General features: G+C 41.9%; 1 long non-coding RNA gene across 1 annotated transcript; it reads left to right on the top strand.

Moving 5' to 3' along the window:
- Positions 1–12807: 12807 nt before the first annotated feature.
- On the top strand, positions 12808–78101 carry LOC310688782. Its single transcript, XR_014517176.1, has 3 exons — positions 12808–12860; positions 74415–74524; positions 77980–78101. It is a non-coding gene; the product is annotated as an uncharacterized lncRNA (long non-coding RNA).
- Positions 78102–121896: the final 43795 nt, after the last annotated feature.

The following is a 121896-nucleotide window of genomic DNA, read 5'->3' as shown; positions in this document are numbered from 1 at the left end:
ATTTTATTTCTTCATGGAGTTTCACACACACTAAGATACAGGCTTTTTTATTTGTCTCCTGGTATGTCCCACGGAGGACCTTAAGGTCCACAAATGACAACACTTTGGAGGTCCCAAGTCGCAAGGTGGTTAGATTGGTCTCAACTAGGGCCAGGGCCTTTTCAGTACTGGCCCCAACTTGGTGGAGCGCTCTGTCACAAGAGACCAGGGCCCTGCGGGACTTGACATCTTTCCGCAGGGCCTGCAAGACAGAGTTGTTCCACCTGGCCTTTGGTTTGGACTCAGTCTGACCCTTATTTTTCCCTCCCCTTATGGTTTTGATCTATGGCCTACTTTTAAAATGAGGCTGCATTTTAAATTGTATTTTAACCTGTATTTTAAATTGGTTTTCCCCCCTATTATGTTTTTATGGTAATTTTACTGGTCTTAGCCACCCTGAACCCAGCTCTGGCTGGGGACGGCAGGGTATAAATAAATATTATTATTATTATTAACATATTGTGTAAAACCAACCTAAATGGTAAACTACTGGGGCTGAAATCTTGTCTTGTCTAACTGAATTGTGTATGGTGGATTAATGTTGTCAGTGCTTGCTTCATGTTGAATGGATTTCAAAGAGGAAATATTTCACAATATGTTCATGACTTTCAGAATATTGTTGTATTCTATCAACTTTGTTGGGAAGTTTCCAGATAAACTGTACAATCCTAAAACCCAGAAGTAAGTGCCACTGAGTTCAGTGACACTCCCATGTAAATACCAAATGTATAGAATTTCCACTTTCCAGGTCACTTTCCAATGAAAAGGAAATCGTTGGGCTCTTCTAATATGTATCTGCCATGTAATATGTGGTTTGGTCCTGACTGCAATAGAAATGAATGGAACAAGCAAGTCATTGTGATTAATAAAAATAAAACCTCATTATTTTTGATGGGATGGAGCAAATACGAACAGACTTCTTGAGGGACATGGGGAGGCCTTATCGGTCAGTGGCAGAGGATTTGCTTCACAGGCATAAGTTCCCAGATTCCCCAGTATCTCCTGTTATAAGAGATCCTGGGCAGCTGGAAAAGTCCTGTGCTTGAGACCATGGAGAGTCTCTGGCAGTTTGAATAGACAATACCTGGCTAGATCGGGGTGGCGAAACTCCTGCCCACAAGGCCGTTATCCTCTAGTCATATGTGACATCAGGTGTGGGGCAGACAGAGATGTGGCAGGATCCTGTGGGCAATTTGGTTGCACAGCTGATCCCTGCAGAATGCAGCCCTGTGTTCAGTGCTTTGCTGAGCGCAGGGCTGGCAACGTCCCTTGCGCTGCAGTTCCCAAGGGCCTGACAACCAGTTTGCTGTTGGGTGCTTGGGAAGGGCTTTGACAGATGGGAGGGACAATCCACTTGTCAACCTGCCATCATAATGATGTCAGGTGTTTGTCAAGCAGGTTGTCTGCCTACTTGTCACAGTTGGGCTTGGGGGGTGGGGACAGATAACCAAAAAGGTTTCCCACCCCTAGACTAGATGAACAGTTTGACCTGATGCACATCATCAACCTATTAGAGATGGTGATGGATTCCATTGCAATCAAGTTCTAAAGCAAACTTATCCTATCCGCACAGGCCAGACAATCCTCAAATCAGAAAATGAACCTGGTATGAAATTCACAGTCTGGATGACTCTATTATGAAGCTTTTTCGGGTGCTCTTCAGAGCCTGTGTTGGAGTTCACAACCCTCCATTACTTGATTTCAAACTGGCTCTGCAAACTGGATCCGATGCTTCTGCCACCTCCAGCTGTGTTCAGCATTGGCAGTCTTTATAAGGCATTTGCTCTGAGGGTTAATTACACAAAGTAGTTTCCATGCTTTGTGATTTTAATGTAAAGGTATTTCTCAAGATCTTTTCAACAACTTGAAATCCATTTGCTGAAATCCCCCTTGCTGAGTACATCCATCATTGCCTCTTTCCTTCCCTCAAGGATGAAATCTACATTTGATGAGGAAAAGGTAGTCTAGGAAGAATTCCAGGTATGTGCATCTGGGTAATTACACCCCTTTTAATCCAAGTAATGTCTGCTCTGCACCAGCTGTGAATGCCCTCCCCCTCCTGGGTGAGTGGCATGTTGTTGACAGAGGTAGTGACTGGTAACTGGACAGATGCTCACCTGTGCATTATAGAACAGTTCATTTGGCCTTGGCATGACAAATTACATGAACTCCTTGTCTGGGCATCTCACATTAATTGAGGTTTCAGTCAATCCTTTTACGACAAGCTTTTTCTTTTATTAGTGTCCCTCGGATATTAAACTTGATTCATTTCTGCAGCGTTCCTCATTTTAAACATTTGTGCCCAATCCCATTTTTTTTTTAAATCAAAAAGTATTACTGTCATCATGTGCTCAGCCCCCTTAACAGCATGCACTGATTTGATACTTACTTGATAAGGTTGATATGTTCTTAAAACAATATGGGTCCATAAACGGTGATGAAGGACATTCCAATATCCAGCTGGTTCTCTGAACAACACCCTTTCTCCAAATATAACTTTGACTCGCACCCCAGAAGCCAGGCAATTAAAAATGTCCCAAATCAATTAATCTAGCTGATTAATTTTTTTAAAGGCTGCTGCCCAAGTTATAGCTGCAATTGTTGGCCTAGTAAATACTGGGTCAGTAGAGATGACAATTTATCAAGTGATAACTTACTATGGAGTGCATGGAATCACTTGGAAAGTGTGTATTTTGTCATGTCCTGTGAAGTGGTGAGGAGGTTTTTAGCATTCTTCTCTTTCCCCAGATTTCTTATTGTATGCAGCTGGGTGCTTAAATGTTCCTTACCACTTGGCAAAATTTTAACCAACTGGCTTACCGAGTGGTTATATACAGGCACTGTTGTAAGTTACCACTCACTAGAGGATTGTCTGTGTCCATCCATTGCTGTGGGAATCTCCTTTTCATATACATATTTTTATAATTATCTGTCTAGACCATCCTCTGCATCCCAGCTCTAGAATCCCTGTTAGCTTGCCTGTCATTTTGCTACTTGGCTGTAAATTAGCTGAGCTACCTGCATTTCTTCTGCCAAGCACCTGACCGCATCATGAGAGACATTTTACGCTTTCTAATCTTCACATAGGTGTGAAGCATATGTGTTGTAGGTATGTATCTTTTGGCTGCTATTTACTTGGCTGCTGAGAGTGTTGGCTTGCTTCTTAGCTAGTCTAGGTCCTGCATCCAGCAAAAACATATGTGTTCAATTTAACTCTATAGGAGTCTTACTGACCTTGAGAAGGATTACTTACAGTTGGAAACACTGGTTCTTACTAAGTATTGGAGTGGATTCTTACAGCAGCATTCATCTTTCTTTGTTCTCGTTACACATGGACAGGCTTTGTGCTGTTCCTTATCACCTAAAGAGGCTCATTATATGTGGGAAATGTGGGAAGTCCCCTTCTGTGAATGGAAGTGGCATTCTGCTGGTGCAAGGGGTTCCCTGTTTTTACCCACAGAGACTCTCTTCAGGTTAGGAAAAATGGCACATAGCCTGCCCAGATGTAACCAGGAAAAACAAAGATGAATACCTTGGCAGATGGTTTCCACCTTCTGGCTGAGCAATAGGGAGATTTGACATGAAAAGGAAGTAGTCTGCCTGCATAGGCTAATGTTAACTTCTACAGGCCCCAGGTGACCAACTTCAAGGAAAGTATACCAAGTGATCTCAACAAGTGGAAATGAATGAAGTCAAGATAGATGGAGAAGAATACCATGGTGAGTAGATTAGCCTGTTGCCTCCTGATTTAGGTCAGATGTGGGTTGCTTCCCGACAACCCATATTGAGCATTCATCCTGATCTGTTTGCATACAGCTTGCAGGGAAGTTAGAAGGTTATTGGCTACTTACTGAGCATCCGTTCTGAGTTGTTTGTGCAGGTGTTGCCCCACATTTCCACTGTATGTTCCATCACTTTCCTTATTGGAAAAAGTCAGATTTTGTGGGGAAGCGAGATTGTTACACAAAAGTGCCAAATCAATATTTATTGCGCAACCTGAATTTGAATAATTATTCTAGCAATAACCTGCCCCCTCCTGAGTTTGTTTGCCTCACACTTGGATTGCTCTGGATCGATTTTGAAAGAAGCCAGTGACTTGGTTTTACTACATAATCATTGTATCTATTCCAGTTGCTAGTCCCAGATATTTCTTCTCTCCTGGAGAAGGGAGTGGCTGTTTCTGGGGCTGCCTAGACATGACTTTGTTAGCGTTTGTCTGTTCACATGGGTGACTCACTCCAGGAATATTAATAGATGGGATAGAAGCCAAATCAAAGACAGTCCCATTAAAGCCTTTGAGTTTTCAGGGTGCTTACAAAATCAACATGCTGTGCAATGTTAATATTTGACCAGTGAAACTGCAGCTTCCCTTATCCCGACTCTGGCTCTGAGCCATATAAAACACAGGACAGATGTTATGCTTTAGTAGGGTCAGGGTTATCAAGAGGGTGTGATTAATAGCCCATTGCTTTACTTTTTGACACTTCATGTTTTGTTTATTGCCAAGGAAACGCAGAAATCATTGATAATTTTGTCTCTGTGTAAAATTCAACTGAATAGACAGTACAGAGAAGAACCTTGATCCTAAACTCTTTCTTGCAATACCCCAGATTATCAGGCTGAAACTTTTTGGATCTGAGTGCTACTGATACAGATATGTCAAAGGTCAGAGGTTAATGCCTCTTCACAAAAATAACAACTGTGAATGGAAACAAGGTGTTCTCTACTGTATAATGATTTCCTATCATACGATCAAGGCAAAAATGTTAAAGTTCAGAAAACCACTGACTTTTAGGAAGGCATCAAAGTAATTTGTTAGTCTTTGATGTAGGAAGTTATTTATAACATTACAGTGCTTGCTGATTGTATGATATGGCTCCTAGCAGACATGGATTGTCAGAGTTAAAATAACAATGTATAGTGGGAAATCTGAAGCTTGGAAATGGATGATGTAATTAGTTATATTAAGGGCTTTTTACTTGTTTGTTAAAAATATTTTGGAAAGGTACTCTTTTTCTGTGAGGGCTATTTCCTCAATTATCATTTCCTTAATAGAAACCAATTCTTTGCATAGAAAGGGTGTATGTGGTAATATTTGAAGTGCCCTGCAAATGCAGTTTTTAAAAAATAGGAATGCCCCATTTTGGCAGATGCTAAACCATACATCTTGTTTGCAATATATTTTTGCTGGGTCCTCCAACAAAATGACTCTACTTACGGTACTTCTCCCCTCCCATTTTATATTCTTAACAACCCTGTGTCAGAAGGGGGAGACATGAGCAGGTCAGCAATAAATCACAGGGTGTCAGTGAAGTTAACTCTCTATTCAAGGAAACACAGTCAACTCAGAAGACCAGGCCTAGTGAGCACAGCAACTCATCCCAGTAGATCTTGTCCTTATGAGGCAGTTGTGGGGACTGAAGGTCCCCACCTTCCCACCGTTGTCTTAAGTCTCTTCATCCTCTTGGTCCTTCCCAAGCAATATGAGACTGTGTTACCATATCTATCTCTGCTCCTCCCTCTTTATACCTCTTCTGGTTTGGGTAGACCAGGGGGAACTGGATGCAGTCAGGCTTCTTCACCAGCCTGACTCATCTCTGCCTCTTGGTCCCCCTCCTGTCCAGCCTCTACTTCTACTTCTGCCTCTGATTCTGGATTATTCTCTTTCTGCACTAAACCCTCTTACCCCTTCAGCTTCTGACACCTCCTCTTCCCAGTCTTCTTCCTCTTCTCCCTCTGACGGCTCATTGTCATCTCACCACCACTCCCTGGGCTCTGAGCCTTCTTCCCTTGGGGGTTAATATAGAACATTTTTACCTGTTGCATAAAAGTATCCAGTGAACTGCCTAAGCAGTGGTGGCCCTACTATTAGGCAGGTGAGGTGGGCACCTTTGGCGGCAGGTGCTGAGAGACAGAGAACATCAACAAGGTGTTAGAAGACAGAGTTCTGTGACCCACCTCGCCTGCCTTGCACTGCCTAAGGAAGTCTGGTGTCCTTGGGTGTGGTAGGGGACACTGTTTCAACATCAGCACTGAAGTAAAATTAAATTGCCTGTCTGTCTAGTTGCTGATTGTATGTGACACAGAGAAGGGGCCGCATCATCTGGCCCTTCGCCTCAGGTAGCAAAATATATTGGGACGGCAAATAGATCTCTCTTGATAGGGAGTTCCACAGGGAGGACACTGCTGTTCCTTGTCTCCATCAGCCTTGCCTTGGACAACAGTAGCACTCAGAGAAGATGAAATGAGTGGGAATGGAACTGGGTTGTTCTTACATCAGTTTCAAAGAGTGCACATGCAGTTTTAACTGTAGCAGTTTAATCGGAGATGGGAAACCTGTGGCCTTCCAGATGTTGTCCAGCCAACAACGTCCATTTTCTACATTGATGGGAGTTGTAGTCCAACAACATTCATAACAGGTGCATGGATAGCTCAGCTGGTTAGATCATTGTGCTGATAATGCCAAGGTTGAAGGTTTGATCCTTGTATGTGACAGCTGCATATTCCTGCATTGCAAGGGTTAGACTAGATAATCCTCAGGGTCTCTTCCACTCTACAATTCTATGATTATAACCCATGAATTACACATTGCAAATTCTCTGATAATTTCTATTGATTTTAATGTTCTTAGTAATCATTTCAAACCAAAGCAAAACGTCATATGTTACTTATTGACATGAATTATGTTCTTTGCTCCCGGATCAGCAGTTGTTCAGTCTATATATCTAAAATAAGAATCACAGCATCAAGGCTGCCGTCCACCTCATGAAAGATTCTTCCTCCATAATTAAGCTCTGTCCTCCCCATGCTCTTTCTGTGGCTCAAGTAAGATAAAACGTCCAGCTCTTTATTGCAAGGGAAGTTGAGTAACAGGTTCACTGGGATGTCAGGAGGAGGTATTTTAAAAGGCTCATTGGCTCTAACCTTTGCCTAATCTAATCTGTTGATCTTCCTGCCTTTACAACTGTCATTCAAGAAAAATTAAACCCAGTAGGTGAGACTGGTGGAGTTAGACTGCTAGACTGGAAGAGCATCTAGACAATTAAAAAGTGAGAGAAAGTGAATGAATTGTTATTTTTAAAAAAGACTCATGAAATAATCTGATGAAAGAGACAAAGGAAATAAGATGGGGTTGAAAATAAATAGCAATGGAAGTTGAAAAGGAAGGAAAAAATTGTTGAACAGAAGAGAAAAAATGTTAAGATAAGTAAGTAAGTGCATATAAAAAGTAATGCTTAAGAACAATAGTGTGTTGATGAAAAAAGATGGGTAAAAGGTTGAAAACCATGAAAGAAGCTCCAAATAGAGCCTGGCATCCCAAGATCTCATGCCAGGGTCTTGTTTTTTCTCTCCCCCCCCCCCCGTCTTGGAAAACAGATCCATACAACATATAAAGGTCCAAAAGTAATATTGAAGAAGGACTTACTTTTTAGCAAAACAAAAAAACTTTGGATACTGTAAATGAAATCCCCCAAATTTCTTTTGTGGCAGAATGTTGAAATTAAATTAATTTTATTTGTTAATCTTCAAGCTGTGAGATGAGTAGATGTATGGGGTTGCATGTTGGTAAAGAAAGGAAAAAGCTAGCAGCCCTGAATATATGCATTTGCTTTTCATTTCTGCAGGGGTTATTTGTTTGTAGGGCTGGTAGAACTCTGTTAAATTGCCAAAGTGCGTTAGTATAAAAATCTCCATTCACCGTGATCCTGCTGAATAAACCTATGTTTCCATGCACAATCAAGCACTGGATCAGGAACAGCAGACACACATCTGGTAAATCCAGCTGTGCTCCTGTGTGGGGATGTTGTCTAGTAGTGCTACATTGCTTTTAATGGAATACTTAACACATGCTCATCCACATTTTGGCACCACTACTAAGAACATTTCCAAAAAGTGTGACTAGACTGGAGTCGAGATGCCTGTCTTTGGGGTAGCTTTTTATTCGGGCTGCAAAGGGATCAAAGAATCACAAAACCATGCCTATTATGGGATAGCAACCATTGCAATGTGAGACCATGCCTGTGTGAAGTGGCTTGCGCAGATACTGCCTTCTTATCACGTAATTGTGAGGCCTGTCATTGGAGGCAGGTCTATCAAGCGATAACCTTAAGTACCACTTCAACTGCTGCTACTGCTTTGGAAGGAAGTTTAGATACTAGCAGCAACAATCCAGGCTTTGGAGAGAACATAGAATTTGTGCAGTCCCTGCTCAAAAAGCTTAACAAGTCAGAGACAGAAATGGAGGAGGGCAATGGGAATATAGGAAAGTCATGGCGGTGAATGATGGTGGGAACTGCAGGTAAAAGAAGAAGAGGGAGGGTTGGGAAGCAGGTCTGAACAGGAGAAGAAGGAAGAATCTTGGAGAAGAAAGAGAGAGAAAAGGCAGCAGTTCTGCAATAAGAGCACAGATGTTGCTTGCAGAAGGTCCAAGAGCCATAGCTGAGTGGTAGAGCATCTGCCTTGCATGAAGAAGGTCTCAGGTCTGAGGTTCAATCCTTGGCATCTTCAGGTAGGGCTGGGAGAGAGCTGCTGCCAATTAGTGTAGTACTGAGCTGGATGGCTCAGCGGTCTGATTCAACATCCTACTGTAAGTTCCAGATAGGGCTCTCAAAGGCCCTGGCCTGAAATTCCAATGCTGAATTGCACAGACCTGAGTTTCCCCACTCCTACTTTAGAGAAAACCTAAGTAAAATTCTTCATTTAAAAAGGAAAGCAATACAGATTTCTCCTTTCTCACTTCAAAGCCTACTTTGTGCTGCTGAATTTTCAGTAGTGAAAATTAATTATGCTTGTTATTGTATGCACCGATTCATTTCCTCAACAGACAATAACATTTATCATAGCTTTCTTTTATCTGGAGTGTGTAATGGCAGCTCCCCCAGTGCTATCTGATTTGGTAAGGAGCCGTTCCTCTGATCCACATTCCATTGTCAAAACGATGGCTGATTAAGCCTCTTTCTTTTACCAGAATGGAACGTTGTTCGCCATGTTTTTTATTCCCATGAATCTCTCATCTTGTATAGTTCTAGGTTTACCATTCTTTCTTTCCATCTGGTTTTTCTCTGCTTTAAACACTTGTCTGCTACATAATTTCCCAGGTGAATTCCATTATTATATCTACCACAATCTTTCCCTGTTTTCTTGCTTAACTTTAAAATATCATGGTGTGAGTTACAGGAATTCAGACTGTGATGCTGAAATCAAACAGCATTGTGACATCTTCTCTGCTGTGCAGTTCTTGCTGGATGAGTATTCAGCTGATAAAAATGTGTATTGGTTATCCACAAACTCAAGAGCTTACACTTTTCCTATATAATAATAATAATAATAATAATAATAATAATAATAATAATAATAATATATTTATAACCAGCCCTCCCCAGCCAGAGCCGGGCTTAAGGCGGCTACCACCAATAAAATTACAGTAAAAACATAATAGAAAAAGAAAAAACCAATTTAAAATACAGGTTAAAATGCAATTTAAATTCAGCATCATTTTAAAAGTTGCCATAAAAATCCTGTTACTTTGATTAAACACGAGGCCATCCAGTTCATCCTTTGGAACAGGGATGAGGAACCTGTGGCTCCCCAGATGTTGCTACAATCCAGCTCCCATCACCTCTGATTATTGGCTATGCTGGCTGGGCTGGTGGGAGTTGCAGTTCAGCAACATCTGGAGGGCCAAAGGTTTTTTATCTGATGAGTTAAAGGACCACACACCATAGCTGTCAAGTGTCCCTTATTTGAAGGGACAGTCCCTTATTCCAGCGCCATGTCCCGCTGCTGTCCCTTATTGATGGATGTCCCTTAAATGTCCCTTAAATGATGTCCCTTAAATTTCAAAGGAAGCAGCTCCTCTCCCTCCCTCCCTGCCGGCCAGGGAGGAGGGAGGCTACAACTGTGTTGCTTGGCTGTGTTGCTCACCCAATAAGAAGTCTAAGAACGACTGGGGGGTGGAGCTTGCATGCCTTGTGTGTGGCTAGTTAATGCAAGCTGAGGGGTTTTTTTTGAATGCTGGACGCCATTTTGTTGCACGTGCTGCTGCAAACTTTGCAGTGCAAAGCCAGGCCGGGGAGCCATCTTAAGTTGAGGCTGCATAGGCCTTGTGGTGCATGTGATTCAGATTCTATTCAGTTGAATCTCTGGTTACAAAGTTGGTTGGACAGTGTTCTCGATGCTACCAGCATGAGTTTGACCAGACTGCAGGAGGACAGGAAGACTGGAGTGCCTGGAACAGGTGAGGCTGCAGGTCCCTTATTTTGGCTGCTGGTTCCTTATTTTCAAGGCTGCTGGTCCCTTATTTTAATCTGTAAGTTGACAGCTATGCCAAGTAACCTTTACAAAGTGATGGTTAAAAAAGGGCACAGTAGTAGTAGTAGTAGTAGTAGTGGTGGTGGTGGTGGATAAGACTTGTTGGTGACAGGAGATGCCTCTAGATTCAATGCATCAGACTGAGAGATGTGAGAAACTACCCTTGTACCCAAGAAGGGAATGATGCTTGGAAGCATCCAGGCCATAGGGATGGGGCTTAGACCTCTACTGCCATCAGCAAGCCATCCAATTGTTAGTTCTCTCAGCCTCACATGGCCTGGCTAGTGGCAAACAATATGTTCTGGCCTGAACTTCAGAGATAGTTTTGTGTGGGATTTCAGAACTGGGGCTATTTAGTTTTCCAAGCCCCACTCCCCTAAGTCTATTCACTTCAATCACTGGTACTCCCCAGAGAGAGCACGGCAGATTCTGCCTTCTTATTTAAGTTTTTGTAAGATCCTGGTTGACCAATAAGACTACAACCCTTGCACTGAATATTGTCCTAAAGGACACTGGTCCTAGTTCAGCTCTAACTTCTTGCAGTCAGTTGCTCCAGATGGAACTGCATAATCTCACTCACGTTAAAAGTTTAATTGAGTGAGTTCAGTGGTGTTGGTGTTGGGTGCAGTAATCAGGATACTTCAGTACACAAATTCCCTTTCTGGTGCAGGGTAGCTTTATTTAGAAGCTTTGCTTTTGTCTAATCCTGTGAACTCTTTGAACTCAGCTCCTGTTCTAAATTTACCCAGCCCTGCACTGAACCAACTGCTTGTTTGATGCATCAATGGGTGGAGATTCACTTGTGCAGCTGCATGCATCCATTTCCTGCACTCTGTAATTTGTACAGCTGGGCAAATAGATAAGAAAGGGTGATATTATGCAGCATTAGTCATACTCCGAGTAGACCCATTGAAATCAATGGAATTTAGTCCATGGCTTTCCATAGCTCTGCTCTGAGTACAACTAACCAAAGATTTTAGCATGAATGCAGCTATCCCCTTCCCTTCAACCCTTCTTCCTCTACTATCTCGCCTGGCAGCAGGATGCTCCCACTCTTGTCTGGCTGACAGGAACTGAGGAGATCCTCCTTCCAGCTGCTGATTACAGAGTCCCGCTCAAGGTCTCATTTATATGTGCATGTTTCTGGGAAGTGGAGATGACCTTCATCTGTTGAGTGTCCTTCTGCAGCGCTGGATCACCTCCAGAGTCCCATCTCTGACTCTTCTGCAGGTGTATCGTGGCTTCCCACAGGGTTGAGAACCTACAATTCATTTTATTAAAAGTCATCTTTTAAATAAATCATCTTTTTTGTTGTCAAAAATTTGTACCACTCAAAACAATTACTTTCCCTATAATGAGGGAGATATTTAAGAGCGAACTTCATCTTAATAATTATATTTATACATCTTTTCAGTATTTTGTTGTACATTAATAATATGCATTGGCTCTACTGAAAGGCTCCTTGTTCTTTTCCTTGGTTGAAATCCAATTTGCGCTAAGTCACTTGCTCACTGCCAAGGATAACAATCTGTAGGCTAGAGACAGGAAGCTAACGGGGTCTTACTCTTCAAATTGCCTTTCTTTTCTAACAAAGCTTTCTCTCATCCGTTTTGAATAAGATTGCCATTTCTCCCTCCTATTTCTGTTTCCCTATATTCCTGTCACAATGCCGGTTAGTTATACCCATTTTCAAATGTAATAATGGTTAAAGCTTTTCTTTTATGTGCTTTTGGAACATCAGGGAGGGGTGGAGCAGTTAAGGAAAAAATGGCATACTTTGGGTTAAAAGTATGAAACTTGGCATACTTATACATGGATCCATATTAAACTTTTTGAAATAAATTGATCTCAGTAGGCACTGTCCTTTGGCTGCCTAGAACAGTGGCATATATGTACTTCTGCCTTGTACAGCTAAGTCTGAGATAATGCACCTTGGGTTAGAAGTATGAAATGTGGGAATGAGGACAATGTCTACTCTCATCTTTTAAGTTTTATTCTACTCTACTTTTTAAAATACCCGCTCTATGGTTCAAGGAGTCTGCAGCGACACTCCCGGCCTGTAGGTGTCACTGCTATCTCTACACCACAGCCTCCATACTAGTAAGGACCACCCACTCCCAACACCCCTCAACCACACGTCCTATTCTCCTCAGCAGTCCTGGCAAACCCCACTTATTCCCAGGAATGTGGGCATAGAATTACAGTCTAAGTGGCATTTAATGGCTGTTGGTGTACCCTGACTGCTGAAATAGAGAGATAGCACTGAGGTCTTCCAGCCATTGATTAATTGCTGGGGGAAATCGTCTTTCTAGCGTTGAAATGTGAAACTTTACAGTGCTATGAACGTTTGTAGGATGCAATTCCTCTTGACATTGAGACAGGTCCTGAAGCAGAGTCATATAGAGTCATGTACTTAGCATTCATATTTGCACTCTCAAATCATTTTCAAAGCACTATCTTGTTGCAACTCTACAAGAAGCCCTATCCTAACTGAGAGCGAGAGCCTGGAGGTAAGGTGGATTCTTGAGGGTGGCTTAGTCAATGTCAGGCTGGAGATGCAGGACCATGGATAGCTCCAAGTTGGTTTGGCAAGGTATGAGGCTTTTTAGCCCACTTTTGCCAGATTATCCCTGCATAGCCCCACCCCATGCCTGAAGAATGGAATGTCTTAACAGAGTAGTTTCTTGGCCTGGAGCCTAGCATTCTGTTGCCTCAGTCATCTCCTACCTTGTGCATTGCGTGTGCTGGCAAACAAACCCTGGAGGGGATAGGAAGTTAGTCCATAGCTAATTCCAAAGTTTAACTATGAACTTCATTTCTAGTATTATAAAAGAGGGGGAAATTATTGCCTACTTTCTCCATGTCATGCACAATTGTATTGAGATTTCTGGCTCAGGAAGTGCCGTTTCTGAGGGTTCCAGTTCACGTATCTCCAGCTTAGAAGTATCTGAGTGAATAGGCTCTGATTTAGGCTTGGTGTTTGGGCCTAAATATGTATTCAGCACTTTTTTGGCTTATCCTGCTGATCTTCCCGATCGTGATAGTCATTGAGTACTGTTTTCAACCACTGGATGAGCTGTTTCCATCTGCCCCCCCCCGCTTTGTCTTACTCCGTGGTAAGTTCTTGGAGACTAGGATGTGCTAGCAGGTGGGGGGTGAGTGAGAGTGAGTGAGTGAGTACAGAATTGGGGGCTCTCTACTGCACCTGATTTGGACTGCAGAAGTCAAGCAGGGTTACTCATCTTTGGTTTACTCCAAGGTAGGCTTCACCCCTTGGAGACTTAGATGAGCTAGCAGATGGACCAAGGTGGAGTCTTTATTCTGCAGATACTTGGACTGTAGCCTTGCTCCTGAATGGGGTTTGGAACAGGTGTAATTTTAAGCCGTCTTAAATGAAGCTGGTGTACATTACACTGGCTTCCCATAGTTAGGATTGCGCCTTACTACAGTATATTGTTCTTGGAAACCTTTGTAAACTTCTGGTCACCACACAACAAAAATGATAGCATAATAGAAAAATGTAAACAAAATCAAGGGGCTGCAGCAACACTGCAGGAACTCTGAAGAAACAGAGTTTAATTTACACCACCCTTTTTGCTGATTTAAATTCTGCCAGGTTCCCAGGTCACATGACTAAGCTGAACAGAGTAAGGATTCAGTGCCAGTCTCCCTGCCCACTCCTGTTATACCCTTGGAATTCCCCTTTTTGGGGACTTGCACTGGCTGATCCTGAGATCAACCACATCCTCACTCCCTCATTCTGGTAAATCTGGGTTGAGGTTGAGGATTTCACTCTGTTTAAGAAAATTAAGTGTAGAAAGGTATATGATATCATGCAACAATTGAAATACTGGGTACAGATTGCCACACCTCAAAATGATATTACATAATTATTGCTTTATTTTTTGTTGTTGCCCACTTTGGACTCACTGAGGAAAGGCAGGATGTAAACATTTTAAATAAATAGCTCACAGGACCGTGACACCAGGTTGTCTGCAACATGGCATTATTAAAGTTCAAGTTGCCTTTGCAGAATAAGTTGCTTTTTATTTTATTCATTTATTTCCTCACATGCACTGCATAGCTCAATACAAAGTATGTTGCGGTATCAGTCCGACGAGGCAGCTGGGCTCACAACCAACATACCCAGCGGCTGGAGATTAAAATAACTACAGCAACCAGACGTCCCTCCATTTTTAGCTGTGTGATGTTGACAGGAAAAGGGTTCCTTGAAGCAGAGATTCCACATTAAAACAAACCAGGTTTTCTGCAGCCAAGGTTCAAAAACTAACTGAAAAGCCTTTTTACAGCCAAGGCCTCCCCTGCCCTCAGGAAGGGTTTTCTTCTTCTTCTTTTTGCAGAGGGCACTGACAGATAATGCAGAGCACACTCTCATAATCTGCATGGGATCCTTTAATTTGCTCCATCTGTGTTTCTCAGGGTTTCTAGATAATTCCTATACTCAAGGAAGATAGCTGTGGTGTTTCTTTTTTTAATTTACATTTTGAGAAGGATCGCACCACATTTTCACTTGTATCAAACGGTAAGATTTGGAAGAAAAGAAATTGTTTTCAATCGCCAACTTCTCCAGATTCTAAATGTCAAACACAGGGGGAGGGAATACTTTGAGGACCAAAGTCCATATTGCCTTATAGGTTTCCCTCTGAGGGCTGCATACCAGTGGTGGGTGAAATGAGAAACAAACATGAGTGGGGCATTGGATATGACTCTTACCTTCATACAACAGACTATATTAAGGTTACCAGATGTCCCCATTTCCCGGTGACAGTCCCCAGATTTACAAATCAGCCCCCATACAAAATCCATTGAAGTTGAAAAGTGTCCCCAGATTCATTGAAAAAAATCTGGTAACCTTAGACTATATTCCAGCCATGCAACAGTCAGGGTTTCTTCCCCACCATCTCTCCATCTTCCATGCAGGTAATCAAGAGGCATTATCACAGTGAAGGACACATTCCAATTAGCAGAAAGCATTCAGGGTGTTTGTGGCCTGATGAGAGTATTCAGGATGAAACAGAGAAGCTTGGATCCTGAGTCTGAGGTTCCTTACCCATGGTCAAAAAAACCTTTTTTGAAGCTCTGTCCAGCTGTGCATTGAGTACTCATTGAACTCTACAGTCCAGACCCTATTTTGTTCTCAAAATCAAATTTTAAAGGAAAGTAGGCAGGAGAGATCTATGGTTTATTTATACTTGTGTCACAAAACTACACATCAAATGCCACTCCATCCTTCGGTCCCCATATATTGTTGGATTACAACCCCCATAATCTGGTGTGTGTGTATGTGTGTGTGTGTGTGTGTGTGTGTGTGTCCAACAATATCAGAGAACCAAGGATGGGAAATGATGCTCTACCCAAGGCATAGACTTGGGTCCGGCCCTCCAGATGTTTTGAGACTACATTTCCCATCATCCCTGACCACTGGTCCTGTTAGCTAGGGATGATGGGAGTTGTAGTTCCAAAATATCTGGTGGGCTGGAGTTTGCCTATGCCTGCTCTCCCCTTTCCCACAGGATTTCAAAATAATGTCTCGTGGCTATGTCTGCCTGGTTTTTCATTGTTTCAAAATTACGGTTAGCTCTTGGCCTCGTCTTTTGCTCTAGAGAGTCTAAATAATAAAGACATGTCCATAGATGCTGAATTTAAATTTTGGGCTATAAATGAGTATAGAGTCAAATTCACTTTTGCAGATCCAAATAATAATCACTTGCTAAGTGTCCCAAATGGGTCAGCTGTTGCCAATTGCTCTCAATGTCAGCAATGTTTTATTATACTTTAAAATTTTGTAGTGAGGCAAATGGAGCATATGGGAAGCTGGGGCATAAATGTTTTAACAAACCATCTTCCTGTTAGCTCAGTAAGTGCTGCAGATTAAGCGCTCTTGAGAAACTGGTTTACAGTTCTGGACCTTGCAAACCATGAAAATGACAAGAGTGGGCTGTCACCGTAAAACAGGGTAAATGTATTGGGTTCAAAGGAGGTCACACTTTTATATGATGACCTCTCTACAGTTCTGAAAATACAGTGGTGCCTCGCAAGACGAAATTAATCCGTTCCGCAAGTCTCTTCGTCTTGCGGTTTTTTCGTCTTGCGAAGCACGGCTATTAACCGCTTAGCGGCTTAGCGGCTTTAAGAAAAAGGAAACAAACTCGCAAGAACTCGCAAGACGTTTCGTCTTGCGAAGCAAGCCCATAGGGATATTCGTCTTGCAGAACGACTCAAAAAATGGAAACCTCTTTCGTCTTGCGTGTTTTTCGTCTTGCGAGGTACCACTGTAAAGTTAATTGTACAATTTTTAGGGGGAAGTCACAGCCAATGTCTTGTATCTAGACTAAGTTGGTGACACTAAGTTTGAAACCAATGGGAATTAAGTAATGACTAAATTGATTTCAGTGGAACTTAAGTGCAACTAACTTGCATATAAACTATACATTTAAAGTACATAACTATTGGGAAATATAGTTTGTTAAGGGTGCTGGGAATTGTAGTTCTGCGAGGGGTAAACTACAGTTACAAGAATTATTTGGGAGAAGCCATGCACTTTAAATGTAGAGAGGGATATACAGGTATCTGGAAGCAACCCCCATTGATGTAGGATTGCCCTATTTCAAAAAGTGAAAATCCGGACATAAAAGTTGAGCTTTTTTTTTAGTTTTGGAAATTCCGAACGTATGGCAACCCTACATTGATCTTAGTGGAACCTCTCAATAATTGCTTATAGGAATGCCCGGTTTGTCTGGATCTCACCCAGTAGCTTGGATCCTAAGTTGATCATCCATGTAAAATGAGGGAGTGATTGCTGTAACTCATCACTTCTCATAATATTCCAAAGAGTTTCCCAAACACAGCAGTAGCAGTAGGTTTTCAGTGGAGGACGGGACTTCAAAGGTAAGGAGGAGATAGGAAAGCACAATTCCAGCCCATTAAATCTGTTCCAACTCATGGAAGGGAAGCTGGGATCCAAGTCATTGGCAAGAAGATTCTATCAATAAATAGAAAAGTTTCACACAAAGTCCGCCCATCCATCCATCCATCCATCCATCCATCCATCCATCCATACCAGAGCCGGCCCACCAATGAGGTAGGGTAAAAACCTGCCTCAGGCAGCAGAAGCACAAGATGCGGTGTCCTGCCTGTCCCACTGCTTCCACCCCTGGCAGAGCACCACCCCTCTTTCTAGTGCATGACATTGCTGTTCATCTTCCCAGTCTTGGGGTGGAGAAGACGAGCGGCATCGCCTTGTGGAACACTCCAGCTCTCACCGGGTTCTGCGAGAATTGGATGTTTCTGTGTGCAGCATTGTTGCTTGTCTTCCCCACCTTGGGGCAGAGAAGTCAAGTGGTAATGCCTTGTGGAATGCCCTGGCTCTTGCCAAGTTCTGTAAGAGGGGGGCATTCTGGTGGCAGCGAGGGAGACAGGGAGTAGCACCTTCCCATTTTGCCTCAGGTGGCGAAATGGGATGGGCCACCCCATATCCATAAATCCATTCCTAGATAAATAGATAGATGTTACTGTTTTATATGGTGTTTTTTAAAAAAAAATCGTATAATGTATTTATGTTTAAGTTTTTATATGCAAGTTGCTTCAATACCTTTTAGATAACAAGTGACCAATAATTCTAAATAATAATAATAATAATAATAATAATAATAATAATAATAATAATAGCAATAACAATAATAGATAATAGATAATATATATTTTACTTATTAGATGATACATTTCAATGATGTGACAATGAAATAGTGCTATAACATGCCCCACTTGAAAACACACTAGTACTTTAGGTAGTATACAGTTCCTTGGAAATGCCACTGCTTTTGGAATTCACAGATTTCAGTTTGCCAGTCAAGGCGTGGGAATAATAGAGTTTCCCTGACATTTTAAATTAGCAACAGATGACCCAGATTTGACTCCTTACAATGTCCTTCCAGAGTCCAATTCTGTATGATGACGAGCGCTGACCTTTGCATGAACAATCTCCATTTTCTCACTCCTCATGTCTGTTCCTCCAGGCAAAAAAAACAATATCTCAATGTACGACTGTAATTTTGCTGTAGAGGAGACAGTTGAACCGTCATCTTGTTTGCTGTTCTGAGAATTTCTTCCTTGCACATGCTATTAATTTGTGGATTTAATATACAATATTCTTATTGCATGGTGGTCTTTGAGCTATGCAACTCCCAAATCCATGACTTTTTTTAAACAACTCACTGCTTTGCAGCCATTTGTTTGAAGGTAATTTTACTTGCAACTGGTGGAATAGGTAACACTTCTGTTCATATTCAGAATTGTGTTGTACCTAGTGCTGCCTCAAAACATGGAACCAATGGAAGCCTATGGAAGATTAAATCATTTTAAGTGTCTAGGTGGAGAAAAATCAACAGGTCAGCCACATTTAGTTCATGAACTTATTATCAGTGCTTATTGTTTAGGTTTAGGAAATAACTTCTCAGAGAACTTGATCAGAAAGAATCATAAAGCCGTTAAGAGCCGCTAAGCCGCTAATAGCCGTGCTTCGCAAGACGAAAAAACCGCAAGACGAAGAGACTCACGGAACGGATTAATTTCGTCTTGCGAGGCACCACTGTATGTGGGACAGGAAAACAGTCAGATTGGTTTCCTCTAGTGAATGTTCTATTTGAAATGTTTGGTTCTCATTGATAGCTCCCTTCTGAACACTATGAGAATTGGGCCTTTTAGTGTCATGGCACATAGCCTTTGGAATTCCCTCCCCTTCAATATTGTTTCTGTTGTATATATGACAGCTACCAAAGACCTTCCTCTTCCAAGAAGACTTTTAAGTACGAGGTATCTCCCCCAATCTGCATCTGCAAATTGTTTTTAGGTATTGTAACTCTTTAATCATTTGTGTGCCTTGGGATCCTTTGGGAGGAAAGGCGACATATAAATTTCATAAATAATCAAATATGTTAATTCCTCTTCTTTTGATTTTTATACTGCCCCTCCTCTAAGGAGCTGAGAATAGTATACATAGTCCTGCCAATTTACTCTCACATCAATCCTGGGAGGTAGGTTAGACTGAGAGATAGTTACTGCCCACAAACACGTAGTGAGCTTCATAGATGAGTGGTGATTTGAACCCAGGTTTCCTAGCTTCCTTCTTCATAGTACTGGACCAAACCCCTCCTTTCCCCCTGTTCTTTGTAATTAAAAGCTGTTGTTTCAGGCACAATCTGTATCATATTTTGCTAACCTATATGATGTTTGTCTCTCCACGGACTTGATTGTTCTAAAGAAATAAGACATATTTCTACATAGCTGAGGCCATTATTTGAAATGCAGACCAAAAACGAATATAAAAAGGAACATAAATAAGAACTCTATTTTATGTATGTATCATATAAACAGTAAAAATATTTACATTACTTAATTTTATGTGAATCTGTTCCCAGATGAGAGTGGAAAACTAGATTCCCATCTTAGTTGTAAACCATCTTCACGATTTTGAATGAATGTATCCCCCGGGGTGTGATAAATAAAATCCAGTAGACTGAAGCCAAGATAAACTTCTCAAAATTGAAACCTTTCACATTGTTGGAAGCATCATTTCAAGGATTTTCCAAAAAGTGTTAGGGAGTAACACTGGAGATGTCTGATTAACCCTTTTGTTACAACTGTGAATTGTCTTATCTGTGGCATTTTGCTGCCTGAGGTTAAGGGCAAGAAGTGTCAGCATCGCCCTTGAGCCAGTGTCAGCAGGTTCTTGGATATGGGAGGGGTGAAATCTCATCAAGAAGGTGCCCACATCTGCAGATATGGAAACCGGTTGGACAAAACAAGTGACTCTAACTTCAACATAGGCAACGGGACAGTTTCTTCTACAGCACCTCACAGCAGTGAATTCACAGAGCTGATGGCCAATATGGAATGGGAGGGAATTGCAAAGGGTAGGTAAAGGTAAAGGGACCACTGACCATTAGGTCCAGTCGCGGACGACTCTGGGGTTGTGGCACTCATGCCACTAAAAGACCGATTCATTTATCATATGTGGTGGACCTCCTGATAAGATAGTGTCTGCAGGATGCCCTTTCCGGCTAAGTGCAGTGATTAATTGGGTATGTAAGGGTTCAGTTGAAAAACCACTTTTGTCTATAAAAAGGAAAAGATGTCTCTGTTTCTAGTATTGCTAATTCATATTATAGCAAAGTATATGGAGGAAAAGGTTGGTGAGGATTATTTCTTTTAGTGTGGCCATTGAAATTGTAACCTGAATTGTGGCCAAAGACATCCCAGATAGCTTCAAAAGAAGGTGCATTAAACTCAGCCCTTGATCTGGGACATCTTACAAAAACCCTCTTAGTGCTGGGGTGGTCTCTAAATTTTCTTGGCAGTATTGGCTTCATAAGACAAATTCCAATAAAGAAAATACGTTCTCAAAACTGATAAATGGAAGCCAATGAAAACAACAGAAAAAGCTTAAAGTACTGTATCTAGTCTAAGAGCTTTGTTCTCTTTTGGAGCTTGTCATACCTTGAGTTTCTTTTTCACTGGATCAAAAAGAGTGGGACTGCAAGTGAGCATAGCATGTTCCCTTCTCTGTGTAGCACCGGAGCCAGGCCACCTGGCCTCACAATGCTGACTTTGGTGTTCTCACAATCTCTTAACTCAGTATGTGGCCTAGTTTTCTCTCAGTTAATTCAAAGTTGTGGCCGAATGTTCAAAGCAACTTTATTAAGCACATAGAGGGCTAAAAATATTGCTTCAGTTGCAAGAATGTATTTGAGTGGGGGTATGATTCTTATTTTTTCTGTTTATCATTTTCTTCTCATAAATTTTCTGATGTGATTTAATGGAAAAAATCGCAATAAAAACTCTCTCTCTCTCTCTCTCTCTCTCTCTCTCTCTCTCTGTGTGTGTGTGTGTGTGTGTCTATCATGTATTGATCATCTATCTATCATCTATCATCTAATTGGAAATAATTCCACCTACAAAAACAATTGCATATATACACACACACACACACACACACACACACACACACACACACACACCTGAAGAAGTGTGCATGCACACGAAAGCTTATACCAAGAACTAACTTAGTTGGTCTTTAAGGTGCTACAGGAAGGAATTTTTTTATTTGGACTATGGCAGACCAACACGGCTACCCATCTGTAACTGGACACACACACACAATTATAGACAATTTCAAATTTAGTGTAGATACAGGCTGGGGTATGGATCCCCAAGTAAAAGATTGTTGAAAAAGGAAGTTCTTTAGTAGGCTCCAAAATGGCTAAATAGAGTTGAAGTCTGTCTGATACGTAAAGGGAGGACATTCCAAAGGCATGTGCTACCACACTAAAGATCCTGTTACTATACTGTATGGAATGGACCTCCTGATAAGGTGGTATTTGAGGAGGTCCTCTCCTGCAGAGTGCAGTGATGGAGTGAGTGTGCAAAGGGTGAGATGATACTTTAGGTATCCTGGTCCCAAGCTGTATAGGGTTCCGTATGCTAAAATAAATATTTAACTCTCTAGTAATTATTTGAGTAGTGTCATGACATGGTGGTAGTGGTCTGCTCTAGTTCAGCTGTTGCATTTTACACTAGCTGCAGCTTCAGGGTCAATCTCAAGGTCAACCTCACACAGAGATTCTTCAGCTCCTCCTCCTGCTGCTGGTATCTTTTCCACTTCATTGGAAGAATGAAGACTTATATTTAAAAACATATATAACAATGTAATGCTTCCTAAGGATGATAAAACCCCATTAAGTTCCTAATCTTCAAAATACTTCTACCAGGGATGATTTACTGAAATTGAATGGCACTCCTCTCTAATGTTGTTGTTGTTGTTTAGTCGTTTAGTCGTGTCCGACTCTTCGTGACCCCATGGACCAGAGCACACCAGGCACTTCTGTCCTCCACTGCCTCCCGCAGTTTGATCAAACTCATGCTAGTAGCTCCTCTCTAATAGCATGGATTAAAGATGGAAGATGGAAGTGTCACATTCCTCCCCCTCATCACAACTGGGCTGCTGTACCTTTAATTTATGTCTGGCAGACATTTTGCAGATGAAACGTCTACATGATCACTGTGCCTTTTTTCTCAAAGAGCTACTCCTGTTTAGTTTCTGTCTGCCAGGCCAAGAACCTTATCAGGGAAAAGTTGACAACTGTGACTGCCAGGTCAATATTAGTGGTGGTTTTTAATAAAAAGTTGTGGAGTTGAACTGCCACCCGGACAAAGAGTGATGAAGTATTTTATGGTGCAAACACCACGTCTTTCCAGATTATCAGTAGCACAGATTATGGCAGGTAACCGCAAAATAATCCCACAGTGACTGTGAATCAAATTACAGTAAGGCAAGGGAAAAAAGCTGATTCATATTTTCATTTGGATGGACTTTAGTGAAAGAATTTACTTCTGGTGGGACTGTTTCAGTGGTAAAACACCACTTCCTGTAAATGTCTATACTTCCATCTGGGTTGTGTTAGGATGGAAAAAGGGTTTTCCTCTGTATCCTGCTAGCAACTCTTTCAACAGTAGACCTTAAAATATAATAAGTATTCTTTCTCCACATGTTCCAGTAAAATATTATTATGGCTGTTCTTTAGTCTAGTTATATTTAAGGCTGTTACCAACTTTCCCCATTAAAACAGGGGGGAAAGGTTTATGTACTGTTATGAATAGAGAGCTATTCTAAGGGCTCAGCGAGACTTTCAGTGGCAGACAAGGGGCCTACTGCTTCTCCCCTGTGAACTCCTCCTCACAACAAGCTGCTTTCCCCTATGATGCAACAAACATGAGTGATAGGAAAGAGGTAGGCTGGGTTCAGCACCACTTGCAGCTTCACAGTGGCAAATGTTCCCTTCCTCCAAACCCTTCTTGCCTCTTATCTCCATGGCTGCTGCTGAATGTCTAGCTTGCTCTTGAGTATGACTTTTTTTGGTATTGGATCAAATTGTTTTAGGTGTGATCTTTGCTGTCAACTGTGTTGTTTCTTCAGCTTGGAAACTGCCTTGTGTATAGTAATACAGTGGTACCTCTAGATGCAAACAGGATCCGTTCAGGAGCCCCGTTCGCATCTAGAAACAAACGTAACCAGCGACGGCATGTCTGCGCATGTGCGCATCACTTTTCGCCGCTTCTGCGCATGCGCGTGACGTCATTTTGAGCGTCTGCGCATGTGCAAGCGGTGAAACCCGGAAGTAACGTGCTCCGTTACTTCTGGGTTGCCATGGAGCGCAACTCAAACGCACTCATCCCGAAGCACATTCAACCCGAGGTATGACTGTATAGAAAGGTGGTATACAAATTAAAAGTGAAGCAAAATGAAAAATAAGTGGCAATACATTTTCAAAAAAACCTCCTGTATTCTACCCACAATTAAGTATACCTAATTGGACTGTGTCCAAACTGCAGAGGGCTTCAGATTTTAAGATAGTATGGTAACAGAAAGTTTCTTTGGCCCTTTTGTAGAATATCGGCAGAGTAGATAGGTCCAAGATTTTTTGCTTCTGGTTCTTAATTGTCTCCTTAGCTTTGAGAACTTGCACTTGGGATTTGGGAAACCCTAAGTCAGAATCAGGTTTAGGAGGACTCTCTGAAGCTCTGCTCCACACAGTCTACCCTCTCGCCATCGGTGTTTACACAGTTTTTATTGGCAATGCTTTAACAGCACATATTTTCTTTGAACTTTACATCAGATAACAGGGTAGGTTATACTCAGAGCAAACCGAACCATTAGAGCCTGTAATAAATAATTATGAAACCGCTGGGGCTGAGAGATTTATCACAAAAGGAGGTAATATTTGTCAAGAAACTTTAAATTATGACCTGGCATGTTAGCATGGGTATAGAAATAAAGTCTGAAGTTTAAGAAAAAACCATTACAAACACAGGATACGTTGAAGCAGACTGAAACTGGCTAAAGTATTATTTTATTATTTATATCAATTTATTCTGGGGTTCTTGTCTTTATTTAGCTATCTTGCCAGACTAGCTTGCAATAAAAGCTAGTGATAGCCTGCAAATGTAGATACACCAAAAATGCAGAAACACTGAAAAACAGGCAGGCAGATAAAAACAATTCAATGCAGCACAACTTAGAAATCTGAAACAGACAACAGTAACAACTATCTCAGAGTCCCCTGTTAAACATGAAGGTCTTCAACAGGTAATGGGGGGAATGCATGAGCTGACACTTCTTGCATTTCATATTCTAGCTTTTCTTGAGTCGATGCATTAGCTTGCTTGTGTTGATGGTCATAGCCTCTCTGTGACATTTATTCCACCTTTTGACTTGTGACTATTTATGTTAATTTATATTAAATTGGGTTGTACAGTCCTACTGGACTAGAATAAAGATCTACCTCAGCCTGCACCAACCCTACATGCTCCAGATGTTTTGGACGGCAATTCCCATTGTCCCAGGGGTCTGTTTTGTTCAGTGTTCAAGGAATTGGTGTTGAGTCTTCTTCTGGATGGAGCTGCACTCTCCTCTACCATTTGAGGCTCAAGTGGCTTCAGAGAGCAAGGAGTGCTTACTTCCAGCTCCTCCTTGCCATGATGCTCTTCCTGGGAAGCAGGGGAGATAGCACCTAGGTGACCCTTGATGCCATAGTCAGTGGTAGAGGCCAGAGTAACTAACAGATTGAGGTTGAATCCTGACAAGACAGAAGTACTGTTTTGGGGAGACAGGGGTCAGGTTGGTGTGGAGGACTCCCTGGTCCTGAATGGTCCGGCCTCGGAGTCATTTTGGACTCACAGCTGTCCATGGAGGCGCAGGTCAATTCTGTGTCTAGAGCAGCTGTCTACCAGCTTGATCTGGTACGCAGGCTGAGACCCTACCTGCACGCAGACTGTCTCACCAGAGTGCTGCATGCTCTAGTTCAGGGATGTCCAACATGTTGATTGTGATCTACTGTTTGATCCCTGCGAGGATTTGGTAGATCGTGGTTGATCGCTGGCCCCCTTACAGCCCCGCCCCCTCTCCCTGCACTGGCCTCTATTGTTGCAGAAGGGAAGCCGGAGTTTAGAAATGGAGGCTGGTCAGCGATCCTAAGGGTTTGTGGCTGCTTCTGTTCCTCCCTCCCTCAGAAGAGCTGTCAACAACTTTGACCTGAACCCCTAAAAACCGGGGGTAGATCACTGCCAGATTTTAATTTTGAAAGTAGATCGCAGTCTCTCGAGAGTTGGCCACCCTTGCTCTACTTATCTCCCGTTTGGACTACTGCAATGCACTCTACGTGGGGTTACCTTTGAAGGTAACCCAGAAACTACAACTAATCCAGAATGCAGCAGCTAGACTGGTGACTGGGAGTGGCTGCTGAGACCATATTACACCGGTCCTGAAAGACCTACATTGGCTCCCAGTACGTTTCTGAGCACAATTCAAAGTGTTGGTGCTGACTTTTAAATCCCTAAACGGCCTCAGCCCAGTATACCTGAAGGAGCATCTCCACCCCCATCATTCTGCCCGGACTCTGAGGTCCAGCTCCGAGGGCCTTCTGGTGGTTCCCTCACTGCAAGAAGTGAAGATGCAGGGAACCAGGTGGAGGGTCTTCTCAGTAGTGGCGCACGCCCTGTGGAACACCCTCCCATCAGATGTCAAGCATGTAAATAACTATCTGACTTTTAGAAGATGTCTGAAGGCAGCTCTGTTTAGGGAAGTTTTTAATGTCTGATGTTTTATTGTGCTTTTAATCTGTTGGGAGCCACCCAGAGTGGCTGGGGAAACTCAGCCAGATGGGTGGGGTATAAATTTTATTATTATTACTATGCCATGTATGTTATTTTTCAATATGTCCATGTGTCTATCAGAAAGCAGTTGTACTACTCCTTTTCTTTTTCTCTCCTTCAAAATGTTTCCTGTAAAGAAGACAGCATGATGTGATGTCATGGCATTGCATTGCATCATGAGTTATCACGCTTCTGCAACAAGTGTCAGCCAACCAGAAACCCACAAATGATGGTGTAACCTCAAATGTTTTTGATTTATTTGACGTTCATAGGGGATAGAGAAATAAGCAATACTCAAATGTTGATTTCGGCAGCAGCTACACAGCCTTTGTTAACACTGAGTTTTAACCCAGTTAGGAAAGTTTCCACATATGTTCTCCTGCCCTCCCACTGCTACTGTATAACAGACATCTTCTGGGAAAGCCAGTACAAATCTCTCCTGCATTGACTCATGGTTTTGTAGATCCATGTGTTACCTTCTAAATACCTTGTGTTTTTATTAAACTGCTTCTTAAAACACAGACTCCTGTCCAAGTTAATTTCATCTGTACTTCATGTAATTGTTAATGTAGCTAATAATGCCCTGCCAGATACGAGATTGAGATTTGCCAGATATCGAAGGCATATGGCTGAAATCTGTCTTCCATTGTGCCTATAACAACCAGTTAAATGGTGATTTTTTACATCTGCCTATAGTTTAAGCAGTTAAACACTTGAGGACTTTTAATTAAGAATAAAGAGCAGTTAAATTCAACTTGCTTAATTTCAAGTCCACCTGATAATAATGACTTTGAAAGTTCATCTGGGCAATATCAAACCCTTGAATTTATTGGAAGGGTGACTATTATAGGCAGAATCAAAGGAAGTTGTAGTGGATTACTAAGAGTCCATTTTCGGAAATATATACTGAACAGTCAGCTAAATTGATAGTAAATAATGTCCTGACTGAGAATTGCAAAATAACTAAAGGAATGAGACAAGGTTGCCCGTTGTCACTCTTTTTATTTTTGTTTCAATCAGTTCTGGTGATTGGCAAGTCAGATTGTTTCAATGTATGGCAAAAAGATATTTCTAAACATATCTGGCAAAGGAAAACCCCAAGAATAAAATGTAAAATATTGATAGATGCAAAAGAGAGAGGAGGTTTCTCCCTGCCAGATATGAGATTATATTATGAAGCATCTTGTCTTTGTTGGCTAAAGGAATGGGTGACATTGGAGAATCCACATATCTTAGATTTAGAAGGTCATGATAATATTTTTTGGTTGGCACACCTATTTGTGGTATGAAAAGGTGAAAGCACACAAAGGATTTACAAATCACATAAATAGGAAAAAGTTGTATAGAGTATGGGATAAATACTGTTTCCAAAACCTTGCAATGGTAAATCTAGCTGCTAACAGCAGATAACTAATTAAATATTTGTTTTTGTAGCCAATGTTTTAGCTGTCCTAAGCATTCATAGTCTCTAAGGATGGAATTGGGGGAATAATTTCAGGGAAGCAGAGTCTGACTGACCATTAAGAGAAACTCCCCAGTGTTTTACAGTGTTTCTGTGAAATGTGTTTCACAGTGAAACACATGACTTCAGGAAGTTGTGTGTATTCAGTGTACTTTCACTGGAGACATTTAAGAGAAGAATGGGTGGGCATTTGACAAGGATGCTGCAGTTTTATGATGCCAGTACAGAGGTGGGGGCTGGACAAAATGGCCTTAAAGTTCGTTTTGAACTCTACATGATATAATGACATGAACTCCTTGGAGGCAAAAGCTAGTCCTACTGCCTGCACACACAGTTTGGTTCCTGAGGAGGAGCCAAAGAAGAAGAAGAAGAAGAGTTTGGATTTGATATCCCGCCTTTCACTCCCCTTCAGGAGTCTCAAAGCGGCTAACATTCTCCTTTCCCTTCCTCCCCCACAACAAACACTCTGTGAGGTGAGTGGGGCTGAGAGACTTCAAAGAAGTGTGACTGGCCCAAGGTCACCCGCAGCTGCATGTGGAGGAGCGGAGACGCGAACCCGGTTCCCCAGATTACAAGACTACCGCTCTTAACCACTACACCACACTGGCTCTCTTTTAACTGAATACTTGCAAGGTCAAGGCAGTCCCCAAAGCAGTGAAAGCGGGATTAGGTATAAAGGACTATAAAGGATATGCTGTTATTATATAGAAGAGCAAATTAATTTAAATTAGAGGCCTGATATAAAGCTCCTGTAACATACCTACCTTTATTCATGAAATAGAGCAGGGGTAGGCAACCTAAGGCAACCAGATGCGGCCCAATTGCCTTCTCAATCAGGCCCACGGACGGTCCAGGAATCAGCATGTTTTTACATGAGTAGAATGTGTCCTTTTATTTAAAATGCATCTCTGGGTTATTTGTGAGGCATAGGAATTCGTTCATTTCCCCCTCCCCAAAATATAGTCTGGCCCACCACATGGTTTAAGTGATGGTGGACCAGCTCATGGCTGGAAAAGGTTGCTAACCCCTGAAATAGAGGATAGGAAAAGTGGTGAATTCATTTGTAAACTGGTTTCATTAAAAGGCCTTTAAATGGAGGGGGAGCAGGGAAGTGACAGCTTGACCTGAGCTCCATAGGTTACCAGCAGTCCACATGGTAAGAGGTCTCTGAGTTAACAAGGAGCAGCTGTTGCTGTGACTTGCACAGAGCTTCCCCTCCTTTGGTGAAAGCAAACAGAATTATCTTCTATGTTCATGTGAAACTTTTAGAGTTCACAAACTATGCCAGAACTTTGATACAGCAGTCCATTTGACTAGGTTACAGTGAGCTGACTGACATTGGAAAATCAAAGGACTGTGGAAATGTTTGGCAAAAGAAGGCATACAGAAATTGGCATGGACAGCAAAGAAGATATAGACTTTATTTATTTTTTAAAACCAGTCTCTGTCAGCTGCTCTAGTTTCTTGTTGATTACATCAGTGCTGAAACTTAAGGTAAGCAGAGGGACTTATAACTAACCATCACAATCTGCAAAAAGAACACAAATTCAAGCACCGCTACAGAGCCCATCAAATTTCCCATCCCTTCTACCACATAACTGATATGTACATTCCTGTGGATATTTACTGTGTGCTTTCGAATTTGGAATCGTTTAAAATATTTTGTCTGAATTCTCATTATTTCTCTACTTTGAGGAGCGATGCCTTAATATGTAAGCTCTTCATTTTGAGCATCTACTAGCATGCATACTTAATTGAATAAATTGACCTGTCCAGGTTGAGAAAAATAAACATCTCAATGAACCACCCTGTTCTAGTTACCACGGCCCCAAGTTAGAGACAAATGAGAACTTGATGAAGGATATGTGACAGAAGCCCATTCTGCACTCTGCATCTTGACTGCAACTGGCCTATATCATGGCAGAGGCAACTGGAGATTGACAGTATCATCAATAAATCAACAGACCTAAAGTTATGAATGTCAACTAAAACACGACTCTAACTTTTGATATGCGAATAGATGCATATTTCAGCCTTACACATGGTTCAGTCTCACTAGAGTTTATGCTGCGTGAGATCAAAAAGAAACATGCACCCTTTCAAGAGGAAAGAATAGGGACAAGTTTATTGTTTTAATTTCTTTTCAGGCAAAAAATCCTCCTTTGTACTGCTTTTTGTAATAAACTAAGTGCTTGCTATCATGAAAAGTGCACGACAGATGTCTTTCATTTATCAAAACAGAAGGGGTGCTGAAAAGAGTGATATTTCTGGTTTCCCTGAAGCAGCAAAGTTTTGTAAATAAACAGTAGTGGATATTCTGCACTCTGCCCAAGAGACCTGAGGATGAGAACCTGCTATTGATCCTGCAGACATGGGGCTCAAGCTTTGGTCTCTCAGGATATCTCTAATTCTGACTCCTTTGTATACACCACTATGAGAAAGGGCTCATTTTCTTTCCCACTTGTTATGGGAAGGCAACAAAGTTTGGATTTTCGTTACTTCTAGATGACTTGCACAAATAGCTACAGAAAGGAACCAGAAGGATCTGGATCATAATAATAACAGTAATAATAATAATAATAATAATAATAATAATAATAATAATAATGTAATTTCAGATCCTTCCAATTCAAATCTCCACGTGATAATAATAATGATAATAATAATAATGATAATATGTTTCCGAGCACAATTCAAAGTGTTGGTGTTGCCCTTTAAAGCCCAAAATGGCCTTGGCCCCAGTTTACCTGAAGGAGCGTCTCCCCCAGACACTAAGATCCAGCGCCAAGCGCCTTCTGATGGTTCCCTCATGCGAGAAGCCAAGTTACAGGGAACCAGGCAGAGAGCCTTCTCAGTAGTGGCGTCCTGTGGGACGCCCTCCCATCAGATGTCAAAGAGATAAACAACTATCTGATGTTTAGAAGACATTTGAAGGCAGCCCTGTTTAGGGAAGTTTTTAATGACTGATGTTTTAATGCATGGGTAGGCAAACTAAGGCCTGGGGGCCAGATGTGGCCCAACTGCTTTCTAAATCCGGTCTGTGGACGGTCTGGGAATCAGCGTGTCTTTACATGAGTAGAATGTGTGCTTTTATTTAAAATGCATCTCTGGGTTATTTGTGGGGCATAGGAATTCGTTCATATTTCCCCCCCAAAAAAATATAGTCCGCCCCCTCACAAGGTCTGAGGGACAGTGCACCGGCCCCCTGCTGAAAAAGTTTGCTGCCCCTGTTTTAATGTCTTTTTAATCTTTGTTTGAAGCCACCCAGAGTGGCGATGATGATGATGAATTGGATTGTTCAGTCACACTCCAGTCCATTTTAAAATCACATGAAATGTTCTCAAGAAGCTGCTCAAATGATATGGCAATCATGATGAGTATTTTAACTTCTCCCAACTTATCTACTGTTCCCTTTTTAAAACAGATAAAGATTGAAGGATCAGGCAGTTTCTGCATTTAAAAATTCTTGTACTACAAAGACGCAAATTTTCAACCATTTTCTGGAAACTTTCCTCTGCACATTTCAAAATGAGAACAGAAGAATGTAACATTGGAAGTAGGCTTTAATAATCTGGGCCAGGATTTCCAAATGCATAACTCAAGTGCAGGGGATGCAGAACCAGTGGTCTGTTGCTGCTGGACTACATCCCCCATCACCCTCGAACATTTGCCATGTTGGCTGGGCTGATGGGAGTTGAAGTCCAGCAATATTTGGAGGTCCACAGGTTCCCCATCCCCGCCTTTGCATTTTGATACATGGACAAGAGCTTTCCTGATTTGTGTCTCTAACTGTAGCTTTTCTGATGGTTGGCCCAGAGATGAAATGGGATTGTGGGCCTGAAAAGCTCTACTGCATGCATGGAAATATAATGTTCAGATCTTCAGAACCTGTTCTTATTCAGAAGTTATTGCCCTTGAATGGACCCTCATAACTACATTTGGATAGAAATCCCCCCCCCCGTTAAATATATTTTCTGTTTGTGAACTCTTTCTCTGATCAAATATCTTACTTCATTTATTTCCCTTGCTGCATGCTATCTGAAAGCAGAGATCTGGATTTGCCAACAAGTTGTATATACAATGCAGGAGAACAAATAACATTTTATCTGCAGGGTGCTTAAAAAAACCCAGACTCTGTGTTGGTGTCCCTTAGGACTACGTTATGGATAGAATAATATATAATGGTTTTTTTCCAGATCATAGGACATTAAAGCAGAATCTTTTAGGTTCCCATATCTAATGGACCATAAACACCTCCCCTCTTGTTAAAAAATCTTTTGTTTATGTTTGTTACCTTCAGCTGTTTTCAGTTGCTACTTTCTCTACTTTCTCTGTTTTCACTTCATTGTAGTAGACAGCATTGTTACAAACATAGGAATCTGTCCTATACTATGCCAGACCACACGGGGCCATCAAACTTAGCATTTTCAGTACATTGACTGGCAGTGGCCCTTCAAGGTTTCAGACTGGGGACCGCCCCGCCCCCCCCTACCGGGAGAGGCTGTGAATTGAAGCTGAGAATCAGAAGATCTAGCACTCAGCTCTGACCAATGCTGTTGATACTCACAGTTTGCTTGTCTTTGAAACAGGATGTGAGAAAATATTTGTAGAAAGTTGACCATGTAGATTCTATCATGCTACCTTTAAAAATATTACTTCTTGGTGAGTTTGTCCTTGGAGCCCAAGCTTGTCCCGTTAAATTTTGGCTGGCGCTGTTACTGACCTGTTTTACCCTGCTTTGCACAGTTAGTTTTAAAAGAATGCATTATTGCACACATTTTTGTATGCATTTCCCCACAATACATATTTTTCAGTGCATCTTCTTGATAAAATACACATTTTATATGCATTTTTACTTCAATATATGTTTTCTTGCACATGCTTTTTATGCACCAGAACTGTACTGCAAAACCTGGAGAAAGGCACAATCCATTAGGCAGCTGTGTGCCAATCCACAAGCAAGTTCTGGACGGTTGAGTTAGGTCAGTCTGCTGTGAAAAGCATCCTGCTGTGGTGAATTCTTCATTGCTATAGGAGAGATTTTAGGCTATAGGTGCCCATAGAATCGAATGCTGATATGGGGCGAAGCTTCATGTCACAGGAAATAGGACAAGGAAAGGTGGTGTGTGTGTGTGTATATATGTATGTATGTATGTGTGTGTGTGTGTGTGTATATATATATATATATATATATATATATATATATATATATAGCTGCACAATATTAGCTCCCTGAGATAATTTACACAAATCCACTGACTGTAATCCTACCAATTAAACTGCATTACCCAAACTGGATGAAGTAGCATCTGCAGCTGGAGCCACCAGATGGATTTATGGGCAAAATTCCAGTTTATTGTCCTTGCACTGCAACAAATTGTCTATGAGAGATTAATCAATTCTAGTGATTTGCTGGTGCATGCATAACCAGAACACTTTCAAAATAGAAAAAAAAGACTTTTAAATACAGTGGTACCTCGGGTTACGGACACTTCGGGTTACAGACTTCGCTAACCCAGAAGTAGTACCTCAGGTTAAGAACTTTGCCCCAGAATGAGAACAAAAATCACGTGGCGGCTGCGCGGGAGGCCCCATTAGCTAAAGTGGTACCTCCAGTTAAGAACAGCTTCAGGTTAAGAATGGACCTCCAGAACGAATTAAGCGTAACCAGAGGTACCACTGTATCCACATTATTCATGTTTTAATAGAATGGAGTTTCTAGATCCTAAGTACATGGCAGATGCAGGATTTGTACTTCCCAGTTTCCAGTCCATTCCTGCAGGTAGTGCACTACACCACACCACACTAGCTCTTATGTTTCATAACAAATATTGTCCTGGGTCCTGGAATTCCAAGTCTAGAGTCTGGCCCAGTGTTATTATCAGAGGCATACATAGACAGCCCAGCATTCTTGGCAAGGAGCTTTATTGGTGCCCCATCCATCACTTGTGCCCTAGGCAAATGTCTCCAAAGCCGGGAGAGACCAGAAATTCATAGATTGCTTTTCAGTGCCTTTTGTGCACCACTAGTGATTTCCTCTGCAGTCATTGGGGTCAGGTCTGCTGTGCTTCACCTCTCCTCCTCCTTCTCCTCCATTGGTCCTTCCGTCTGCCTGTTGTCCTGCCTGCCACCCTTCTCTTGCAGCTTTCCTTCCTTCCTTCCTTCCTTCCTTCCTTCCTTCCTTCCTTCCTTCCTTCCTTCCTTCCCCCTCCTCTTGCAACTCTTGTCTTCTCTCTCTGTCTTTCCCCCCCTCTGAGCACAACTGGGCACTCCGCTGCTGGCCAACTGAGGAGGGGGCGCTGTAGGGTTACTGCGACGGCCCGTACCAGTGACTGGATTCCTCTGCTGAGGCACCCAGAGGAACCGGAACGCACTCGGCCATCAGGAGCAGCTGTTCAGGGAGCACAGGAACCTGCTATACAAATGCTCAGAGCTTCCAAACAATCTACAATCACCCTACACAAGCATGGCAATAGAAAATCCTGATGAATTTATTTATTAAGATGTAGGAATATCTATTTTTTAAAAAATATGCTTTTTTTAGTTTTCTTACTTAACAAACACGCACACACAATAAGTTAACCAAAATAATAAGATAATAACATTTTTTTTCAATTCCTCATATATAATATCCCAAAAATTCTTACTTGTTTTGCAACCCCACCACATATGAAACAGTGTCCCTTCTGCCTGTTTACACCTCCAGCATTATATCTCATTTTATACATTTTGGATAATTTGTTGTGAGTTATATACCACTTTTAGAACATCTTCAAAAGATTTTCCTTTAATGTATAACAGGCCATAAATTTCCATTCTTTCTTCCACAATCTTTCCCATGCCTGTAGTTGGATATTTTTACCAAAATCTTTCACCCACTTAATCATTACTTCTGTCACCTCTATGTCTATTTTTTAATTATATTTTGCTCTTTCAGTTGCATAAGATGTAATTTACATAAGAAGCTGACATTTTGGATGTTCAGTTGATGTCGAAAGGGTAGCTTGCAGCAGCAATCCCTGTCCTTGTGACATATGTGTGTTCCTTTTCAACCTCAGCCCTACACATACACATACCTGCATGGAACAGTTATGGAATGATCCGAAATGGTCTTACATGTCCATAGAAGTATAGGGGTTCAAGTGCAGACCTTAACTCTTTATCCTAATCAATGTTGGAAGTGGTGTGGCAACAGAGGAACATATTATTTACATATTTGCTGGTCATGCCTGTAGGTAATCCAACAAAGGGCACGGATCCTGAACTATATCAAATTCACTATTGGAAGGCAACCCATTTACAATATTCTGTAAAATTAAGTTTAAAAGGATGTCAGCTGTCTGAATTTGCATACGACTCACACTTGTAAAATCTTCTTAGTGTCACTCACATAATACTCTCAGCCAACTAAGGCCTTGGTAAAAGAAATGTATTCTCTAAGCAGCTTTACCACATTTACATAAACATGGGAATTAGCTGAGCTTTCGTGTGAGTTCCAGCTACCATATCTACCCAGCACGGTTGCCTGTGAGTCCAGTCCCTATAAATATAAAGTTTGGCTTAAAATGGTGAGGCTAAAGAATAAAAAATAAGTTAAAATAAAATGAAACAAACAAGTATTTCTATTGTGATGGTTAATTTGGATGTTGACTTGCATATATAAACTTTTTATTTACATTTCCTTTTCATGAGATTATTACAAGAGGTGGAGGTGGTTTAGCATCTGATTGCTATTTGTTTTGTTTGTAGACGTCCTTTGATTTTTTTTAAAGGACCAAACAGAGAAAAGATCTATGAAAGACTGTTAGTCATTAATATAACCTTTATATTGGGTGGTAGAGTCAGACTGTACCAGTAAAGCAGACTGTACCATGTTGCAGCACCATCTTTAATATCTCCCCACATTAAATCTCATAAAACAGGAACAACACATAGGCCAGTTTGTTCTTTGCTGTGCTAAATATCTACTATCAGAGACTTTTTGTTCTTTTAAAAAGCAGGAATAAAATTTAACATGTGATTTCTCTAACTACAACCTATCACCCCATGTGTAAACAGATAGTCAATTATACATATCAACTGATGAAGGCAGACAACAATAACAACAGAGATGGTTCAGTTATCTTGCCTGCTTGTGAACTACAGTACTTAGGTGGAAACTATTGTTAACAGCTGAGTATTGAATGAAAGCAAAGAGGGGTAAAAAGTAGCTAAAGTTTAAACCACCACATCTAAATATTAGGAGGACACCCCCCCACACACCATTACAGAAACAATTTGAAATAGCTCTGTATTTAAATGCCTGGAAGTGGTTTTCTTCTAAAACCAGCAGAGCATCAAACAATGAATTCATTTAGCAGGCTCTACCCAAAACTGTATTCCCTTGTGGAGTAATGGATGTATGTATTACAGTTGAGCAGTTTGCTTCTAGCTGGTAGGTAAGAAATGAAGTCTGTTTCTCACATTTGGCCTGGTAACCCCTGCCAAAAAGAAACCACAACTGCTACATGCTGAAATTTATAATGTAGCTTTCCTAGACTGAATTCTAGGATTTAAACCTCAGGATATCTGTAGTAGAAGCTTCTGAAAACCGAAACAATTTAGGCTCCTCCCCTAATCTTTAGTCACCACCCACTATGCCCTCTAGAAATAATAATAATAATAATATAATAATATTTTGATATTTTAAAATTGCATTGATTGCATTGCTGAATACCTGCATCAGGTTTCTGAAGACTGTATTGTATCACACAGTACCAGGGGGGAATCTACAGCCAGTGGGAATAATTAGGTCTTCTAAACTTCTCAGTTGGACCCATGAGGCAGTTTTAGTCAAGGTACACACACTTGTGGGACAGGTAAAGACCTCTGTCTTTGTCCCCATGGCTTGATTTCAGACTGCCTGGGCAAAGGAAAATGCATACCCTCCAGCATTTCTCCGATGAAAACAGGGATGTCCTATTCCACAACAACAACAACAACAACTACAACAACATTATTTATACCTGCCCATCTGACTGGGTTGCCCCAGCCACTCTGGGCATCTTCCAACGTATATAAAAACATAATAAAACATCAATCATTAAAAAAAACTTCCCTATACAGGACTGTCTTCAGGTGTCTTCTAAAGGTTGTATAGTTATTTATCTCCTTGGTTCGGTTGTCACATAGCTCTATACCCTCCAACATTTATCTGATGGAAATAGGGACATCCTTAGTCAGAGTCGGTCACGACTGGACCTAATGGTCAGGGGTCCCTTTACCTTTACCTTTAAGGAAAAGTGGGACATTCCAGGATCAAATCAGAAACTGGGACAGCTTCTGTAAATCTGGGACTGTCCCTGGAAAATAGGGACACTAGGAGGGTCTAAAAATGGGTTGCATGACATCATTATATATGATGTCATGCATATCATATGTCAGCTGATTGATCTGCCCATCTGTCAAAGTCAGCCCACTGACAGCTTTGGGAGGTAAGATTCTGGGAGACGTACAAACCAGCTCCTATTTTCCTACTCTGCCATGCTGGTTCTAAATGTGAAAAGGTACTCTGATATTAGGGTTGCAAGGTCCTTGCCTGGAAATAATGCTTCTGTGATTAACAGTGCAATTCTACACATGGCCAGCCAAAGGTAATTCCTTGAGTTCAGTGGGACTTGCAGTCCAGTCCTAACCATGTCTACTCACAGAAGCAAGGCCTGATGAATTCATTGGCTTTACTTGTGGGTAGGTGGGGTTAGAATTGCAGCCTTACTCCCAGATACAACTGCAGCCTAAATGTTTGAAAGCGCCAAGAAAGGTGCAGCGGCTGCTTCTTTCCCCCATATTTCTCTCTTCCTCCTTGGCCTGCTGAGGCCTGCAGGGATTAAATTTTGCCCGGCAACAAGCAAAGGGAAGCATGGACCATCTGCTTACATTGACATCTGCTTGCATCTGGTGACTTGGGACATTGAAAAGAATAGGCACTGCTTCTAGGCAGGGTTCCATCGGGCACCATCTGGAACAAAGAACCCATGACTCTTATAGCACATTATTAACTTTCAACTAAACTTTCCTGAAGAAGCCTTCTCCTGGATTACGAAGATAAACAAAGCCTAATCAAAGATTCCATAACTGCTGTTATAGCCAAGCAGAAATCTGATGAGACAAGCAAAATATGAACTACCTCATGTTAGGAGTAGGCTAAGGAACTGGATGACAGCTGAAACACTTCTGGCGTTTTGGGTGGGAGTCTAGAATTCTCACCATATGGAATGGACCACAATCCTATGTAGTAAAATGGAATAGCTAGATAGAAATATAAACTAACGTAAGACCCAAAGCTGCATCAAATCCAACCAGACCTTTTAAAAATAAAAACCCTATGCAAAACAACATATTTTCCTTTACAAATCTTTATTTGCTTTTGGGTCTTTAGATATTACAGTTTTCCATGGACCAGTCTATTAATGACTTTGAGATTATTTCAGGCTATCTTTTCTCCATATTTGATTTCCATTATATTGAAGATTGTCCCCATGATATCACCCTAACTTAAGGTATGTTTTAGTAGTGGGTTGTGATATGAGTGCCTCTTTCATTCTGCAGTAAGTTTAGTCTTGTTCTCATGAAATATATTGGATGAAGGCACCCAGAAGGAAGAATGGGATTGTGGCAGCAGGGCCAGCCTCTGAGCAACACAAGCTCTCCATTTACACATGGAGACTTCTCTCTTGGCACAATTATAACAGGGTTTTCAATAGCAAGATGAAGGCCCTATGCAGGCACAGTTGTGCATACATAGAACCCATGCAGACATTCAACAGAATAGGCATATATCAGCCAGTGGCGGCGCTTCAAGCTCTGGCACCGGGGGGTGGAGAGCAGGCAGGGGAGGGGCTGGCGCACATCCTGGGGGTGTGGCAGGGGTGTGGCGCATGTCCTGGAGGTGTGGCACGATGCCTGTGGGGGCGTGATGCCCAGCCCGGGTGGGGGAGCAGCCGCGATGGCACCCCACCGGGATCACACTGCCGGTGGTGATGCTCTCCCTCCGCACTCCTCTTCCTCCGCCAGTGATATCAGCCCTTTAATTGAATTCACTCACGATGCATATACTCTGAAAATAGGGTTTTTTGACCCTTTATACATGAGCATGTTGTCTTTCCCCGCAGGGCACATGAATGGCTGGACCCTAAGCAAACAACTTTGCAATATTTTCTAGGATGTAAAACTGCCAAAATTTGGGTCTAATTAAGTAGCTCATTTTGATACATGAAACTGAGAAATTACTTGGAAAACTGCAGTTAGGGAGTGTGGAAATCCCAGGAGAATTCTTACAGGGAGGGGAGAGCTACAGGAAAAATGAGAATATTCTTTTGTATTTGAACAGGGCCTCTTTGCATTTCCAAGTGCTAATCTTCAGTTTTCCTCTGTCTAGCCTAGAAAGGAAACAGGGCTACTGTCTGTGCAGAAGATATATTTGCACCTTTGCTCACTTTTTCTGATTTACATATTACATATTTCTTAGGAAGAAAGCATAAAACATCCTCCCACCATGCAAAGAATCCCCCAGCGATTAAAGATAAATGCAGGCGCTCCGAAAGATCTGCTGTGGAATAAGTATGATTGATACACCAAGGAACCCACAGATCAGATCTGATAGAGCCCATAATGTTCAGCTCTGAAAGGATAATAACCATAAACTCCCCCACCCAGTTATATAAATATGCACATTGACAGAGAGACATGCAAAAGCTTTTGAGCTACACCACTTGTTCTACTGACTAGGATAATGTACAGAAAGGAGACAGCTGGGTAAGCAGCTGCTTTAGCATACTGTTTGCAATAGACTCAGTATGCCAGGAATTAATAGACAGTGGCTTAGCTGACAAAACTCTTGCTCAGGATTGAAATATTGACATCCTCATATATGTGCAAGTATGCTGAACATCAGCATACCTTTTTGATGTGATCGCTCAGTGGGAAACATTAATTGAAACTTTGGGCATGCGAAGGATCCTGTACTACAAAGTCCAGATTTAACTCATGTGGCTCCTAGAGAATAACAGGGTGGGTCTTTCAGCTAGTATAGGAAGTAGTATCTGTAAAGGGAAGTCGCATATTGCACAGAGTTTTCTACAACAGTCCTCAATGCAGACTTTGCCACTGTTTCCCCCAGTTGTATGGTGGGCAATCATTGTGGGATGAGAACCTTTGCTGTATTTGCTGGTTTTGTTACTGTGTCGAAGCATGAGTCAAATCATGACCCTGCTCATCTCCCATGGGCTCCTCTGTTGTGTGTTCACAATGGCTGCAGCTATAAAATGCTAAGCAGTATAACCTAGGCTGGGTCTATAGTGACCCGTTTAACGTTATTAGAAGAAGAAGAGTTTGGATTTGGTATCCCTCTTTATCACTACCCAAAGGAGTCTCAAAGCGGCTAACATTCTCCTTTCCCTTCCTACCCCACAACAAACACTCTGTGAGGTGAGTGGGGCTGAGAGACTTCAAAGAAGTGTGACTGGCCCAAGGTCACCCAGCAGCTGCATGTGAAGGAGCAGAGACGCGAACCCGGTTCACCAGATTACGAGTCTACCGCTCTTAACCACTACACCACACTGGCTACTATTAGAAGGATATTAGATATATCGTTCTAAAACATTGCAGGGCATACTTGTAATTCATGGTGTTTCTTACCTTTGTTATTCTCCCCATCAAAACACTGTCTCCCTACTGCTGGCTGCTGGCTGCTCCGCAGTGCCTTCTGCTTTCCTTAATGTTAAAACCATGAGTGTAGATCTGCCCCAAATGGAAATTGATGTTTGGTTCTGAAAGGCCACACATGGGCAACACACAAAAAGGCTACAGCCATCCCTGAAGCTGTGAAGGCACCATATTTTCACTCTATAAGACGCACTTTCCCCCCTCCAATTAAGGGGAAATGTGTGTGCGTCTTATGGAGCGAATACAGGCTCCATGGCTTCAGCAATAGCAATGCGAAGCCTCCGAAGCGCAGTGGGAGTGCTGCGCTCCGGAGGCTTCATGTTGGTTTTGCTGAAGCCAGGAGAGCAAGAGGGATTGATGCGCACCGATCCCTCTTGCTCTTCTGGCTTTGCTTTACTGGAGAGGCGCTGTGCAGCTTTCCCTCTCTGTGCAGCGCCCCTTCAGCGAAGTGGGAGGAGAAATGGAAGGGGCTCCATTTCTCCTGCCGCTTCACTGAAGGGGCGCTGCACAGAGAGGGAGAGAAATTTTTTTTCTTGTTCCCCCCCTTTAAAACAACGTGCGTCCTATGGTCGGGTGCTTCCTATAGAGCGAAAAATACGGTGAATACTTTACTACTGATGATACTTCCCTTTGACTTGAGGAGGAACAGCTGTGGGAGACCTCCCAACAAAGGTGAAGAAGCAGGGGACCAAGCTCTTAGTATGTCCAATATTGATATTTACAGTGGGAGTACTTCTGCTGCCCCTGTGGATCCTGCCACCCAAGGCAGGCACCTCACCTTGCCTCTTGGGTTGTCCAGCGAAGCGAAACCAGATTTGTGTTAAATGTACTTTTGGGTAAGGGTTTCAGGGGAACATTACATGTCCCACAAGCCTTCAAATCCATTTAGCACTAACAATAACACCAGTTTTTCTAACCCTACATTGATCTTATTTACTTTTATCCATCTCCTATAAACTCAAAACCTTTCAAATGAAAAGAGAACCAGTTAAGAATTGCCAGCTTTAATTCAGTTTCACCTAACTTGCCAGCTAGAGCTACTACAATAACTTAAGTTCGGGGCCCTGCTTTATCCAAATTCTCCCCAAGTAGCAATTTGTTCAGGAACAAACTGAAATGACTTTGAGAATTTTAAAAAATGTTGTCTGTATTCTGTCTGTAAAACTGTGATCCATCTTCCTAATTAAAGCAAGCTGAATGGTTTCCCTAAATAATGGAGGTGACAAATTCTCCAGCGCTGCCTAAATACAGTAAATTGGTGTGCAAATGAATTAGCCACCCGCCTGTGAACTTAATGTGAATCCACCTATTTTTAAAAATAGAGTGTTTTGACATTAACTTCTACACTCTCCTTGAAATGCCAGATGAATTCAAATGAAGCTAGGTCCCAACTACTCAGCAGTTTACCTACTTGCAAAACTAAATAAGGCCTGTAGATATGTGTTTGCTGACTCCCACCCTTCAGCTATTGACATTGAAACGTCTATACTTCACAGCAGATTTGTTTTTCTCAAAACACGCCCTACCTCCAAAGGATGGCTGTCCTGGCCGCTCTTACTGTTCTTTAGCAAAAACTGGAAACGGGTCAGGATTGATGACTCAGTCAATTTTGATTCTCTAATTTTCACATTTTTTTTTCAATCTTAAATTAATTTCTCCACAATTCTTCAACCATCTGTGACATGCTTTTGTTTTTGATTTTAAATCCTCATCAGAATTCATCGGAATCGAATTTCTTCTAATAAACACAGGGCTGTATTCAGCTAAAGTGACCCAGTAATGGGACTTTCTCCCCCGCTCCTTCCCTCGCTCTCACCAAATTCAGTCCAGAAGGCTGAGGGAACCCACAGAACAGCAAGGAGGGAGAGGAGGGAGAATATTATGTTGCCCAAGGAGAAATCCTTGCACTGACAAAAAGATTTAGCACTACACTGGACTCCACCCATATTTTTTCTATGCAGTTTTCACTAATGTACACATTTTTTGCAATGTTCCCTAATATAATGCATTTTTGTATGTTATTTTCACTGATTTATGCATTTTTACACACATCTTCCCTGAATATATATACATTTTTATACATATTATTTGGTTAGAGAACTTGATTAGCGTACAGTATTGGTTTGAGAAGTGTTACTGTTAGCTAGCATGGTCAAAGGTCAAGGATTATGATAGCTGTAGTCCAAAACAGCTGTAAGGCACCAGGTTGGGGAAGACTAGTCTAGGTCAAATGCAACCACTATGAGATTTTTAATTTTTTCACTCTTGGGCATGACCCCATTTAATATTAAAGCTCTATAATATGAAAGAAATTCGGAAGTCAAAATGTAATCCCATCAGTAGCTAAACATATTAGGAAATCAAATTAGAGGACACAGCATCCCCAGTAAAGCTAATTAAATGAAATAGTTTGTTCAAATAAACACTCAGTTTAATTTGTGACAGAATGTATATCATTTTACCTCCTGTTTACATGAAATGGTACTCTATTGATTGGTGTTTTCCTAATGTAGTGCTCAATGAGTTGCTGCCTCACTGCTCTGAAGATCTGTTCTGCAGAACAAAATAGAACCATGCTGTTCTGCTTACTCTCAAATGTGAAATTTAATCCTCTCGTTGATAAATTATGACATGGCAAGAAAAATATATATTCCAGAACAGAGGATTATAAAAGTATAATCTATGGCACCATATAAAAATAGCATGCTGCATCAAACATTCAATATAAAATTTAATACAGTAATAGCAGTGCCATAATTTTCTAAAGATCTAGATTTGTTTAGAACATTACAACAAGAATACTAAACAAAGACTGGAGCGCAATGTGGTAGACAATTACTTTTATAACAACATAATCACCCATAATCCCTCCTTATTCACTATAAACTATAGTTAACCCATTTTTCAACGGGCGTATTCTGGAACAGGTAATTTGCTGGCAAAACATATGAAACTGTATTGTACATTTAGCCCTGTTGCCTACCCAGCCAGCATTGACTAGATTAAGATGCTGTAGCTATCCAAATCTCAGTGAGAGGTGTTTCTTAGTCCCGGGGCTTTTTTAAAGCCGGAACTCGCTGGAACTCAGTTCCAGCACCTTTCAGGTGGGCATCATTGCCATTTTAAGAGAACAAAGGTGATTTCATGGTGAGTTCCAGCACCCTTTTTTCTAGAAAAACAGCACTACTAGCTAAGAAGCTTTAACTCATGAGGTGGGCAATCTGTGGCTCTCAGATGTTGTTGGACTCCAACTTCCATCAATCCTAGCCAGCATGGCTTGTGGTCAAGGATGATAGGAATTGCAGTCTGACCTCTAGAAGGCCAGACACTCCCCACCCTTGCTCTATCTAGAGGTTCCAGAGACTAAATCTGTGAATGAAGCCTTAAGTGTGCAAAATGTGTACTCTGCTACCAGTGGCGTAGCGTGGGGGGTGCCAGGGGTGCCGGCCGCACCGGGCGCAACTTCTGGATGGGCGCGCTCGCTGCCTCCGGAGTCGCCGAAGAGCCTCGGGCGCAGGCTGTAGCAGAGCCGCATGTCTCGCGGCGCCCGGCTGAAGGCGCCCGGCAGGCAGCGGCTCTCAGCGCTCGCCGCGGAGGACGCGCCAGGCAGCCCCTCCTCACAGCCCTGCCTCCGCCGGTGCTGCTGCAGCTGCTGGGCCGTTGCATTTTCCTCGCCTCTCTGCCCCCCTCCTCCTCCGGGCAAGCGGCGTCGTTTGGGCAGCAGCGCCAGCGGCAACTCGCAGGTTAGGGGTTAGGGGGGGCGCAAATTACGTGCCTTGCCCCGGGTTAGGGGGCGCAAATTACTTGCGTTGCCCCGGGTGCTGACAGCTCACGCTACGCCGCTGTCTGCTACTGAGCTACAGCTTTTGGTCTCCAATATACAGAGCGAAAGTTGTCAGAATGGTGTACTTCCTTGCTTAGATTTCGAGCAATGAGCTAATGCTGAATAAACACTGAATGAGTCAGAGAGAGAGAGAGAAAGAAAGAGAGAGAGAGAGAGAGAGAGAGAGAGAGAGAGAGAATCGCTTAGAGCATAGTGTGATGTTGGTGGCAATGTGCTTCATAGTGTGCCCCATATTGAAATTTCATTCTTAAAGGCAGTGTGAGTTTCTCATGCTCTAAATATTATTTGTCCATTCAGGACCCAAGAATGCACTGTCTGTTTCCATAAAGCACTAGAGGGCAGGCTAGCCTATACTTGTTCTTTACTAGGGAGTAAAATAAACTATGCATTGGCTAGGTCATTAGCTGTGCAATGGGAAAGGGGGAAACGGCACAGTAAGTGATAAGAATGAGGCCAACACTTGCAAAACACTTTATAATATTTTCCTTTGGGGCTACTAACATTTAAGACAAAATGTAGCTAGCTACTAGACTAATTCAGCACTGACAAGAATCAATCCTTTTGTCTGTGTGTGTTGGGCAGAATTTGTTCAATATGAACAGCTGATGATTTAGGAATGGGCTGCATGACAATGAGGAGGTGACTTTCTTTGTCATTGGCTGATACAGCTGACTTCGAACAGCCCAGTTATCTGCACTGCATGTAAGCTGGAGATGCCACTGAGGGAAGAGAAAGCTCTGCCCTCTCAGACTACATGTGATTCAGGAGCAGCTTTTATTTGGAACAAATAACTGGTTTTCCACTTTACAGTGGTACCTCGGGTTAAGAACTTAATTTGTTCTGGAGGTCCGTTCTTAACCTGAAACTGTTCTTAACCTGAGGTACCACATTAGCTAATGGGGCCTCCCACTGCCGCCGCGCGATTTCTATTCTCATCCTGAAGCAAAGTTCTCAACCCGAGGTACTATTTCTGGGTTAGCGGAGTCTGTAACCTGAAGCGTCTGTAACCTGAGGTACCACTGTAATGTTAGTAACAATTTTATGGGTTCATGAACTAGGTTTACATGCCAAAACACACTAATCCCTAAAAAGCTTGGACCTTTGCCTGGCAATCACAATTCTGTCAAAGCCAGCTTCAGATCTCACATGGAATAGTATGTAAAATTAAGGGACATCCCTGATATGACATACTTGCTTCTCAGCAAATGCTGGAGGCAGTTGGTGGTGTGCTGATTTGAGTGTGGGAATGAAACAGTGTAATATAACTATGGAGAAGGAGAATAGCTCATTGTTAGAGCCTTTGCATGCAGAAGGTTGCAGGTTCAATCCTTGACACTGCAAGGTAGTGTTAGGAATGCATTTTTTAATGCAACACATCATTAACTTAAGGCACTAACTATGGCATGAAGATTGCTTTACAAAAGGATTAGAGAAATTCATGGAAGTTGAATTTCAGTAACTGATCTTGGTTGCTACAATGCAATCTCATGTATGTGTCTACTCAATAGTAAGTGTAATGGAATTCAGGGAAACTAGAACTGTGTACACACAATGCATTTGAAATATATTCTCCCAGAGGAATCCTGGAAAATTTAGTTTGCCCCTCACAGAGCTACAATTCCCACCATGCTTATACTTTACACTACAGTTCCCAAGATTCTTTGTGTGTAGGTGGTGTGTGCACAGACCTACACTCAGGATTGCAACCTAAATGACCAAGGGTAGCAGAATTCCCTCTGTTGTCAATGTTCAGGAGCTGTGATTGTGTCATTGCTTATGCAGGCAAACATAGCTCCATCCAAGGGTGCTATTAACAGGCTTGGAAGAACCCAAAGGAATTGCAGAAGTACAACCAATCTTTAGGAATACAGTGGTACCTTGGATAACAGACGCTTCAAGTTACAGATTCCGCTAACCCAGAAATAGTACCTCGGGTTAAGAACTTTCCCTCAGGATAAGAACATAAATTGTACACCGGCGGTGCGGCGGCAGTGGGAGGCCCCATTAGTTAAAGTGGTGCTTCAGGTTAAGAACAGTTTCAGGTTAAGAACGGACCTCCAGAACTAATTAAGTTCTTAACCCGAGGTACCACTGTATAGCTAAGTGGGCTGAGAAAAAACTGCCCAGTGAACATGGAGTGAACCCAGTGGCCATGAAATGATGGCTGGGAAATGGAAAAGTGTTGAGAGGTGGAGGATAGGGGAAGAATGCAGTTGCAGTGCTGGAATCCTAAGCAGAGCATCTGGCTACATTGCACGGTACATTTCCCTCCACATAACAGCACAAGAGCCTGCTGAAGTAGGCATCCTGTTCTCAGTGTCTAAGCAGATACCTGTGAGAAGCAAGAACCCCTGAATACCAGATGCACAAGAAAAACTACAGGGGATGAGCACCCCCTGGTTTTGAGTTTCTAGTGGTGATCAGCTGCCACCATTGTAGACAGAATGCTAAACTAATGGATCCAGATTTGATTCAGCAAGGCAATTCTTGAATTCTTATTTCAGGTGATCTAGACATATGGTTATTGATTACCATTTGCGCATTGGGAGGGGTGTTGCTGCTTAGTGGGTAGAACACGCACTTTGCCTGTGGAACATCCTAGGTTCAGTCCCAGGCAACACCAGGAAGGGCTACGAAGGACTCCTGTCTAAAACCCCAGAGAGCTGCTGCCTGCCTGTGTAGACAGTACTGAGCTATATGGATCAACAGTCTGCTTCCAGTAAGGTAGCTTCCTATGTTCATATTTCTTAAAAACTTCTAGGTGCTGTAGAAAACCAGATGTTCAAGCCCACAGGCTCAAAGCATAATTGCATTGGGCAGGAAAGAGAGGGGAGGTAAACAAATAAATTATGTTCATGCACAGAATGGCAAATATACTGTATTTTTTGCTCTATAAGACTCACTTTTTCCCTCCTAAAAAGTAAGGGGAAATGTGTGTGTGTGTCTTATGGAGCGAATGCAGGCTGCGCAGCTATCTCAGAAGCCAGAAGAGAAAGAGAGATTGCTGCTTTCCCTGCACAGCGATCCTTCTTGCTGTTCTGGCTTCTGAGATTCAGAATTTTTTTTTTCTTGTTTTACTCCTCCAAAAACTAGGTGCGTCTTGTGGTCTGGTGCGTTTTATAGAGCGAAAAATACGGTACATCTTCCATCAGTTAAGTGTATGAAGCAACCTCGCTAATTGATTATACAGAAAGCAAACTGGACTAGCAGGTCATTTTATCTTAATTGAATGACTTGGTCCTATTTCCCCCTGTTAACGTCTAGTTCCTTTTGTGTGTGTTTATATATATATATATATATATGCAGGTTTTGGTGTCTTCGGGTGTCTTCCCGTGTAAGAGTTGGGGTGTCTAGGCGACGTTTCGACGAGGTCTCACTCGTCATCTTCAGGCTGGTGCTTTCGGCTTCTTGTTACTGGAACAGAGCTATATATATATATATATATATGAAGAGGTTCTGCATTTTCCAGGCTGAAATAGGAAGGATTCATGGCACAGAGCCATTTAATGGGGCTTAAAAAGTGGCCTGAATAAACTAGCTGTGTAATTGGAGCTTACGTATCAGTCGTGATTTCAGCTTATAAGAGCCATTTTCTAGTTCCCATTCCTCTCCTGCCTGCTTGAGTCCCCCCCCCCCCCCCGGGTGTCAACAAATCAAACATGTAACACTCTTCCCCCTGTCTCGAGTAATCTTCAGAATACTGTGCTTGCAAATGAATTCATTTTATGTGCATGAGAAGGAAACCACAGCCATAAAAGTGGAGGGGTGAGGAGAGAGATTTCTTAAGCTGTTCTGTCTAGCCCTCATTCAATGTGGGAGATTTTCCTGTGCTTGGAACATGGTGAGAATTCCTTCCATCACCTCTCAGCCAGGAAAGGAGGCTGCTCCTCTGTTTGTTAGAGGAATGGGAAATACTGGTGGTCCATGGGAAAAAGAGGTTTGGGAGCCACAGGTCTAATCCCTACACCAGGTGTGGGGAACCTTTGACCCTTCAGATGATGCTGAACTATAACTCCCATTAGCCCCAGCAAGCCAGGGGTGATGGGCATTGTAGTTCAGCAACATTTGGAGGACCAATAATTCCCCACCCTTGCCCTACACCACACTGGATCTATATTCCCTGGTATATAGACCAGAGCCATATCTTCTCATTTCTCTGCCTGGAATCCAGTTGGGCTCCCAAGGTTATGTCTCTTCCCCTGGAACTGGAACCATGGTAAAGTTGGTGGTAGAGTTTCAAGTTCTTGAAATGCTCACTGATCAGATAGACTGCTGCTGCTGCTCCGAAGATGTTGACTGAAGAACTAAAGCCTATTGCTAAGCCCTTGAGCAAATTGATAACTGGTTTTCCATCTACCATCTTGAAAGTGTGCTGTGATGCTACAAATCTAATATAGTACATTGAATGCTGGATCAGGACCTGGAAGACCAGGGTTGAAAATCCCCACATAGTCATGATGGGGACCTTGGACCAGCCACCATCTCTCAGCCCAACCTACTTTACAGGATTATTGTGAGGGGGAACTGAGGAGGTGGAAAAACATTTTTGATACCTTGAATTCTATGTTCTCCATAAGTGAGATATAAGTACAGTGGTATCTCGAGTTAAATACTTAATTCATTCTGGTGGTCTGTTCTTAACCTGAAACTGTTCTTAACCTGAAGCACCACTTTAGCTAATGGGGCCTCCCGCTGCCGCCCCACCACTGCCGCACAATTTCTGTTCTCATCCTGAAGCAAAGTTCTTAACCCGAGATACTATTTCTGGGTTAGCGGAGTCTGTAACCTGAAGCGTATGTAACCCGAGGTACCACTGTAGAGCAATTAATTAATATAATAAACAAATAAACATTATTTTAGTAACTGCCAATAATGTGCTCACATGATCTTTGATTCCCATTTTATCCCATATAAAGTTATATTTATGCACTCTTAATTCTTGGTAATCATGCAAAGATACCCTATTATGCATAATGTTTGAAGGTGGCAATGGAAAGTTGCTAGTCATGTTTGTGATAACATTCCGAGAGATAATTTGGTCTCATTGGCCTGGCTAACACTAAGGCTTTGTCAGGTGCGTTGGTGGAATGACTACAATGTTTATGATGTCTCAAGGCAAACATCAGCAAGCACTGAATTAAACATTAGACTTGGTGTTAGTCTGCAGACATGGGAGGAAAGTTACACTGTACCAGGGTCATATTGCTCATAACCTTTTTCATACGAGCCCTGTGTGTTCAACTACATTTAAGACAGGTCAGTGTCAGTTAAAGTATAAAATCGTTACAACACTAAAATATGGTATTGATATCCAGTCCCACTCATCATTAAGATTTTAAGCATATGTTGAATTTTCATGGCATGGTATACTTACACAGATTACTAAACAAATTATTACCAAAGCTGAAGTACTGCAGAAAATGGGTTTGAAGTCCAGTATTTTAACAAAAGGATGCTAAAGAAGTTACAGAGCATTAGAATTTACAACAACCAAAAGGACTATCAAAATGGCCACATTGTAGTCAAATAGATAGATAGATAGATGATAGATAGATAGATAGATAGATAGATAGATAGATAGATAGATATAGATAGATAGACAGACAGACAGACAGAAATATTCCTGCATTGTAGGGGACTGGACTACACTGACCCTTGTGGAACCTTCCAACTGTACAATTCTATGTTTCTATGAAAAATCTGAAACGTTACCATGTCAGAGAAAATGCATGAAATATAGGCTTAAATGACAAAACACACCCACACACCTGGGCCTCTGCTGACTCACAGAAGCCAAGAATTAATCTCTTACTAGCTATAATCCTCAATGTTCATTCATTCCCTTCTAGTGAGACATGGATTGGACCCTTCATGTCAACAGCACAGCAGACAGCTCCTAAGCCTCTTAAATTAAAAATATATTTGTCGAATAATATCTTGACTGGATAATTTATTTTCACTAAAATGAGATGTAATCCATGAACTCTCTTCAGGGCAAAGCCAGATAGCCTTGTTTTGGATTTGAATCTTGGAATGTATCCTGATCTCTAGATCCTGTGCAAGCATTTTGTTTTGGACTTCCCTTTAAAAATGAAATGAAAAACCGGTGCAAAGGACATTTCATAGGGCTTACTTAATGGAAGTTTCCTTAGCTGTCTTTCACGAAAGGTTGTAAAATTGTTCCAGTAAAAATTGCTGGAGTGCTGGTGTCTTACAGCACAACTCTATACATTTCAAATCAGACAAAAGCTCAACTGAGTTCAGTAGGATTTATTTTCAGGCACATGTGTATAGGAGAGGTGGGGAAACTTAGCTCTGGGGCCGAACTTGGTCCTCGGAATCCTCTCCAGGCTACACACCTCATGGACCTTGCTTCACAACCTGTTTTCCCTGACTGGAATGTGTCCTGGAACTCTGATAGTGCCCCTGGACTGGTGTTTCCAAAGTTTTTGCTCCCTTCATTGCTAGCTAGCAAGACCAGGGGCCAGGAATGATGGAAATTGTAGTCCAAAAACAGCTAGAGACTCAAGTGTGGGAAACATTGATCTGGATGGAGGATAGAAGGTGATCTGTGTGAAGAAACCCATCTACTGTACAAAGGAAACACTCACACTTGCTGTTCTGCCCATTTTTGCCTCGGGCTCTGCCCACCACCGACAAGTGACCCTCAGAAGGTTGCCCAGATTGTGGCCCTCAGTCTGGAAAAGGTTGCTCACCCCTAGTGTACAGGAGAGTCACCTAGGACTCCATTCACATTCTAAAGCAGGCTTCCTCAACTTCAGCCCTCCAGATGTTTTTGGCCTACAACTCCCATGATCCCTAGCTAGCAGGACCAGTGGTCAGGGATGATGGGAATTGTAGTCCCAAAACATCTGGAGGGCTGAGGTTGAGGAAGCCTGTTCTAAAGCCAAGGACCAGGCAGAGAATCTACCCATTTGCAATTTCTTTACAACTGGGAAACAAAAGGGTGTTTGTTTGTTTTATTCCCTTTCCCCACTCTCTTGGGTCTTATCGGGACTAACATGTGGATAAATACAATGTGAAGCTATGGCCTTGTGGGAATCCTGCATGAAGGTTAGCGATGGGTCAATCTGTCGGATTCTGGTTTCTCTGAGTTTTTCATTTCTCCAGCTAGTCCTCCCTATTTCCCAACCAGTTTGCATTTTTTAAAAATAAAAAAGTTCTCATGAAAATACAACAGTGTAAATTTATCCTAATATACACATTTTTGCAAAACAGTTTTTCATAACACAATTTTTAGATGTTATATTCACCCATATGCGTGCCTTCATGCTCACGTTACTCTCACATCTGCCTTTTTGTACACATTACTTGGCTGTAGGATTCAGAGAAGTGTGAACGTCGGAGGATTGCTGCATTTTGGTTCATGTATTGTTTTGGAAAGTGTGAATTACATAGGTTCACCTTTAAAGGTGAACTGAATCAAATTTCTCCCCTCCCCAAAGGTTAAAGCAGTGAACTGTCAGAATGCATTTACTAATTCATATCCTGAAAAAAACATTCAATTTTCAAGTAGGAAATATACATGAATTGACATTTTACATAAAACTTAGCCAAAGTAAAACGATATTGCTATACTATCTTGCTGCAGGCTCTCCTGCAGGGAAAAGAGCTTATGTCTGTATGTCGTTTGATGATTTCAGTAACATGAGGAGTTGTATTTCATTTACTAAATAGCCTATCTTCTCCCCCTCCCCTTCTTCGAGAACTGAAATCCGGCAGAACTTGAAAGGATATTAGAGTACAGAAAATACCATATGAAGGCATGACTTAAAATTTCCTCAGCTGTGGTATGATTTGATTGTAGCCCCCATTATCCTTGACCTTTGACCCTGCTGGCTGGGGCTGATGGGAGCTCGTACCCAAGAACATCTAGGTTCCTCATCCCTGACATAAAAGCTTGGGTTGCCTCTTGAGAAAACTGTTGAGTGGTAGACCTCACAAGCGACATGCATGCAACAGCTGGGTGAAATTTTTAGTTCCTCTTCTAAAGTAATCAAAGGATGAAGAAACTCTATTATAGCTCTTTATTTTCATACTCATAGCTTTTTTAAAAAAACAGATGAAGACCTGAGATTTATTATATGCTCCTGTTATTTATCATTTCAGGCAGATACAAATCCTCTTAATTCTAGCAAACTATATAGCAATGCACAGCTGTATGTATATCACTGACTTCACCTAATGCTAAAGAACAGCTCCTAAAGGGAGCTTAGAATGCATTTGAAGTAGCACAGCCTCCCTCTTCTACCTACTGTTTCGAAAGTCCTTTCATTTTAAGCGCCATCTTTGAGCTTATAGGCTGAATAGAATCCTCTGTTTATGACCCTCTGAATGTTTTTCTGTATAAATCCGCTAAGTGACTAAAAGCCTATGGTGGACGCCTCATGCTTCACCTTCTTGCATTTTCCCTCTTTCCATTCTGAAGGCTCTTAGACGAGACATGTGGTATACAAGGTTCAAGATCTGCAAAATGAAAAGGGAGGCCTGTTTAGATTATTTATTCCTTGCTTCCTTACCACCAGCTACGTCCCCACTCCTGCTTTCCCCTCCAGAGCAAATTCATTGCAGAGGAAGCCGACTGAATCTCCTACCTTCTTGGAAATAGGATTGTCGTGGAGTTAATTGTAGCTTTCATCAGAATAAAGCTGCCAGATGTGAGGTGCAAGCAGGGCTCACCACTGCCTCAGAGAATATGGCAAATCAGAGAAAGAGAGAGTATGTGTTGTTTTGCTCAGTTATAAATTAAAACACCTGTACTTCCCAGATCAAGCACTCTCTGTATTTGCTTTCATTTATGTAAGCTGGCACAGAGGAATAACTGGTGCAACTAGATACCTTTCTTCCATCAGTTCTTAGCACAGTGTTTTGCAAGTGTCAGAGTTTTGAGGATGCTGCAATGGCTGTGGTCTCCCATGAGCTGAGTCTGTGCTGGTCAGCCAAGACATTTTGCTGCCTGAGGCAGAGCTGAAAATCCCTCCCACCCCAAAGTCAAAGTAAGTGCATACCACCTAAGGCTAGCCAAGTTATTTTGGCACCTGGGTTAGAAAATCCCAGAAATACCTTTCCCTTGCAGTCAAAGCTAATAAGAATTTTTAAAAAAGCTACTTGTGTTAATTATGGTTACTTTCCGCCATTTCATGACACTCAATATCACCTTCCTGAAGTGGTTACCTCACTCTGCTTAATAGCAGGGCCACTCCAGAGCCAGACAGAAGGCAGAGGTTGAGAAAGTGGAGCTACAGTGGTAGAGGCTGAAGACTGCTCTTGGTGCTGGCTTCTTCTGGCTTGATGGGGAAGCTAATAACAGTAATGATTCTTGCCCATTTTCCTTTGTGACACCTCTTTCCCTTTCTTTCAACTGCTTACTACTACTAGTGCCTCTTCAACATGGATGGAAAGGAGATAGAAAAAGAGAGAAAGAAAATTGCGTGTGTGTGTATGCATATTTTTTTAGAAATATTATATTGGGAGCTGCCCAGAGTGGCTGGGGAAACCCAGCCAGATAGGCAGTGTATAAATGTATTATTATTATTATTAGACTGTTGCAATTCTAAGCACACATTTTGTGGATAGAATTCCTACTGAATAAAGTGGGATTTCTAAGCAGACATACAACAGTTGCACTCTAAGGCTGCAATTCAGTCTACAGTCACCTAGGAGTAATCCCTACTGTACACTGGTTTATGTGCCTCTGAATAAACGTGTGCAGGAAAATGCATATTGAGGGTATGGTAAAAAGTAAATTCCCAGTCTTGAAAGATTGGAAACTATGGCTGTAAAGAAGTAAAAAAACAAACATTTCATTTAAAAAATGTGACAGGAACAGCGTTGTTACCCTGTTTTGGATAAAGGCAGATTGTAAGTTCTGTTGCACAAGTGGAAGTTGTTCTGATTGTGCAATGACTTTGTTTAATACAGCTGACACTTTATCATAAAAAGGGCATTGACAGGATGGAAAGGCAACAAAGATGAAATGAAGTTCATGGTTGTTAATGGGTCTCTATACATTACATTTCTGAACAGAATGCTTTCCTGAAACAACTTCCAGATGGAAGCTGTCTTTCCCAAACCCTCTGTGCCATTTCATTATCACTGAAAAAGCTGTGTAGGAACTTGCTCATAAGTTGCTTTAGATCTTGGGTAATTCAGGTGTGAAAGCCACCAAAGGAGTGTCAGGAAAAAGCACCAAGGCAAAAGCCAGCTCCAGATGTCTGGAATGCAAAACAGGATGTTGTGTTTTGCAGATGTACTGTTGGAGAAAAGGTGGAGCCTATTCTCTGTACTGAGCACCGGATGTTAGCTCAGAGTGTCATCTGACCTGTGCTGGAAGTAGAGGGGAGGAGGTGTGACTCTTCTGATGGAGTCTGAAGGGTGCAGTCACATTTCTATGTACTATTGAGTGACAGGAATAAAACATGTAGAAAGGACTCCTGTCTGTCTCATTTCTCCTCCCTGGGAGAATGCAGGGAGGGAGAGAGAAGCAGAGGGTGTGTTCTTCTCACGACTAATGAGAAGAATCGCCGGGTTTGTTATGACCTAGCCTGCCGGGAGACGCAGCGGAGAGGTCATCAAGTATCCAGCTTAATTGCCTCGGGGGAGGCCAGGTACCTCTGCCTGTGAGCCGCTGAAGATACTAACATATGGTAGCAGAGGATGGTTGCGATTCATCGGATATCTGCATGAGAGGCTGGTGGAATGTCCTCCTCTGCTCCAAGGGAGAAGGCAAGCATCTGAGAGCAGCCAGAGGCTGAACAGACCCAGAGGAAGGTGTTTTCCAAGCAACGGAGATCAAGGTATGATGCTGCATTTCGGGTGAAAAGTGTGAACGCAGGTTGATTAATTCCCTGGTTCACGGGGGAGCTGCGTTGGAAAAATACAGCTCCGGAAGGAAAGGCCTGCGGCTCAGAAGCTGAAGCCTGCATTCCACAGATTCTTGTGGTTTTAAGATAAGAAGTCCTGAATGCACTCTTGAGTGGAAAGTTACTGGCTACGCAGCTGCATTGTGAGGCTGGGAAAGCGAAACTAAGCCATGGAGTGTTTTGGCTACAAGATTTACGTGCTCTTGGAAAGGGACTTTCCGTAGCAGCCAGCGTTTTGCTGCCAGGTGCTAAGAGCGTAAACAGCTTGCAGTCTGCCTGAGAAAGGAAAAAACGACTGTTGGATTTTACAGCTTGCTTGAGAGTGTGAGCTGGAGGCTTGGCTTCAAGATGGATGCCAAGAAAGCAGGAGGTTTGCCTTACCCACCTCCCTTAGACAATGACAATTATTCATCTTGGTCTGTTAAGATGAAGGCCCTGCTGCAGAATCAGAGGCTTTTTGATGTAATTGAGAACCCCATCCCTGCAGCACCAACCAGAGGTTGGGAGTCACAGAACGTGAGGGCCAGGACTGCTATAATTCTGTGTGTCTCAGATGCGCAATTGGTGCATATCCAGCATTTAGAACACGCGGAAGAGGTTTGGGACACGCTGCGTACAACGCATCAGAGAGATGCTGGTTCTTCAGCGTTGCTGTATTTTGAGAAGTTGACCAATCTGAGACTTGCGCCTGATGGAGATGTTCAAGCGCACCTGACAGAAATGAAGTTTCTGCGTCAACAGATGGTGGAACGCAATTTCCGTCTTCAGGAGGAAGTGTTTTGCTTCATGATGATAAACAGCCTTAATCGCACCTACAAGGTTGTTGCCAGTCAGCTTGGTTCCCTACCTGCTCAGCAGCTAACCGTGGAAAGAGTGTGTGCTGTGGTCCTGAATGAACACGACAGACTTGCTGCACTGGAAGTGAAGGACAGGGGGAGGGAAGAACAGAGTTCAAATCTCCCCACTGATGATGCTGCTAGAAAGCATGGAGTAGCATTGAGTGCTGTCCGATGCTACAATTGTGGACAGACTGGGCATCTACAGCGAAACTGTAAGAAGCCACGACAGTCAAGAGGAGCAAAGAGCAGCTCTACGAAGCCTGAGGCGTCAGGCAAAAGCCGTACCAAGTGCCAGGTGAAACCTGCAAAGGCTATGATGGCGAAAGGAACCACGCCAGATGTTGGGAACGCGTTCATAATCGACACAGGATGTACAAAACATTTATGCCCGCACAGACAACTGTTTTCGACGTTGAAGAAGCAAAGCTTCACTGTGAAACAGGCCAACGGTCAAGAGTTGGAAGCGACCGGAATTGGGACTGTGTATCTTGAGAGTCTGAACTTGACTATAAGCGATGTTTACCTGGTTCCAGAACTGAAATTTAATCTGCTGAGCGTGTCGCAGATTGCAAAGAAAGGACTGAAACTGTCCTATGATGCTAAAAGCTGCAAGATCTACAAAGATGGAGAACTGTTTCTTACTGCCAAAGAGAAAGATGGACTGTATTTGTTGACTTTTGATCAAAGTGATTACACGAAATGTAATTCTTCTGATTCTAACGAAATCTCTCTTGCAGGTGTGACCAGTGTGAGCACCAGGAAGGTGACGAAGAAGGTCGACAGAGCATTTCAGCGGGTGTATGCTGATGTGATTGGTCCTCTAGAACCATCTAGAGGCGGTGCAAAATATTACCTTTTGTGTGTGGATTGTTTCACTAATTATTCTTGGGTTTATTTGATGGAGAAACCGCAAGAAACTTTAGAAAAGTTTCAGGAGTTTTGTGATAAGGTTAAAAATATGCATGATGCTAACATTGATTGTCTTTTCACAGATGACAAGCAAGTTTTTCTGTTACAGAAGTTTCAGAAGTTCCTGGATGGAAAAGGGATAGACCACAAAGTTGCTGTCTCGCCAGAAGCGTGGAACAGGGGGGTCTGTGTGAGAGTGAACAAAGAATTGCAAAAGGGGATGAATGCGCAATTGCTGAGTTCACATTTGCCACATGACTATTGGGCCGAATCTCTAGCGTCCTATCTTCATGTGTGGTTGAGAAAAGTCTCAACAGAGTTGGGATGTTCTCCTTTTGAGAAGCTGTTCAATAGAAAACCTTCTGTTGCCTATTTCAAGGTTTTCGGGTCTCATGTGAGAACAGAAGCTCCAGGTGGAGTAAAGAATGCCAAAGGCATTTTTGTGGGATATGAAAAGGGTCTCTACAGAGTAATTTTGTCTGAATCTGGTCAGGTGATTCTCACAAAGTTTCTAGAGAGTGCTCCAGAGCAAGAGCGGGTTGTAGTACAGACATTTCCCACAGGTGACAATTCAGATGATGATGATTTTTCTGATGTCACAGGTTACAGTGATACTACTGGTGATGACACTGATAGCTCAGAGAGTTCAGTTGTAACAGTCATTGAGAGAAAATCTCACACAATGGATAGACCTTCACAGGTGAAGGAAGAACCACTGATTGCTACTGGTTCTCAACAGAGTCCAGAGGTTGAACCAGTGGGCACAGAGGATCAGAACCTCATACGCAGGTCTGAGAGAGTTACAAAGGGTGTACCACCAAAGAGGTACTCAAAAGAGTTTGCTAACTTAGCTGTTGCATGTGTTGCTATTGTTAACAACTCAAAGCAGGGTAAAGCAGTGTCTAAGTCAGAGACAAAGACACAACAGAGAGTAGCTAACCAAGGTAATGTAGAAGCACTCATTCCTTGGAAGCCAAACAACCAGAGAGGTACACTGGTGAAACCAGTGGTGGGGAGTTCCAAGGGTGGAACTGAAACAACAGGGGACTGTTATATGTATAACAACTGTTTGTTCTCTTCTCTGGATCATGTTTTGCCTATTGATGCTTTTGGGGGAGGTTGTCAGGAAAAAGCACCAAGGCAAAAGCCAGCTCCAGATGTCTGGAATGCAAAACAGGATGTTGTGTTTTGCAGATGTACTGTTGGAGAAAAGGTGGAGCCTATTCTCTGTACTGAGCACTGGATGTTAGCTCAGAGTGTCATCTGACCTGTGCTGGAAGTAGAGGGGAGGAGGTGTGACTCTTCTGATGGAGTCTGAAGGGTGCAGTCACATTTCTATGTACTATTGAGTGACAGGAATAAAACATGTAGAAAGGACTCCTGTCTGTCTCATTTCTCCTCCCTGGGAGAATGCAGGGAGGGAGAGAGAAGCAGAGGGTGTGTTCTTCTCACGACTAATGAGAAGAATCGCCGGGTTTGTTATGACCTAGCCTGCCGGGAGACACAGCGGAGAGGTCATCAAGTATCCAGCTTAATTGCCTCGGGGGAGGCCAGGTACCTCTGCCTGTGAGCCGCTGATACTAACAAGGAGTTGTCACCTGATGCTGATGTGCTATTGAAAACTGTGGAAGCTAACCAAACCTAGAAGACATTTTAAGCCTAGGGCACAAGTTGATGAAGCGACCTTCCTAAAACCTAGCCTTTGATAAATAAAGCATAGTAGCTCAGGGCCAAATAACACTGTTGTTACATTGTGGACACGTGTAACACTCTCACAATTTTTTTTGTGTGTAGTCCTAATGAAAAGAAGGTGTGAGAGACTGTGAACTGGAGTTGATGAGCAGGGGCAGAGCTTGCATGCCCTCCTGGCTGATTTTCTGCTAAAAACCAGTCTTCCCCAAGCTGCTTTTGCGCCCATGGTGGTGAAAAGGCCAAAGATTAAAATGTATGCAAATGTGAAACCTTACAACTTTTCCCTTAAAAGGAAGGGAGACTATAACATTCTGCTGCTGTGTAATATCTTGGTTTCTTCCTTCAGGTGAGTCATTAACAATGGACTCCTATACTGTACATGCCTACTCAGAATTAAGTGTCATTCAATTCAATGGGACTTGTGTCTAGGTAAGGGAGCATATAGGATTGCAGTCTAAATAAATAGGTGGGTGGAACCACCTGCTCTCCCAGAATGCAGTACAACTGTAAGAGGTGTAAATCTTATAGATGAGCTGATAAATGTTTAGTTGGGAGCAAGAATGGGGAAAAGAAAAGGTGTTGGCTGGCTTGCTGTACTTTTTCTGTGCCTGGTACTGTTTTGTAAAACTACAAATGATGCTGTTATAATGCTTCTCAGCTTAGCTATCTTGCACTGGGGCAGCAGGGAATTCACACATTCAGCAAGATCTGGGCAAGCTTCGAGTGTGAAAAATCTGATACAGTCAAGCACTGTGAGCAATGCTATCACTGGCAACATAAATAATGCAGCATTCATTGCTGGGTTGCTTGTCATTTGGTGTGTTTGCCATGTGTATATTATAGGCCATGTTAAAAAAAAAAAGTACATCTGAGGGTGCAGAGAAATATAATCTTAATTGGTCTGTTGGTAAAAACTGATTTAAACATGGCCAGAATTCTGTGCTATATAAACAGAGTTGGGTTTTTAAAGGTTCTCACAGTTAAATGGCCAAGTTAAACAAGATCCTACTGTATGTTGGCTTCTCAGCAGAAACATGAAGAAATAAATGAAGCGAAAAAGGGAAAATGCCTTAGTTTTCTGCTTATTGGGATTGTGCTCTACAATAATAATCTGCACATACAGACATTCTTTTTCATCATTTGTTGTCAACAAGGGTGTGAATAAAAGCATAAAAGCATAACATTTCCAATCCCTGGTGCCTGCATAACATCAGCCAGCAATGGTGGTGTGCCAGTTTTCCTTTCCAACTCATGTATGGCTATGGTGATCTGTACACTTTTTAAATACACTGATAGAGTGATTTGTGCAGAAGAGTATAATAAGAGCCATATCAGACCCATCAAGTTCAGCATCCTGCTCTCATGGTAGCCAACGAGATGCCTATGGGAAGCCTGTGCTTTCCAGCAACTGTTATTCAGATGAATGCTGCCTCCAACAGTGTATGCCATTGTGGCTAGTAGCCACTCGTACATCTTGTACAAGTGAATTCCACAGTTTAGCTAGGCCAGGGTATACCCCCTTTTTGCCTGTTTTGGATCAACCTTCAGCTTCATTGGCTGGTCCAGGCTTCTAGTATTATGAGTAAAGGTAAAGGGACCCCTGACCATTAGGTCCAGTCGTGGACGACTCTGGGGTTGCAGCGCTCGTCTCACTTTATTGGCTGAGAAAGCCGGCGTACAGCTTCCAGGTCATGGGGCCAGCATGACTAAGCTGCTTCTGGCGAACCAGAGCAGCACATGGAAACACCATTTACCTTCCCACTGGAGCGGTACCTATTTATCTACTTGCACTTTGACGTGCTTTCGAACTGCTAGGTTGGCAGGAGCAGGGACCGAGCAACGGGAGCTCACCCCATCGCGGGGATTCGAACTGCTGACCTTCTGATTGGCAAGTCCTAGGCTCTGTGGTTTAATCCACAGCGCCACCTGTGTCCCTAGTATTATGAGAGAGGGATGCAATTGCGCAGGATGCTAACAAACAACACTTGGATGCTGGGTGGTCACACATGACTTGAGGATTATGTGCTAACTCATAGTTCTCAAGTCTGCAGTGTAACAGACCTTGGGCTATATGACTCCCAGCCAAAGCATGAGAAGGTGGGGTGTGTGGAATGGCAGGAATGTCCTCTTGGTGGTATGGTAGCACTCACCATGATGCAAATGGCGGTTGGGCAAGGTGACAATGAAGTTGCAGGGGCTCTGGGCTGGTGGCAGTGGCCCACAACTGTGTCAGTATCTGCTAGATTGCTGCTGGAGCTCCAGCAGCTTTGCCTCATCCCTATCTTGACAAGGGGCAAGACCACTCCCAGCAGGAGGATGCTCCCTCTCCTTTCACTGCTGATGGCTCAAATTGAGAACATTGCTTCATGGGCATTTCTAAAACTATGGCTGACCAAAGCCACTGGTTTAGCATACTTGTGCAGCTGGGCTTGCCCAAATTGGGCAATCCATATGACAGGGTTTTGATTTGGTGCTGGAGAACAAGAGACAAACAATTTCCTTCCCAATTATGTGGAAATAATGTTGTATCTTGTTGAAGATGTTTTCCCACATCTTGGTTGTGTGAAATGTCAGGCTGAAGTGAACAGCTGTTTCTCCAATGCTTTAGGCTGGTACTTTGCCCTTCACTTATTATTGCATGCTTATCTTCCTTGAACTAAATTTTGGTTTGGGACATGGTTAATAACTAGGTTTCATGCCAGAAATTGTGTGCAATTGAAGAATCATATGAAACGTGAACCAGTCCAAAACTACATTTTTTTGCCAAATTCCTGCATAAAGCCTGACAACATATTAACAATTAGTGTTTGAAGTCCACTGACTACAATTCTCTCTCTATTTTTTAATGTGCCCATCTGTATCCACCTGCTGGGTTTCTTCTGTCATCATTTCAATTATTGTTGAAATTTAATCTTGCAGAGCTGGGTTGGCTATCTCAGGGCTTTCCAGATGTCGTTGGACTCAGCTCTCATCAGCCCCAGCCAGCATGGCCAGTGGGCAGAGATGGTGATGGATGTTACAGCCTACATCATCTAGGTAAAGGTAAAGGGACCCCTGACAGTTAAGCCCAGTCTTGAACGACTCTGGGGTTGCGATGCTCATCTCTCTTTACTGGCCAAGGGAGCTGGTGTTTGTCCGCAGACAGCTTCCGGGTCATGTGGCGAGCATGACTAAGCCGCTTCTGGTGAACAAGAGCAGCACACAGAAACGCCGTTTACCTTACCGCCTGAGTGGTACCTATTTATCTACTTGCACTTTGACGTGCTAGAGGGCCACAAATTCATCACTCTTTTGTGCTAGATCACCCAATATAAGGATTTAACCATCCTCTTAAGCAGTGGTGTCCTAACTTTTTTCAAAGAGGGCCAGATTTGATGAAGTGAGGACCAGCCAAAATTTGTTGAGCTTACTTGTTGGGTTTAGCTTACATTTACACTTAGGTGTTGAGACAGAAGGGAACAATGTCTGTGGTCAAACTTCAAAGAAACAAGCTCTCCATTATTATTGGCATCTCCTTTCCTGGGCTGCTTCAACTCCTGAGACTCTACAGCAGCCTTTGTCAACCTGTTGCCCTAGATGATGGAGACTACAGATAGCATGAGAACTGAGGCATGATTTGATGAAGTGAACGTGCCAGCACCAATGCGAAGGGTGAAACAGATCTTCTGGACTGCAGCCAAGGGATCCCCGCCCCCTCCTGCTTGTATGCAAGTAGGAGTTGGGATTGAGGCTGCTCCAATGGGAAGGGAGGCATCACACTACCTAACTGAGACATCCCTGTCCCCTCCTGCTTGCACGCAAGTAGGATTGGGATCGTTGCTCTGATGGGGAGGCTCCATGCTGCCTAACTGAGAGATCCCTGCTATGACTGTTTTAGCAAACTCTTCAGCATACCTTTTGGGTGGTTTACCCTTTGTGGCCCTTTCAGATCTGCGTACTATACACAAGTCTTCCATGCAAGGGGAGGCCTGGGTAGGCTGGAGGCCTGGGCGTCGTCTTATATACCTGCTGGGATTGACAAGGCATCTGACCCTCACCTGAATCTCATAGCTCTCCCGTAGCTGCCTCTGATTAGTTTTCATTTAACTCTTGGGAAAATAATTAGCATCACATGTCATGTGCATGGAAGTTGCTAAACCAATTAACCAACTAGAAGGATTACTGTTAATAGCACCAGTTTTCCTATAACTTGATATTGCTGGATAGTTTTGATGAACTGCAAAAGCATTTTTAGTTTGCTTTCTGTTGCCACCCTGGAACTTTTCTCTAATAGTGCCACTTTGTTTTGTATGATTTCTTGCAAATGAAGGAAAAGAAATTTTCTGCTTGTATATGTTGATAATATAATTTTGGTTACTGAGGACAAACAAGATTGTACAAAAACAAGATTGGGTGCAGGCCTGGCCAGGACATAGGTGCCCTGACTGTGACAAAGGTGACCTGTGTGCTTGCTTGCTTGATTAACAGCTGTTGGGAACTTCAAGGTCCCTGCTCTCCCTTCTTATGGTCTTTGTACTGGACCTGGAGACTCCAACAGAGAGCATTTCATGTCAAGAAGGAGGGCAAGTGGGCACCCTATCAAATGACAGGGCAGGAGCTACACAGAGCAGGGCCTTTTCACTGGTGGTGCCCGTTGTATGCCTTGCTCTTCCCAGACCTGCTCTCTTTTGGCCTGTATTTTGGAGCTTTATAATTTTGGAAGACTTTGGAAGAACTGGTTGACAAGTCTTATCAGTCGCTGACGTATGAGCGGATTTTATTTGCTGCTATTCTGGGCTTCTGGTGCACCAGGGTTCACACCAGCGTAAAAGAGTTGGCCAGGATGCCAGAAGGGATACAATTTATGAACTTTCTCCATTATCTGCATAGCAGGGGGTGTTCTGTCAACAGTTCAAAGGCTGAGATGAAGCATTCCCTGCTGGTTACCTGCTTTCAGCAATAGGGGTCACTGTACCCAATTGGTTAGCTGTCAGATTCTAGAGCTCCCCATTGGTGGCTCTTAGGTAATTCACAAAACACAGAGTCCATTCATAAAACACAGTGTTCATTCATAAAGCAGTAACATAAATCTCCATTACTACATATTGGGTTTGCAATTTTGGGAGAGGGGAGACTGCCTGCTAGGGAGCGGGCGGGCTGGCAAGGCCCCCTAGATTTAGAGGCCCTAGGCTTCAGCCTACTTATCCTATACATAAATCTGGCACTGGGTCAAGGCGGCGGCTGCCACTGCCATCGCTGCAGCATCAATGTCCCAAACATGTACTGTAGTATTTATTTGTTTGTTTGTTTGTTTGTTTGTTTGTTTAGCCACACCCCCCAGCTGACCAGATTGGTCGACCCAAGGAGTGACACAGCTGGGGACTCCCTAATGGCGCAGCAGCTAGTCATGTCCCCCTCACAGAGGGGAGAGCTCATTACGAGCCCGCAAAAAGGAAATGGCTTTGGTTGGCAGGCGCTCGGGGGCCGCAGGAGATTGCTTTTTCAAAATTGCCTGGGGGGCCATTTGAAACCAGCCCAGGGACTGCAAGTGGCCCCCGGGCTGGACTTTGGACACATCTGCTTAAGCATACCCTACCCCGCTTTTGTTTTGGTAAGCTAAGTGATCTCCTTTTGAAGAATTCAGCAGTACAGATTTCTTGCTTAAACCTCATAACCATACACACCACAGGACTTCCATGGAAACCAAAAGTCTGAGGACTACCAGAGGGAAATAAATATCTGTATGCATTTATTATTCAGTTGGTTCACTGTTGTACCTTAAAAACAATTAGAAAAGATATTGAAAGAACAGAAGTAAGAATGAGGGGAGAGATGCGACTGCTGTCAAAAAAAGCATCTATGCATCTAGTTCTTATAATATCTAATGCAGGGATAGGAAAACCTGTGGTCCTCCAAATGTTTCTGGACTACAACTCCCATCATCCTTGTCCATTGTCCATTGGCCATGCTGGTTGGGAGTGATGGGAATTGCTTTTCCTTAAACAGCTTCTCTACAGAAGCATAAGTACTAAATGGCATAAAGAAGTAAACAAGCAAGCCAGGTGCAGGGATGCTCTGCTCAGCTCAATGCCTATGACATGTAATTCTGCCCTCAGAGCACGCTGGGAGTTGCAAACATTCCTGAATACTGTTTGCTAGATGTTCATGTAATCTGCCAAAAACAGGACAAAGGAAGAAAATTGGATAGGCACACTGGGCATCTCCGAAACATGTGAAGTGTGTTGCTATCAGTGGGAAAGATTTGTGCATATGCTAAAATGTGTCAGTTAAATGGCCATATTGTGTCCTCTTTCAATGAATATTCTGGAGAGAACCTTCAGTACAATTAATTACACTTGCCCTTTCTCTCTTTCATTCTTGAAGATTTGAGTTGACTTTAATTAGTCTCCCTCTGTTTGCTTGTGAGCACTTAAAAAAATAATAATTAAGGGTTTTTTATAGTCAGGTTTTCCCAAGTTCTCACAGTTCTACTTACTAACAAAACAGATCAAGTTGCATATCTACCAGGCGAGACAGGGAGTTATTTAGCTGTAGCAGGAAGGGAAGGTAAAGGGACAGAGTTGATATTTGTTTCACTTCTGACACTTTCCCATTGCTTTTGCAATGTAAATAGCCTTCCCTGTTTGCATTACCATTTTAATTATGCCTCTTCAATTTCTTCTCTTCTTCAGCTTAGTTTTTTCCTGATGCTGTTCAAAAGACAAAAGTTCTCCAGTCCATTGTCTTAGTTCATTGTTTTGACCCAGTTCAGCAGCGATATTCCTCAGTAATCATTACATTCTGTTTTATTTCCTTTCTTATGAAAAGGGAAAATTAATGCCACACCCCACAGTTTCAGTACTTTGTCCTCTTTTTAGAAGTCCATGAGGAAGTCCTCCTGCACAAATTTTCCTGAAATGTATTTGAGCTGTGTCAGAGTGTTATGTGATTTTGGACAGATCCCATTCATAGGAGTGTCCCAGTAGATCATACTCCATTGCATTAGTGCAGTGAAAATCGTTGACTGATGAACCATCGAAGAGTATTATGGTCTTTTAAAGGCTAACAAATGTTATGACAGCATAGGCTTTCATAGACTAGTGTCCTCTGTGCATATTTTGAATACATTTCAACTCTGATTGAATTGTTACTATCTGCACCTCTTGCATTTCGTTGCTCTGACTCCAAAATTTACAACCCTTTACAATAATCTGTATATACCTGCAATTGAGAGTTATAATTCATGCATCTGATGAAGGGAATTGAAACTTGTGAAAGCTTATGCCATAGGAAAATGTGTTAGTTTTTTGAGATGCTAGAATACTTTTGTTGAGCAGGCATTTTCCAAAAAAAGTTTTTTTATGAACCACCCTAGTAGGGCAGTAATTGTTCCTTGATAATTTGTCATCCCCCTTCATGATGGCACCCGGGGTGACCTGCCCCCCTTCCTACGCCCCTGACTGCACAGGTTTCATAGGATGATGTCATCTATATGTATTCATCGATTGAATATCAGCAGTTCTTTCATAAGTAGGCTACAGTTCTAATAACCTCACTATGGAACATTTAGAAATAACATTTACTCTTCTACTTTCCTCTCCTTCAGAATAAATGGTATATCCTCCCCAAGGAGCGGATGTATCCAGAATTGCATCCAGAATTGCAGTGAGCTTTGACAAAGAGATGTAACGTGGGAATACTTGCCACACCTACAGTATGAAAAGAAGTAATGAAAAAATACTTCACTTAGCAAAAGCCAGTGGTATTGAAATCCCAGATTTTTTACGCTTTACTGTGTGACAATCCCACTCCCATTTTAAAAGCACAGTGTAGTCCTAAACTTTATGCAAAAGTTAGATTGCTGTATTTAAAGAATGAACTAGTCTTTTATAACCAGGTGTTTTAAACTTTAAGCCATCCCCCTTTTCTAAAGAGTGAGAGAACATTGTTATGATAACAGCATATTTATCTTTCATCTGTCAGCAATTAGTTTACAAAGCTAATTCTCTGACTGTGAGCCAGGTTGCGAGGGAAAGCCTTTGTTGCAGTGTGTTTTCAGATTGCTGTTAATCCACTCCCACCGATTGATCATTGCCCATATGGACTGTTACCAAAGTGGGATTATCTACAAGGCTGATAGAGGAAGCCAGAGAGATATCTGGTTTATTTCTGGCTTTCTTCAAAGGAAGTACAGAATGAATTAATAGGGTCAGAATCCCCCCCCCATATATATTTCTGGGTGTCTCATTGTCTGCCTACCGCTTGAAAAAGAACCATTCATTTTCTAAGTAATTAGCACATACAGACATCAGTCATTTCTGTTTAAACTTTGGTAAAGAAGGCCATACAAGAGGTGACATCATTTTCCTCCATATGTTTCTCAAATGGTCCTCATTAGATTGGGTAGAGAATAGATGGGCTAGAAAGGGATGAGTGGAGTGCCAAATAATGTAGATTGAGAAGCCTGATTTTGAAAACAAAAGTGACACATTTCTACCTTTCTGGATCAACAAAAACCTTTATTGATTATTATTATTTTAATGTCAAAGTTCTCATAGTTGGGGATAGTGTCTCTCAACTTGTACAGTTGTAGTGTCTTATTCATCCTTTAGCGTTAATGACGTTGCATATATTTCAGCCACCATTTTAGTTGATTGTATTATTATGGACCACACTGGTGATATCAGCCACAGTAGGAGTGATATAACTTTGGCAGCAGGAGTAGACATGAAGATGTATACATAGAATCATAGACTTGTAGAGTTGGAAGGGACCATGAGGGTCATCTAGTCCAATCCCCTGCAATGCAGGAATCTTTTGTCCACCGTGGGTCTTGAACTCACAACCCTGAGATTAACAGACTCATGCTCTACCAACTGAGCTATGCCAGCAATCCATGTGAGTTGGAATGGTTTAGGACCAAACACTGAGGCAATGGCAATCGTGCTACTGAATGAAACATATAAAAGTTATCTAAGTCTCCATTGATTCTATGGAAATTACTGCTGAATGGTTCTGTGAAAACTCATGCCACTTTTGTTTGAACTGTGTGAAGAATCATAGGTAATACCATTCAACAGAAATGCTGATGTCCTTGGCATCAAGAATGCTGAGAATGGATGACTTTAAAGCTACTATTTCAAATGCAGTGGTATTTTGGTAAACTATTACAGCTTCAGAAAACAGAAGAAATGTGGAGGGAAGGGGGCAGATTATAAACGCACCAAAAGCAAGGGATAGATAAACAAACAGTTCACTATACAAATGTCAAAGCTCACTAGCTGCTAATCTAGAAAACATCTGTTTATAGCCATGGGTATTCTGATTTCCATAAAGCTGTTTTTACATCTCTGACTTCAATCACCCTTGCCTCACTAAATTAACAGAATAAATAAATAAATGCAGATTCATCAGTGCCGCTCTTATGCTAGTAGGAGGGTCCTATTTAGTGATCTAGGATGGGCCTCTCAATATAGGACAGTATTCTCTAACTCCATAGTTGGCTCTATTGTATTGAATTCTTCCTTTGTATTTACAGCAATCTAATTTACATGACCAGAGAGGAATCCCAGAACAAAAATATTCTCATGCTTCTTCATACAATCATTGAATTGTAAAGTTGGAAGGGACACCAAGGGTCATCTAGTCCAACGCCAACTCTGATACCAGAAGAGGGTGAGGCTGTTGGGATACTGCCAGGGAGACAAAGCCCATCATGGCCCCCAAGCCGGCAGCCGGACGATCCATCGATCTCCCGTAGATACAGTATCAGCAATTAGCGACACGAGTTTCCAGAAATAGTTTGCCACATTCCAGAGCTCATGCACACACTATCAGCAGATAATTCACAGCAGAAGTCGCATGCAGGAGAGCATATTTACAAGTTTATTCAGCATTGGTCAGAACAAAGAAAAACATGACTGCCTGCTTCAGTGTCTCCAGACACAGAGAGAAAACGAAAGCAACAGAAAACACAAACATCCTGTGAACAGGAAATACGCAGACTCTGTGATTCTCAAAGCCTGCTCCCTTTTAAGGTGGAACGGAAATATCCTAACAGAGGCTGCGGTAGAGGGGGGAATGACTTGAAACAATGGGAGACAGAGCAAAAAGGAAATGGGATCGGTGACGAATAGAAAGCAACAGATAGTTTCACAAAACTGTATGTGTGTGCCTATACATGTGTGCATGTATACACGTGCATGTGCACACATGCACAGATATACAGATATATCTCAAATACACCGGAAGTGGTGATTTAATGACATAAATCCTCAGGTGAGCTTAGAAGACAGTACTCATATTACCACTTACTCTTTGCACAATCAAGCAAAAGAATAGTTTCTATAAAATTTCTTAGAAAAGTAAAACCATTTTGTGAAGTGCGGGTAAGAAATGTTACAAATAAAATAAAATCTGGATAAACTCAGGAATTTTGACTAGGGCAATTTAAAAATAAGATAAGCACAGCAGAAACACTTTTAGGGATGCATTGGAAGGTTGAATAGAGTGTGCTGTTTCATATACTGCAACGCCTGAAAATCATATAATGGTAGAGTTGAATCTCTCCTAATTTCATGATAAACTTTTTTTTTTAAGCAAACCCATTGTTTGAATCTATTACAATGGGTCGACAGAGAATTAGAATGAATGCTAGGAGAAATATGAGCCAAATGGGCTTCGTGGTTTGAACTAAAATGGATAAAATGAAATATATATTGGTAAGCATTTCATGTTTATAGAAGCTGCATGTATTATATATGTCCTGCATACTACATCTGTTTCAAGAAAGCCTTTAATCAAAACCATGTGATACAGGAGAAATGATCAGCGAATCGAATTCCCATCCCTGCCTCTGGAGTTCGCAAGTGCATCCCTTGTTCCACCACATTAATATTTATTATGCTTATGGGGAAGCTAAGACACTGGGATCTGTTTGCAATTACCAAATTAAAATGCAATTAACCAGTCACAGAGAACAAACAGTGTTTCCTTTAAAATATTTTAAAGAGGTAGAACTGAGGATGAGTATAAAATTTCCTGGCCTAGGATGTTTTTACTTATGGAAGCTTCCTATGAAATATTGTGAAGGCCGACTTTCCCCCCTTTTTCCTTTTAAAATATCCCTAAGCCAGAAACCCATTTAAACCAAACAATGCTTTTTTAAATAAAAAAAATGCTGGTACAACAAAAAGATTTGTTTAGAACATTATATACCTGGTGGAAACTTCTCTGTAGTTATGTCTGCAAACCTTCTTCTCTGTCAAACAACAGTTACAAGTGTGTATAAATCAGATACATTCTCCCTTCTCTGAATGGGCTGCTTTTGACAGCATCCGCTTGACAGCTTCCTCCTGGAGGAATAAACACTGAAGGCTTTGTAAGCATCTATTTTCAAGTAGGACCGGCAACGTGGAGAGCTCCTGTTCAGGATATGAGCCAGCCAGCCCAGCCATCTTTCAGCATATTTTATTCCACACACCACTGCTGCATTATGGCACTGAGCATACCCTCCAACATTTCTCCTATGAAAATAGGGATGTCCAATTCAATAACAACAAACAACAACAACATTATACCTGACTGGGCGGCTTCCACCATATATAAAAATATAATGAAACATTAAAAATGAAAAAAAAAAATCCCTATACAGGGCTGCCTCTAGGGGTCTTTTAAAGGTTTGCTGCCATATGTCTGCAATTTCCTGGACATAGCTGTCAATTTTGGGGGGAGGAGATTTTGCAAAAAGTTGAACAACTCTTGTGTCTGGATTTTCACTTTTTGAAACATGGCAACCCTAAACTTATCTCCTTGGCTTGGGGGTCGCATAACTCCATACCCTTCAACATTTCTCCAAGGAAAATAGGGACATTCTAAGGAAAAGCAGGACATTCTGGGATCAAATAAAAAACCGGGACGGCTTATTAAATCTGGGATGTCCCTGGAAAATAAGGACACTGGAAGGGTCTGAGTGTTTAGTACAGGACTAATATATTTCCCCTTTCCACTCATAGTTCTTTGGGTCCAAACATTTATAAACTGAACTTTTATGAATTTATTTTTTGTGGTGGAATGAAAGTTCTTCCCAACTGAGTGCCCTTGGTTCCACCAAAAGAGTTATCTTTGTTATCTGCCTGACACAAAAGAGAGGGAATTCTGCACAAGTCTGAATGATTTCCTTATATTCCCAGCTTTGGAATGGAAACTTCCTGCTATGCGGAAAGACTTGGAACAGTTCTGCTTGCATGTCCAGGCCCGAAACAACATCTCTGGTGATCTTTCGTCAATTTATCTTTCTGATGGAATTCACAGCTTTTGGAGTCAATTTAGTCACAGTGGTTGGTATGGTTAGCAGCCAGTTTTACTCCGGAACAGAAGGTTAAGGCTACAAGCCTAAACACTAGGGAGAAAGCCCCATTGAGCACACAGTGGGGCTTACTTCTGTTGCAGTGTAGGTTCTTTGTCTTATTCCAAGCAAGACAGGCATAGCTATAAGTTTTAAACGGGTTCCCTTACTTAAGATAATCATCCATTACATGCTGCAAACAGAAGCAAGCAAGGGAAGGGGAAACTGAAACTCAGCTCACAACCCAGGAAAGCCACCCAGCCCCCTCTCCCAGATACATTAACCCCTTAGCGACATTTTCTTCTCAATGCAGTGAGTGTTAATTCAAGGCTGCTGTCTATTCCAGCAACTTCTGAGTAAACATGTATAGCTTGTGCTGTAACTCTGCTTTCAGTTTTGAAGCAAACTGTGTATGATTTAGCACCATGCATTCCTTTACTCACAGTTTTTTTAATATTAACCACAACAATTTAATTGACGTCAGTGGGCTCTAAAATTGCTTAATATTTATATATTGTCATGTTGGACATAGTAGGGATGGGAACTCTTCTGAAGTTGTTGAACTCCAACTCCTATCATCTCCAACCAAGCATGGCCACTGTTCAGAAATGACACTAGTCATAGTCAGGCCAGCTGCCATGATCTACACAGTGGAATGGTTGTGGACTCTCCTTCCTTGGAGGTCTTCAAAAAGAGGTTGGAGGGTCATCTGTAATCTATGCTTTCATTTAGGGTTGCCATATCTTGAAGAGCAAAAAAGAGGACAGCCTGAGCCAGGGAAAAGAGGCACGCGGGCGCTGGCATGTAGGGCCACTGTTGCGCCCGTGCGCCTCTTTTCCTAGCTTGGGCTGGCAGTGGCTGCAGTGTACAGAGCAGCCTATGCCCAAGCTGCCTGCGCCTGCACTTAATGCACTGAGAATGCAAGTAGACTGCAGGCGGAGGCGAGGCTACCACTGATTGTTGGGATCAGGTGTATTATTAGCCCAAATTGTGATTCTGCAATAATTTAGTAGAACGAAATACTCCCTGCTGGCAATGCCTTGGAAACACCTTGTTTGTTTAACACACTGTGCTTTAAATCTTGATTTCCCACTGTCTACTCCCTTTTTGGTCATATTATGTCTGAGACAACAGGAGGGGAAGCCTAGTTCAGCGCCTGTTGGACATGGTCCAATTACTGAACTTGGGGATCTGATTAATGGTTTCCTGAAGGAAAAGCAAAACTCCAGCCCACCAAAAGCTAAGTATTATAGAAGTAGCACTTTAGGATTACACACTGTCTGTTTTTGAGTGTTGCTGAGAATTTTGTTTTCTCTGTCTCTTGGTGTGAAGAAAGCACAAGGGAGAAGTTTGACAGTGGTAGTCTTAATGCTGCAATTTGCTTTGTCCAGGAGCTTTAAAAGACTGCATTGAATATTAGATGCTGCAAGCACTCTTTGGTGAGGCATTGGAAACGTGTGGCTTTATATGAACTATAATACTTTCATACTGCAAGGTTAGCCAACATAGTACCCTCCAAATGTTGTTGGACTCCAACTTCCATCATCCCTAATCATTGGCCATGCTAGCTCAGGCTGATAGAAGTTGTCCAACAGTATAAGGTGGACCACAGGTTCCCCATGACTGTCTTAAGCCATTTACTTCACCCAGGAAGCTGCCTTACACTGTATCAGACCATTAGTCTACTTAACTTGCTAGGAATTGTCTAAACCAGTAATGAGGATACCTTGGCCCTCCAGTAGCTGTGGTACTCTGCATCCCATCAGCCCTAGCTAGCATGGCTAATGGTCAAAGATGATGGAAGTTGGAGTCCAACAACATCTGGATGGAGACAGGTTCGGCATCCCATCTACACGGACCGTCACCAGCTTCCCAGAGCTCCTTCCCCGTCCTTCCTTGAGATACTAGGTTTGAGCATGGGACCTTCTGCATGTGCTTTGTCACTGAGCTAGGTCACCCAGACCTATATAACTTGCCCTGTTCAACTGAATATCAAGTTATATTGACCTCATATACACTAAAAGATATCACATAAAGGAGAACATTTAACATTCTTTTGATAAACATGCACTCACATTGCTATGGGGAATTGATATAGAAATGCTGTGATTGAATACATTTGTGCTTGCCAAACCTGATTGCTCCATAATTAATAACAATGTGCTAAATCTCAGCTTGAGACTATGGTATATTTTCTTCCAGACACAATTGATTGAGCTGCCAATGAACACTCAAGTCTTCTCTCCCACCCCGGTCTTCCTATTATGTTGCACTAATCTTGTGTCTTCCGCTGAATTTTCTTACGCTTTGCTGTTACTAGCAAGCTTAAGGATTAGTGAGGCTTAATGGTTAGTGATGCCTGCTGATGCAGCGGGGAACTGACCCAGGCGACGTGGCCCTTGGCAGGCATATACCCCATCACTGGCCGGACAGCCATTCGGCAAGGGGGCTGGGGGCACAGTGGCAAGGCCCAGAGACACCAGGTAGCAGGCAGGTCAGTACGGGGATCCCTGTGTGGGGACCCCTGACTCAGCCCCCTTAAACTCATGCACACAGGACTACAGCCCCCTATCTCCCCATGCTATGCCCCTGATGCAGGGGCCAGGATGGTTTATGTGGGAAGAGGCAATTCTTGAGGTACTGGGGTCCTGAGCTGCATAAGGTTTTATAGGTCAAAACCGGCACTTGCGGTGGGTGGGGAAGGCTGTCGTATTAGAAAATTGGTTAGGGAACAAAAGAAGTAAAACACAGAAAATCATGGCCAGCGCAAAGAATTGTGGATCAGCTCTAATTCTTTTCAGCATTTTGCCTCAGTATATGTGTGTGTGTGTGTGTGTGTGTGTGTGTGTGTGTGTGTGTGTGTATTGCCCTAAAACTGAAACATTTTCTTTAATGAAAATGTTTGTTCTTTCTTGTGCACTCCACTGCCTTATATTGGACCCTTGACATTCTGGGTCTCTTTGACCTAAGGTTGAAACAGCACACAGCTAGATAATGGAGTTGGCTTAAAACAGTAGGGGGGAAACAGCCAAGAAAGAGAAGAGAATATTAGTATTGCTTTAATAGCTTCTCTATTCATATATTCGAACTGCAGAAACATAGGTGAACATTAATGTTACTCTTGGGCCATGAATGAACATTTTTTTTCAGCTGATTTTCATTCTCAGCGTACTGGAATGTAATCAGCTTTTTAGCAAGGCATTTCCTTAGCCATTTATTTCTGCTAGACCTGGGAACGAAGCATTGCTTAAATGGGTTATTGGCTGGCATCCTTAGGTAATGGAAAAGGACTGTGCGTACATTTTCTGTTGAGAGGATGGCCACAACAATTACATCCTCTGTAGCGAGGCATCTTCAGTATAAGCCAACTGCATTCTGCCTCTCTTGCTTGCTGATTGAATTATCAGCCTCCCAGATGAGATAGCCTTCAGCGTGTCCAGAGAGAAAGCATTACATTGTTTTATAAACCAGTAAAATCAGCACTTTCCAAACAGAGAGTGATAAATTGTCAGACCTGTAAGTGATTTGACCTTGATCTCTTAGCCAAAAGTTGTGGGAACGGCACCAACGCGGCATCTTCAAGCACCCATGTTACAAAGTGCCATTCCTAAAACAATTAACTGCCTACTGCAATGACATGTTTCCCATTTCTCCCCTCCTGTTCCATTATGTGTCCTCCCAGTGAAAGAAAACACGGCTGTTCCTCCTCCTCCTCCTCCTGTCAAGGCAAATGACTACAAGAAACATATTTCACTTCAGATGAAACAAAGGCCTCTCCCTCCTGGCCAAAGTGTAAGATGTCATTGAAATAAACTTTCATAGAATCGCTAAACTGTTCTGCTATAAATGAGTGGTTCTTGATGCAGCTAGCGATCAACAAACTCACTTCCTAATTAAGTGCAGGAGCATAATGAGGAACAGGGCTTCCTTTGTTTAGCTAGCTTGTGTGAACTACGGCCACAATTCCCCAGACTCTCCTAACTCCTTCATTCAAAACTTGTAATTGGAACATAAGGAACCAGGTACTACAACAGCAAATGGTTTGACAGTGGCTCCATTCACTGCCAGCCAGATGTGAGACACTTTCAAAGGGGCTGAATGACTCATATATTGCCTGGTGTTGTATGACACCATAATCTCTGGTTTTCAGACCTACCATCAATAGGCACTGTCATCTTTAATGCAATCTAATGAGGCATTAAGATTTACAGAAAGGACAGACAATTCAAACTGAATCACCAGGAGAACAGGCCAGTGAGCGAGCAGGTTGGCAATTCATTGCTTCAGTTTGCACAAACAATATGCTTTGAGCAAGGGATGGAGGTTTTCTTCTCCTGAACAAGGGATGGCAGGAAGGGACAGCTATGCCTTTGGTCTTTGACTAGTGAGTTGGGTCTCACCACTGAGTTGTGGCCTGATCTAAGAGGGGTTATAGCAATAGTGCTGCCACCATACAAAAATAGGGTACAAAATTAAGAAATGGATTCCCAAAATGCATGTTTGGTTTAAAAGTGGGACCCAGATACTGATGGGGAAGAAATTCAGTCCAGTTCATAAGGTGAACCTAACTAATTCACACTTTCCAGAACAATATGTGTACTGAAACACAGTCATCCTTTGAAATTTGCAATTCTCCGAATTTTGTAACACAGTTCTTTAGCAAAGTAATGCACACTGGGGTAAAGTGCCTATAAAAATACACATATTAGTGAAAATAACATGCACGTGTGCATTATATAAGGCAAAAATGCTTTGCAAAAATGTATGTATTAGACAAAATTGCATAGAAAGGTATGTATAGGTGGAGAAATTCACACTAAAATGCGGCTGAATTTTCATGGAGACTTGTTAATTTTTTTAAATATGCAAACTAATGTGCAGAGCTCGTCTGGAAAAACGAGAAGGAGAAGCTAAGAAAAACTTAAATTGAAAGATTTGAGCATCCTTAGTCCAAGGTCTGAAAACATGGTAGGCTATTGAGCTAAAATATACCCCCAAAATATGATACAGTTCAAGCAATACATTTTCAGCCACAGTTGTAAGCAGAGTTTTTGAGTACAAAGCAAAGCCTGGCAAGGCCCAGAGACACCTCTCAGATTGTGCTGGGCATTACCTGGTGTTCTTCAAAGTCTCCAGCACACCAAAGCAGTGGTGACATTGCTGCCCTTTTGGAGCACTTGAGGCCACTTGAGGCAGGATGTGACACACACCTGCTCTGCTATTTCTAGAATGAACCCAGAACTGTATGGAAATCAGCAAGTTCTGGGTTTCTTATAGAAATGCTTCCACCCTTACCCTACATGCTGATTGGAGATAGGAAGCGAAGGAGGTAAACTTATATGTTCTAACTGGTGTTCAGATGCATCTAGTCTCTGAGAACACATAGCCCTATTCCCCACTTGCAAACAAAACTTTTCCTCTCTCATTGCAATGGCAGAAGCTCACCTTTGTCTGTAGAGAAGTCATTCTGTGTGCCAGATCAGCTGAGTCTGAATCTTCTAGTGCCCCTATAAGGCAGGTGCTGACAGGCAGTAGCAGAGTGAAAAATGTGGTTATTGCCATGTTAACAAGTCTCTCCATAAATCTATCCTAAAAAGGGAGCTCTTAGATGAGGTGTGGAAATTAGCAAGTGTGGAAAAGGAGAGCTGTAAAAACGGAACTGTAAAATGAAACACATACACAACAATATTAAACACACACTCTTTTTGTTAACATCAAAATCCATAAAAGCATTAGATTTGCAGATTCATCTAGGAAACTTCTGAAATTCCCTCCCCTTGCAGATGACATCTTCACTAGTAGGGTTCTGTTGTTGTCCTATCTTTTCACCCAGGCCATTGGGACATTGAGAGCCAGTGTGGTGTAGTGGCTAAGAGCGGTAGTCACGTAATCTGGGGAACCGGGTTCGCGTCTCCGCTCCTCCACATGCAGCTGCTGGGTGACCTTGGGCCAGTCACACTTCTCTGAAGTCTCTCAGCCCCACTCACCTCACAGAGTGTTTGTTGTGGGGGAGGAAGGGAAAGGAGATTGTTAGCCGCTTTGAGACTCCTGAAGGGGAGTGAAAGGCGGGATATCAAATCCAAACTCTTCTTCTTCTTCTTCAGATGAATTGCTTGAAGAGACTGACATGAATTAGAAGTGTTCCATTTACTGCAGTGAAATGTTATAACTGTTTGGTTGCATCAGTTGTTTTGATTTTCATTTTATAATTGTTTTCTTTGTTTAAATATGAATACGGTATGCCACCTTATGAATCTGATGAAAGCGACCTAGAAATATAGCAAATGAATGAATGAAATGAATACATGTTAGAAATATAACCAGAGTGGAAAACATTGTGGATGTGCTGTGAGTGGCACAGAAGAGGGACAAACCTATGTTGATTTTTAATTATCCCTTGCTCAACATACATGCCTACTACCCTAATAGGAAACTTGACCACAATAAGATGGGGTGTAATTTCCCCCCCCTGTTGACTCCAGTGGGAGGGAACAGGATAAAAGCTGAATCACTTCTCTGTGGAGTTACTGTTTGCAGGCCATGGACAGCTCAGCCTGGGGCTATTCCTGACTTTTGGGTTGCTTAGATAGATAGATAAAACTTTATTCGGCTATAAGCCCACCAGATAAAACCAATCAGTAAATAAAGTAGCATTTTACATTCTAAATTATCAACTAAAATATTTCAACGCATAATCTCCTTCACATTACATACAGTCTCTAGATGTACCATATTGTGGCCTTGAATGTAAAGATGGTGGATAGAGTTTACTAGATTTTAATAGTCATGCAGCATTCCATGAAGTCTTTTATATGAAAGAACAGAATTCAGGAATCTTGCAACCTGTAATGTTCTATAAGAGTCAATGTCCTGGAGTAGATAGGCTAGATGTAATTCAGGTGGTTTATTTGGGGTTGCTTGATTTTCTTACTGTCTTCACAACTAAACTGCTTTTTTCAGAATGTCTTCGTTAAACAGGACATTTGGGGGTTGTCTGCAATGCACCTTGTCTGAAGTCTTATGAGACAGCCTCCAGGCCAAATCTCTAGTCTCATGAGACTCCTATGCTTCAGTATCATTATGTGAGGGGAACCAACCTCCCTCCTATAGGCATTGTGGTTCAATTGTAAAGAGGTGGGTGCTGTGTTAGTGTTTCCATACAAACAAGGTAAATACTGCCTTTTGTGGTAATACAAGCACTAGAATCACAGGGTTGTGCCATTTAGAAACATTTCGGTTTTTTTCAGATTGATGGCCTGAAGAATTCTGGTGACGTGATCCTCTCCCTGAACAGACATTAATCATATCAAATAATGTTTTTGTTTTGTTCTATTTTTCATGCGGTCTTCAGTTTCACCTCAATAAACCACTTTGGAAGATGATAGAGAAATGCACATTTGATGTTATACAAGTTAAACAATGTTCACATGATGCCCATGGGCCTTTGAGAAAGAAAAAGAAAAATGTCACATAATGTAAGGGATGTGATTCATTTGAGCACAGCCAAGAGGAATAAAATCTGATTATTTTTTTCAAAAACCCCTCTGTTAAATATTAGCATAATCTGATTAATTCCACAGATCAAATAAATTGAAAGCAGAGCCACATTCAGAAATGTATGTTTTATATATGCCTTCTAAACCACAATAAAAAGATTGCAGTTAGCGCAGCCAGGTAAAAAATATGGCAAGAATAAAGTCATCTTCTATCATTCTATAGGATTATACTGACGGATCTTTTCTGGCATAATTTTTATCTCTGCTGACATGGCTTTGTTAGGTTAAACAGAAATCATCTTGAAATGTCTGCTGTTGGTAGGAATGAAATTCAGATTTAAAATATTTATTACAACTCATCATCTGATTTGGGAAACTAATGTGTACCTCCTGTATTTCAAAATGAAATTTAGCTCTGCTTACATGGGAATAAGGTTGCTACTTTTGAGACAAATCAAGAACCAGAGTGGATTGATAGGTAGAATTTTAGATCTGCTCCTGAAAGAAATATGAGATGTGAATTTCTGCACTGGCTTTATGAAAGCTAAACATCCTGATCCAGCAAAAGACACCCTCACAGACAAGCAGCCTTACCCAAGTGTCCCTGCTGCTGCTGCTGCTGCGTATCTGAGTGTGTCTGTTTAAGCAGAGGCTTGACAACCATATGTCAGGAGTGCTCTGATGGTGTTTCCTGCTTGGCAGGGGGTTGGACTCGATGGCCCTTGTGGTCTCTTCCAACTCTACGATTCTATGATTCTATGAAAAGGCAAATTCCATGCTGGGGTCATTAGTAAAGGAACAAAAAAGAAAACTGCTGGTTTTATAATGCCATTATAGGACTCTATGGTACAACCACAATTGTAACACTGTCTACAGTTCTGGTTGCCTGGCCTCAAAGAAGAGGTTGCAGAGGTGGAAAAGATTTGGAAAAGGGCAACCAGAATGAAAGGGGGTGCAGCAGTTCCCCTTCAAGGAAAAGTTGGAGCATTTGGGGCAGTGGTGTAGTGTGGGTTGCAAAGCCCAGGGCTGTGTGGAGGGGAGGGAGGGAAATGGATGGAGTATGCATGTGCATTAAACTGCCTAATGGTGTCCGTATCACTCAGAAGACTGCAACTGCAGAGATAAGGAAAGAAGAGTTGTTCCGTTGTCTGGAGAGGTCAATTCCTGGTTTGCATGGAGAAGCCGTTTTCAACAGAGCCCAGAAAGGGAAGCATGCAGCTGTACTGAGGCAACACCAACGCCTCCTAACAATTTTGTGCCTGGCGCAACTGCCCCGTGACAACCCCCCATGCTACACCACTGATTTGGGGCTTTTCTGTTTAGAGAAAAGGTAAGTAAGAGGTGACACCATAGAAGCCTACACAACTACAGTCATACTTCATATTACATTTGCTTCAGGTTGCGTCCCGCGGTGACCCGGAAGTACCGGAAAGGGTTACTTCTGGGTTTCGTCGCTCGCGCATGCGCAGACCCACAAAATGACGGCATGCGCAGAAGCAGCAAATTGTGAGCCGTGCATGTGCAGATACGGGTTGCGTTCCTTTCAGGTTGCGAATGGGGCTCCGGAACGGATCCCGTTTGCAACCAGAGGTACCACTGTATGGTAGGGCAAAAGCGGAAAGAGAAAAGTTTTTCTCCCTCTCTTATAACACTAGAACTCATGGACATCCAATGAAGCTGAATGCTGGAAGATTCAGGATAGATCGAGGTTAAGTGCTTATTCACAGAGTGAATAGTTAAAACCCAGGAACTTGCTCTCACAGGAGCCAGTGATGGCCACCTACTTGGATGGCTTTAAAAGAGGATTAGACCAGTTCATGGAAGATAAGGCTCTCAATGGCTACTAGTTGGCTATGCTCTGCCCCGAAGATCAGAGGGCCTTATGGCTCTGAATACCAGCTGCTGGAAACTGCAGGAGGGAAGAGCGCTGTTATGATCAGGTGCTGCTTGCATACTTACCACAGGCATCAGGTTGGCCACTGTGAGAACAGGATGAAGTAGATGGGCCATTGGCCAGCAGGAGTCTTCTTATGTTCTTCCATATTTTCAGTCCCTGCATATCGCTCTCATTCTCTATTACAGTGTCACTCAAATAAATTTTAGTTGATTAATGGTATGAATTTTAATTGTCCAGTCAATGAAATCTGCAAACATTTGCATATGAATAAACAACAAAGATTTTCATATGAATAAACAGGACCATTTGCATATGAATAAGCAACAAAAAGTTGTTTTTAGAAGCAGAAAGCATTTTTTCTTTGTTTCTGGGTGACACACGCTATGTGCTTCCTCTAGGCACACATGGAATTATTCCATCTGAGAGAAGATATATACATATGCATACACACTTCTCTCACATGGGAGAGGAAGCTGTTTATGGTGTCAGCGTTTACTTAGGGATGAGTTTTACATATGCAGCGTATTTTATCTTTCTCACTTTCAGCACAAAGCTAACCTTGCCTACTCAGAAGAAAGTCCTATTGAATTCAGTGGATATTACTTTCAGGTAAGCGGGGTTAAAACTTCAGCCTTTTCTGTTTAAGACACACACCAGAATGGCTGGATAGGCCACTGCTTCCCACCATGTGCACATGAGGATGCAGGCATGTGTTTGTTACCACACATAAAGTGTGAAATTCCCATTAATGCAGGCAGAAAGATATTAAATATTGTGCTTTATCCAATCACTTGTGGAGGCACAGCTGGTTTCAGTCACATTTATGAGCAAATGTCTAAATCATGTTTTACATCTATTAGACTAAATAGGAAAGAAATTTTTGGAATCGAATCAATGATGCGAAATATAAATGATATGTGTAGGAATGTAAATTATATGCAGCAGTGCAGGGGTGGTAAGAATAAGTAACAACAGCTGTGAAAGAATGAGAGGAAGAGAAGTGAACTCATTTGGGAGCACTGTAGTTGGGACTTGAGGTGCCAGCACATTAACAGTGTACGACTACTAATAGGGTGGAAGTTCTGAATGGCTTTATTGACTGCCATATTCTCACCCTTAGCGCTGCGGGCTGCTGCGGGCAAGGCTGTAGTTGTGGTGTCAGGGTACAATGAGAGACAGAGAGGAGGCCTACAGACCCTCCAAGTGTCCCTATTTTCCAGGGACGTCCCTGATTTAGAGAAGCCGACCTGGTTTCTGATTTGATCTTGGAATGTCCTGCTTTTCCTGAGGACGTCCCTATTTTCATTGGGGAAATGTTGGAGGGTATGGATTTATCCAGCCCCTGAGACATCTGAAGGCAATCCTGTATAGGGAAGGTTTTTTTAATGTTTAATGTTCTATCATGTTTTTATATAGGTTGGAATCTGCCCAGAGTGTCTGGGGGAACCCAGTAAGATGTTTGGGGCATAGATAGTAAAATTATCATTATGGAATGGGACATCCCTATTTCCATCAGAGAAATGTTGGAGGGTATGGGCCTAGATGTAGGGGTGGGGCAGCAGGGCATGTTGTCTACAGTAGCAAATCATGCCAGGCTCCCATTGCATTTATTAATGAAACATCTGCCATGGCCAGTTGGCTGCTGTTTTATTTTGCATTGCATTTTTTCAAAAAATACTGTACTAGTAGGTAAAAAAAAGGTAAAAGGCCCCTGGTAGTTAACTCCAGTCAAAGGTGACTATGGGGTGCGGTGCTCGTCTCACTTCAGGCCGAGGGATCCAACGTTTGTCTACAGACACCTTTCCGGGTCATGTGGCCAGCATGACTAAACTGCTTCTGGTGCAATGGAACACCGTGACGGAAGCCAGAGCGCACGGAAACACCATTTGCTTACTAGTACCTTGGGATTTCAAATGAAGGGCATGATATATGAAGTGAATGTGTGGTTCTGTCCTTGTAGGTTAAAAATACGGCTCCTGCCATGAAGACTCAGCAGTTTGTTACCGAAACTGATGCAATGACTTGAAGAAGTCTGAGATAAACAGCTGTACTTGGATATACATTGTATATAATGGCAGCCAGGAGTAGGGACTAGGAGCCTAAATGAACTCACTTCTTTCCAGAATTAGAGGCTGAATTTAATCATAGGCTAAAGTGAAGTGGTACAGAAGAAAAAGGCTGAATTAATTTTATGATAAGTACTGTATTTTTTGCACCATAACACTCACTTTTTTCCTCCTAGAAAGTAAGGGGAAATATCTGTGCGTGTTATGGAGCGAATGCCTGCGGGTGGCGGGGGGGATCTGCTGCAGTCGTGAGCAGAGGATCCATGGTTCCCCTTCCTTCCCTCCTCCGTGGTTACAAAGCATGGATCCACATGGATCCTCAGGATTTTTGCATTGGGCTACTCCAAACTCACTGTCAGATCACATGTCTGTGGCCACAGCATGAACCACAAAAATCATATATCCACTATTTCGTTTAGAATATTATTTTTTCTTGTTTTCCTCCTCTAAAAACTACGTGCGTGTTATGGTCTGGTGCGTGTTATAGAGCGAAAAATACGGTAAGTCTTGACTACATAAGATTTCTGCAGACATAACATGTACAGTGGTACCTTGGGTTACATATGCTTCAGGTTACAGACTCTGCTAACCCAGAAATAGTGCTTCAGGTTAAGAACTTTGCTTCAGGATGAGAACAGAAATCGTGCAGCGGCGGTGCAGTGGCAGCAGGAGGCCCCATTAGCTAGAGTGGTGCTTCAGGTTAAGAACAGTTTCAGGTTAAGTACGGACCTCCGGAACGAATTAAGTACTTAAGCTGAGGTACCACTGTAAATTTTTATTTCAGATATTGCAGTTTTCTTTTATTTCCAGCTATAACCATATTGCTTTTTTTTAAAAAAAGGTGTGGCCATATTCATGGCTTTTCATTTCTATTAGTTAGAATGGAGACTTCAGATGCTGTATATCGATATGTTGATACTTAATCATACCAACAATTTCTAGTGCTAAGCCAATGTGCTGGTACTTAAATCACAGGAAGGAAAACAACAATATTCCATCCATCACTAGTAGGTCCCAGGTCAGGTTACAGCAATATAAAATACAGCATTTAAAATCCTATTCATAATATTACTTGATTGAATTAAGTTTAAAATGAAAGATTGTACAACCCTTCCTTCAATTAAAAAACCGATTTCTATTATTTTTATTGTGCATTACACGAAGAAATAATTTGAAGGTGATCTTCCTTTTTTTCTTTTAGTTTTCTGAATCGTGCTGAATTCTGCAGATCTCATGCATTGCTTCACTCTGTCAGTAACCACTATTACCAAGGTCATTCCATCTTTGCAAAATAATCTTTTGATCTGTATTGAGACTAAACAGGTATTTTCTCTGTTTACTTTTGGAAGCACTGAACATTAAAAAGCTAACCCTGGGGAATAAAATATTAAAGAAGCTTGCTTTGTGCGCTGAAGTCTAGCCGTTGGAAGACATTGGCAACAAATCTTGTAGAAATATTGCTCTATTACCTTAGGTCCCTGGTGGCAAAATGCAATCTTGAACACTGATCAGAATTTAACAGTATTTATGAAAGAGAGTAAGGCAAGAGCTACAAGCACCCTGAATGCATCTGGAATCATTTTGCTTCTGTCTGAGAACCCCAACAAGAACAGTTGAGATCTGAATTTGCACTGCCTGGTTATTTCATGTCTTGTAAAAAGCTTTATTACTGGGTCCAAACAAGCCAAGTTTAGATTATTTTTTCATGACTCACAATTTCCATGACAAATGAAAATTTACTACTGAGTTGAAAAGTTAATCCTGATATACACATATCCAGCATTGAAGCTCAGGGCAGGGGGAACCTCTCTAGCCACCGGTTTAAGTAAGTAAATGGAAATGGAGTGGGCAGGACGGGGGGGAGAGCATCCTAATACCTCTGAAATAGGCCAAATGCAGTTCAAATTAAATGAAAGTAAACAAGATGCTTGCTCAACCTGCTGAGAGCCAACATATCCATGAAGTTATTCATGAAGCATGTCACACATCAAAAGCTGGGGCTGCCATGTGCCATTATTTACAGAGGACGAGCCTCTTTCTGAAGTACTCCTAGTTTAAAGGGCTGCCTGGTCCAAGCCTGGTTTAAAGATAGTGAACTATAAGATGGGAGAGCAGGAGACACCTTGAAGTTGCTCATCAACAGCATTTTGACGGCACTCGGACACACAGGTCATCTTACCCACTATGGTGAGGTGTATTGCATTTCTATTTCAATTTTAGTTCTAAATTTGCCTCTTATGCATACAATGAGCACATGCAAATTCTATGCAAACCTGTGCCGTCTTTTGCCCATTATTCTGCTGATACATTTGCCCTTTTTTGGCAAGGCATAAGTGCCCATCCTACATCAAGGGGTGGAGACAGAGGTAGCAAGATCCCCAGAGTGGCTTAACAATCAATCCTTCAACTGTCGCTATTTTCCAGGGACCATTACGGATTTACAGAAGCCATCCCGGTTTCTGATTGGATCCTGGAATGTCTCACTTTCCCTTAGGATGTCCCTATTTTTATCAAAGAAATGTTGGAGGGTATGGTAGGATGTCCCTATTTTCATTGGTTATGGAGTTCTGCGACCCCCGAGCCAAGGAGATAAGTAACTATACAACCTTTAGAAGACATCTGAAGGCAGCCCTGTATAGGGAAGTTTTTTCAGGTTCAATGTTGGAGGGTATGTATTTCCAGGAAACTCTTGGGACTGAACTCTGGGAGAAGCATGAGAGTGTCCTCATAACTCTCAGCACCCTTAATAAACTACAGCTCCCACAAATCATTGGGGGAAGCCATGACTGTTTAAAGTGGTGCTGTGGTGCTTTAAATGCATGGTGTGAATGTGGTCACAGTTAGATGCATTCATTTCGCAGGTACACCATATGCTATGGACAATATAAATCAATGTGTCACAGGATCACGGCATTTTGCATCAGCAGCAGATATTTGGGGACAGGCCGTAGCTCAGTGCAAAATGTCCCAGGTATGCTCCCTGGCCTGTTGTCTTTGTCAATGGAGTTTTCTTGGCAGGGATACTGGAGTGGCTTGCCGGTTCCTGCTCCAGGTGGATCACGTTTAGTCAAAACTCTCCACTATGACCCGTCCATCTTGGGTGGCCCTACACAGCATAGCTCATAGCTTCTCTGGGTTATGTAAGCCCCTTTGCCACAACAAGGCAGTGATCCATGAAGGAGATTTTACTTTCTTGGGTTCCATGATCACTGCAGATGGTGACAGCAGTCATGAAATTAAAAGACGCCTGCTTCTTGAGAGAAAATTGATGACAAACCTAGACAGCATCTTAAAAAGCAGAAACATCACCTTGCCAACAAAGGTCCGTATAGTTAAAGCTATGGTTTTCCCAGTAGTGATGTATGGAAGTGAGAGCTGGACCATAAAGAAGGCTGATCACCGAAGAATTGATGCTTTCGAATTATGGTGCTGGAGGAGACTCTTGAGAGTCCCATGGACTGCAAGAAGATCAAACCTATCCATTCTTAAGGAAATCAGCCCTGAGTGCTCACTGGAAGGACAGATCGTGAAGCTGAGGCTCCAATACTTTGGCCACCTCATGAGAAGAGAAGACTCCCTGGAAAAGACCCTGATGTTGGGAAAGATTGAGGGCACAAGGAGAAGGGGATGACAGAGGATGAGATGGTTGGACAGTGTTCTCGAAGCTACCAGCATGAGTTTGACCAAACTGCAGGAGGCAGTGGAACGCAAGGAGTGCCTGGCGTGCTCTGGTCCATGGGGTCACGAAGAGTCGGACACAGCTAAATAACTAAACAACAACAACATGCTCCATGGCATCTCCAGGTATGGCTGGGAATATCCCCTGTCAGAAACTTTGGAGAGCTGCTGCCAGGCCGTGTGGGCAATATGGAACTAGACAGCCTGACATTGCCTAAGGCAGCTTCCTATGTAACTAATTATCACCCCCCCCTACCCAGCTGACCTTTTTATCCCACATATCACAGTCCTGTGTGTATTGATGTATAGAAGGCCAAGGATCAGCAAAGACTTGAAAGTGGGTAAGCAGCAGGCTTATTTATTCTTCCCTCTTTTCTCTGGAGATGGATTTCAAAAGTGGGAAATAAAACCACGGCATTCACATCTAGCCCAGTGAACAGACAGATGTTCCTCCTGCAGTAAAAATAAGCAGCAACCGCCTGGTGAATGTTAGTCTGCAATGAGATACATTTATAGATCAGATGTGCTTCGATGCACAAGAATAAAGAATAGGGGCTTAAACGCTTGTATTTTGTGAAACAGTTGTGACTGTGAACAAGCGTGAATCTAGTGCAGCCTTCAGAATTAAACTCTGGATATCTTCCAGCAAGCATAATTTCTTTGGCGTTTCTCATGATTAGCCACCTCACACTTTCTCTTCCTTAAAGATTTCCCTTAGCAGGGTTGCCTGCAAAATAAAAATAAAAATTCTGTAGTTGTATATAGACTGGCAAACAGGCACAGAAAATGCACAAAGCCTTGAGAATATATGCTGATGAATCAGTCTAATTCATTCTCCAAATATACAGTATAGGGAAGATTTAATTTGCAATAGAAAAAGGTCAACAAACCCGGAGAACATCCACTGAACTCTTAAAGGCTTTTAGGATAAACTGAGTCTGTCCAGCAATTTTGAATCCACTTGAGGACTCTTATTCCCCCACCAACCAGATACACTCAATGGGCCCCTCAAAAACAGTTCTTCCAAATCTGATAAACAAATCCAGCTATTTCAAAGATGTCCAGCAACACTATCAAAATCTTCTTGTCCCTCAGCTTCAAATTGTGTAACATGAAAGTGTTACAAACAAAATCCATATTTATATGAATCTTGGATACCTCTACAAGGAAATAAGGACATTTTTGAGTGTTTTATTTTCTTCTATGTATGTCTGGCACCTGACAGACATATGTCAGTTCAAATAAGCAACCAACCCTACCAAGTCTACAATTATGTTTTCCTGCTCACTTTGAATGTGTGAGGTCAAAAAAGCACCATTATTTGATGGAGTATATTTGTAAGCAGTTAAGCTAAGACACACACACACAACCTGCAGCAGTATCAACTTTTTATAGAAAAAAAATGCCACGGGGGTATGTAGAATATCCAGTCCTGAGAAAAAGACAGTGTACGTTTTTGTTTTTATATCAGCTTCTGGTATGGGAAGCTGCACGAATGGCAGTAAGATCACACTCTGTTTTGTCTTGTTGCTGCAGACAGCTCTTGTGTGGTAGAATTGCCACCTGGACAGTGGGAATTTCTGTTGGGAAATGTATATTTATTTGCATTCTGCCTCAAGTTTCCTCCTTGTCAGGAACAGTGCATAATATGTTTGTAAAACTGGGAATTGCTACAGACTCAGCCTGGAACACAAAAGACTTCACATGAAGCAAAGACTTACTCTCCAGCAGACCTGATTTCCTCAAGGAGGGCTCTGGTTTTCACAGCACTGCTCCAGGCTCTGAGAATTTTAAAGAAGCAACTGAGTGGCAGAACCTTGGGATGAAATGCCTTCATTTAAAGAGCCTGGTTGTTTTTTAAAGCAATAGGTTTTGTGGCAGCACACCTACCCCATAAATTGGGCTAAAACTGAAGGATTGAGAACAGACACATGAAAAGCTGTCTGCCAAAAGTTGTATGTCAACCTCTGAATTTTTTTTACCTCACCGAGATGCAAACGGCGAAGAAGAGCTGCATGTCTGGGCCTGCCATGGCCTGTTTTAAATGCCCTGGGAGCGAACCTGAGGGAAGCCTGATTGTTCCCTCAAGCCCAACCCCGGAGAGCCCAGCCCAGCCATGGCAGCCTGCCATTGACCAATTGTGTGACAGGCTGACACAGAACAGGATTTTCCGTGAGCTGAAGCTTGCCCTCTGGCAGGGATCAGACCCTGACGCCCAGCCCTGCATCGCTGGTGGGAGGGGAGGCACTGACCATCCCGCAAAGCTGCTGCACCCCTAAAAGGGGGTACCCGGACATCTATAACTTGCAGTCACATAACCAGCTGCTCTGCATAAGCCAGTATGCTGAACTATGGCTCAGTGAGACTTCACGCTTCTGGATAAGAGTTTCTTTCCACCTCCCTGATCCTTCCCATGACAGTGCTAAACTAAGTCAAAGCTTGGCTTATCATGTCATCCGAACTAGGAATTTTGCTTAGTGAGGAGAGGCTTAATCACAAGTCTGGGTTTGGGTAAGATACTAAGCCAAGCCTTAGCTTAGCTCCATGCAGCTGGTCAGTAAAAAGTGTTCAGAAATAACATCCTAAAGGGGGACGGTGACACCAAGCAGCCCAATGAAGACTGAGCATGCTCAGTTGCTTCAGAATGCTGACTGGAAAATGGTGGGCAGAACACTGGAGAGGAGAGCAATGGAATGGAGTATTCTGCAAATGGAGTTTGAACGTTATATAGGTGAACTCCACACTGCAAGATCTTGTGGCAGGTTTCACTTGTGTGGTATAACACCCACCAGTAAGGATGTTGGATAAATTATCCAGTCACATTTATGCACAAATTCAGGGTATTTTGGAACAAACCCCACTTCCAATCTTATAACCTCTACATAAAAAGGTCTCTGTGGTACAATGGGTCAGTGCGTCCGGCTCTTAACCAGAAGGTTGGTGGTTCAAGCCCATCCAGGGACAGCTGTGGGCAGGATTTCTGCATTGCAGGGGGTTGGACTAGATGACTCTCGGTGTCTCTTCCAACTCTACAATTCTATGATTCTGTAAAATTTGCAAGTGGTTCTTTAAATATATTTTAAAAAAAGGTAGGCAGCCCACCTGAAATGTGTGGAGAGTTGGGAAGTAGTTGACCAAATTACTCTACAAAGAAGAAATTTTGCTGGAAGGGTGAAAAAAACCTAGACTCTCCTTGCTTTGGGGTACATATCTGTCTATTCCCAGGTCTAATATTCTTCACGGCAAATGGCATTTTGCTCAACAGAATCTTAGGAAAGGATGGAAATATCATAAAGGTTTAGTTCCTCTGCTGGTTTCTTGCCTTTTGTACAATACTGGCTTTGCAGATGGAAAATAGCATCAGAAATTTATTTTGACTTGAAACTGCTTCTGCTTTTTAATAACTTGAATTGTTGTAGTAGTTTTTTTTATTAAAAAAATCAGCATAATTATTTTCTTTGATCATTCTAATTGCAACTGTCTGCTTCTGAAATTTTGTTTTTCCACAATCATCTGTAATGAATGAAGGACACTGGCAAGTAGCTGCTGGGAGCAGAGGAGGAGTTGGAACGTTTGGCCCTTCTCAGAATTGTAGCATAGCTTGAATTTTAAATAATTGCAGACCCATATATAGCAGAGGGAATCCAAAATTGCTGAATCCCAGGAGCTGTGCTACCTGGCACAACATGTACCCCCAATAATATAATTAACTATAATGGTTAATTAACTGCTGCAGATAATGTTTTCTATTACCCTACAACTTTCCCTTTGTTTTTCATGCTCCATGTTCCCTACTCGTCTTGGGATTCTTGTATCCTCTACACAATAGCCCAGTCCAGACATTTATTAGTCCAGCAAGAGTCTTTCATTGTATAGAAAACATCTCATAGGACTTGACTTGCATGTTCCATATGAATACTTGATTCATAAAGACTCCCCACATTTTTTTTGAGGGAAATGTATTTTGCAAACTAGACATCTATGTGATTGATCACCTGTGGTTCACCTTGACAGTTGTAAATATTGACTGATGGTTGACCCATTGAAGGAGCCACAACTAGTACAGGTTCCTCTAACATATGGCGTGTGGGCCTGACAAGTATACGCAGGGGCGCCAGCTCCTGGACGCTGAGCTCTTTGGGGCCTCCCAATATTTTGGAGGTGGGGGTTGCCCCCCATGTTCAAAAACATGGAGGTGAAGCATGGAGCTGAGAACAGCTCAGCTTCAGTGGCTGGCTCCTCCTCCTGCTGGGGAGGGGAAGGAGGATTGAAGCAACCTCCCACCAGTGGTGGCGCCAGCAATGTTTAGTTGGTGATAAATCACAATGCTGAAAGCTAAACATCGCTCAGCCCTAACTGAACTACCTTGCATATTTTTATTAAATTATAGTTAATAACATATGAGAACGTTCTCCATTGCCTAATTAAATGCAAAAGTAGTTTCTCAACCTCTCCCTTTGGGTATAACGTATATTAATCGCCTTTACAAATTGGCTTGTGTATTTGATTAGTTTTTAGTCAATAGCATTTAATAGGAAATATTGGTTCAAAGCAAATGTATAATTTTTTTTGCAACAACCTATTAGGGTTGCCCTTGCTTTTAATGTAATCCTTCTGAGTAACCTTTCTGAAGGCAAATGCAATTAAATCCTGCATTTTTAATTTTACAAAGCTGTGGGCTAGTTTGTATTTAGCATAAGGTAGGTCCCTGTATTCCTGTGCTCCTATGTTCCACATGGCATTAGAGGAGAATAAGGGGTTAACAATTAACAATTCGTGTGCCTATGGAAGCAGTAGCTTTGGAAATCTGCTCTGCTGAACATTCCCCAGCCCTGCCTGCACTGCAGCCTGATAACAATTCCATGCTGTTGGAGGGCTCCTGGGTGAAATTGTACCTGATTCATAAATTGTCCACGCATTGCGGGTGACACAAATGTATATTCCAAACCAGGTACATTTGAGATTGAATACCATCATTTATTAACATGTGTGCAGTATTGTGAAATACAGCAAACTGGCTCATTTCTGCTACTGGCATTGCATGCCTTGTGGATTGGTTCTGACGACACACTGAAGGCTATGAAGCAGAGAAACTGCACACTGAGGTCTATTTTCACAATGAGTGTATCATGGGAGCAACAATTTTTATCTTTTTTGTGGGAAAGGAGCCCATTTTTCCAACATCACAGTTCTCATTCTGGTAGACCAATTTTAGGAACGGTTTTTTCCATTTACGTATGTTGCCTGCTGCAGTAGTATCCAAAGAACCACCCTAAGGCACATTTATTTAATATATTACATTTTTATCCAGCCTTACTTGCACCATATTACACAAGGCACTCACTTTATTTACTATTTATTTATTTTTAAAAATTCTATTTCATTAAAAAAATCAGAGAAGTTTACAATAGTTATACATAAAATATAAACCATGTGAAACTTTTAAAACCAGCTGGTATGGAAATATGTATTATTAATTGCCTGCATAAGCCGGATGAAACAGAAAAATTGACATCATGCAGAAGCTGCTGAATCTCTACTGGCTGAGTATGTCACAAGACTGGGCCAATGACACAAAAAGCTTGGTTTCTTGTTGCTATCAAATGAGCCTTACCATCTTGGCAATAATGCTCCAATAATGTACCAATAATGCTCCTGCAGAGGGATCACCTATCACCAACAGCAGCTGGTTGGACACAACATCAAACATCAGATGTAGCTTAGGGAGCTATTTCTGGGTTCTCTGCCATGTAAGTCTTGACAGGTGGTTACCAGAATTTTGTTGGTATCTGACACTGGAACTACCTCTTAAGTGCCTGGCAAAAGTCATACTGGTCTCACAAGCTTGTGATTTTATTTATTTTATTTGCATATAGAGATAAAAATAGACAGGCATCCCCCCCCCCCACTTGTGCACAACCAAATCAACCTTGACCTCATATACATGCAGTGCCGGGAAATCATTAAATATTTCAATACTAACCAGAAATGGTGGGAGAGAGCAGGAAGAGCCTCGTGGCTCATGAGGAGATCCTTTACAGAGTCTGAAGTCCATAAAAAAAGACTTCAAGGGCTCCAAAATGGCGTATAGGAGCTCTCAATGCTGCCATGCTACCCCACTCAACAGCTGTTGGGCAGGAAGCTAGAATTTTCACAGGTTCACCACTTTCTGCAGGCTCCTCACTTACATGCATTTCACTTATGCACATGGGAGCCCAGAAAGTAACCCCCTCGTAAGTGGGGAGTCATCTGTGTCTATCTATCTGTATCTATCTTATCTCTATCTATCTATCTATCTATCTATCTATCTATCTATCTATCTATCTATCTATCTATCATCTATCTATCTATCTCTATCTATCTCTATCTCTATCTCTATCTATCTATCTATCTATCTATCTATCTATCTATCTATCTATCTGCTGGCAACATTAAGGGGAAATATCATAGGGAGCTTCTGGCTCAATATTGTCTACACAGACTGGCAGCAGCTCTCCGAGGTTTTCGGTAGGATTATCTCCTGGCCCTTCTGCATGCAAAGCACATGCTCTACCACTGAGCTTTGGCCCTTCCGCAACTAATCCCTCTCCCTAATCTGGAAACCATTATATTATGGCGCTACTATATTGTCATGGTGAACAGCGTAAAATCAATACTAAAACTACATCCATAAAACAAGGACAAATTAATGGAACAGATCAATATATCAGCATATCTTTCCTGAGGAAAGGCCTGGTTTTAATGTCATTTAGATTGGTTTCGTTCTCTCCTTCTGCCCACTCCCACCCACAAAATAAGTACTGATTCTCTTGATTTCTAACCAAGACAAAATGGGAGCAGGAGTCTGAGTTTTTAGGCTTGGTAACAGCCCCGTCCATCTATAAAAATCAAAAGCTGAATGTGTGTTATTTCTGAGATAAGATGAAGGCATTGCTCATCTCTGTTGTGAAGGAAAATATTGAAATTTCTGCAAGGCTGAAGGAAACTTTGGTAAAGGCTGAAGTTAAAAAAAGAAACCCCCTACAGACAATAAACTATTTTTCCAATTAGCTCTTTGCCTCATACTTGTCCTAATTCTGAGCTGGGAATGAGCACCAGAGGAATACTCCTTGTGTAAAGGTCAAGAGGACCCAATGTTGCAAATTAGATTCTCAAACTCAGAGGAGGAAAAATGCCTAGAGGTGACTCAGGCATTTTGCTACAGCTATAACCTCCACAATGACCCAGACATGCTAGAGGTGCTGCTGGCAGCATTGGTACTTTCCCCCCTCTCTCCCCCCCTTAAAAAACAGCTAGCAACTCTGTCCTTCACATTCTCTCTCTCAGTAATGAGTAGCTCTGAACTGGACTGCATCAACTATCATGGGATAATGAAATGACGCTCAGATTCTGAAGTTCCTTTTCTGCAATGCTGATAGACATGTGGCCAAACTAGAGGTGAAGTGGGAGACCTATGAGTAGCAGGTGGTGAAGTGATAGAGGCACCATCCTGGCATTGGTGGTGCTGCTACTTCCTCCGAAAGAATGGGGTGAGGTCAGAACACAGAGCATTCTTACTTGGAAGATGCCTGTCTATCTGCGTGGGTGTAAAAGTAAAATGGACATTTGTTTCTGTACCCAACTTTTCCTCTGGGCCGGCATGTGACCCTCAGAAGTGGCCCAGAAGAAAATGCAACCCTTGGGCTGACTATGATTCCCCACTCCTTAAATACTGTAACGGGATAAGAGTACTGAATAATCAAAACATCACTACGAATAGATAGCTGTAGATTTAATTTCTATTTAATTTATCCATAAATATAAACAATTTGTTCTGTTCTATCTTGTTGTGTTTTTGACTGGTTTAAAATGACTGTCAGAGCTTATTATTGTTGTTGTTGTTGTTGTTACAAAGTTCACAAAACCATTGAAAGGTTTGAAAACTAGGATCTAGTTGATGTTTGGTTTATCTCGGCAGCATCCAGCATTTCTATCTTGTTTCTGAAGGGATCTGCCTGCCTGCCTGCCTGCCTGCGGGTGCCCTAGCCTCCTTCTGCTTCTTTCTCTGGTGTATCCCCAGGGTGCTCTTCACTAGAAAGAGAATCCACAACAAAGTAGTTCAGAAGCTGACGGGTGGGTTGCCTCTGCCCCAGTGACCCCGTTTCTGATTTCCATCTCCTCTCCTCTCCTCTCTTCCCTGTTGTTCTTGTTGCTTCAGCTGCTGCTGACTTTCATCTCGCAGAATCCACCGTCTTCAACCGGGGCCTGAATACCATTTCCCTCCGGGGCTGATGTCAGCATTCCTGCAGTCGGCATGCAGAGTCTTGCTAAGTAGTACTTAAAGTGTGTGTTTAGATACTGTATCTTCCTTTGGCTGTTTTTGGTCCTAAGGACAGGCCTCTTTTTTTGTCAGAAGAAGGATTCACTTTAATGTCATCCCTGCAAGTACATTGATTGATGTTTCCTTAAACACATATATACCATTTGTAGTTGCTGCCGCCTAAGTAGCAGCAGCCGTGCTAGCCTGATATTTTTTGCAAGCATGATTTTCAATGCATGTTTTTCTGCATTCATTTTCTTTCACCCTAGCTTCAAAATCCTCCCTTTTGAAGATTTATACTGCTGGTGAAATGAGCTGTGTGCTTTCCGCTGACTCCAGAACTATTAGTTCACACTGCTGAATTTCTCCATATGATTTACATGGGTGCAAAGAGACGTGGAAAAAGGGTAGTGTGAACTGATTGGTACACAGTGACCTACCGTGCATGTCTGTGGTCAGGCAGCATTTTCCGCTAGCAGCCACAATCTCCAAGACAGATGTAGGGTGTATATTGGCAATCAATTTTCAACAGGCAGTTGTGTACCTGCAAACATAGCCGCATGTAGATATTTAATGGTATCAGCTAGGAATGGTTGGACGTGTTGCATCTCCCCTTCTCCTCAGATTTACCTTGAAATTTAGCTGGGGGCAGGCAGGGGCAGAGAGAAATAGACTCATTTCTTTAATCAGTCCCAGGAAGCTCCCCTCCCTTGTCTTTCCCGCCTGAAGTAATCCATATTCACAAACAAAAGCATTCTAGAAACGACTAAAGCCTCCTTAGGAAGCTTCTCCTACACTTTGACAGTCTTTCGTTTAGCAGTCGTAATTATCTGATAACTGAATGACACCTGAAGCAACAGTTCATTGCAACCTGTGATTTATTGTCACAATCCTCAGATGCCTACAGTGTGTTTTTATAGGAAAAGTCAATGCTATAAAATGCCGTTTTAGAATTTGCTGAGCAAGTTATATTTGAGTGTATGTGTGCTTGTGTGTGCAAGATTGTTGCATTCTGTACAATAAGTAATTTCTGGTTGCAGATTTGATTGGGTAGCATTCTTAAATCACAATTTATTTTCTAGATAAGCACTGTTTACATTAATCAGAGCACACTATTTACCTAGAAGGCTGTAACTCTGGTTTGTGATGTGAGGGTGCTTTTTGCCCTAGGGAATAAGAGTTCTCAAATAGCAATGCAACGTGAGCTGGCCTAATAGAGAGTTCCTGTGCTATAGAAATCAACGGCTATTATTCAATCAAGTTAATAAACCTCATTCGCTGATTGGAGAGCTGTCATCTGGAGATACTGATATTGAATGAATGGGATAATTTATACTTCCTTCAGGAAGACAGAAAAAGGAAATAACATCCTTTCAAAACTGAATCACAAATTTCGCTTCCCCCTGAGAAAACCCAGTGCAATCATTATAATTTTTTCATTTCATTGTCTAAAGAGTTTCCCACCAATCTAGGGGAGAGGCATGGATAGTCCAGATCATCATATCAAGGCCTTCTGGGGCAAGAGTTAATCCAAGAGAGTACTGGCAGAGACATACTGTCAGGGAGGTGTGTAGGAGAAAGTACAGTATGGCTTACAAAATAAGACCATACAATATACGACTCAGTTCCATTTGCTTCAAGAAGAACACCATGTGGCAGCACCCTTCTAATCCTCTGCAGTGCTTTTCTTCTGGTGGTACTCAATAAATGGTACACAGTGCCAGAACCCTTTCCCCCTCTCAAATCTTGCAGTAATGTAAATGGAGGTTGGGGAGAGCAACTGTGACTTAAAGGGGGACTGCAAAAAGCAGGAGGCTGAGGCAGAGACAGCGAGGAAATGGAAGCCCTTGTTTGCGGCTGTAGTTGCTCTCAGTCAAGAGGTTGCACTGTTCCCCTTTGGCTGCCCTGCCATGCATGCTCTCGCCCCGCGTGTGCTGCTGCCATGTCACCAGCTCCCTGCGCCGTGAGGTGTGGGGCGAGAGTGAGCACCGCTTCCCTTTCATCTGTGCTTCTCTTTCCATGTCTGTGGGGCAGGGGTGGGGAAAGGGAGGGAGGGAAAGAAGGAGAGAAGGGGCAGGAGTCAGCAGCTTCTGCTGCCTAGGCCGCCACCCTCCACTATGGGGATGGAGCCAGCCGTAGAGGCGAGTTCAGATGTTGTGGCTGGTTGCAGGAAGGAGAAGAGAGTGTGAAGACCAGATGGAGCAATGTATGGGGCAGAGGCGCATCTTGAAACCAGCACTTGCATATTTCATACAAATACATTTCTTTTTCTTTTTTCTGATGGTGCCTTTCCTCTCTTTTGGTGCTGTGTAGCTGGCTGTCCTCACTGCAACAAGGAGTGCAGGAAATGTAAAGGCAGGGTGAATCCACAACGTCCTTCTCCATCTCTTCATTGTCTAAATTTTAATGAGAGTCGTACAAAACAAATGTGATTGTTCATGGAAGCTTAGGAGCCATGCTTGTAAAGATGCTCAACAGCTCCTGCAAATACTGTCAGGATGGCTCAAAGTTCATTCATAAGGACAACACAGCCTCACAAAAGAACCGTTCGCTCAGCTGCTCCTTGAGTTGACCTTGCAGGCAGGCTTCTTTCTCTTGTGTGTGTGTGTGGCTTGAGGCTTCTGCTAGAACACTTTAAAGTCTGACTCTTTACCTTGACATCCAATTCCCACTGGAAACAAGATCTGGGTTTCTCTTACTGATCTAAGCTGGAGAGATCGTTGTGGTGGCAGGGCAATGTGCTGAGAGAAGGTCAACCCTGCAAGGAGAGAAAGGAATAGATCCCCTGACTGAGAAAGCAAATAAAGACTTTTTATGTACCGTTTGCTGTATAGTTTTGTGTGTGTGTGTTTAAAACTATATGTAGTAGGGATTATGGCAGGCAATCACATGAGCACTTTAGTCAAAGCATTTTTTCCCCTGGACACCAAAGTATATCTTTCATTATTAAAGGAGAGGAATGTTCAGTGCACTTAGAAGGACATTGGGGTAGTTCACTGCATGTCAGCACTTGCAGATTACTATAATGAAATACTTTCTTATAGGCTGCGGTGTAATCTCTGAAAGGATATTTTGATTGTTCCTTTCATAATGTTATTGAAGGCATTTCAGTTTGGGTAATTAAAATGATAGATGGAAAGTGCACAAACACATTCACCATTTTTTATTTTCTTTTTGCACGAACGAGGTCAGTTTGCTAAGTGCTGTCTGTCCTTTCACCGGTTTACTATGTTACTTTCTCCCCTATTGTCTATTACAAAATAAATCCTGTCTCAGCTGCATCGTTTTTCCATCAGCAAAATGCAACATTGGCTATTGTGAAACCCAGTCAACCCAGTGGCTGCTATCTAAGCCCTGTGTGCACCTGTGAATACCTTGTATCTCTTGCATGTGGCACACCTTGTGCCTAAGGAACTGTGCTGGGATCAATATTTACGGTACTATTTTGCTACCATTTATCTTATAGTCTGGGGCTGTAGTCATATGACCCTAAGGGGGTTCCATTTATTATAATGGGCTGGAGCACAATTTTATTTCTAGTTCTCTCAGTTTATGTCCCATGTTATTCCTGCAGTAAACATTGTTTGGTTAGCCAGCTTCTAAAGTGAGTATGCATTTTATTTATATATAAAAATATGTTCCTAGATAAAAGGATCATTATGGTGAACATAATATGGTAATGTCAAAGCCTTAAAATACTACGGTTACAAGCAATTTCATACAGATCAGATCCAGTATAAAATTTTAGTACTGGGGGTCTATGAGCCTATAGAGCAGGAATCTCTAGATGTTGTTGGACTGCAACTCCCATCACTCCTGACCATTGACAAGGCTGGCTGATGAGAGCTGGAATCCAGCAACATCTGGAGGGTACCACATTGATTATTTTCATAATTGATCATTGATTGTTTCCACAATTCATAATTCGTTTATTTCATATAAATGAAATAATAGCTTACTTTGATTATTCGTTTCATTCTAGTTTTTGTGGAAGAATGAATGGGAAACCTATTTTTTTCAGTATGTTAACATCGAGCTATCGTATGAGAAGTACGGATGCTTGGTTCTTAATTCCCAAATTCTCAATTGTGAGCTTTGATAATTAAAGCAGACTAAATAGAATCTCTCTACTGAAGAGATAGCCTTGACCATGGATATTTTAAGGAGGGGGTCACACTTCTATAGTACAGATAATAATCCCCTTTCATGGATGTGATAGCTTTTGTGTTATCAAAAGAAATGCTTGAATGTTACATTTGTTCACATTTAGACATGGGATCAGAATCCAATGTCATTTGTCACACTCTGTGCTGTGGCCTGAATGGCACACTAAGATGGCAGTGAAAAGTGATTTCTTGGCTTTAAAAAAAGCCATTGTCAACAAGACAGAGCAATTGCAAGGCAAGGCAAGACTTCTAGTGTACTGTATTAGGGCTATTGGTGATAATTGTGTTATGATATTGAAGCAATGCAGCCGCGAGCTGCTGGTAGCTTGAAAGCAAAACATAATGGGAATGTTGGGACTGTTCCGTGGGAAACAGAGGGACAGTCAAGTCACAGTGCAGAGGGCACCGGAATTAGCTCAGAGTGTAATATGAGCTGGACAGGAAGTGTTTGTACTCTCTCGACTACTGGAGTATGAAGAGAGCAGTCATGTTTTCTGTAACGCTCCAAAGACAGGAATAAAGGCATGTAAATACGTTTCTGTCTATCTCTTTCCCCTGCCGGGGGGGGGGGGGCAGGAAAGAGAGGTGTGTTCTTCTCACGCTGAGAAGGATCGCCTATCGCAACCTCTGCCTGGATCCTGCCGGGAAAGCAGACAGGGAGGTCAACAGGAGACCAAGCCGGGTGCCTGGGAGAGTTGCCAGTTTCTCCTGATAAAGGCTTGATTTCCGACAAATTGGTCATGCCAGCATGAAAATATTGTGCTGGACTGAATATTTTAAATTCTTTCCTGAGAAGATTTGAAGATGTGACCTGTTCCCTTAAGAAATTAAAAATGACAGCTGTTATAATCTTGGATAAATAAGTTTTGTTCTTCAGCATTAATGCATTAAGGCATTTGTGACGAAGTCCATAAAGAACGGGCAAGTTGAACCCCTCTCATAACTTCATAAGGTAAAGGTAAAGGTAAAGGTAAAGGTAAAGGTAAAGGGACCCCTGACCATTAGGTCCAGTTGTGACCGACTCTGGGGTTGCAGTGCTCATCTCGCTTTATTGGCCGAGGGAGCCGGCGTACAGCTTCCGGGTCATGTGGCCAGCATGACTAAGCTGCTTCTGGCAAACCATAGCAGTGCACGGAAACGCCATTTACCTTCCCGCCAGAGTATCTACTTGCACTTTGATGTACTTTCAAACTGCTAGGTTGGCAGGAGCAGGGACCGAGCAATGGGAGCTCACCCCGTCGCGGGGATTCAAACCACCGACCTTCTGATCGGCAAGCCCTAGGCTCTGTGGTTTAACCCACAATGCCACCCACGTCCCTCATAACTTCATAACTTGGGTGCAATGACTGAGAAGGCACTCTACATGGTTCCAAACAGATGGAGAACAGAAATGGATGGAAAGAGGGTATCTGCCAATGACCTTCCTAAGTGAGAGGGTTGATGCAGGAGAAGGCAGTCCTTCAGATAATGCCAGAAGAGGCCTTCAGTGCTGTGCATGATGAAGTCCCATTAGTAGGCTTCTCTTCAAAAAATATTGTGGGCAGAACCCGATGATCTTGTTGTACAATTAACAACAAATGTCTGGCCTCCCTTGCAATATAAGGCATACTCCACATGAAGGCCGTTACCAATTATAAGGGCAATTCAGCTGAGGGTCCTAAAGGAGGTTCAAAACCTTCCTGTGAAAAAAACAACAGCTCAGAAATGCCGTGCCTGCTGCTGTTGTTTTAGAGCAGAAATAACAAACAGCAAGGGGTTTGCAAGATCAAAGACTTCAGAGGGGTAATTAGAAAAATTTGAAAATTGCTTCTTATTAAAAGAAATGCACCAAAAAGGAGCAAAAATTAAAAATTGTTTCCATTTCATCAGGAAAAGATTATTCTTATCATATTGTCGACCAAAAAAGGGACTTGATTGCATTTGTCTGTGGCATAATGGAGTTACTCTGATAACAAGGGCAAGAGGGAGGAACAGAGACTAGACAGAAAGTGTCTGCCTGCTTTTTCATTAGAAAGTCACTCGTGGGAGCATTCTGTTCACTACAGGCAAAGAATTATGGGATTAGGTTGATTTGCTGCACTTTTCCTTTAGTCTCCATGTGGTATCCATATGGAATAGCAAAAAGAGATGCGCTTCAGAGCACACGGACACCAGCTAGTTCCCATTAGGGGTGTATTTTGTTTTCACCGACGTGGTTCATGTGCCTGAGAAATCACAAAGGATCTGAGGGAGCCTAAATACAGCCCCTGTTGTGAATGAAGGGTGCACAACCTTATCTTTTGGGGGCCTTTACACAGAAAATTTGGTTCTCACTTAATTTTCCTCTCTCTTAGATGTCATGCTTTTTCTTTCATACTTAACTCGCATTCATATTGTAATAAGAAGCATATGTCAGCAGATCAGGTCTTTCATGACATGCTCGTCTTTGTTATCACAAGAATAGACTAATATTCATTTTTGGTGGTGCTAATTATGGGGAGAGCATCCCAACACTGGCCAGGATGCTAGGAAGAATGGGCAATTTTGTAAGGTTGCTGTAGCATCTGTTCAAATGGAGTTCCATGAGGCTAATGAGCAGTGCTTGAAACCACAACCACCCCTCAATAAAACAAAATTCAAGTCATTATTATTAAAATTTTACTACATATTTTGGAAAGCTGTTCATCTTAAAATATCAAAGTTTTGCACAATGGTTCCTGAGATCAAGGAGCAGATTTTCACAGAGTTTGGGTACAATTGGACTCCATTTTGCATTAAGGCAGTATAATGTATCTTTCAACTTTGCACTGATTTTAACCACCAATTTCAAAACTACTGATTTTTTTTGTTTCTTTAATTTCTTGAGCAGCCTTGAGGACGAGGCTGTTAGTTTGACTTTTTTACACATTTAAATCAAGTTTTGAATTTGCATACTCCATAAGCAAAAGGGCTTCATGCTTCCCACATTTCAGATTTTGATAGTGCAACTCAGATGCAATGGTGTCAAAACCAGAAGTTTTATAATATGGAAAATATGATTGGCTTAATTTTTATGAATTTCACATGTCACTTCTAATTAAAATTTTGAATTTTGTTATTATTATCATCACCATGCTGTTGCTGTTGTTATTTTATTATATAGATGTATATTTACTTGCCTTTCACCATGAGGACCCAGAGCAGCTTTCAACCATCTACAAATACAGTATTAACACTGTTAAAATAGATTACCATCAAGAGAACAGATTGGGTCTAAAATAAATTTCTGATGCATCAGAGGCCAGAACAAAGAGATGAATTTTCAGCAAATGACAAAAACTACATAATGAAGGCCCCACAGGAATACCTATGGGAAGGAAATTCCATAGCTTAGGGGCTGCCCCAGATAAAACCCTCTGCTGGGGCTGGTGGCACAACCGTGTGGGTCCCTCTGCTGATCTTAGGACCTGAGAGCATCTGTAGAGATAGAAGTTGTAGTTCAGCTTTCTGGGACCTATATTATTTAAAGCATTAAATACTAATTTGAGCACATTTAACTGAACCCATAAACAAACTGGCAACCCCTGCAGCTGTTTTAAAACAAGAGTTATGGAAGTTCTTTTTTTTTTTTTTTTAAATGCATTTTTATTGAAGTTATACACAAAAAACAGATATATATGAAAATACAGAGAAAAAATTACAAAGAAAAAAAAAAAGAAAAGAAAAAAAAACCACACATCCGAAAAAAGAAAAACACACAATCTGAACTTCCCTCCATCCTTTTGATAAGTATCAAATATCTCCTTCCATTACGTATTTGATTTTCAATCTATAGTCTTAAATTCACTCGCTGGTCGTATTGTTCTAACCCCGTCAATTCACTTTAAGCATTTATTCCAATATATTTCCAAAATTTACTCCAATTTTTCAGAAATTTCTGTTCATCCTGATCTCTTATTTTACCTGTTAGTTTGTCAAGCTCAGCATAGTTTACCATTCTAATCTGCCAGTCCTTTATGTTGGGGATGGTTTCCACTTTCCAATATTGTGCCAACATAATTCTCGCTGCTGTGGTGGCGTAGAGGAATATCGTCCTATCTTCCTTTTTAATTTCTTTATCCATCATTCCCAACAGGAAGGCTTCAGGCCTCTTGGGAAAGGTATACTTAAATATTTTTTTAAGTTCATTATAAATTAATTCCCAAAAGCCTTTCACCTTTTTACATGTCCACCATAAATGATATAGGTCACCCTCCACCTCGCCACATTTCCAGCATCTCTTATCCTTTAATCTATACATTTTGGCCAATTTCACAGGGGTGTGGTACCATCTATATAGCATCTTCCAGATATTTTCTCTCAATGCCATACATGCTGTGAACTTTATGTTACAATTCCAAACTTCTATCCACCTTTCAAAATCAATGTTATAACCAAAGTCAATTGCCCATTTAATCATTGCCTCCTTCACCTCCTCATCTTTTGTGTACCACTCTAGTAATATATCATAAATTCTGGACAGGGTTTTATTTTTGCCTTCTATTACTTCTATACTAAATTTTGATTTTTTATCATCAAAACCCGCCTTCCTCTTATCCTCTTTTAACAAATCATTCACCTGGTGGTATTGCAGCCAACCAGTGAATAAATTTTTTATTTCTTCATAAGGTCTGAGTTTGGGCCCTTGGTCAGTTTTTCTTAACATTTCTTCATAGGTGGCGTTTATCTCCTCCATATTTATTTTCTTAATCGTTAAGGCCTCTATTGGTGAAATCCACCATGGGGTCTTTCTTTCGAGGAGGTTTTTGTTCCTTTCCCATGCTTGATATAATGGTCCCCTAAAAATATGATCTAAGAAACTCTTGTGAACTTTCACTTTCCCATACCAAAGGTACGAATGCCATCCGTACCAATTATTAAAGCCTTCCAGGTCCAGTAGCTCTCTATTCTCCAGTTTTATCCAATCTTTTACCCAATATATACAAGCCGCTTCATAGTATAAACTTAGGTCCGGGAGAGAAAAACCCCCTCTTTCTTTTTTGTCTATCAAAATTTTCATTTTTATCCGTGGCCTTTTCCCCTGCCAAATATACTTTGCCAAGGCTCTCTGCCACTCTTTACATTGTTTTAGGCCTTTAAGTATGGGGATGGTTTGGAATAAAAATAACATTCTAGGCAGAATGTTCATTTTAACAACAGCTATCCTCCCCAAAAAGGAGAGTTTCATCCTCCCCCAAATTTCCATGTCTTTCTTTATACTCCTCCAGGTGGCATCGTAATTATCCTTATATAAATTTATGTTCTTAGCTGTAACCCAGATCCCAAGATATTTCACTTTCTTAGCTACCGCAATTTTGGTCTTTCTTTCTAGATCTATCACTTCTTCCTTTGTTAAATTTTTAACTAACATTTTGGTTTTGTTTTTATTTACCTTAAGTCCTGCCACGGCTCCAAATTCGTCAATTTTTTGTAAAGCTTCTTTTACGCTGTTTTTTGGGTCTTCTAAGGTTAGTACAATGTCATCTGCGAAGGCCTTGATTTTGTATTCCCTCTTTCCTACCCTGACTCCTGTGACTTCTGTTGCCCCCCTCAGTCTCTCGTTTAGTATTTCTAATACTGTTATAAACAATAGAGGGGACAGGGGGCAGCCTTGTCTAGTTCCTTTATATATACTAAAATATTCTGTTGTGGTGTTGTTTATTACCAATTTTGCCTTCTGTTCCTTATATATAGCTTCTATGCCTTTTCTAAATTTCTCTCCCATTCCCATCATTTCCAAACTTTTCTTCAAGAAATCCCACGAGATGTTATCAAACGCTTTCTCAGCATCTATGAATACCAAGGCCGCTTGTCTATCTATACTCATATCCAAATATTCAATAATGTCTATCAAGTTCCTTACATTGTCCCTTAGTTGTCTCCCTGGGAGGAAGCCCGTTTGATCTTTATGTATTCTGTTGTTCAAAACCTTTTTTAGTCTTTCTGCCATTATATCTGCAAATAGCTTATAATCATTATTTAGTAGTGAAATTGGCCTATAGTTTTTCACTTCCAAAGTATCTGCCTCTTTTTTGGGAATCAAAGTAATATATGCTTCCTTCCAGGTATTCGGGATCCTTCCTTCCTTTAATATATTATTCATCACTTCACCTAACACTGGGGATATTTGGTTACTTAGTGTTTTATAATATTTGGCTGAGAGCCCATCTGGGCCTGGCACTTTCCCATTTTTCATCTTTTTAATCGCCTTCTTTATCTCTTCTTGGGTAATTTCCTGGTCTAATATCTCTTTTTCTTCTTTTGGGATTTGTTTTAAATGATGTTCTTGCAAAAACTGCTCTATTTCTTGTTTTGTTTCCTTTCCTCTTTTATATAAGTCCTTATAATATTTTTGAAATATCTTCCTTATTTCTTTTGGCTCTTCCACAATCCTTTCTCCTTCCCTTATCTTACTAATCGTATTTTGTTTTCTTCTTTCTCTTATTTGCCACGCCAAATATTTGCCTATCTTGTTTGCGGATTCAAATGTCCTCTGGTTCATCATTTTAATTTTCCATTCTACCTCTTGATCAATTATTGTAGAAAGTTTAGCTTGTAATATCTTTATATTCTGTTTTGCGATCTCCTCACTGGGGTTAATGGTTAATTTTTTTTCATTTTCCATAATCTGTGTTAGGATCTGTTCCTTCTTTAACTCTTTTTCTTTTCTTACTTGGCTGTTTTTCTGTATTAAAAAGCCCCTCATAACTGCCTTTCCTGCGTCCCACACCGTCTCTATAGCAGTTTCCCCGTTTAGATTCCATTTAAGGTAATCTTCTATTGTCTCTATTGCCTTATTTACGATCTTCTGATCATTAAATAGAAATTCATTCATTCTCCATCTAGTTGTTTTAATATCCTTGCCTTTCAGCTCACTGTAAACCGCATTATGGTCAGATATAATTCTTGGGAGAATTTCTGATTTAATTAAATTCTGGGTTAATTCCTTCGAGATCCAAATGCTATCTATTCGCCCCCAGCTCTGATTTGGGTTTGAGAAAAAAGTGTATTGTTTTGTAGTGGGGTTTTTGAGTCTCCATGCATCAATTAATCCCAGATTATTTACCATGTCAAAAAAAGATCGCGGTAATTTACCTTCCTTCTTTTCTTGTTTTTTTGTTAGCTTATCTAAATTTGGAGACACCACCCCATTAAAGTCACCCATTAAAATCATTTTTTGATCCATCCATTCCATCAATTTATCTCTTAATTCAGAATAGAAAGCAGATTTTTTATCGTTTGGAGCATATATTCCAACAACAATTATTTTTTCTCCCTGAAACACCATCTGAACAATGATTACTCTCCCTTGATCATCTTTATATAATAGTTGTGGCTCATATTTTTCCTTAATATATAGTACCACCCCTCTTTTCTTCACTCTATCTGATGTCACAAAGTCTGCTCCCAGTCTCTTATTACATAATAGTCTCTTATGCTTATTTATTATATGCGTCTCTTGGAGGCATATTAAGTCATAATTCTTTTTCAATAATACATGTGTAATCTGATTCCTTTTGTTTTTATTGTTCAGTCCATTCACATTCCAGTTTAGTATTTTTAACGTCATCTGTTCTGTAATATAAGTTAACTTATCAAACCTATGCGCAATCTACTGTTCTTTGTCTCCTTTCTCTAGTTCTTCTCCTTCTCCTTTTGAGCTCTCCTCTCTTTCTTCTTCTTCACTCCCCCCATTTTCTTCCCCCTGCTGGTTCCCCACCCCCTCCTCTCCCATCATTTTCCCCAGATCCTTCTCATATCTCCTTGCGAATTTTTGTAGTTCTGAGATGGTAGACAGTTTGAACTTTTTTTCTTTGAAATAGAATGAAATGCCTTCCGGAAACTCCCATCTGTACAGGATCCCATTTTTCTTCAATTGATTTGTTAGTTTTTTATATGGGTCCCTCCTTCGAAGAAATCTCGAAGGAATCTCTTTATAAATAATAATTGGGTTTCCTCCAATATATAACCTTTTAACATAATTCTGTTTCAAAATTTCATTTCTTATCTCCAATGAATTAAACATGGCTATTACATCTCCTGGCAATTTTTTCCCTCTGGCTTTTGCCGATTTTATTCTTATTCGGAATATGTTTACCAGACCATGGTTTATCTCTTCTTCTTTTCTATCTAACCATATTGCCAGCTCTTTCACCACTTTAGCTCGGATATTCTCATTTAAGTCCTCTGCTATTCCTCTAAATTTTAAGTTAGATTGATTCTGGCGCATCTGTGTCATAGCCATGTTGTCCAACAACTCTTCCTGTGTTGCTCCTATCTCTTTAACTTCTAGTCTAATCCTGTCCATCTCTTTCTTACTGTCTTTCGCGTCCTTTTGCACCCTCGTCACTGAATCCTCCAAACCCTTAGTTCTTACCGAGAGATCCTTAACCTTTCCTGTCAATTCTCCCACCACTTCCCCCAGTTTCTTATCTAGGGTATCTTGAACCTCTATCAATTTTCTCTCAATATACTGTTCATTATTTTTAAATTCCTTTCTTATTTCGGCCATCAAGCTATCGTAGTCTCTGATTTCTCTTGCCTCCTTCCCCTCTTCTTGTCTTGAAGGCCTCCTTTCCGCTGAGTTATGGAAGTTCTAAATGGAAACCCAGTCAGTAACCTGGCTGCTGCAAATGCAGATCCAAATGGGGAGCCAGTGTGGTGTAGTGGTTAAGAGCAGTAGTCTCGTAATCTGGGGAACCGGGTTCACGTCTCCGCTCCTCCACATGCAGCTGCTGGGTGACCTTGGGCCAGTCACACTTCTTTGAAGTCTCTCAGCCCCACTCACCTCACAGAGTGTTTGTTGTGGGGGAGGAAGGGAAAGGAGAATGTTAGCCGCTTTGAGACTCCTTAAGGGGAATGAAAGGCGGGATATCAAGTCCAAACTCCTCCTCCTCCTCCTCCTCCTCTTCTTCTTCTTCTCCTTCTCCTTCTCCTTCTCCTTCTCCTTCTCCTTCTCCTTCTTCCTTAATCAACAGCTGAGTGAAAGATGTTTTGAATGAAGAAAGGATTCAACTATTTCGTCTGACAGTACGCTTTCAAAGTTTCCCCATTTTCTCAAAGAAATGTGATCTCTGGTAGTAATTGACTCAGAGAACAACTGACAATGTCGATTAATATGTGTCTGATATATCCAAATGGTTCTTACTTCTCAGTGAGTGTAAAGTGGGGTAGCATTTTGGTTCTCGTTGATCAGAGGTCAATGGCAGTGTGTGTCAAAGTGACAATTTCCAGTGTTATGTAGCCGATGGACATTGGCACTGCCAATGATGAGCTGCAGCAGTTCCTGAATATAATCATTGTAGTGTTGCAGATAGTTTCCTTTTGTGGAAGTATAAACAATGCAACTGGTACAGAGCTACTGAATCTACAATCTTGGACATTCTCTTGAAAATTCTGTATCTTTATCAAGAGGTTATTTTTAGTTTATATTCATGGATTCCTTGTATCTGGTTAAGGGAGAAATGACTGTTGTGCATAGATAACTCCCCCTCTCTCTCTTTTTTAAAAAAAGGTCCTATGAATAGCGCTTGAGCATATCAAAGTGCTTCATTATTTGTCCTTCCTTGATGATAGCAGGGACAGAATTCCAGCTTTCTTTGCAGCTGTGTGTATGTAGAACAAGCCAATAGACATGTCTGCCCCTTCCTGCAAAGTTCAAACATGAATACCCATAATATCATGTCACTGAGTCCTTCCGCCAAAAGCAATGGCTCATTCTATTCCACCTGCTAGTTTAAAAATGTCATTATTTGTATTTCACACTACAGCTGATATTTTAATCCTCAGTTTGAGCAGATGTGCTGTATTCATATAGAAAAGGCAGTGAACCCATTTAATTAACACCAGATTTGTACAATGCTGTGTGTACTTCACCGTGGAATCAGCTAGAATGCAATTATGAAGATGAGATTCTGATATAGATACCCCCACCCCACCCCCACAATGTAAAGCACATGCACAGCTCAATCTGAGGCAACCTTCCTTGGGAATAAGGCCCTCTGAGTTCAGTGGGACTTACATCCAGGTATATGTGCATGCAATTTCAGCCTTAGCGCTATATCCACTGCTATTTTTCTAGAAAAAGAGGTGCCAGAACTCACCATAAACAAGTTCTGGCTGAAAAAAATCCCTGGCTATATCCAATGACCCTCTGAGCCCATGTCAACAGTGCTTTTCAATCTGGCTTTCAGCTGATTCTGTGTATGATCCATCTTCTTCTTTTGATGCTTCATTTTGATGTTTCATTTTCTGAAACAACAAATGAATATGTGATGAGAATATGCCTCATTGCCCTACTGTACCATCCTAAGATTATCTGACATATTCACAGACTTCTCTGCTCTCTAAGAAGCTGTTCAGAGGAAATGTGTGTTGGTATTCCCTCTCTTATTCAACATGGATCAATTCCCCCAGGCTTTAAACGGCTCTAATTTTTACCCTTGTGTAGGGATGGGGGAGAAATCAAAATGAGTTTGATTTTAAAGGCAAATCTACCTAACCTGCACTTTCCAAAAGAACCTGAGGACCAAAACACAGAATTTCTGACACCTCCAAATTTTGAAATGCTCTTCTCTAGCCAAGTAATGTGTACAAAATTGCCAAGAGTAAAGTGTGCATGAAAATGCATATAGTGGTAAAAATAACATACAAAAATGTACTATATTAGGGGACACTGAACTTCAGTGTTCCGCTTCCAGCGGGCACTCAAGGGTATGCAGTACTGGCACTTTTGTTTTGTTAAAAAGTTTGGCACTTACTGGAACAATTTCATGGTGGGTACCGGCACCCATTTTTCTAGAAAAAAGCACTGCTGAAAAAAGGAGGAACTGAAAGAAACCAAAATTGACAGATTCACCCATCTGTCACCCATTGGTGACATGGTTATATAATATGGTTTATAGGGCCTATAGTCTGATCGCCAAAGAATTGATGCTTTTGAATTATGGTGCTGGAGGAGACTCTTCAGAGTCCCATTGCCTGCAAGAAGATCAAACCTATCCATTCTTAAGGAAATCAGCCCTGAGTGCTCACTGGAAGGACAGATCCTGAAGCTGAGACTCCAATACTTTGGCCACCTCATGAGAAGAGAAGACTCCCTGGGAAAGACCCTGATGTTGGGAAAGATGGAGGGCACAAGGAGAAGGGGATGACAGAGGACGAGATGGTTGGATAGTGTTCTCGAAGCTACCAGCATGAATTTGACCAAACTGCGGGAGGCAGTGGAAGACAGGAGTGCCTGGCGTGCTCTGGTCCATGGGGTCACGAAGAGTCGGACACGACTAAACGACTAAACAACAACAAATAGGGCCTCTTAATGAGCTCGTTCATTTCAGGTAAATCCAATGGCTAGCCTAGCTGCACCATAGATAGGTAGATAGATATACTCTAGCTGTTCGCTTTTTGGATAGCTTCCATGTTAGTGACCCTCTTTGCATTTGTCTGCACAGAGGAGAAATGATTCCCACCCCCTGTCTTGGCATAAAGCCACTTTGGATGACTGCCCGTTACTAAGTAAAGAGACTAAAGTGGATCTTTCAAACTTACATTTAAATACTATTTTAGTTGCATGTGGATGAGATCACTTCCTAAGTTAATAACTAACAGGAATGACGGTTTAGACTGCTTGCTGAAAAAAGAAAACAAAGGGAGATTAAAGACACTTCAGGATCTGGATGGTTGCACTGAACTTCACAGAATTTCACATTTTAATCTGGTGCAGTGAAAAAGTCAGGCAGCATGACGGCATGATATATTATTGTGCTTGAATATGGAATCCCTTTAAGATGGATTAGGAAATGAAGGTACGAAATAAATGACATTTTGTCCTTATCATATAGCTCCAGGTTCCGCAATGTGTTCTATGGGTGATGCTGCCGCAGGTGGCAGGAACTAAATACAGTCATACCTCGGGTTACAGATGCTTCAGGTTGCGCATTTTCGGGATACGGACGCGCTGAAACCTGGAAGTATCAGAATGGGTTACTTCCAGGTTTCAGCATTCATGCATGCGCAGAAGCGCCAAATCACAACCTGCGCGTGTGCAGATGCGGCGCTGCGGGTTGCGGACGTTGTGGGTTGTGAATGTGCCTCCCGCACAGATCATGTTCACAACCCAAGCATCCACTGTAATGCTCCATATCTGACCAAGGCTCACCTTGAAGATCAGCAGACCAAAATAATTATTATCAAGGCCATAGTCATTACAAAATAACGACCATTCATTTGGGGCGACTTATTTCAAACTGGGCTTTGGTCAGACGACTTGAGATAAACAAAAACCACTCCTCTGATGTTGCAGCCTTATTCAGAAGCTGTGAAAAGAAGGGCAGGGCTTTTTCAGCTATGTCTGGAGGGGGGGAGAGGATGTCAAGGCCAGGAGTACAGACTTGTGGGTGCTCCCCAAGTGTCAGGGACTCGATGGATGAGGAAGAGTGGTGGGCACCGCCTGCCTAAGAGTTCCCCGGGATGAAACAGAAGATGACTTAGACCCCAAATTGTGGTGGTGGGACACTGGGGAACAGTCTGGGGAAGGGACAAGATGGGAAGTGCTTGAAGCAAGAGGCTTGTACGATCAAGGGGGATCCAGAAGAAGGAGGCCCTTCTAGGACAGGGCTGGAGGATGAGAGTCTTAGTGTCTTAGTGTCAGTGCAGACCCAGAAAGAGATGAATCAGAGATTATCTCAATGAAAGCAGCTTCCTAAGCGCCCAAGTTCCCATTTATTTTTAGGAACAAGCCCTAAGTCAGCTATGTTAAACAACAAAAGTGAGGCATTTTTTCTTTCACGTAAAAAATTGCAGCTACCGTACTTCTCCCAGAACAATTACAAATGGAGCTAATCCAGTTCAGGCTGCGTCACAAGATACTCATAATTCACTCTACAGAGATTGTTTTGCCAACCAGTTAAATCTTGTGAGAAAATATTCTATGTTCTTCTTTTCAAGTCCCCAGAGAAAGATTTGCCTAGAATTTAGTCGGGGTAGCGTTAATGCCTCAATATTGTACATGCATGCCATTTGTGGTTTTTCAAGAAAACAACTGGTTCCGAAAACTCAATAAACTGGTCTTGTACGCTGATGAATTTGTGGTTGTTCTTGTCATTTATAGGGTTAGGCTATGCTCAAATATGCAAGCCCAACACATTTTTCTGCCTGAGACAAAAGACAAGATGGCACCCTCTATTCCACCTATATAACCCAACTAGACTGAAAGTAAGAACACAAAACAACCTGCTGTATCACAGACTAGTGTCCCATCTAGTACAGCATCCTGTGCTCAGCCAGATGTTGATGGCAAGCCCACAAGCAGTATTTGGTACAACAGCACTCTCCCTGCCTGTGGTTTTCCGCAGCTGGCATTCAGAAGCCTACTGCCTTTGACAGTGAAGGTAGAACATCACAGTCCGAATTAGCAGCCACTGACAGAGCCTTATCTGAATCCATGAATTTATCTAATCCTCTTTTAAAATTAGTGGCCACCACTAACTCTTAACCAATAACACAGGATGGCCATATGCTGTGTGAAGAAATACTTTTTTGGGTCTGTCTTGAAATTTTCAGTGTTCAGCTTTGCTGGATGTCCAGAAGTTCTAGTATTATGAGCGAGGAATAAAAGCTTTTCTCTATTCACTTTCTCAATGGCATACTTTCTGAAATATACTCGGAGTGCCCCTTCAGCCGTTCCATTATTGTTTTGTAAGGAACAGTAGCGACGTCTTTAGGCGCAAGGAGAGCCCGGGCAATTTCGAACGTCTCCTCTCCGCAGACGCTGAAGAATATCACCCTCTTCTTGGTGTTGTTGGTGACCCCTTTGGCTTCTAGGAGAAAGGTGAAACGGGAGGCATACGCTTCCCAGTCTCCGGATGCTGGGTTGAACGGCGAGAAGCTGCTGTCAGTTGCCATTCTGAGTTCCTTGGGTCCCGGAGCTGAAGCCTGGATACACGGTGTGAGGCAGCGGTGTGGCAGGTGGCGGTGCTGTGGTGCTGTGTGTGGCGGTCAGCTCAGTGGGATCCCATCATCGTCACCAGTGAAATATACTTGGAGTCAAGTGTGGATTTCATGTTCTTTATTCAGCTCATAGTAACGAGGAATGGAAGTTTCCCCAAAACGTCTGCTTTATATACATTATTTACACAATGGGCCCCACGTGACTGGCTAATTCCGGGATTCTCCTGTAGGCCAATCAGGTTGTGGATTCACTTCCACCTGGAGCTGGATTGGGTGGCTCCTGTGGACCAATCAGACTGCTGCATTCTGGATCCTATTGTTCTAGGACCAATCAGACTGCTGCATTTTGGATCCTATTCAACTCAGTACATAACACTTTTAGATATTTTTATGGGGTCACCACTTATTTGCCTTTTCTATAAACTTCTCTAACACAGTACAGGCACAGGTTGGAGTCAGTAAGCCATGGTGCACCTCTTGTTATGGGACAGCACCAGCTTCAGCTCAATCCTGAAGAAATGATGCTGACCCATGAGAAGAGCTTTGGATCAGACAGTTTGGTTTCTAATTAGCTATCTTAGAAAGGCTCGTTTTAGAAATTAAGCATTGCACATTTTAAAGATGGGCTTGAATTAATGCCCGATATCTCCCCAGCATCTCCCCAGTGAGAATGAAAGGAATTTTACTCACTACAGATTCCGGTTGCATTGGTGGCTAAGTTTTGCTTGGAGAACATGAGTACCAAACACCCTCACCCCAATATACCTCTTCTTTTTTTCCTTTTGCAATTAATTAATTGTTTTATTTAAAAATTGTTTTATGGAAGAACTCTGTTAGGGAATTTTAAGGATGAGAAGAAGGCATGGCAGAAAGAGTATGAGTAAGGCTGTAGGTATAATACAGTGGGAAAGTGGATCAAAAGAAAGTGAAAGCAGAGGAATGTTGAATGAAATGTCACAGGTGCATAGGAAGTTGGTTTATGCCAAGTTAGACCACCAGTCCATCTAGCTTAGTACTGTCTTCTCTCCAGGGTTTGGGGCAGGAATATATCCAAGCTCTACCTGGAAATGCTGGGAATTGAACTTGGGAGATACTGTACCATCAGGTGGAACACCCTCCCATCAGGTGTCAAAGAGATAAACAACTACCTGACATTTAGAAGACATCTGAAGGCAGCCCTGTTCAGGGAAGTTTTTAATGTATGACATTTTAATGTATCTTTGTTGGAAGCTGCCCAGAGTGGGCTTACAAATTAATAATAATAATAATAATAATAATAATAATAATAATAATAAACCACTGAGCCACAGTCTTTCTCCTTAAAGGAGACATTTTTCTGGAATATTATCAGTGCTTTAGGAGCTGTCTGTGTAGTACTCTTGGGTCATCAGAAGGTGGTTGCTAGTCCTAGTGTAAATGCACAGACCAGTGTCTGCAACAAGGCATATTGTTATAGTTAAAACCAAATGGCCTTTGGGTTGATAGCTACCATATGTTGCAAGTTTGCCTTTCTGACCAAGAACATCTTCCAAGACCAATAGTTACTTTGTGGTGCAACAGCTTGTGGAAAAGGGAAGATTATTGTTTTTTGGTTTCATTATGGAGGCCAATAGCTTTTGCCCTGAGCTCAAAAGGGATTTTTTTAACAATGTGCAGTTTTACTTTCCCCTTACTTCAAGTTACATGCTGGAATCATAGAATCAGTGCTCCCCCCCCCAGGGGATACTCAAGGTTACGCGGTACTGGCACCTCTCTCTTTCATTGTAAAAAAGTGGCACAACTTCATGACGAGTACTGGCACCTATTTTTCTAGAAGAAGAAAAACCCCCACACTGCATAGAATCATAGAATTGTTGAATTGGAAGGAACTGTTTGTGATGTTCCTGAGTTTCATAATTTGTGTGGTGCTGAAAACAGCCCTGTCCCATAACCTGGAAACTACAAGCTTTCTATGGTCTCAGCCAAATACTGGCATATCACAATTTGTTCTTCTTAGGAAGGAAACCTCATTTATTTCAAGGGAGTTACTTCTGAGTAAAATATACCAAAGCCAGCCATTTGTGCTTTATTCTGTAAAGGTAGTACAATTGGGGACTGACATTGGGCATGAGGAAAGTGCTTAAACAAACATAGCAAATATAACTCACAGTCAACATTTCTACCAGTCCAAAGGGAGAATTGACAGGATAATTGACAGATATAATCTGGGGCCTCCATCCTATAGATCCAAGCTAATGGACTTGCATCAACAGCTCCCAAGAAGGTGCCCATTCACATAACTGTCTCTGTGCAATTATTTCTGGCCTGGGAGTCTGCCAGTACTCTACATGTTCCCAAGATGTGGATCATATGGCACATGTATGAACTAGGGGAAACTCCACTGAAAGCAATGGGGCATGCTTGTTGCAACAACTTTCTTCCAGTGCTTTTAGGGGGACGAAGTCAACTAACTTTAGCAGGAATGAGGCCATAATATGTTTATGGGTAATAAGCCTGGGCGTATATCTTTCTGAGGAATAATGGACAATAGTTTTAGAATGGCTTGCTCCTAAATAGAAAGTACCCCAGGGAAGCTGGCACTGACAGCAAGCATTCATAGGAATAATTTGCCATGCCAACACATTCGTTGAGCACTTGATTTTAACATGCAAGATGTGACTAAGTAGGAAAGGCTGCCTTGGACTCTTCTTCATTCCCAGCTGCTTGTCACTTTTCATTTCTTGTTCCTTCAAAACTGAGGAGGCCCTCAGAACCACAACACAAGATAGCCCAGCCAACTCCTGTAAAAGTTTCAAGAAAACCAGTATAAACTGCTTATTGTGTTACTGGGTTTATACAATATGTGTTTATTTAAAACTTGTAACAGCTTCCAGCTTTGGACATGCAAATTCCAGGGAGATAATAAGAAACTGATCTTCACATCTAAATGTCACCTTTTACTGTGCACATTGTTGTATATAAACACAGGGTGGGAAAGAATATTACGCTCTGCCATTAAGGGGACAGCATGGCTGTAATGCTTAAAACTGGATGCTTTCCTGCAAAATTCATTTCCTTCCCCTGCATGATCCTTTGACCCTGCTGAGTGAAGTAATGTGTTCCTTAGGCTAGGATCTAGTTCGCGGAAGGAGGAGGTACCACTTTTTAAGGTCAACTGCTAATTAAAAATTGTGGCCTGATTTTCTACCCCTAAACAGGCTTAGAAATATTCTACCACAGTAAGAGCACTTAGAAATTCTTGTCCGATTCTGAGAAGCTTCAGAAACATTGAATGACTTATCCATCCATCCATTCATATTTTAAAGTTACTAGTAAACATTTGTCATAGGCATGATTCTGGAGGTGTCTTCAAGGAAACAGAAGTTCACAGGATGGAGAAAGTGTAACTCCACTTCTTCTGAGCTGCATTAAAGTGCATTTTGTGTTACAATTAACTCTGGAGAGCCAGTGTGGTGTAGTGGTTAAGAGCGGTAGTCTCGTAATCTGGTGAACCGGGTTCGTGTCTCCGCTCCTCCACATGTAACTGCTGGGTGACCTTGGGCCAGTCACACTTCTCTGAAGTCTCTCAGTCTCACTCACCTCACACAATGTTTGTTGTGGGGGGGGGGAGGGAAAGGAGAATGTTAGCCGCTTTGAGACTCCTTCAGGTAGTGATAAAGCGGATATCAAATCCAAACTCCTCCTCCTCCTCCTCCTCCTCCTCTTCTTCTTCTTTTATTGATGGGGGAACGGGGATGGAACACTTGCCATTCAAGCACTGATCCCAGCTCTGTGACAGCTGCTTTTCTGTGATGTACTCCCCACATGACTCCTTCCAAGGGAGGCCCAAGACATTCTGTTGCCTAAGGCACAGGACAATATGGCACTCCACCCCATTCCACATACAGAATCTGATCATCCTGGAAGCTGGGACAGCCATGCCCTCACAGTGCACACCTTAGGCATCAGGCTAACTGGGAGGGATGGGAGGGACTGCAGTCTTCTTCAGCATTTGTCTCCTGAGGTGGCCACCTCACTCTGTTTAATGGTAGGCTTGGGTTCTCACCTGTTCTGTGGAATAACATTCCTTTCAAGCAAGGACAGGTGCCCACTACATGCACTTTCCAGAAAGGCATTTTTGTTCTGACAAGTTCACCCTGATGCAGAAATGATTCTTTGCAATGTCTATTCTGTATGGGGTTTGCTTTGTTTTGTTTTAAATGTACATGGGGTGGGTGTGGGTGTGACATTTTTGAAACTGTTTTTGCCATTTTTAATGGTACATTGCCGTGAAACAATTGTACAGAAGGCAATTGACAACAATACTACTATTACTAACAGTATGTTTTGCACAGGCTGGCGGAAGGTGTTTTTATCACAAAACACTGGCTTACAAAAAATGATCACTACTTCATTATTTATTTGCAAAAGCTGTTCCGTTTGCCTTTTGACTTTATATATTGGTATAGAGTAGACAGAGTTCCTCAAGCACCATTTTCATCTTCCCCTCCTGCAGCCCTCTGCACACCCTCAAAATCTGGAGGTGCCGGGGGACCCACTGGAGAAGGGTTTTTTTTGGGGGGGGGTATGTGTGTGTCTGTATTGGGCTGCAGGGGGGAGAAGAGGCTGTCACAACTGCATTGCTTAGCAGAAGTCTTCATGCACCGTGTTTGAGACTATCTCTTATAAATCCACAAATCAGTTGTTGATTTCCTATCACTGTGGGCAATGCACTGGATGATTTAAGTAGGGGGGGGGACTTCTTAAGGCTTATTTAAGAGGCACGGAACCTCGAGGTAAAAAAATAATCAATAAAAGCATAAATAAACCTTGGAAGTCAAGCTGCAGAAGGGACTTTTCATTCACAGCACGTCAGGAACTGTTCAGGTATCCGCTAGCACCACCACACACAGTGCTTTGCGGCTTTGCTTCCTTGCAATGCCATATCAATGGCAGCTCTCCAATCTCCCCTGAGCCTGTTATTATCCCCGCTGTATTCCTCCATAACACAGTGTGAGGTTCTTTCCCTTGCAACATGATTTCCCATGCCATTCATAGACCTTGGGTAGGATCCAAGGGTTTCCTAATCAATCTGCCATTGAAAGCTGTCAGATCTCATTTTCATTCCTAGCAGCTCAGATGACTATGCATTTAATATCTGCCGCATGCAAAACTTTCTCTCCCTTGTTCTTGTTTACTGCTTCCTTTGTCCTGCGGCATTTCTCCTCCACTTCTTTTCTGGCCCTTTCCCATATAATCCCTTCTAGAACTGTGTTAGAATAACTGAGAATATTTTCAAATAAACAAAAAGACCCACCACGCCATTAGTATGATATTTATTTAGTGCCAACAGGGTTTTAAAATGTGAAATGTTTTGTCTCCTTGAGGTTTAGTGCAATGGTTTCGGAAAGCCTTTATTAGGAGTATCTGCCCAAGGAACCAATTTATTCAGCGATGAATAGTATTGTGCCATTTTTGACCGGGAAATTCATTTCCACAATTACGGTAATTTGAAACATGTTTACTCTTTACGCTAAATTCTTAAGAAAGCACACCTTGGCACATTAAAAAAAAACCAACAACCTGAAGTACAAATAGTACAAGTAAACAATTAAATCTTGATGGGTCTTCTCATTCACAACATGGTAGCAACTTTGCTAGTATTCTTTAGAACAGGGGCAATGAAATTTTGCAGGCCAAGAACCACGTTAACTTGTTTAAAAGCAGCTGGGAGCCACATTCCAGCAGTGGGTGGGAGCAGACCTGCACTCTTAAATCACATACAATTGCACGCACAAAGAGAAAAGCTATTTCCTACAGAAACAGAGCATGTATTTAATTCTTAGTAATTACACTCAAGTGCCATCTTTCATTTTCCTAACACATTTTAATAGGTTAAAAAAAAAAAGCTGTCTGATACCTTTTATCTGTCCTGATTGTGGAAAAGGAAAAAATAATCCCAGCAGATGAATGCCAACAAGGCATCTGAACTGCTTGCCCTGCCTTACAGCTTTTAAAGCCTCAAACTACAAAATGCAATTGCACCCCCCCAATTGCATGCATGCAATTGCAAAAAGCATGGAGACAAATTTTTGCACTTTCCTCTCTGTTTTGACCTTCTTGCAGCAGGTCTTGAAGAAGAAGGAGCTGCAACTTGACACTTTGCACATCAAAACCTTTTCCTCTCTCTGCTGAACAGCTGGTGGCCAGGAGGGGACCCAGAGGGCTGGGTGAAATTCATCTGTGGTCTGCATCCAGCCTGCAGGCCAGGGATTTCCCTGCCGGAAGGTTAAATTGTCAGCATCCACTGCTAGTCCTGGGATCCATTCCACAATCTTTTTTCCAGTACCACTAGTTCAAACTGTGTAGAAAATAAATTCCTTCAGAAGGGAAACCAAAGCAGCTAACAATGTAAAATTAAGAGGAGACTAACAGTGATAAATACATATAACAATTTAACCAGAGAGGCAGTAACAATAAACATCAGCTAGCTAAAAAAAACAAAAACACAGTCCAGGAGAAACGCAGCAATAACACAATACCTCTGGACAGCAGAGAAATCACTTCAACATGTCAGGAACTTGCTGGACTAAGAAAAAGGAGGCCTCCCTGGACAGAGAGCCCCAAGCCCTGTACACAACTACTGAGAAGCCTTTCTCCTGTATTCTCACAAATATGTCTCTGATACTGATAGGGCACAATGGAGGTTCCATCCTGCAGATCTTCATCCATGATCAGGTTTATATTACTGAAAGTCGCCCTTCAGGTAAACAAGTTCTTAGCCATTTAGAACTTTGAACTGGGCTTGGAAACTAAATCGGCAGCCCATATTTTAGTAGGTATTGTTTTTGTTTTAAATTTGGTTGGTTGCATTTTTGTGTGTGTGGTATACACCTCCCCCCACAACATACCTGGTATCTGTATTGTTAATGGGTGGGTTATACATATTTTTAAACAAATTAAACTGAGATGTAACGAGAGCACATGTGACTATGGTTCTACATCATGGGAGAGCTTATGAACAGGATCTCATCTTCAGATCCTGCGTACAACATGTGGACAGTAGAGGACGTAGGGCAACATGGACACGATAGCAGAGGGGGCAGTGAGCTTGGCTCCCTTCCCCCTTCTCGCAGTGTTGTTTGAAGGAATAACACTCAAACAGGGCTAATGCGTCATTACAAACCAAGCCAAAGTCAAGATGCTTTAAATGCCATGTTCAGTTGTAAGCCTAGGCATTTGGTAAAACCTATATGATCCTGAACCACAGTTCAGCATGAATCCAAATTCCCAGTTGTGGTATGATACACCCTTGCTTCTTGACCTGCATTTTGAAATGTTCAACCACTTAACAAAAAGGCAACAGTTGTAGAGACATCTCCTTTTATGTACTTGATTGTAGGATGTGTTTCCCAGCCTTAAAGCCTAATAATCATTGTTGTAGGATCATCTCCAGTTCCCCAAAGAGACTCAAATAAAGAGTGGTTCACTAAATCAGAGGGACTGATTAAATGTATTGACTGGGACTATCCAGCGTGAGCTTGGTACAATATGTCCTGGCTCTAGTCCTTTTGTGTTTCTTCCCTGGTTGACTGATACTGGCAAAAACAAATGATTTTCAGAATTATGTTTGTTTATCCCCTTTTTTCATATGCACAAAAAACTATCTGCAAGCTGTCAACATGTACTCCAAAATGTTATAGTATAACGCAGTACATACACACACAACTCATTCTAAAATGAGTCTGCTTTTTGATGGAACAAACTTTTAGTTATAATATCAGTTAGCAGGAGAGCTGAATAACAGCATGGTCAGCACATAGTGCAGAATCATGTACATAATGCAGATTCTGCACATAATGCAGAATTGCCTATCATGCCAAATATTGAGTTTTATTTGATGCAGGGCCAACCAACATTTAGATTTGGGTGGGCAGAGGATGAATCCAAGCAGCAGGGTTACACAGATTCATGGTCTTTATCCTTGCCTTGCATAGTTGCATCAAAAACTACTCTTCCACTCAGGAAGCAGGCAGGTTTCAACTGGGTGATAAACAAATCTCCCAATTTCAGTTTTTCTCCATTTCACATTTTTTCCAGTCTTAAGATCAGTATACCACATTTCCATATCAACTTGCAATTTGTTTGTTTTTTAAGTCCTCAGGAGAATTTGTCAGCATTTTAGTGAAAATTTCTCCCAATATCCACCTTTTTCTATGGAATTGTGACTGGTATATATATTTCTCCCCCAAAAAACGATTTCCCCTAATATAATGCATTTTTGTTTGTGATTTCCTAATATATGCTTTTTAATAAACGCTTTCTCTTCATGTAGAAATAATAATAATTTTTTTTGTTGGTTAGCCTCATTGCAGAATTCTGAAGGAATTTTGAAGGATGTCTGTGTTGTGGTCTGTGTATTGTTTCAGGATGTGCAAATTAGGTAAGTCCACATTATAATTCATGCCAAACTGAATTTATCCCCAGTTCATCAAATAAAACATAATTCAGTGTATAGCTTAGAGAAACATACATTTAGGAAAGACACGTTAAAAGCCCAGAATCTTAAGAAGACCTAGGCAGAAGACAGAAACCATTGTTCACTATATCCATAGAGGACCAGGAATGGGGCAATGTGTTTTAAGCCACCTGACAAAAGATTTAATGTAAGTAGGAGCATATCTTTAGGAGGGGGCAATATTGAGCGGCAACATGGCATGTGCTACATCAGTGCATCATGTGACGTGGTGCACACCATGTCAGTGCATTGCACAACGTGGTGTATGGCATGAGACGCTGGCCCCTCAATAGCAGGGGCAAGCAGCTACTCCTGAAGATATGTATTACCAAAAACAAAGAAAGACATGCTTCTCACATATGATTGTTTTTATCCTGCAGAATAAAGGTGGAAGGAATTTGGAGAAGGGTCATAGCTCAGTGGTAAGTCATCTGCTTTGCATGCAGAAGGTTCTAGGTTCAATCTGTGGCATCTCAAGGAGGGACTGAGGGAGACCTTTTCCTGAAATTCTGGAGAGCAGCTGCCAGTACACAGTACTGAGTGGGATGGGCCAATGGTCTGACTCAGTAAAAGGCAGCTTTCTCTGTTCCTAATTTGGAACTATACAGTTGTTTTGTTCCAGTTTATGTTTTGAAATGGCCCACCAGTTGATCATTTCCATGTGTTTTCAGTCTTACTAGAGGGCAGCTCTAGAGGCCTTTGCTAAGGTTATCAGCACAAACTAGATCGTTTGAATCACCTTTGTTTGAAATTCCTTTTGCTGACAACTAAATGTATGTGATGAAATGTAAGGTGGCAGTATCTGGGTATGCAGATTGTGATATCGGCTGGGGCTTGGAGAAGAAAATTGGAAAGCAAAACGCACACCATCTATTGATTAGATGAATGTCCGCTCACCCGTTGCCACAAAATATCTTTGCCTAGCAATACTTTCTTGCCTGCTTTTCTGATTGAATCTCAGTGTTGGTGGTATTCAACTAAGTTTCACTCCATGTAGACCCACTAAAATTAATGAACATGACTAAGTTAGGCCCATTAATTTCAATAAGTCTGAGTAAAACTTAGTTGAACACCACCCCATATGATTTCCATTAAGATAACAGCCTCTCTAGCGCTACTGA

The sequence above is a fragment of the Podarcis liolepis genome (assembly GCF_965112155.1).
Source record: "Podarcis liolepis genome assembly, chromosome: 11".
In the NCBI taxonomy this organism is placed as follows: domain Eukaryota; kingdom Metazoa; phylum Chordata; class Lepidosauria; order Squamata; family Lacertidae; genus Podarcis; species Podarcis liolepis.
The sequence above is the reverse complement of the archived record's forward strand: the minus strand, read 5'-3'. Positions and strand labels throughout refer to the sequence as shown.